At 36.6% G+C, this 144,179-nt stretch overlaps 2 protein-coding genes across 3 annotated transcripts; one reads left to right on the top strand and one right to left on the bottom strand.

Annotated features, from left to right (window-relative positions):
* Nucleotides 1–25,302: 25,302 nt before the first annotated feature.
* On the top strand, nt 25,303–73,499 carry sema3bl (sema domain, immunoglobulin domain (Ig), short basic domain, secreted, (semaphorin) 3bl). Of its 2 annotated transcripts, XM_051116707.1 has the most exons (16): nt 25,303–25,684; nt 40,940–41,097; nt 47,365–47,427; nt 50,636–50,755; nt 52,539–52,629; nt 53,375–53,491; nt 54,666–54,814; nt 55,738–55,852; nt 55,976–56,045; nt 61,785–62,161; nt 62,254–62,345; nt 62,683–62,724; nt 64,724–64,949; nt 65,486–65,619; nt 67,677–68,185; nt 68,300–73,499. In XM_051116707.1, the coding sequence occupies exons 1-15, from the start codon at nt 25,591–25,593 to the stop codon at nt 68,142–68,144; spliced, it is 2,316 nt and encodes a 771-aa protein (XP_050972664.1). In that variant the 5' UTR covers nt 25,303–25,590; the 3' UTR covers nt 68,145–68,185; nt 68,300–73,499. The 2 variants fall into 2 exon arrangements, with proteins under 2 accessions (XP_050972664.1, XP_050972662.1); XM_051116705.1 differs by having other exon boundaries at nt 25,304–25,684; nt 67,677–73,499.
* A 3,138-nt stretch (nt 73,500–76,637) lies between these two features.
* On the bottom strand, nt 76,638–116,719 carry sema3b (sema domain, immunoglobulin domain (Ig), short basic domain, secreted, (semaphorin) 3B). Its single transcript, XM_051116704.1, has 18 exons — nt 115,932–116,719; nt 92,725–93,014; nt 92,491–92,648; nt 90,894–90,956; nt 85,696–85,815; nt 85,493–85,586; nt 85,287–85,406; nt 84,725–84,867; nt 84,508–84,622; nt 84,313–84,382; nt 82,930–83,074; nt 82,350–82,569; nt 82,175–82,263; nt 81,943–81,984; nt 81,651–81,808; nt 81,406–81,461; nt 79,296–79,435; nt 76,638–79,107 (listed from the first exon to the last, which is right to left on the bottom strand). The coding sequence occupies exons 2-18, from the start codon at nt 92,840–92,842 to the stop codon at nt 78,622–78,624; spliced, it is 2,337 nt and encodes a 778-aa protein (XP_050972661.1). The 5' UTR covers nt 92,843–93,014; nt 115,932–116,719; the 3' UTR covers nt 76,638–78,621.
* Nucleotides 116,720–144,179: the final 27,460 nt, after the last annotated feature.

Here is a 144,179-nt window from a genome sequence, read left to right as displayed (position 1 = left end):
ATAATTTTGACCCATACGATGTATTGTTGGCTATTACTACAAATATACCTGTGCTACGACTGGTTTTGTGGTCCAGGGTCACATTTATATGACATATTTTGTTATATATGTCCATTGAAAATGTCAGATTTCTCTCTGGTAACATACGCAGGGACTTTCCCAGCCATTTAATCCGCTTAAATCCACCCCAGCTTTGTTTTCATCTGCTTTCTCTTTTAAGTACCATTTAAAATGAAATCAACAACCGATGTGTAGAACCAAGTCCTTGCCCCACGTTTTCCTTTTTTAAAAATCCGCTACACTTTGTTACATCACAGTGCAGTCACTACTTCTGTTTCATCTCGACTTTAATGTTAACATGCAACTGAGGACTGACACTGTAATAAACACATTTATTTTTGATTGCTTTTTTTATTCATGATTATACTAATGTGCTTTAACACTAATGTCAGTTAAAATGCTTTTCAAAAGAGATGAAAGAGAAAAAATCATTAAAACCTTGTGTACTGGTACATTATGATGACTAAATGTCCCCACAAGTACAGTAATACCAGTAAATTTTGACCTTCTGGAGACATTTTTTGGTCCACATGAGGAAACAAGTTTGTAAATCATACAGAATAAAGTGTTTTGAAAATCTAAAATAGCGGAAAGTTTTGTGTGAGGGAAAGGGGATAGAAAATACAGTTTGTTTAGTGGAAAAACCATTACGCCTATGGAGAGTCCTTGCAAAACATGGAAACTTGATGTGTGTGTGTGTGAGAAAGAGAGAGAGAGAGATGAAGTGTTAAAGGGTTACGGTATGATGAAATGCTCCCTAATGTGTTTATATGAAACATTTTTCAGGTTGGTTTTAGTCGAGTGAGTGATGTGTGTGAACGAGATTGGAGACAGGATGGCTGTGGAATGTGCTGCACTGTCATTGCAGGTGCCTCTCCCAGAATGCACTTCAGTTCTTTGTGTGATGTCACGATAACATCAGTCCTCTTGTCACGATGACAATGGCTGTGCTGTTGACCCCACCCCCCCAGACCCCAATAATTATCCCGGGCTAGATTGTGATTGGAGGGGTCAGACTAATGGGGCACCCCATGTAAGGAAACCACAGAGATAAACTCATGCCAGACTGAATTACAACACTTGCGTATACACACTCACTCTATAATTCACAGTTCGGCCTCAGCAAGGCTCCAGTGCCGTCACACAGGACGAGCAATAATTACATGGAAATGAAACCTTTCATTTAACAATGTCATCTGTCCCTTTGCCCTCTTCCGCTCTCTCTTTCATTCTCTTTGTTTCCACATCATCAAGACGAATTGAGCTGAAATGCAATTCTTTCAAGTGCATGTGCCTACCATGTGTTCATGTCCCAGTGTGAGTGTGTGTGTGACTGATTGACTGTGGTGAAAGCGAGCTGCCAAGCCAAACCAAATCGACATAAATCTACACTTAACCACAAAGGCTCCAGCGATTACACAAAAGCTCTGTTTCAAAACCTAGTGTTCTGCCTCACGGCCTACTACTCTGTTGCCTTCTAAGGCAACATCTTAACCTTCATGAAACCTCTTAAATGACTTGAATGATTAAAACACTCTTCAGTTTGCAATTGAGTTTAGTCTGCTTTCAATTTTGAGTACCATCTTAAAACAAATCAACATCTGATGTGTAGAACCATGTCCTAGTCCTACTTTTTTTTTCGATAATCTTTTACACTTTGTTACATCACAGTGCAGAAGAAAAGATCTGTCACTACTTCTTTCACTGCAACTTTAGCAAAAGTTAACAAGACTGGCAAATAAGCACAGAAATATGTAGCACACACAAATAGTGGTACAATTTTTAATTATACTATTTTTTTTTAGTGAATGAATGCATATTTATTTACAGTTCAGCTCAAGTTTACATACACCTTGCAGAATCTGCAAAATGTTAATTACTTGACCAAAATAAGAGGGATCATACAAAATGCATGTTATTTTTTATTTAGTACTGACCTGAATAAGATATTTAACATGAAAGATATTTACATATAGTCCACAAGAGAAAATAATAGTTGAATTTATAAAAGATGACCACGTTTAATAGTTTACTTATGCTTGATTCTTAACCCTTTAACTGTCACCCCATTTTTGAAGATAGATGTGAAAGTGCACTATGCAAACTTAAATTGTTATAATTCATGAACGAGTACATTTTGTAATATGATTTTGAAGTCCCATTTCCATGGTGATGTAATGTCCGATTTTAAAATGGCTTTTACAAGATGAATTTTGAGGTTTTATGCTTTCAGTTGATGTATAATGTCTGATGATTTCTAAAACGTGATGGTGAAAAAGGCATCGAAAAAGCCTTTTTGTGACAAAGGTCAGAACTACTGGTATGATGCAGATTTTTGAGGCTCTTGTCATAAATTAATCTATTACTTTTTTCCTACAAAAAACCTTTCCAGCGATATGTAGTTTGTCATGATTAGATAAGCATTTATTTGTAATAGTGAAGTGAACAGTTAAAAGGTTAATACTGTGTTGTTACCTGAATGATCCACAGCAGTTTTTGTGATAGTTGTTCATGAGTCCCTTGATTTTTCAGCATTTTTGTGTATTTGATCCCTTTCCAGCAATGACTATGATTTTGAGATCCATCGTTTGACACTGAGGACAACTGAGGAACTCATATGCAACTATTACAGAAGGTTCAAACACTCACTGATGCTCCAGAAGGAAAAACAATGCATTAAGAGCCGGGGGTGAAAACTTTTGAACAAAATGAAGACATTTTTCTTGTTTTGCCTAAATATCATCTTTTTTAATTTAGTACTGCCCTTCAGAAGCTACAGAAGATGCTTACATGTTTTCCAGAAGACAAAATAACTTAAAAGACAAGACTAAAATATGTTCTAAAAAACTCTTTACTAACATGTGAGCTTTTGTGTATGCGGTTGCCAGATATCAAATCAGAGCTTCTCTGTTAAAAGGGTACATTTTCTGACCAGTGTTTAAATTTTTGCAATCTGGCAACCATGTGCACATGCTTGCTATTCAATAGTTAGACTCAAGAGACATTGTAACCCAGCTCGTGGGTTAGAACTGAAAATCAAAAATAAATTTCTCATAGATTTTAATTTTGAGCAAAAATATTTTATCAGTTTAAACATTATACAGCATAACTACACTAAAATGCTCAGACATTTAGTCCACTAAAACTTGAATAAACAAAAAGAGGACAAGGTCGACTAAATATGATAATAATTAAAAAAGTAACTTTGACACATGACAAAGACTAAGACTACATTAAAAATGGCTTTCAAAATTAACCACAAAAACACAGGGATGCATGAATACAGGGACACATGAATTTGGCTAAAACATGTCAGGAGTACGTCTAATTCCTTAAACTGCTGCTTCCATAGAAAGCCCACTAGGTTTTAAAATATAGCAAAAAAATGTGCTGAACGGTTGATGTGACTTTTTGAAGGGGCTTTGATTTCATGGGTATGAGTATGTGTTATTGCACCATAATTTGATATAGTGTTATGGAATGTGTTATGTGAAGTGTGCATGTGGGTGTTGGCAGACGTTTCACGCCGCAGAATTTTAAGGAAACAGTGAAATTACTTTCTTAGCACATTTTCTCTCTCTCAGTGTGCAATTATGCATGCATTATTTTATTATAATATAATGAAGGTCTTAAATTACCTATAATTACCAACTCTTATCCACCAAATACACTCTTGGGTGCAGTCTGGCTCTGATTCTGTCTGTGCTCTGTTAGATGGTCAGTGGTTTGATTGAGCTCTTTATGTCTTTGAGAACATGATAGTGCACTAGCTCTAAATAGAGCACATATACAGTATCCTTCTGCTGGCCTGGTATTTGTGAAATATAAAACAATAAGTTTCCTGTTTTCAAAAAACGGTTTCATATTTTGCTAAACGGATTTCTCTGTTTCTCTGAAACAATCATTTTCTGTATTCTTTAGTGATTTGTTTGCTCATATGAAAAATCACAAGAGAGAGAGAGAAAGGGGTTTTCAACTGGTTTTGCCATTATATGGAGTGATTTACATGATACTCCAAGGTGTTTCAAAATATAAAGTGCTATTTATGTACTATTATAGTTTTAGATTTCAAATGCTCTAATTTTTATATGTTTAGTTTTATTTTTATTTTGCTTAAATTGTAGTAATTTTGTTGAAATACTCATAATAATGTTAAATGGAAAGGAAAGTATGAAGGCAAAAGCTTCCTCCTTTTTTTCCCCACAGTGAATTTGAGTTTGCAAACTGGGCAGAAATGAACTATCAAGGGATGAAATTAAATACTCACGAGGGAGTGTAATGAATAAAGGAAGGTAATAAAGGAAGTTTTGGAGTGATAAAGCAAAGGTGCGGAGGGCAAACAGTGGGTGGTGCCAGTAGACACAAAAGCACCCTGCTTTGCCCCCCCTGCTCAGGCCCAGAGGGCAGCCCAGGGTCAGACTCTCTCCCTGGGGCATCTTCTACTCTAGCTCCAGGCTTCTGACAGGCCTGTGGGAGTTTTTGGAAGGTCCTGAGAGAGGCCAGACCCTTTACACCTCAGAGACCTCTATTCACCTGCTTTCTCTCGCTCTCCTCTCACCTCACTTCTAAACTCTCTATATACCTACATATTGAGCACAGTAATCACAGCTCTACGAGCCCAATGCGGTTGCCATGTTGTGACAACTAGAAAAAAAGAGAAAATATTTGAGGTTTTGTATGGGCCAAACATGTTTCATCTGTAAAAGTATGGTGTTTCGTATAAGTGACATCTGTTGGCTTGGATTTTGAGAAGTTTGAGTAAGCTTGTTGTTCACAGCACTGGAAGTGTTTATGTTGTTGATTTTTATATTTACCCTCCACAAACGTCTTACGTTATTGTCTGTCTATGTATATGTACGAGCACGTGGGCATGTGAGTGTATGGGCGAAGGATTTTGATTATAATCAGATATGTGTGAGTAAGGATCGGCGGATGGAAAAGCAATAGGACACATACAAAGAGGCTAAGGGTCTGGAATAGAGCATATGCTTTCTTCATCTTCAGGTGGAGAGGTTTGAGCAGACAGATTGTTGATGTTCAGAGTTATTCACAATTCTCATTGTGTGTGTTTGTTCCGGTCTGATGTGATCTGGCTGTGTTTGGACAAAGTTCTGTAGATGGAAGTTCTCACAGCGGCCAGAGTTGAAATCACAAGACACATGAGCTCTATAACCCAAACCACACTAATGATATACAATTAGCATATTTCTGTAGTTTAAACTGTTCAGATAGCCTATATCCCAGTACAATCTGCTCATCCATCAGTTCAACCATCCATCACAGCTAGATGAATAACATGCACATTGATTTTTTTTTGTTGTTGTTTTGATTCATTTAATTATGACTGTCTTACAGTTGTGGCATCACATTTTTGCCCCATACCTTCTGAAAAATGCTGGGTTAAAAACAACCCAGCGCTGGGTGAAATATAGACAAACCCAGCATTTGAGTTGTTTTGTTTAAAAGTTTAACCCAGCCTTCTTGGTAGTTTTATTTATCTCAACTATTGCTTACAAATTACTAAATTTCTTGCTTAAAATGAACCCAAAATAGGTTGTAAATTAACATAAATAATAAATGAATAAATACGTTTAAAAATGTGTATTAATAAATATTCACCTTTTGATTATTGCTGATGTCTCTAGTGTGTTTGATTTTTAATTTACAACCTATTTTGGGTTCATTTTAAGTCAGCTAGTAATTTTAGTAGTAATTTCTAAACAACAGTTGAGCTAAATAAAACTACCCAGAAGGTTTGGCTAAACATTTAACCCAACTGCTGGGTTAAAACAACCGAGTCGCTGTGTTTGTCCATATATAACCCAGCGCTGGGTTATTTTTAACCCACCATTTTGTAGAGCGTAACAAGTTTTGTAAGTGTATTTGTAAAGAAAATAGATAAATCAAGGTAGATTCCAAGGTTTTCCTGTAACTCAAACAGTACAAAAGTATGCAAAAAAGGTTCAAATGTTTTGTTTATTCAGAATAAATGTTGTGTAATCTAAAACTGTAATTACAATTCAACAATAGTGTTTCATAGAAATTTCATCATGTTCCTTAGAAGTGAAATAACCCAGAACTGGGATTTGTAATTCCAGCACTGGATTTAGTATGGAAAAAATTTCCACAGAAAAAAGATATGGACCAGAAAGGAAAATGTGCATGTTATTCAACCAGCCGTGAGATGAACTGTTCTTTCCTATCTTAAATAAAGCTGGGGAGCAGAGGTACGGGCCCAGGGTGAGATGAGATATTCCTCAAACACAAAAGAGACAGAATTATGAGGCTGTAAGATATTATGTGTTACAGTGCTTAAGTTTTTATGAACTGTGGGATTTCTGTGCAAGTGTGTGCAGCACACGCAGGAGTAAGAATGTGTGTTATACATTCTTTCAGATGTGATTGCTGAAGGGAGGATGAGTGAGGAAGGTTGTACGTGTGTGTGTGTGTGTGTGTGTGTGTGTAGAAGGGAGTGCTGAATGAGTAAGAGAGCTCGTTTGTCATCGAGATTTGTTTAATTACAGCCTGTCCTTCTCTCCCTCATCCCTCCATCCTTAGTAATCTTCTCCTCCTCCTTTTATCGTGTAAATCCCTCCCTCTGTGATGGAGGCTTCGTCTCTCCATCAAGGGAGAGCAACATTCGGTTGACTGACACACTGAGACCAGCAAGTAAGAGTCTGTGTATGTGTGAGATGTTTGAGCACATGCAGCGACTCGTGCAGGGGTTCGGTTAGGGAATTGTGCATATGTGAGTGTACATGCTTATTCGGAACTTGACCATTAACAAAAACAGAAACACAATCGCAAAGTACACACGCACATAGACCTTTTTTGTATCTTCCACGCCATCTCTTTCTCTCCTACTATGCGGTTGTGTAAACCCACACATCTGCCTGCCAAACTCCTCTGCAAAACTGTGCAAACATTGCACATGATGTTCATGATTACGATACAAACACAGTAACAGTACAAACACAGATTTAGATTTAGATGAATTTCTCTTTTTTGGTTTTTCAAATAAAATCTTAGGCAGCAAATAGGCATTTATGAATGATTTATGAAGGATCAGATGACATTTGAAGAATTAGTTCACTTCCAGAATAAAAATTTTCTTCAGCTGGAAAGGATTTTTCAAGGATTTTTCTCCATATAGTGGATTTCACTGGGAGCCAACGGGTTGAAGGTCCAAATTGCAGTTTTAGTGCAGCCTTAAAAGGCTCCCAGCTGAGGAACAAGGTTGGTCATTTACTTAAAAAACTAAAAGTTCATATACTTTTTAACCACAAATGCTCGTCTTGCTCGATTTCATACATTAAGTTGTCACGTGGAAAGGTTGGAAAGGTGCTGACCCAGTGTTTACAAAGCGGACGTGCAAAGAACGTCAAACTCCGTTTACAAAAAAAGGTAAAACAATGATGGTGAACAATTTTGAAGTTAGAGAAGAAAATCAGAGTTTTTCACCCTACCCTGCCTTTTTGAACTGGAGTACACAGACGAAGAACTAACCACACATGACCTTTCCAATGTTATAATGTAATACGTGAAGTCACGGACGCGTATGTCAGATCTAATGCAAAACAAGCATTTGTGGTTAAAAGTATATACATTTTTTTTTTAATGATAGATCGTTTCACTAGATAAGACTCTTATTCCTCGGCTGCATTAAAACTGCAATTTGAACCTTCAACCCGTTGAGTCCCATTGAAGTCCACTAAATGTGACGCTGGACCACAAAACCAGTCATAGGTAGCACAGGGATATTTAAGCAATAGCCAACAATACATTGTGCGGGTGAAAATGATCGATTTTTCTTTTGTGCCAACAATCATTAGGATTATAAGTGAAGATTCATGTTCCATGAAGAAGTTTTGTAAATTTGCTACTGTAAATATATCAAAACTTAATTTCTGATACATTGCTAAGAACTAAGTTTGGACAACTTTAAAGGCGATTTTCTCAATATTTTCAAATAGTTATATCTCAGACAAATATTGTCCTATTAACAAATTAACAAACCATACACCAATGGGAAGCTTATTTATTCAGCTGTCAGATCATGTATAAATCTCAATTTCGACAAATTTACCCTTATGACTGGTTTTGTGGTCCACATATGAAAAAAATCCTGAAATGTTTTCCTCAAAAACCTTAAAGGAGAAGTCCACTTCCAGAACAACAATTTACAAATAATTTACTCACCCTCCTGTCATCCAAGATGTTCATGTCTTTCTGTCTTCAGTCGTGAAGAAATTATGGTTTTTGAGGTAAGCATTTCAGGATTTTTCTCCATATAATGGACTTCATTGGTGCCCTGATTTTGAACTTTCAAAATGTAGTTTAAATGCAGCTTCAAAGGCTCTAAACAATCCCAGCCGAGGAAGAAGGGACTTATCTAGTGAAACGATCGGTCATTTTTTTTCGAAAAAAATTTTTTTTTATACTTTTTAAGCACAAAAGCTGGTGTAGCACAGGCTAGGGGATGCGCGTCCACGATGTTACGAATCATGTCTAAGTTCGTCGTCTATGTACTCAGGCTCAAAAAGGTAGAGTATGGCGAAAAACTCCAACTTTGTGCGGTGGATCTGGAAACACTGGATCTGTAGTTCCACGTGACCTTTTGACATGATTCAATAGTACGTAGTCGTGGACGCGCATCCCAGAACTAGTGCTACACAAGCTTTTGTGCTTAAAAAGTATACACATTTTTATTTTCCAAAGAAATGACACAACGTTTTGCTAAGTAAGACCCTTCTTCCTTGGTTGGGATTGTTTAGGACCCTTTGAAGCTGCATTTAAACTACATTTTGGAAGTTCAAAATCGGGGCACCAATGACGTCCAATATATGGAGAAAAATCCTGAAATACTTTCCTCAAAAACCATAATTTATTCATGACTGAGGACAGAAAGACATGAACATTTTGGATGACAAGGGGGTGAGTAAATTATTTGTAAATTGTTGTTCTGGAAGTGGACTTCTCCTTTCATTTCTTTTCAGCTGAACAAAGACATAAAAAACATAAAAAAAATCTTACCCACTCCAGACTTTTTAGTAAATCTGTGTGGAGATTATTTCTTTAATTTCAGTCAGGAGAAAAATCTTAAACCTGGTGAAACCTCACAAAAAATTCAGACAGGAACTGCAGTGAGTTCTGGGCCTCAGTCTCTAAGGGCTGAAGGGATGTCGAATCACAAAATCATGTGTGAGTTCCTGTGATTTGTGCTAGTTTGACTGAGGTAAACTCTCCAAAGGATCCACGTCTTTCACTCCTTACGGACCAGTCCTACTTCCCACTTTTTTCTTTTCTCTTTCTTCTCTCTCTGTCTGTCTTTTCAGGGTAGAGACTGAATTATTCTGGCCTGTAATAAAGAATCAGTGTCTGTGGGGTGAGACAAAGCAAGACAGCGTGAAGGACGCTGCAGGGTCCTGTGGGAAATTACAGTCAGTGTCTGTGTGTGATGTACTCATAAGAACCCAGACCATCTTGACTGGCAGTTCAATACTGTACTCATCTTTACTGTTGTGTGGATGCTGTGTTTTTGAGAGCTTTTGATCCTCAATCTCTTTCATTTATCCTATCTGTTTTCCTCTCTGAATCTGTGTCTCTGAGGTGGTCTGTATGTGTTGTTTATAATGTGAAACTTATTAAAATCTGGATCGTTTCATTTTGCTCTCTTGTTTTCTGTTTCTCTGCTTTCTGTCTGATGTCTCTATCAGTCACACCGCTAAGTGTGTGTGTGCGTTTACCAGCAGAGGTGTGGCCCTCTTCAGTTGAACAATACAAGTTTACGTGATCAGGAAATCTCAACTCTCCACCGACAACGGCAATTGACAATACAAGCTTGACCTTTGACTCTTGTACAGTCAGTGGGCTGAAAAAGGAAGGAAGTGATGTACTGCCCGGTTATTTGTGACCTGCATTTGTACTAAAGTATATTAATATGACATACTGTCACAATCATTTATTGTTATATACAAAAGTGTCATGACCGTTCAAACTGTGAATGTGAAGCAAGTGAATTTTGAAAGCAACCCTAAAAGAAAACACTGCCTTATTGTTGTAGGTCAAAAGTATCTAAAATATTTTGGAATAAGTCACTCATACATACAGTATTACATATAATATACATAATAACACATTTACAAATCATACTCTACCAGTAAAAAGTTTTTGGACAGTAAGATTTTCAATGTTTTTAAAGAAGTCTCTTCTGCTCACTAAACCTGCATTTATTTGATCCAAAGTAAAGCAAACACTGTAAAATTGTGAACTATTTTTATTATTTAATATAACTGTTTTCTATTTGAATATATTTTTAAATGTAATTTATTCCTGTGATCAAAGCTAAATTTTTAGCATCATTTTACTCCAGTCTTCAGTGTCACATGATCCTTCAGAAATCATACTAATATATTGTACAAGAAACTTTTTTTTAATTATTAGGGATGCTTTAAATTGATCAAAAGTGATAATAAAGACATTTATTTTTAGTGTTATAAAAACATTTCTATTTCAGATAAATGCTGTTCTTAACTTTCTGTTCATCAAAGAAACCTGAAAAATTGCTGTTTTCAAAATAATAATAATAAATGTTTTTTGAGCAGCAAATCAGAATATTATAATGATTTCTGAAGGATCATGTGACACTGAAGACTGGAGTAATGATGCTAAAAATTCAGCTTTGGAATCACAGGAATAAATTTCATTTTAAAATATATTCAGATAAACAGTTATTTTAAATGCTACAAATATTTCAAAATTGGACTGTACTTTAGATCAAACAAATGCAGACTTGGTGACAAGAAGAAACTTTGAATTAAAAAACATAGCTCAGTGACTATTAAGATTAGACTATTAAGACTATTAAGATTTTTTTTCCTTTGCAAAAATAAATAAATAAGTAAAACTACCACTAGATTAGCACTGTTTTAAAAGATTATTTATTTTATTTTTCTTATCTTGCAGTTTCTTATAGAGCAAAGGGAATTAAAAAAAATACAAGTGTGACTTTTTATTTCACAATTCAGACTTTTTTAATTGCAATTCCGATTTTATATCTCAAAATTGTCTTGCAATTCTGAGACAAAAATTCCAAATTAACAATTAAAAAAAAGTCAGAATTGTGAGTTACAAACTTTTTTTATTCCGATGTGGAAAGAAGCTTCCATCATTAATGCCACTCTTGGTTATAAAGTATGTGTGTTAACTATAGGTTTTATATCAGTGTGATTTATAAGGGATGTATGATTGTACCTAATAAAAAAACATCCCTCCATAAAGCATCTCGTTTCTTAATTGTTAGTGCTGATTGGTTGATGTTGCTGTTTTGGAATCTAGATTGACTTTAAAAGCAGAGGACAGAGTACCTCACCTTTCCTCTGTTCACTTACTCTCTCTCTTTCTCGATCACTCACTCATTCCGCTGTGGGAATGAGGCTGTTATCGTGGTGGTGATTTGTGCTGATTATGGATGTGGAAACAGCACGTTCAGTAGATTACCTCCCTTTGCAACAGCAGAAAATTAGTTCCAGAGCATCAGACATACCTGTGTATATGCTGTGAGGGTTTTTGAATGTTCCCACAGCATTTTTCCTAGATTACCTTGCTTTGTGGACTGAGGAACCACACACAAACAAACAGTCCCTAGAATGAGGGGGGTGATGGTTTGTCTCATCCATCATATACTAATTCAACCCTTACACATAAACACTTACATACTCACAACCTACACTGCCTTTTCTTCATGAATGTTTTTGTCTTCTTGTCCAGTAAAATTATCAAAAAATTTGTTAAAACAAAATCAAGAAGCAAAATTGTGTAATTAAAATTTCCTAATTTCCTAAATTACAATATACTCACCTCCATGTCATCCAACATGTTCATGTCTTTCTTTCTACAGTTGAAAATAAATTAAGGTTTTTGAGGAAAACATTCCAGGATTTTTCTCAATGTAGTGGACTTCAATGGGAGCCAACAAGTTGAAGGTCCAAACTGCAGTTTCAGTGCATCTGTCATTTTTTTTTAAATAAAAAAATTCTGTCTTTTTTAACCACAAATGCTCATCTTGCACTAGCTTGACTTACACAGTCACATTGGAAAGGCGGAAGTACCGACTCGGTGTTTACAAAGCGAATGTTCAAAGAAAGTCAAATGCCCTTTACTAGAAAAGGTAAAACAACGTCAGGCGATTTTTAAGTTGAAGGAGAAAATTAGATTTTTATTTATTTTTCTTAGTTTTTCGCCCTACCCTACCTTTTTGGACCAAAGTACACAGATGAAGAACTAACCGCACATGACTTTTTGGTTTGAAAGTATATTTTTTTATAATATATATATATATATATATTTTTTAGAAAATGACTGATCATTTAGTTAGACAAGAACCTCATTGCTCGGTTGGGATCGTGTAGAGCCCTTAAAGGTGCATTGAAACTGCAATTTTGACCGGCACACATTGAAGTCCACTATATGGATAAAAATCCTGGAATGTTTTCCTCAAAAACTATTTTTGACTGAAGAAAGAAAGACATGAACATCTAGGATGACATGGAGGTGAGTAAATTATGAGGAAATTGTAATTCAGGACTGAACTAATTCTGTAATTCAACATATACCATATTCTTATAAAACAACTCATACTATCTTCTGCGATTCCCTGTCTTTTTCTTGAATGAATGAATACAGAGACAAAAAGTAGACAAATGAAGACACCCACGAACAAACATTCCTGAAGAATTATATTATTTTCACAAAACTGAGAAGATTAATTAAGCGCGATAAGGTAAAATCCTCTTTGACAAAGCAAATCTTGTCAGTGGTAAATATCCTCAATAAATCAGACAGCCTAGGAAGGAAAACATACAGACTGTATAGATTATGATAGCAGCCTTCATAATCATATGGCTAAGGTGTTTCTGTAGAGTTTAACGTGACCTTATCTGCTAACTCTGCCATTAAATCAGGCTTTGCTTGGACTCTAGGGAAGTCTTGAAGCCACGGCTCAAGATGAACGATGTCCTAAAGTTTGTGGCTTTGCAGAGTTGACAGATAGATTTGTCTTTGCGAAGGAGTGAGCTGTTTAAATAGATGAAAGACAGAGGGCCGAGGCCTCATGTGCACTGACTAGAGTGCACATGACTGTGCGTGTGAACAATAAGGCTTTAATATCCACACAGCTGTACACATGAAGAATGAACTTCATGAGGAAAAGTAAAAGTACACAAACTTGAAGATTAATACAGTGTGTTAGATTAGTGTGTAAGATTAATATTGTATGTGTGTGAGTGTGTCAGTCTGTCTGTCTCCTTCACTCAGTATGAGTCTGGGAATTGGTGCATGAGGAAAAATATCTGTAATGTGAAAGTTTAAAGGTCACTGGCTGCCAGGTGAACGCCAGTGATGCTGTGCCAACCTCCTGATGATAACTGGTCGGCTGCCAGAGGAATGTTGCTGGGTCATCGTCACATAGCGTTTGTGATTGCTGGGCCATGGCCATGTAAAAGATTGTTTTGATCAATGGCTGCCGATGGAAATGCCAGATTTCGACTGGGTCCAGGCCAGAAGTGAAAGTGTGAGTGAATGTGGACAGGCCATATGTGTTGTACATAGCAGGATAAATTGCTTTTTGTTAAAATATACAGTGCAGCATATTGCTCGCAATGGTAAATTGTCAATCTTTTTTAGGTGCAATGGATTAATTTGTTCAGCCTTGGCGGCGGAGTGCAACGTCATGAGTTGTGCGTATGAAAAATGTACACACCATCTGCTTCAATATATCAAATTTTGATAGCACAGGTTTTGTCTTTCTCTCTTTCACATCCCTCTTTTTCACTCACGCTTTGTCCACAGGTAACACAATTCCCCTTGAGGAGGTTATGTGGTTTTAACCTTTGACCCCATGACCCTTGTTAGTGGGCGCTCTGTAAGTTGTGAAACGATTGGCTGTTTGTGGTTCTGTGGATTTCAGTGATGATTGTCGTTCAGCAACAGAACCAATCAGAGTGTTTTTAAAACGGCACAAGTGTGTGTTGAGTGTATATTTTGTGTATGTGTGGATTAGTGGTTTGGCTCTGGCTAATCTGCTCATCTCTCGGGAGTCTGGACTGTGTTGTGAGTGTGTGTATGTCTGTTTTTGCCTATTATGAGTGTGTGTGATTAATGTTGAGATTTGTATGTGGTCATATAGGTTTAGAAATGTTAAAACGGTTTAATAATATTTAATATCTTGCTGATTTTAAGAAGCATGTATTTTTTGGATAGCAGCCATAGGCTAATGCATGTGTAAATGCATCTAATAGATGCAGTGTGTGTTCATGCGTCTGACTATAAAGTCCCTGCTGTGGCTGGTTTGAGAGGGTAATTGGTGGTAATTGGTAGTAAATGTCCAGGAGGCACAAAGACCATTTCAACTCTGATCCATAAACAAAACTGCCAATACTTTAACTATGTGTGTCCAACTTATAAATTACCTCTTTGTGTTGGTGGACGACTGAGCGCGAGTGTGTATATGACATAGTTCTGTGTATATGTGTGTGTTTGCCTATGGGACCTATTGCCTTAAAGTCACACCGTAGGATTAGGACCAGGCGCCATATGGAAATGGGAAATTAGCCTGAGGCTGTGTGTGTGTGTCCAGAAGGCTTTGTAGAAAGCGCACTGGTATTTCCATTGAGACGTTAAGGCATAGCGCCCAGATTCTTGACAGGAAACAGACTTATAGTGGACCTGTGAGCATAGGTTAGGGAGTGATTGTGTATATTTATTGGGAAGAGAGAGGAATGGTGTCCTTATGTTATTTAAAACAAGCAATATATGTTCCGTTACAAAACCTAGTGAGCAGTTAATAGGGTTAGTTCACCCAAAAATAAGTATTCTGTCATCATTTACTCACCTTCATGTAGTTCCAAACATGTAAGACTTGCTTTCTTCTGAGGAACACACACACAAAAGAGTTTTTTAGAGGGATAGTTCAACCAAAAATTGAAAAATCTGTCATTAATTACTCATGTCGTTCCAAACCCGTAAGACCTTAGTTTTTTAAAGAAATCTGAGAGATTTCTGACCCTGCATAGACAACAATGCAACTGAAACGTTCAAGGCCCAGAAAGGTAGTAAGGACATTGTTAAAATATAGCTGCAAGGAGCGCTTTATAGCATTTAAGCACATTTGAAAAAAGACATTATTTAGCAAGCCTGTAACCACCTAAGTATTTTTGGCAAATCCAGGTAATTTACCATAGAATATTATGTTTTTTTAATGTGTATGACTGTTATAGCATGCTTGTTTAGAATCGCCAGTCACATGTGTTCAGCAGATTTCGTGAAGTTTTGAGCTTTTCTTTAGGCTTTATAGACCCCTTTTATAAACGACCCCATTATAGCTTCCCAAATGGAAAATTGTAACATTTTTTTGATAATTATTGATATAGAGAGTTTCGAGAATAGTACCGCAGTGTTTTTTTCCAGATTGAACGAAAAACCTAGGACTAGTTTGTAGGTTTTTTACATCTTCTCAATCATTTAACAGAATTTGATTGACAGCAGTGGTTCTAGAGGCAAAGTTGTCCGAAATGGGAAGGTCTATCATATGATATGAATATCGCGTGTGTGAACAACCGCACAAAGTACCATCATCTACACCCGTGATTCTCAACTCCAGTCCTTGGGGCCAACTGCTCTGCACATTTTGTATGTCTCCCTCATGTAACGCACCTGATTCAGATCATCAGCTCATTAGGAGAAAGATCCATGAACTGAACAGAGTGTGTCAGATGCAGAAACATACAAAATGTGCAGAGCAGTGGGTCCTGAGGACTGGTGTTGAGAAACACTGATTTACACCCTTGAAAAATGCGATATCAACCCCCCGCTCCCCCAGTGGTCGATTTCTTTTAAAATTCTCTCAGACCATTGGGGCCATGAATTGAACAGGCCCACAGAGTTTTGTTCTGATTGGCTTCCGTTAACCTTGTCTAATGTGGCACTTTGGACCACGACCATGCACAGTGATTTTCATGTTGATAGTATAAATGGTTGCACATAGTCATAGTCATTTTTATGGTTTTTCCCTCTTATAGTGGCCAAGCTCTGCAATTTTTTGTCTGTGACCTCAGATTGCGCTCTTACATATGTGTTCTGAGTTTGGCGAAGATATCTCATTCCGTCCAGGAGTTATAGGCATTTTACTTAAAGTGGCCCTGCCCCTTTCAAAAGTTTTGGCATCCCTTTGCAGCGGTGAGTCGAAAGTTCAGCTTTTTTTTTAATAATAATTGGTATTCCCTTTTCAGAGAATCTTTCTGTGCTGGTTTGGTGCCGATCTAGGACTAGTTCACAAAAGGAGGTTTTCCAAAATTTTGCCATGCTCATGATTGAATCTGAGACATGCATTTTGTCTGGTATTTGCCAAGGATTCCAATGACGTAAGACACTTGAACCTAGAACTGATGGTTTAAGAGTCATGAACAATTTCGTTCTTTTGTTCGCTATAGCACCCCCGTCAGGCCGATTGGGGCAAGCCTTGATGATGTTGTCAGTGTAGTAAGTACTATCATCCCTCCAAGTTTCAAGTCTCTAAGACTTATGGTTTGGTCTGCACAATTAGTTTTACGTGGAGATTGTTGATCCTTGGCCACTCTAACAATTACAATAGGATTTCTGCACTATGCGCTTGAACCCCTAAATACATCCAAAATGTTAAACAAAGCGAGACAAATGTTTCTTATGAGTAAACCTATGTTCAGTTTAAACAAAATAATTGATAAAACTATTTTACCCAATATTTTGTATTAGAGTATCACATTATGAGCTTTGCAGCATACTAATATCAAACTCTTACAAAGTGCTATAGAGTGCTGGAGTTTTTTTTTTTAACTTTACATGTCTTAAAAAGGCAATTGCTCGTTTAGTAGCTAAACGATTCTGCAGAGGTTGTCAAGGATATTAAACAAGGAAAACTCAAGAGGGAAAACTCATCTATTTAGTAGTCTGCTTCCACAGCCTCGTTGTGTTTATAATCGTGTTCTTGTAAACTATTCTAACTCAAACTTTCCAACTTGCAGATTTTCAATAAAGATTATTAGAGTTGTCATGAATTTAGTGATTGTGACATTTGTGTGACATTAGAATAGTTTGTTTATAGTCTAGCTTTTTACTTCTGTGATTACTTTTATTCTTTTTTTATAAGTTTTATTCTTTTGTGAAGATGATCACTTGACTTATTTTTCTGCAGACTGCAGTTATCAAAAAGTGAAAAATCCTTTTGGCTTTGTGATATATAAATAAATGGTTTGGCAGCTGGTACAGTAGGTGGGGCAGATCTAAAGTTTGGATCATTATCAAGGGTCTCATGGAGTTTTAGGGAGGTTTAGAGGTTCATTGGGGGCAAGTGGGCTCCTTTAGTGGAGGTTTGGGAGTCAAATACTTATCTAAAATAAATCTCAGTGTTTTAAATAGAGGGAGGGAGAGAGAAAGGTATTTGTATAAAATAAAAGCAGGATTAAAGTGAGGTCTGGTCTTCATTGGGTTCAGACAGAGTAACAGAGCCTTATAAAACCTTAGTGATTGTCAATAAGCTTTCTAACGCCCTCATTTCCTCACACATATATGGACACACACAATCTTCATGATCTCCACATGTTTATTCAGTGTGCTCAATTGAAAATACCATAGCCCAGCTTTGTTTAATTGCTGTGCTGTATACATCCGTACACTGAGGCATATATCACCAATTTATGTGGCATTCCCATGAACACACCCACAAACACACCCAAAAATCCTTTCATGGATATCCGCAATGGATTTAAGTAGTGTTATAAATCAGTGTGATTCATTTGTTATGTTGCTGAACTTTATGTGTGGTGGAATTAAGTTAGTAAATTAATTAGATACACCCTAAACACATATGAAATGCACATACTGACTTACCACACACACAGAGATCTTGTGTTTTTATCTAGCATGTTTTAATATTTTGCTTTGTCGAATTGTTAAAGGAGAAGTCCACTTCCAAAACAACAATTTACAAATAATTTACTCACCCCCTTGTCATCCAAGATGTTCATGGCTTTCTGTCTTCAGTCGTAAAAAAATTATGGTTTTTGAAGAAAAGCATTTCAGGATTTTTCTGCATATAATGGACTTCATTGTTCCCCGAATTTGAACTTCCAAAATGTAGTTTAAATGCAGCTTCAAAGGACTCTAAACGATCCCAGCCGAGGAAGAAGGGTCTTATCTAGTGAAACGATAGGTCATATTTTTCAAAAAATAAAAATTTGTATACTTTTTAAGCACAAAAGCTTGTGTAGCACAGGCTCTCGAATGCGCGTCCATGGGTCGTTCTTGAACGATTCCTTCATTTTGAACGAATCTTTAAAGTGACTTGTGAACAATGAGTCATCTTGGGGAGTGATTCGTTCAGTCACAGATGCGCAACATCCTATTATGTTCTGTACTGGCATTAGTTTACCTGTTTCGAGTCTTTGGGTTTTTCGAGTCGTTCGTTCATCTTATGGGGCTGTCACGTGATGCTGATTTTGCTAAAATTAACGGAATGACTTGAAAAAAGATTTGTTCATTTTGCTGAATGAGACTCGAATAGGGCTGTCAACGATTAATTGCGATTAATTGCATACAAAATAAAAGTTTGAGTTTGCCTAATATATGTGTGTGTACTGTGTATAATTATTATGTATATATAAATACAAACACATTCATGTATATATTTAAGAAATATTTACAAGCATATGTATTTATTATAATTTTTATATAATTTATGTTATATATAAATGAAATCATTTTGTATATTAATAACATATTTCTCATATATATACACATCAATTTGTGTGTATTTATATATACATAATAATTGCACACAGTACACACACATATATTAGGCAAACTTAAACTTTTATTTTGTATGCAATTAATCGCGATTAATCGTTGACAGCCCTAGACTCGAAGGTCCGAGTCGGTAAAATGATCCGAACTTCCTATCACTACTACGAATCACGTCTAAGTTCATCGCCTGTGTACTCTGGCTTAAAAAGGTAGAGTATAGCGAAAAACTCCATCTTATTTTCTCCTACAACTTCAGAATCGTCTCACACGTTGTACCTTTTTGTTTGTAAACAGCGTTTGACTTACTTGAACTTTCTTAGTCTTTGCGCATTCGCTTTGTAAACACTGGGTCTGTAGTTCCGCCTACATTCTGCATAACCTTTTGACGTGATTCAAGAGTACGTTGTGAATGCGCATCCCAGAACCTGTGCTACACAAGCTTTTGTGCTTAAAAAGTATACACAATTTTATTTTTCGAAAATTACCGATCGTTTCGCTAGATAAGACCCTTCTTCCTCGGCTGGGATTGTTTAGAGCCCTTTAAAGCTGCATTTGAACTACATTTTGGAAGTTCAAAATCGGGGGCACAATTGAAGTCCATTATATGAAGAAAAATCCTGAAATGCTTTCCTCAAAAATCATAATTTTTTTTACGACTGAAGACAGAAAGACATGAACATCTTGGATGACAAGGTGGTGAGTAAATTATTTGTAAATTATTGTTTTGGAAGTGGACTTCTCCTTTAAAGGGATATTCAACCCACAAAACTGTCTTCTTTAAAACACTAAACAATATATTTCGAAGAATAGTGTTGACCAAACGGTTTCGGTGACCATTGTTTTCCAATTTCTAAAAATATCTTCTTTTATTTTCCACAGAAGAAAAAACTCAAACTATAGGTTTGAGCCAATGATGACAATTTTCATTTTTTGGGTGAACTGTCCCATGCTATTTTGATCTGTTTGTTACACAGAGCTATCATATAACTTCAGAAGACTCTGAATATAGTGCATGACTGGTATGGACCGCTTTTATGGCACTTTTCTGTCCGTTTAGAAAACTTCAGTTCTCATTTATTGTAACTGCATATAACCAGTCTTCACATTTTCTTCTTTTGTATTCTGTGGATGAAAGTCATACGGTTTTAGAGGGTTGACATGAGGGAGCTATTCTATTGAACAGCTACTAAAACCTTTTCCACACAAACTTTAGCTGTGTTAACAGATATGACTGTGGAATTGCTGATGCTGATACAGACTCCAGAAGCCCCCAAAAGCCAAAACACGGCAACCAGATCAACCACAAAACAGCACTGAAATGAAGCCAGGGAAAGATGTGAGGAAATAGAGGGAGGAAGCAGGCTGGGGAGGAGGCAAAGCAAATCTTTTCATCCTTTCATTCACTAATTTCGGGTTAAACTGAGCAGCTGGTTCTGGATTCTGTTCTGTGCATGGTTATAGCAGAGGACAGGAATAAAAGAAAACAGAATGAAGGATAAAAGGAGGGAAAAAGTTCAAAGTGTCAGCTCTGGTTTAGATACATGAGCACACATACAGTGTGTACACTACCAGTCAAAAGTTTTTAAACAGTAATATTTTTCATGTTTTTTAAAGAAGACTCTTCTGCTCTGATCCAAAGTACAGCAAAAACATTTTGAAATACTTTTATTTTTATTTTTATTTTTTTTATTGTTATTTTTTAAAGAACCCTCTGTTTACCAAGGCTTAATTTATATATAATATAATATAATATAAACTGTGATGCATTTTGATCAATAGAAGTTTATGAGAACAATATTTATTTGAAGCAGAAAAAAGTATTGTAAAATAAGTATTTTACAATTTATGTGATTGAAAAACTGTTCGTTGTTCAGAGCTTTGAGTTTTTTTTTTTAATTTTCCTTTTTTGTTTTTTTTAGAGATTACTGAAGCTTAGGAAGAGGAGGGTGAGAGCCATTTTCTATTTCTGACATCTAGGAATCTAGATGTGAGAGACATCTTAGTGTTGAAGATAATCAGCATATTCACAAGTATTTTCAGCTGTGACTTGTGTGTGTGTGTGTGTGTGTGTCCATGCCCTACAGCCTAGCTGTTAGTGAGTAATTGGCCTGTTGAACCAATATAAACATGAATCTCTAATATTCAGCTGTTATCACATTAAAAACACATTTTAAAACCATGCATGGATTTACGGTTCAGCAGACTAAACACAAGGGGCATTGATGTGCACAAACTTAAATATTTATGCCAAACCATTTTTCTCAGAAAATTACATTCACACACCTGCAAACAGACTGCAGACTGACAGGCCACTCAAAACCACACAATTAACTCTAAACACATACATACACACAATGTTGTGACAGTTATGATTTATGAGCACTGGGGTTTTGAGGGTAAACAAATAAATGCAGTCAGAATGCGCAGGAGGTCAAAGGTCACGAGTCACGGTCAATGACAGTGTCACTATGATCGTCTGTGTCAGGGTCACAACCCTAACATGCTTGACCAATCGCTGCGAAGCATCACGCTCTCTCCAGACCGCAAACTGGGGCATGTTATCAGAACTTCATGAGTAATCGCATTTATACAAAAACCTTATCAGTGTTTCAGGTTATCAAATAACCTCCTCAAATTCAGAGAACTCAAATTGACCCATAACAAGCCTAAACCCAAAATACATTGCACATAGAGGCTTGAGCGTGAATGTATTCAGAAATTTAAGCCAGGATGCACAATTTAGTGTGACTGTACTGTAGTTTTGGGTTTGAATCTGTTCATTAATCTTCCTATTGGCCAGGGAAGGTTGAACTTGTGTAACTGGCATTACGCCATAAATACACACTATTCTGGAGACTTCCTCTGATAATCTATCGGTCATCAAATCCCACACTTAGAAACACATGCGCACAAAGCTCCTGAGATGTCCAGTCATTTCCTATAAATACATGCACCACTATTACAGTATCACTGTTTCTTTTAGCAGGCTGGCAGTGAATTGTTTGTGTATAAGTGTGTGTGCTTCCATGTTGTCGCAACTGTTATCAGCCTGAGAGAAATAGCTTGAAAAGAGGAAAGGGTGGGATGACAAGTACACTGGAGTATCCTCAAAAGGAAAATAAGACTAATGAGAAAAAGAGCAAAGGAAGAGAGGAGAATGAGTGTTGTGTCAGAGGTCACAGTACAATCAAGACTTGCTATAATTGACCTCTTTCCTCTTCATGGGGTCAAAGGTCAAGCCCAAGCAGGGATTTGTGGTTACCTCACATTTCATATGTCTAGCAGGTGGTTCACACACGCTCTTTGATAAAACAACTTGCCGTTTTTCAAGTATTTTCATTCTAGTTTCCTCTTTCTCCGCTTTGAAATCATCCAACTTTTAAGGGAATAGATCACCCCAAAATGAAAATTGCCTCATGATTTAGCCATCCTAGGTGTATATGACTTTCTTCTTTCAGATGAATACAATCTGAGTTAATTTAAAAAATATCCTGGCTCTTCCAAGCTTTATAATGGCAGTGAATGGCTGTTGAGATTTTGAAGCCCAAAAAAGTGCATCGATCCATCATAAAAAGTGCTCCACATGGCTCAGAGGGGTTAATAAAGGCCGTCTGAAGTGAACCGATATGTGTGTACGAGAGAGTGGCATTCCAGTAGGCGTAGACGTAGTGTAAAGTCTGGTGAGAATATGCTAGTCTTGTGCGAACCAAGTTTTGTTTACAGTTTTGTAGAGATTACGGTTTATGAAGTATTAAATATGAACAAATGCATCTTACACAAATGCATCGCTTCGATCAGAAGGCCTTTATTAACCCCCTGGAGCTGTGTGGAGTACTTTTTATGATGGATGGATGCACTTTATTGGACTTCAAAATCTCAGCACCCATTCGCTGCCATTATAAAGCTCAGAAGAGCCAGGACATTTGTTTTTATATAACTCTGATTGTATTTGTCTGAAAAAAAAAAAAAAAAGTAATTTTAATTTTTGGGTGAACTGTTCCTCTAAGTGCTTAACATTTTACATTGGGTTTGCATTAGTTTTAGTGATTTAAATGTTAAAATATTATGGTTTGTTCCGTTTAGCTTTATAATTCTCTATTAGATGTCAATTAAATAATAGCTTATGGAAGTAGGAATCTTGTGTATGTGAAGAAAGTCCAGACGATAAAGAAATTGCATGCATATACAATCATTATTGATGTACACTACATGCAAAAACATGAAAATGAGGCTGAGAAAGAAGTGGAAGAGCTCAACCTATAGAAACACACACACCTCATCTCAAATTTGTTCTTTCAGCCCACCAACATACTGACTGTCAGTCTAAATCATTGCCTGAATCCTTCTGTATATTTAGACGTGAACTGCTGTGTTTGGACATGGAATGACGGAGTACTCTTTGCAGACTTTAACTACAAAATGTCCTAGACAATAAACTAAAAGTCTGTTAAAACATATTCTAGTGCTCCAGACAGTTTGCACTTGGCAAACAGTCATACTACGTCTGAAATCTTTCCCTAAATAATACGCATTCTTTCTCTGTCTCCTTTTCCCTGGTCATTTCTAATCACCCGTTGCTATGACCGTAACAGCTTTGGAAGTGGTATGCTGACATCATGCACCAATGACGTCTGCTTTTTTGTCCGTTTGATTGTCCTGATCAAAAGATCCTGCAGCGTCTAAACGCTCCCAGAGTATCGGGACCTCCTTTGACCCCCCTGGCAGGAAAACGTGTTTTACAAAAGACACTTTTTGAAACCACCTCCCCAATGCAACCCTTGAGTTAATTAAAATCAGCAAGCCGCAACAATAGTGCCAAGTGGCAGATCAAGGGAGAGATGGAATGTGTCCTTAGGTTATATATTCTGGAGTCAAAATAATCAGAAGAGAGTCTTGCAAAACATTCAAGCACAAACATTTATAGGCAGACAGAGTGTGTACACAGACCAAAGATAAATGAATCTGTGGTCACTGCACGACAGTTGAAAGTTTTAATTGAAATAGTGAAAATGTCCAAGATGCTAGAAAAGCCAGCTTTGAAATATTTGTGATGCCACACTCGTCCTCAATGTAAATATATTGAAATAATATTTAAAGGTTTAGTTCAACTAAAAATGAAAAATCTGTCTCTTTTTTTGTCACCCTCATGTCGTTCCAAACCCATAAGACCTTTGTTCATCTTCGGAATTAGGATATTTTTGATGAAACTGAGAGCTTTCTGACCCTGCATAGACAACAATTACAACTGTAATGTTTTATGCCTAGGTATAGTAAGGACACTGATAAATTGTCCATGTGACATCAGTGGTTCAACGGACTCTCGTGAACGTGAGTCGAGTGACACAGAAGAGAAGACATTGTTAAATAAAGTCATTATTTTTGTTTTCCTAGCGCACAAAAAGTATTTTCATAGCTTCATTGCATTACAGTTTAACCACTAATGTCACATGGACTATTTTAACAATGTCCTTACTTCCTTTCTGGGCCATAAAACGTTTCAGTTGCTGTCTATGCAGGGTCAGAAAGCTCTCAGTTTCCTCAAAAAATATCTAAATTTGTGTTGTGAACACTCAGAAGAAAAGGTACAGTTCTGTCACTGGGGTGGTACCTTAAGGTACAAAAGTGAAACGGTACAAATATGTTCTTTTAAAGAACTAATATGTTCCTTTAAGGTACTAATATGTACAGTTTAGGGGTAGGCTTTTCACTTTTGTGCCTTAGTGCCCCAGCAACAGAACTGTACCTTTTTTTCTGACAGTGAAGATGAATGAAGGTCTTACAGGTTTGGAACAACATAATTTTCGTTTTGGGGGGAACCGTTTAATGTAATTTCTGTGTGGCACTGAATTTTACTTACTGGTTTATATAAGAATATGGTGATTAATGGTCATAATCCATCCAGACTTTCTTATACAAGCTGTTTAGTATGTATGTAGTATGATTTATGAATAGATATAAACTATTTCCAGTCTACATAATTCAGTCAGTGTTTTGTGTTCTTCCCAGTGGTATTCCTCTACAGATGTTATAATTTTGATTAACTTGTTTGGAAAACTGCCACTGAGAGTGTATGAATTATTATATCACTTTCAGGGTCAAGTTGTAAAAGATATTCCTGCCAGTATTTGTATAATCATTTGAGTTTTGTCTGAAAGCGCTCCTCTGTTGCTATGGTTTCCTCCTCAAGCGAACGCGACTACTGTTCGCGGGAATCCATTTGGCGCTTTAACTTTACTGAAACGTTGTTTGGAAGTTCTTTTGAAGTATACACTTTTATGTAAAAAATTCTAAGAACCAATACCTCGCATCCTTGAAACAACGAAAGAGCGCAATGAGAGGAACTGAACGAGAGTGACAGGCGAGTACCGGGGGGGGCCGTTTAGCTCTTGAGGGCTGAGAGGACGGGGAGGGTGTTCCTCAAGATTGAACGAACGGACTACAGGAGAGAGCGAGGGAGCGACAGAAAGAGAGAGAGAGACGTGCGCACTTGAGCTGGCGCTGTGTGGGAAAATAGCGCACAGGGGCACAGGCGAGAGACTCGAGCTTAACCTGAGATCCAGGGTCCAGCTGTGGATGTCCAACATCTTTTGCGCCTGGAGTTCGTTCAAACTTTTATACGGGGACATCAGGAGTACTGACAGAAGTATTTGTTCCCGTTAGTGTAAAGAAAGCGTCACTGAAAGTGGTCCATTCAACATGGAATTACCGGTTCTGGTTTTAGTGTTGGTGGTCCTGCCGTTCGGCACCAGCACTAAACTGAACGTGCCGCGCCTACGCCTGTCATACAAAGGTAAATTATTTGAATGAGTTTAACTTTTAATGATTTATTTTTTAAAATGGAACACAAAAGCCAAAGATCTAGGCTAATGAACAGTAAAACTGGTTAAGCTCTATCCTGCTACTGTGAGGGGAGAACACGGTCAGTGCATTAAGTAGCTAGATTAATGATTTATTTTCAGTTTAAGTGTTAAGGTTAATGTTGCATCCCTCAGTTCATCTTCTGTGTAAACTAGTCTACACAATTTACAGGTGCGTGTGGTGATAGAAGGCAATGGCACCTTTATTGGCAATCAAAAACAGAAAAATGTTCATTAGTCTACATACTGTATTCACATTTACAGATGCTGACAGGATTTAAATCCTGGGCAAATCGCATTTACAGAACAGACATACAGTATAGCCTAGGTAATATGTATAAATAGATATTTCAATTGCGCAGTGACATTGAATGACACTGTTTGTTAAATTATTTTTAGTCTTTTTCTTGTGTGTGTCAAATCGATCTTCTTCGTCATTATTATATGAAGTAGTCGAAAATACAGCTTATTCACTGTTCACTCTGGATAAGGCGGAGTTTTTTTTAACAGTGTATGAGTGCTACAGAATAATGTTTCTAGTAAACTGTTTCCTTTGTCGCTTTTTGCATTTGTATTGCTTTCCACACATCCTGCTTCGCACACTGAGTCTTTTTTTAAAGCTTTGCGCAAAGTCCCTCAGCGACCTTATCGGATTCAAATCTGAGCGCCCCGTTCAACACGATTACAGTGCCGTTTCCGTCTTTGCATGGCAAATGTTGTGGCTGGTCTTTTTTTAAACTGTGGGAAAAAGCTACGTCAGGACTCCGGGCTACTGTTCAGCTGTTATCCAAAAACTCCAGGATCCTCATGCCTCGAGCTCTTGCCTCTCCTGGCGCGCGCTCACCTCCCCGCGGTCAGACTCTTCCCGGTGCGCGAAGCAGTTAGCGCTTTTTTATCGCACTACGCCTCTTTATTATCGGATTTATAGAGTGCAAGGGGAATGTTGCAGTGGCCTGGGGGAGTTTGAGATGTTTTACCTGTTATTACACGGTGGTATTTTTCTATGATTAAAGAAATAACTTAAAAATGAATCATTAACTCAACCTCATGTCGTTCCATGACTTGACATGTTAAGCTGCGGTCTCATTTACAGTTCAGCTAATTTTTGTATGCGAGATGTAGTCATTTCTATAGCAATCCAATAGGGAATCTGTTTTCGAATTTGCCCGAGGGCGAAAAATTTCCCCCACACAGATTTTGGTCACGTGGATTCACTGCGATGACAGATGAACAGAAAGCTGCTTGGTTTGAAAGTGACTTCTGTGTTGCTGTGACTGTGCTTCATACAGCTGTACAATATTGACAATAGACAATTCACCTTTTTGGCTGCAAAATATTGGTGGTATTATAGAGTCTTTAGAATGACAGCTTCAGTGACCATTCAGTTCATTTTATAGAAAAAAAGGATCCAATGAAAGTGAATGTTGACTGAGGCTATTAGTCACTAAAATGGTTTAAGTTTTAATTCTTCATATTACATAAGGATATGAAAACCCATTTCCGCCCCTGAATAAAAAATGTAAAAAAGGTAATAGCGACTTTTTATCTCACAGTTGTGACTTTTTGGCAATTCTGACTTTTTCTTGGAATTGTGAGATATGAGCTTGCAATTGCGAGTTATAGAGTCAGAACTGCGTGTTTACATCTCGCAAGTTACTCTATAACTTGCAAGTGTGACTCTATACTGACCTCCTTTCATTTCCGAAATGAAGTCAGAAATAAGTGATATAATTAAAGTCTGAGTTATAAAGTCAGAATTATAAGATATTCTGACTTTTTTTGTCAAAATTGTTAGATAACTCAATTGTTATAAGGCAAATTTGGAGTGGGAAAAAGGTCTTAAAATTTCAAGTCTATCTTACAATTCTGACTCAACTCGCAATTGCATATTCTAAAGTCAGAATTGTGAGTTATAAACTCAAAATTCTGAAAAAGTCACAACAATTGTGAGATAAACTCGCAATTCTGAGTAAGAAGTCTGAATTGTGAGTTTATATCTCGCAATTCTGACATTGTTACTCAAAATTGCGAGCTTATATTGTGCAATTCTGAGAAAAAAGTCAGAATTGTAAAGGAATCACACAATTCTGACTTCTATTCTTAGACTTTCGAGTTTATCTCATGCAATTCTGACTATTTCTCACAATTGCAAGTTTATATCTCACAATTTGCAGTTGCAAGTATAAAGATTTGCAAGATAAAAAGTCGCAATTACTTTTTTTTTATTCAGTGGCGGAAACAGGCTTCTATATTAGGAAGGCTGCAACAGTGTTTTTGAATAAAGTTTTATTGGCTGCATAAATTAATTCAAATAAATATATGTTTTTGTTCAATAAGCCATGTAAAATTTAAACAGTGCTGTCTAAAACCTTTTGTGTGTGTGTGTGTACTTGTCCTTGCTACATTGTGGGGACCAAATGTCCCCACAAGGATAGTAAAACCTGAAATTTTTGACCGGCCAGCGGTCCCCACAATGTAAAAAAATTATTACACATAGTAAATGATGTTTATCTGAAAATGTAACAGCGCAAACATGTTTTCTGTAAGGGGTAGGTTTAGGGTTAGGGTTGGGTTAGGGGATAGACAATATCGTTTGGTCAGTATAAAAACTATAGAAGTCTATGGAAAGTCCCCGCAATTCACAAAAACAAACGTGTGTGTGTTCCATGGAAGAAAGAAAGTCACATGGGTTTGTAACAACATGAGGTTGAGCAAATGATAATTTAATTTTATGCTGGTCCCCATTGACTTCCATAGTATGGAAATAAAATATACTAAGGAAGTTCTGTCTAAGGAAGACAGAATTTTTTTATTCTTGGGTGAACTATCCCTTTAAGAGAAACTTTGCTTAACCCTAAATTACCTGCAGGGTACAAAGAACAAGGCTTAAGGTGGCGACAGGAATGTGAAGCAGTAGTTTGTATTAATTGTTTTATGAGTGCCTCCGATAAGCTCTTTTCATTAATGATTATAAGCTGAGCTATGAGTCGGGTGTCCAGTTTCCCTCCTTTGATTTGTGTGCGTGACTGGAGCGCATCTGTGCAGAGTTTAATGCGGTCAACTAATGCGCACCCAGTCCCAGCGTGGAGCTCTGATTGCATGTAATCGGCCTGTGTTCTTCTCTATGGACGCGCTATTAACCTTGATAATGATCGGCCTAGAGACCCGTCCTGTTGGAATACATATATTTAGATTTTCAAAACTGACGGGTCTCAAAACGCATGTTGGTCATTCTGCTTACTGAAAAGGCTAAAGCATACGCTCATCAAGCTGTCAGAGCTGTATGGATTGGTCTGGAGGGAGCATGTTATGTTTTGAATGGGAAATGAGGGACGGCCTGTGTATGCCAGCAGCTGGGCAGTAAGTGTGTGTGTGTGAATCTGTGGGGTCCTTTGGTGGGTCACTTCTGACCTCTGCTCTGTGAAATGTGTGTGCTGATTTAGAAGGAGACACATGGTTTTTCCTCCCTCATGCACTTTCACACCCACATGCATTCATATATACACACACTAGCACACTTTACTATTTTATGGTTGAACATACACAGAGACGCAGAGGTGGGCGGATCTCTGTTTGTTTTAGTTTACATGAATGAATTAATGAGTTTATTTTTGTAGCGTTGCCCAGATGTTTGTGCATGGTTTGTGAGGTCTGGGTAAAGAATCTGTCACTAAAAGAATGTTTGATGATTCTTGTGTTTCGTTCACATTCTCTCACTCCCTAAATATTCCCAGCTCCCTGGAACCGTTTGTTTGAGAGAGCAGGCCACAGAGTTTCATGTCCATAAGATGGATGTTGTGAAACTCTCCCATGAGATCACAGTTCTAGATTAGAAATTGCTCTAAATTTTAGGGGTGATGTTAGAAGTGGAACTGCCAGACTAGTCACTGAATTAGACATGCTCTCTCTTACCAAAATCCAGCCCTACAAGCCTACAGTTGTGCCATTGAGGATACTGTAATCAGAGACAGAGCAGCAGCATGTAGCTGCACCACAAACTAACAACTGCTTATAACAGCTGCTTATGAAGCTGAATATGGCATTTAGCTTGAATGATCCACTTCTCAGATGCTCTCTGCTTCCTGCATCCCATATATGGGCTGCTCTATGGATGTGCACAATCATGACTGGCAGACAGGGCTTCAAAGTATTTTGGTTGGCAAAACAAAGTATCTGTGTGACTTTTCCCCCTTCGATTACAGACATTTCAGGACCTAATTAAGTCAAATCTGTCCAAAAGGGGGTCAGTTCTCATTTTTCCTTAGTGTGAAAAACATTTTAAAAAAAATCTAAAGAATGTTTTTTCATTATTCTGTTCCTTTTGTGGATTAGAAAGATTCCATGGATGTTAAAGGATTAGTTCACTTCCGGAATATAAAAAATTCCTGATAATTTACTCACCCCCATGTCATCCAAGATGTTCATGTCTTTCTTTCTTCAGTCGAAAACATTTGAGGAAAACATTCCGGGATTTTTCGCCATATAACGGACTTCAATGGGGATCAGGGGGTTGAAGATCCAAATTGGAGTTTCAATGTAGCTTTAAAAGGCTCTACACGATCCCAGCTGAGCAATAAGAGTCTTGTCTAGCAAAATGATCTGTCATTTTTTTTTTCACTTTTTAACCACAAATGCTCATCTTGCACCAGCTCTGCGATGCGTGTCCGCAGCTTCACGCTAGAATCATGCTGGAAAGGTCACGCATGGTTTGTTTGTCTGTGTGTACTTCAGTTAAAAAAAAAAATTCTCCCCTAATTTCAAAATTGTCTGACATCGTTGTTTTAACTGGTGACCTTTCCAACGTGACTACATAACCCATGAAGTCGAGCTAGTGCAAAACAAGCATTTGTAGTTAAGAAGTGTATAAATGTTCATTTTTTAAGAAAATCGTTTCAATCGTTTCACTACACAAGACCATTATTCCTCGGTTGGGATCGTGTAGAGTCCTTCAAAGCTGCATTGAAACAATTTGGACCTTCAACCCGTTGATCCCCATTGAAGTCCACTCTAAGGAGAAAAATCCTGGAATGTTTTCCTCAAAAACCTTGATTTCTTTCAGACTAAATAAAGAAGGACATGAACATCTTGGATGACACTGGGGTGATTAAATTATTATGGAAGTGAATGAATCCTTTAAAGTTTCTTTATGTATCTATAGATCCTAATTATATGATACTTTTATGAGCATAATGAACATTTTTTGCCATTCCAGAAAAAAATTTCAAATTACTTTTAATCCATTTTCAAGGATAGGCATTTAAAGGTATGCAAATAAAGTTTTATGTAGTCTGCAGTGGTGCAGTCAGATCCTTCTGGGAAGTTTGTATTTATGAGTTGAAGTTGTATTTATAATGTCAGGTACATTCCAACCCCTTTAGGATAAGATTTGCCTTTTCTAAACAAACAAAATGCAGCAAGATTGTTTGCACACATACATACATCTGCAACGTGTGTTAAAGATCGCTTGATCTGGAAAGCATCTGCTGTGTACAAACATCAGACAGACGTCTGTAAAATGTCAGTTTTACATACATTCTAAATCATGAACAATAGATGTATATTTGACATCTGAAAAATACATCTTGCAGATGTAAATGCAGACGTCAAGTAGACGTCTCTGTGATGTACGTGTGCTATCAGGGATTCTATCATAATTGTACAATGCTGGCATGATTTGTAAATGCAACCTAGCTAGTTTTATTGTAAATGAAAAAAATCATATATTTTAACTCATTTACTGCATCCATCTTGTTTTCTGACACCCTTGGAAGTCAGGGCTTTAAAGAAGTTCCAGTTTCCCGCTCATAATTATGAACATTTGAGGCATTTATGTGCTTTAAACTCATAAATACAATCTTTCTGACAAAACTTGAACCGTACTCAAAAAATTGTTTGCAGTGAATGATATTAAAAAAAAATTACACTTACTAAAATTAAACTTTTAAAGTGCATGCAAATGTACTGCTAAACAGACTGTGTGCAGGTCCAAAGAGACTACGGAGAATATATGATGTGTGAATAAGAAATAAATAGGTGGGCAAAACTGAGACCTATTGAGGAAATGAATTTCAGGTTTAAAATTCAGCACAAACGTTCATACAGGTACAGTATACATACAAAAAGGAGGCAAGAATACTTTGTTTGTACAGTGCAAAATGGATGCAGGTGGAATTTTAATGAAAACACACATTCCCTCCATCCTTGCGGCGTCAGTCAAGAGTTTGCAGTGTAACGCGACAGAACAATGCAGCATTGTGGCGGTTTCCTCCTGCATTGAGGGGAGTTCGCAGCTTACCGCAATTAGGTCGCAAGCCCTGGACGTGATCAGACGCACTGATAACGACTGCAACAGCTGCTGGTCACTTAAACTATGATTTGATTTTTTAACCCCTGAGCTGATGACTGTCCTGGGAGCCGTCACACGAACACATGCGCACACTTAATTGCAGCTGTAATGGTCTCAAGCACACTGCACAAATACAGCTGCCCTCTATACACACACGCTAACATATGGAAACATGGCTGCTAAAAGGGATCAGGATAATAAAGGAGAAAAAAAAGAGGTGTCAGAGAAAGCAAAGAACGAGTGGAGGTAAATAAAAGGAGGAATTGTGTGGACAGAATGAATTTTACCCACAGTCATATAGATTATTGGTGTGAGAAAGAATCTTTCTTTCTTTCTTTCTTGCTAAATGTGTAAACGAGTCTGTGTGTATAGCCATAACAAGGTGTTTTGTCTAGCTGCTGGAGTCTTATTGTGTGCGTGTGTGTGCAGAGGGGAAAGCACTGACTCTCATGGCTGTTGTCCAGAGGGGTTTATCTAAACCCTCACGTTCTGATTCTTGCTTTGGGGAGAGAGGGGATCAGGAGAGGCCAGGGAGCAGGAGAAGACAGAGGGACTGAAAGAATGAGACTGACAATAGGAACGCTGAGAAAATAAGCTAGAAAAAGTGGGTTTGAGGGGGAGAGGGGCTTTTATGAGTTTACCAGTAAGAGCTGGTGTAGCTTTTCTTTCTGAAGCATCAGTAAGTGTTTGCCCTGAAGTAACATGAATGTGTGTGACAAATGAAGACAGACAGGCAGAGACAAAGCGAGAGAATTAGGGGAAACAGAGCTGATACTATGATACTATGAAGAATTACTTATATGAACATGTATATGCTACCAGTCAAATGCTTGGACCCTTGCACTCATTCTTTATTATTTATGACTGTTCTCCACATTTTAGAATAATAGTGAAGTCATCAAAACTTTTAAGTAACACAAATAAATGTTTGAGGATTAAGAAGGCCGATTACGTTTAAACAAAACTCAACATCCTTTGTCTAGGTTGCAGATCTGCACACTCCAACTTAATGAGGTGAATCTTGGGATGCTGTAAGAGATCTTTATTGCCTTTTTGTCCCTTTAAAACTCTTTGGCATAACTCCCCTTTTCTATTAAAAAAATATATATTAATTAGAAATGCATATATATTTTGTATACTTTTTTATATATATGTATATAGTGTACATTATTGTTTAGATGTTTGGGGTCAGTATATATATTTTAAAGAAAGTAGTGCTTTTATTCACCAATGCATTAAATTAACCAAAAGTGACAGTAAAGACACTTAAAATGTTACACAGTATTTCCATTTCAAATAAATGCTTTTTATTTATTTATTTATTTTTGAATGTTCTATTTTTCATGGGTGCTGATGTTTTTTGTTCATAATAAATCTTGGAAAAAAATAATCACAGTGGATAATAATTATGATTTTTATACATGATTATAAATGTTATAAATGTTAATGTTAAAAATCATAATTATTTTAATTTGTGTAACATAATATTTTATTTTCCAAGTATTTATAGACATAAACTTTTGATTGTGCATACTACCGTTCAATAGACTTTTTTTTTTTTTTTTTTTTTTTTTTTTTGCAATGACACATTAACTAGATTAAAAGTGCCCATAAAGAAATTTATAATGCTACAAAAAGGTTTCTGCTTCAAATAAATACTGTTCTTTTGAACTTTCTAATTATCAAAATCAATATTATGGTTTCAACAAAAATATCAAACAGCACAGCTTTTTTAAATATTAATAATAAGAAATGTTTTTTGAGGACCTAAAAGTTTACATAAAACCTTGCAGAATCTGCAAAATGTTAATTATTTTACTAAAATAAGAGGGATCGTACAAAAAGCATGTTATTTTTTATTTAGTACAGACATGAATATGTTATTTTAATTAAAAGATGTTAACATATAGTCCACAAGAGAAAATAATAGTTGAATTTATAAAATTTACATGAGCATGATTCTTAATACTGTGTTGTTACCTGAATGATCCACAGCTGTGTGTGGTATTTTTTTTGTGATAGTTGTTCATGAGTCCTTTGTTTGTCCTGAAACTCCTTGCTGTTCTTCAGAAAAATCCTTCAGGTCCCACAAATTTCTTTTTTTTGTGTGTGTGTGTGTATTTGAACCCTTTCCAGCAATGACTGTATGATTTTGAGATCCATCTTTTTACACTGAGGACAACTGAGTGACCCATATGCAACTATTACAGAAGGTTCAAACGCTCCAGAATGAAAAACAATGCATTTAATGCCGTGGGGTGAAAACTTTTGAACAGAATGAAGATGTGTACATTTTTCTTATTTTGCGTAAATCCTTTTTTTTTTTCATTTTGTACTGCCCTTCGGAAACTAAAGAAGATACTTACATGTTTCGCAGGATATAAAATAAGTTAAATTTACCCAATCTTCAAATTCAAAAAGTTTTCACCCCCCGGTTCTTAATGCATTTTGTTTCCTTCTGAAGCATCAGTGAGCGTTTGAACCTTCTGTAATAGTGACATATGAGTTCCTCAGTTGTCCTCAGTGTGAAAAGATGGATCTCAGAATCATACCGTCATTATTGAAAATACACAAATACACAAAAATGCTAAAAAACCAAAGAATTTGTGGGACCTGAAGGACTTTTCTGAAGAATGACAGGCAGTTTAACTGTTCAGGACAAACAAGGGACTCATGAACAACTATCACTAAATAAATAAACACAGCTGTGGAAAAAAAGTATTAAGAATATTAAGATATTTGAACGGAGTCATTTTTATAAATTCAACTATTATTTTGTCTTGTGGACTGAAGTGACACTAAAGACTGCCATCACAGGAATAAATTACATTACATTTTCATAATATTACCATTTTTATTGTATTTATGATTAAATAAATGTCACCTTGGTACGTATAAGAGATGCCTTTCAAAAATATTTAAAAAATTGTACCCCAAACTTTTGAGCAGTAGTTATTGTATATTGTAAAACCATGTGGTGAAAGTGTGTTTCGTGTACGTTAGTAAAAATGAATTTTGAATCAGTGAATTTTAGATGTCTTGGATTGTTTAAGTCTAAACCTGCTGTGAAATGTTGACGTAGTCTAATTAAATTTGTTATCTGAGAAGGGCAGTTTCTGGCAGTGCATTTTATGTGTGTGTGTGTGTGTGTGTGTGTGTGTGTGTGTGCACTTCTTAACATTGTGTATTCTCAGTGCCTGGGGAAGACACCATGAGATCTTCCTGTCGGTTCCCCTGCTGCTCGCCGCACCAACCAGTAATCAATTAGTTCCACCACATAACTGCTGACAGAATCAGCCTGAAGCCCTTAAAAGATCAACCTGATACTGATACACACACACACACAAACATATATACGCACATATGCATGATAAAGTACATTCAAGTAATATATTAATGTATCTGCCTACACCAGAGCGGAGAACATGATTAACTTCCTGTGTGGACATGTTTTCTCCTAGGGGTTATGTATTCATATATTACATATTCATACTTCCTTTCTCACTTTTTATCTTTTTATCTCTCTCTTAATCACATGCAGGCACACGACCCTTTAGAAAAAAAATGAGAATAAATGCAATCCTTAAGGCAAACAGCCCAGTCGGCTCTAACGCAAGACCTCTTCCTTCTTCCATTTACATTTACTTCATTACCAGTAAGCGAAAATCTAAAAGGTAGGCCAGATGCCAACAAGCATGTGTGTGTTATTAATGGTTGTTTAGAAAGTTGGTGGCTTGCCACTGTGCAGAAAGCCTACTGATGTAATAAAAAGAGTTTAGGAGAAAAAGTAGGGGTATAAATTTTCTATGCTGTATCTACAGCATAATGTCACTGCAATTCCAACACACCCTACAAACTCTGGTTTGCGTTTATTTAGCCTTTCTCATGTTTTCATCCTCCTCTTTTTCTTAGTGATCTCACACACAACAGATGTGATTATTCGCTGAATGATTTGAGGATAATAGGGTTTGTTGGATACGTCTATCTTCATCAGGTGTGTCTGTGAGTTGTATAACCAAGGAAGCCTATAATACCTGGAGAAAACGTTCATTAGCTTTCCCATTCATCTTACTAAACGATGATTTGTCAGCAGATGAAGTTACGACATCTTATAACTGGCCTGTGCTAACCAGGCAAACCCTGAGCACTTGTTTGTAACTGTGTCTACATTTTTAGCTCTTTTCCAAAGTGTTACACATCTACTGGCACACATACAGCCTCTTACTGGAGGATGACCGAAACTCTGCATGTGTGTGTGTGTCACAGAGGGAGTGTTTGCCAACTCAAACCTCTGTGTAGTCTCAAGTTGTCATTTTATCACAGTTAATGTTGTTAAATTGGTGATTGTGAACTGTTATTTTAAGAGAGCAGATTATTTACACAGCTATGGGAAAGAGCCCAGACTACCTGTGTAATTTACACCATACTCTGTAAGTGTGTTTACATGTTCACCTAGGAGCAGGTGGCATTTACAGCAAGTAAAATCTGGTCATGTTTCTTGCACGTCCTCTTCTGGTCATCTGTAGTGTGGTTAGAATACTGTACTAAAATACTCAGAAAGTTTCAAAGCGCTATTGTCAACCTGTGACTAAGCAAATCCCAAGTGAATGGTTTGATGAGTTGTTTCTTGTTAGTGAATCAAAAACATACGGTGTGAATTGTAACCGTTTATTTAATGAAAGGCTTTGTAAATGAAAACCATAAAGCGTAGTCCAATCGTGTCTTGAACATATGGCTCTTATGAGCTGACTTAGTAAACAGTGTTGGGAAATCTTTTTTTTTTTAAGAAATTAATACTATTATTTAGCAAGAATGTGTTAAATGGATAAAAAGTAATAGTAAAGATTGATGAATTTTGTTGAATGAATAAATGCTTCTTTTTAACCTTTTATTCATCAAAGAATCAAAGAAAAAAAAAGTATCACAGGTTCCAAAAAAAATATTAAGGAGCACAACGGTTTCAACACTAATAATAAATCAGCATATTAGAATGATTACTGAAGGATCAGGTGACACTGAAGACTGGAGTAATGGCTGATGAAAATTCAGCGCTGCGTCACAGAAATACATTATATTTGAAAGTATTTTAAAATAGGAAACCAATATTAGAAATTGCAATACTATTTTACAATATTTGTTTTTTTCTGTATTTCTGATCAAATAAATATAGCCTTCACTGTAAAAAACAAAAAAACACAATTTGTTGAGTCAACTTAATATAATTTGTTTTCCTGCTGCCTTTTTTAATTTTAAGTTCAGTCAACTCAAATAAGTTTAGTCAACTTGAAATGTTAAGTTGTACTAAGTGACTACTTAGATATTTGAGTTGACTTAACAAGAAATTTGGTTTGTTACTTAAAAGCTAGGTAAGTTACCCAGCTGCTTTAGTTGAATCAACTCAAATATCTATGTTGTCACTTAGTACAACTTAACATTTCAAGTCGACTAAACTTTATTGAGTTGACTAAACAGAGTCACCCGGGTAACAATTTTTTTTAAGTTGACTCAACAAATTGTTTTTTACAGCGTTGATGAGCATTTAAAAATGTAAATATATCAAATTTAACATTAAATATAAAATTTTTCCAAGTCGGTAATTGGAATTTTTATGCTGCCTCAAAAAAATAAAGAAATAAATAATACAATCTTTTGATGAAACCATGAAGGAACTAGAATGATTAGTGAGAATCTAAACTAAAATCATTCCTTATGGAGGAAGGAAGGAAAAAGAATGCAAAGTTGCAACGCTAAATATCTTCAGATGTATATGTTTCTGTTTTATTTACCAGTAATTGTCTTCATATGCGTTTGTTTATGGGGGACACTGGGTTGATTCATGACTTACTGAGATCATCTGCCACCATTGTGCTCTTGAGTAGAGCACTAAACCGCAGGTACCTCAGGGGTTGATTGCAATTACAGTTCCTATACGTATCCACTAGATAAAATGCATCCGTTAAATGACAAATAGCAGTGATCTGTGACTGTATATGTATGCTCCTTTGTATAAGAAAGAGAGTATCTGCATCAGTATTTCACTGTTTGGAGTCTGTTCTCTGGAAACCAAACCTTTAAAAGTTTTTATATCATTGTGAAACTTGCACGCAAGATCAGTCTAATAAAGAAAAGAACAAAACTCTTTCTCTTTTGTTCAGCTTGTGAGTTTATTTGAGGTTTATATCAAAAAACCTCACACCATGTCAAACCCCAGAATATATTTTGACCTCTTTGCCAATGATTGTTAAATGCAAAAGCATTTTGGTAAACTCCTTAAATGGCTGAGAAAGAGTTTTAATTGATGTATATAGAGGAATGGATTGTGAATGTTGTTGGTGCATGTGTGTGTGTTTTTATAAATGTGGTTTAACATTTGGCTTCGCTCTTTGGCTTCTGTTTGTGCTCTTTTCATCGGCACCCCATTAGCGGCTTTAGACGCGTGCCACCCTCTCAACGAGGCCTCATTCCTCCTTCAGCAGCTCTTTCTCCTCTTTTCTGTCCAACCGCACATTATATGAGGGAATGTGGAGGGAGTCTGGAGTTGTACTAGAGAAAGATAACAAGAGAATGTGTTTGTGGGTGTGGGTGTGTTGTGTGTTCAGTGCTTATCTATATAGTTTAAAATGGGCAAAATATGAGGAAAACTGAAGGAAAAATAAAGTTATATTCAATTCTAAAAGTTTGTTTTCAGGGTTTTGGCTTATCTGTAGTAATTATAATGAACTTTTTGAAAAACAATGGAAGTCTATAGTGTCTTCATTTAGATTTAGTTTATAGTTCTTTGATTTCTTTTTACACATTTGATTTGTACATACTTCTTAAACAAACACACATTGAAAATGATCTACTTTAATACACTACCTTGAGCTCACTTTAGTATGGAAAAGTAAGCTCAAGGTAGTGTATTACACACCTTGTTTCCACCACTAAATAAATACAATATACAATTTACAGAATTGCGAATTATGAAGACAGAATTGCAAAAATTGAACTGCGTTTGTATCTCGTAATTTTGATTGAGTTATAAAGTCCAGTTCTGAGTTAATAACTTAAAATTGTGTGTTCAAAAGTCAAAAAAGTTTGTTTCTCTCAACTGTGATTTTTTTTCCATGAATTATATTACAATTGTGAGTTTATATCACGCAATTCTGAGAAAAAAAGTCAAAATTGTAAGTTTATTTCTCACAATTCTGACTTTATAACTAATGTGATTTTATGTCACTCAATTGCAAGAATAAAAACTTACAATTATGAGTTATAAAGTCAGAATTGTGAGATATAAAGCAAAAGAATTGCAGGATATAAACTTTTTTAAAAGAATTTTTCTCAGCAAAGGAGCTTTTATTATGCCACCATCGACCACTTCCGCTTTTTCCGGTCATGTGCACATGAGGTATAGCAGCGCTGTTTTATCGTACTAGATACACTGGAGTGTGTTAAAAGTTGTTATAACGTTTCTCTGTGTTCGTCAGCTGTCTAATAAACCACATAACATATTAAAGTGTCTTTAGTGTTTCATGTTTTCTACAAAATAAAACCATAAATCGAGGGTGTATGACAGTCTGTTACACTACACTGTAAAAAAAAAAAAAAGTTGAGAAAACTTAAAAACTAAGGCAGCTTGATGCAGTAAGACTTTTGAGTTCTCTCAAAAATAGTTTTTTAGATTTTGTTAAAGATACTTTGTTTAGCCAACATAAATTTGTTTGTTCATGCAATGCCGATTGTCTTATTTTGCAAATAGAAAAGTTTTGTCACAGCAACTGAAACAACAATTACTGTCGTTGAGGTAATTTATTTCTGTATCATAAATTTATTTTTTAGATATCAATTTTTTGTTTGTTTACAAATGACAAACAATGAATTGTTATAGAAACCTTAATGGATGTAGACAACATTGTCTTTGTTTGTAAAACATCTTACAAGTCTAAGACATCCAGCAAACAGATATGAGTTGTTGAACATACTCTAGGCCTCAAAACTAGACACACAAACCTCAAGAACGGTTGCAATAAACAAATGTTAAAAAGATAAGCTCTTTACATGAAAGTGCAACAAATAATGAACAATTATGACAAAACAAAAAGTTTAAATTAAGTTAGCAAACAGCAAAACAGTTATCCTATAACAGTAACTGCGTAATTTATTCATGCTGCAAAGCATGCTGGGAACTCACAAAGCCTTAACATTTCAACAATATGAAATTCTTTATTCAGACAACTGTGTTTGACTATTTGGGACAACATTTGGGGCAACTTTGTTGGTCTGACAAGGATTTTTATGTTGTTTCAGGAAAAGATTGATTTTTTTGAGACTCAAAATATTTTGTAAACTGGAAAATATGCATTTGCATTCCTCACAGTGTAGTTAAATTCTTTACTTCTCTGGATTTAAACATTCTTGGAAACATTTGGTATACATTGGAGTTGTAAACAGGTTCAGCTAAAAGCAAAGTCTCTTTAATTGCCAAGTTTGGTTAAAATGCCTCTGTTGGAAAAAGAACTGATGTAAACTTGCAATCAGTAATATTTTGACTTGCAGCACTTAACAAATAGTCACGCCAATAAAGCGTAATTAAATATAATTGACAACAAGAGAAACAGATAAAGAGTGGTTTAGTTCTCGGAGAACTCAGTCACATTCCACAAACTCCAAGTGCTTCTCCTGCTGTTACGGATTTAAGACGAGTGTCCTCTTTCTGCACTTCATCACAGTTCTCTCCTCATAAAGTCAATCTGCTTTGACTAGTTGAGACAGATTTATTGTCATTTTTCAGTTGAAATGTGGTGTTTATTGTCGTGTCATTCCTAATTCATATCTCTTTCTCTCTCTCGCGCTCCCACAGATCTGTTGGCCACAAACCGTACCTCCATTTTTAATGGTTTCAATGGAGATCTCCACTTGTCGGCTGTGTTTTTGGATGAATATCACGACAGGCTTTTCCTGGGAGGGAAGGATATTCTCTACTCGCTGAGACTGGATCACACGCAGGATGCTAAAGAGGTAACACATGCCATCATTGCGATAAAGTTAAGATAATAAGCTGCCCATATAAAGTGTAAGAGCCCAGAAAAGTGCAAGTGATGATGTAGGTGAATGAGGGCCTGTTAGTGAGAGGTGTCATGTTATCCAGTCTGCCCTACTGGAGACTGTTATCTACAGACACAGATAAAATCAACAGACACTTACATGTGCTGAAACATTTTACACATGATTAGTAAAGGGCATGTAAAGGCTGGTTCACATATGATGCATTCTTGCGTTTAAAAAATGCATGAAGCTCAACAGAATGGAAAAAAGATGCATGTCTGGAGATAACATATGTAAAAGCTGAATTGTTTTAACTTGACAAGGTGTCAATCTAGTCAAAGACATCAATCTAGCAGTGGTTTACATTAATAATTTATGTTATTAATACTGAAAAATGACTATTTAAAGTCATTTTTATAATATTACAACTACTATAAAACCATCATTGTAAAAACATCTTTATACTAATCAAATATAAAGTATATATATATATATCGGGCTGAGCAATAAATCGATAACGAGAATTATCATGCTATATTTTCTCGATAAATGATAACAAGAGATTGATAAATGTTCGATATAATATTTATGTAGCTGACAAACAGGAGAAACACTGTGCGCAATGATACAGTCAGAAGGCTTTTTAATATACAAATCGCCATAATTTACCATACATTTACTGTGGTAACACTAACTGCACAGTAGTATTGTGTCAGAAATGTGGGTATATTTGTACCGAATTTGATTACATTATTAATGTAGACATATATGTATTTATAGAGGAGTAATGGAATATATTTACAGTATTTTTTGGTGATTAAATAGCGTTTATGCATTTATACTAAATGTATTTAGACTACTGTTTTTCATACAAATACCTAAGAACCATATTACATTTTTACCATGGTACTGAGGTGGTATATTTGTAGTTTTAACTGTTATTATCATGATCTACAGATGATGCTATGAAAAAGCAATGGTTAAAAAAAATAAAAATAAATAATCAAACATTGAGAATAATTAAATTTCACCATATAAAAATGAGGTTGCTACAGTTTTTACAGATTTTGCTAATGAACATAAATCTACATCTGTATCAAGCTACTGTCAAATATGCATTTCTAAGAGACAAAAAAAAGTATATTATTATTAATATTATCAGGTAACACAAACCTGTTTCTTGATTTGAAACAGTATTACTCATTAAAACATGCAAAATTAAGAAATAATTTTTTTTCAGTTAAGATATTTATTTTGTTAAGGAAAAATGACTGGAAAAGTTTTAAGAACTCAAAAAATATGAATTGTTTGTCATGCTCTGACCATAAAGAATATTTTAAAGCCACATTTAACCGTCTGGTTTTTGACAACTTTCACATTGTAGCAAAAACCAGCCTTTAGACTTGAAAGAAATAAAAAATGGACATTTATCATGATAATTATCTGTATCGACTGATATGAAAAAAATTATCGTGATAATTTTTTGGCCATATCGCCCAGCCCTAATATATCATATTATAAAAAGCTTATTAAAAACTCCAAGCTCACAGACAGCAGGCCAAACATGTTATTAAATTTACTTTCTCACTCAAAAATGATATCAAAATATAAACTTATAATTACATTTAATATTATAATCTTAATACATATTAAAACAGACTTTCTTTGTGCTTTTTTTTCAAACTCTTTTTTCATCCATTAAAATGTTTACTAAAAATCAAACAAACACATCTGTTCACAAACACGCACATTAAAGTCATATAAACTGACCACACTTCTGACAAAGACTTGTTTAGACCGCACTTAGACATATAAATGCATAAATGGCCTTGGTTGATTTTACAAGTTCAGTGTTTGCTGCCCTTTTTCGTGTTATTGTCACAGTTTTGTGGTGTAGTTTATAATGTCTAGTTGTGAGTTATGAGATAAGCCACAGTGTGTAAATAGGCTCTGAACTAAATGGACTGTAAAAGCAGAAGTGCTTTGGTGCTACTTGTCTCGAGGGTTTGGCAGTTGTTTCCCTGTACAATTAACTTTGTGTATGTGTGTGTGTCTGAGCTTAATTAAAGCCTCTGTTCATGTGTATATGTTATGACTCAAGTCAGTGGAGCCTTAATAAGCGTGGTTGTTTTCGTATGTTGTCTCCAAAGAACTTCTCATTGTGTGTGGCCTTGTTAAACGATATGAACAGGAAGAGGAAGTGCATTGCCATGGTGACAGACACATGGGAGTGGCTGCCACATCTGAGGTTATGACCCTTTGACCTTTGGCTCAAGGACAGACGTTTTCTGTCTTGTTTGACCCTTATGCATTCTGTAAAGCCACAGTATATGTTTTAACATATACTACCTTCTATACTGAGAACTTTCAAAACGTCTCACCTTTTTTTAGCCAGAAAACAAAATGAGGATGTTTGGATGTGTGAACTGACGTGTGCAAGACTGTTTTGCAGATGCTATCAGTAAAGCTTTCTAGCCGAAGGGAAGGGTGCCACAGAAATCAAGCAGTGATTCATGATGTTGTTCTTTAAGAGGAAAAATTACTCAGCCCTGATCAGACTTCCTTTTCCCTCTTGGGCATGTATTTACTGCAAATCTCCATCACCTGTTGCCTTCTTCTCAGCTGATCTCAGTTCAGTGTGAAGAATCATTCACTCATTCTCTTTAAGAGGACTATCAGGCCCAGGATCGACCGTGCAGTGTTTTTTCTTCATTGTTAATAAAGGCTGGTTAATCTTAAACATGGTGCATCCGGAGCAAATGAAAAAGCTGAATGAGTGAGACAGGACTCTTTTCTTCACGCCATGGATTTATAGTATAGTGTTTTATCATTAATAATGACCTTTTAGACTGTCACAATGCATTTTTTCATATTAGTCGATATCAAAGTAAGCGAATTTTAAAGTTTAAAGACATATTTTTGCTGAAAAGTGAACGTTGTAGACCTTTAATTGTGGTTTTAAACTTCTCATTATGGTCGGAACATGACAAACATTTCACGTTTTTGAATTCATTACACTTTTCCGGTTATTTTTGCTTAACCAAAAAATATCTTCATAGACAATTTAATTTCTGTATGTTCTAATGAGTAATATTCTTTCATATCAAACAGGTTTGTGTTGCCTGACTTTGATGATGCAAATCTTCAGCAGTTTGCAGTGCAGACTGCAGCATTAATAATATATTAGTATAAAAATTGTGACAACCTCATTTTTATATGGTGAAATTTAATTATTTTGACTGTTTGAGTTTTATTAAAATTAACCATTGGCCTTCCGTAGTACATTTAGATCATAATAAGCACAGTTAAAAGCTCAATACCATAGTAAATACGTAACTATATGGTTTGTAGGTCCACTTCCAGTCAAAAGACTACTGTTTTTTATGCACATACACTAACAGTCAAAAGTTTTTGAAGTGTAAGATTTTTAATGTTTTTTTTTTTTTTTAAGAAATCTCTTGTGCTCACCAAACCTGCATTTATTTGATCCAAAGTACAGCAAAACAGTAAAAATGTGTCACATGACCCTTCAGAAATCATTCTAATATTGCTTTTCAAGAAACATTTATTATTATTATTATTATTATTATTATCAATATTTAAAACAGTTGATTAATATTTTTAGGATTCTTTGATGAATAGAAATAAAAAGCTTTTTTTTTTTAATTAATACTTTTATTTAGCAAGGGTGCTTGCTTTAAATTCATCAGCAGAGATGACAAAGATATTTATAATGTTACAAAAGATTTCTATTTCAAATAAATCCTGTTCTTCTATACATAATACATGGCGCTTTAGAAACATTGCACTGTTTAATTGCGTGCACAGACACAGCAACATCAAAGATCCCTAAAAAAAATTATACTCAGCTGTCTTCAACATAATAATGCTAAATGTTTTTGAGCAGAAAAGCAGAATATTAGAATGATTTCTGAAGGATCATGTGACTGAAGTAATGATGCTAAAAAAATTCCTGAAATCACAGGAATAAATAACATAAAAATGGAAAATAGTTATTTTAAATAGTACAATTTTACTGTTTTTGCTGTACTTTCAATCAAATAAATGCAGGCTTTTAAAAAAAAAATAAAATTAAAAAAAACATTAAAAATCTTACTGTTCAAAAACTTTTGACTGGTAGTGTATGTGTATGAGAAACAGTAGTCTAAATACATTTTGTATAAATGCACAAACGCTATAGCTTAATCAAAAATACTGTAATTTTATTGAATTACTCTGTTAATACATTTAATACAGGACTACATTAAAAATATAATAAAATTCGATATGAATATCCCAAATTTGTGCCAATACAATACCATGGTGCAGTTAGTGTTACAACAGTAAATCCATGGCCAAAAGCCTTTTACTGTATTGTTGCACATAATGTTTCTCCTGTTTGTCAGCGCTGTTTCATCTGCCTTTAAACTAGTTTAAATCAATAAGTCATTTGTGTTCTTCATTAAATTCAAGTGCTTCACACCGGATCTCACAACGCTGTTTAGTGGCCGCATGATCGCGACTTATCAGCGAGTAAATGCATCTATTCTAGTAAGCTTGTGTCATTTGAACTTTGAGCCAAGCGGATAAATGGTCCATGTGGCATGGTGAATAGTGATAATGAATAGTGCTATTTCCCTCCGCTTTTGCTGCATAAACATATATCAAACATTTATCGAGCTCTTGTTATCGTTTTATTGAGAAAAATTATATGACAATAATTATTGTGCCCTACTTTCAGATTGATGCGACCCAATAACAGCCACATTTGGACTATTTTAGTCCAAGTGTCCTTAAGAATAAAGGTAATGACTAATTAAGGAAATAGGAAATGTTTTCATTCACAGGAAGGATGCTTGGTAACGTAGTTGATTACAGGTTCCTGATTTAGACAATGTCGAAATATGTAAGAGCTTGAAAGGATAAATAAAAACAAATGACTCACTAATGATTTAAGCATATGAAGGCTGGAACAGATGCAAACTAGCAACATTTTTTGAATAATATCTGACATTTTACAAGCAGTAGATTTCTAAATTAGTCAACAAGTCCGGGCATTATCTACATTTTACACATTTCGCTAAGACTTTTGTGAATTAACAGTGACTTAAACTGCATTTAAAGTGTACATCATTTCCCTGAGAATTGAACCCGTGACCTTGGCATTGCTTCAGTTATGAGCTACATGAACACTGTGTAACTTTACATTCATTTATTTGAATATATTTTTGTTGAAAACATAATCTTAATGTGTGGCTGATATGTCTAATCACACAAATTGATAATTATATTTGTGTTATATTCTGTTGGCTTTTGCTGAAGGGGACCATATAACTTTTTAAACATTAAGCTTGCATGTGTTTGCAGATCTGTATAAACAAGCCCAAAAGTCTCTGTGAGGTCTAAACGTGACTGTTCTGTGACACGTGAGAAATGAATGTGTCAGGATGTGCAATCACTGTATACATATTTGGATAGATGTGATTGTTTATTTCTCAATCGTTCATAATATCAGGATAGGTTTTGTGACTTTGACACTCTCGGAGTTATTGTTTTATAAATCTTTATTGTTGACATTCATGAGAAAAAAACTCCACAAAACATTTTTTGTCACACACCCACCCACAGTGTCACACACTCACTTTACCTCACATAATGGGCAGAGTCAATTTGTAACCTATTTGTAGCTTGATTTCCCTGAAGAGCATAAGCACTGGCACTGTGGTGCTTTAGAAACTTTGCAATGTTTAATTGCGTGCACAGACACAGTAAAATCAGCTCAACCAATGGGGTGAGGCTATCTGTTTTTCTGACCAGTGGCAGATGGGGTGCATTCAGGAAGCAGCCATTATTTTGAAATATCATTTGGTACCGCTTTATTGGCACATAAATGACTTTAAAAGTTGGCATGAAATGAAAATTGTAATAATCTTTTCTCCCCTATTGTGAGAATCCAAGTGATGAAATGGCTTCTCAAACAACAACAAAAATTGTAGGGCAGGACTTGATTTGTCCTTTGGGAAAGATTATTGCATTGGATCATGGTTGTTTGCTGTTCTTTGTCCATTTTAAGTCATGGTAACTGCACTTATTTTCAGATTTTGTTATGTTTGGATATTTGGCTGTTTAATTAGTCTTAACAAGTAAATGAGTCTGGGTGTGAATTGGACAGAGCTGTGTTTAGTGTGTGTTTATTTTACAAGATGATACATTTTATTTGCTTTTTCTCTTTATCTCCAGATCCATTGGCCTTCGTTGCCTGAGAACCGTGAGGACTGCATTCTCAAAGGGAAAGATCCAGAGGTGAGTGAAAAACTGGTTCTGAATTTACTAAAACATCAACAAATGTAAAGGTTGTGTCAGCGTGTCACAGTTTCCAAAATTCTTTTTTTTGGGGGGAAGCTGGCATACTTTAAATGTCAGGTTCTTTCATGATATCCCAAATCTAGCTGGTGACAGCAGAAATCATCAAATCAAGTTTGTTTTGGAATGTGTGTTTAGTATGATTACCTTATTTCATGTGGTTCAAACTGGAGTTCCAAATGAAAACATCTGTCCATCTTCAGCTATACTCAGTGTGTGCTGCAGTTGGTGTGATGACTGGAGAGAAGAAGCCAAACGCCCATAAATGAGATTTGATCCTCTCACTTATTGTTGTCCTGCTTCCAACCAAGTTTGTATGTGACTCATGAGTCTCTTAAACCTAATGACCGTAGAAAGCCGTCCCAATACATGGAACGCAGTTATTCTTCGATTTTTTTTTTTTTTAAATCCCCTTTGCGTTTTCTTTTAGATTTCTGTTTCTTGTTCTTTTTCTTGTTCGCCCTCTCCCTTTTTTATATTTAAATAAATATTTCCTGTTTTTTGTCCCTAATGGTGGAACGTCTTTCACACACACACACACTTGTACGGAGATACTCTCTGCATCTGTTAGTGTTTAGCATGTTTCGCTCATAAAGTGGAAATGTGAGGTGTCGCCATGGTTACACGCTCTGGTGACTGTCCCGGCAGTATTGTTTGATGTGACAGGTGAGTGCGATTTCACAGCGGTGTTTAATGACTCTGTTTGGTGTGTGAGTATGTGTTAGGGAATTGAACAGGATATTTGTTTTTCATTTAAACTTCAGCTAGTGAAACACCACACAGATATAAACTCAGACGAGTTTTATTAACTACATAAAACAGCTCACACAAAAAAGACTGGTGGCACTTTACATGGGGACATTTTAGGGTTACACTTTATTTTGATAGTTCACTTTAGACATTCGGCTAACTCTTAGTAACTTTGCAACTACATGTCAACTAACTCTTATTAGAGTATTAGTTAGGGTTAGTAGAATAAGTTGACATGTACTTGCAAAGTTACTTATAGTCACATAGGGATGTGCCCAAAAAGGCACTTTCTACGGAGCCACTAAGAGACATGCTTAGCCGTTTGCGGTAGCCTGTTACAGTACAGTACAGTACATGCAATTTCACTTACCACATAAACTCAATGGAGAGAGATAACTGATAGGATGATAGTGAATGATTGGAGATCCTGAGCACCACTGACAAACATCTAATCTTGTAAAATGTGTGGTAAGAACTGCTGCTCCGTATACACAGAGTACTGTTATCACAAATCTTGAAAGTGAAAGTAAAAAGCGAGCACGCATTCAAAAGCGATTTCAATGCTCTCGCATATTAATAGCAGCTACTTGATGCTCACAATTTATATACAGTATAATTACCCAATGATATAATTGCGAGAGAAATTATTTAAATATATTTTTCTCCCACCTCATATTTATTCCCTTTAGGGGTTCTGCAGTACACACTATTTCCTTTCCGAACACATGCACATCCCTATGAGGAACCATATAAAGTCTTAGCAGATATTACGCAGACAGCCTACTAATACTCTAATGACTAGCATCTGAGTAGTTACAGAGTTACTTATAGTTAGTAGAATGTCTAAAGTGGACTATCAAAATAAGTTTTATCCATTTTAGTTTATTTATGTATTTATTTTAGAATTAGAGGCACAAATCCATTTCTTGGGGACAACCATTTGATACTTCAGATTAACTACTATAAATAAAACCTAGCATGAAAATACAGTTTTAACCTTTTTTAACCTCAAAAGTGGTATTACATTATTAATAAATAAGAAAATTTAATTACTAACTCACTTTAATGACCAAAGCTATTAATTTATTTATTTTTCACAATTTATTTGAATATTAAATTAATTTATTTTAATGCATTTAATAGAATATTTATTAATAAAATAAAACTACAAAAATCAGGGTTTCATCACAAATGAGGTTTGTCCCAAATGTTACCGATACTGACTCTTCATCTCTGCAGTAGTGATGCCACCTGTATGTTTTATATGGAGACCAAGATGGCAGAAAGTGCATCCTGTTTGCTTTAATTATTTTACACAAGTGCAACGTTTCGTTGTTATTCTGAGTAAACTTAGAGCTTTACAGAAACGTACCAATAAACGTAGAATCTTTGCAGATTTGAAAGATGTATTACTTCTATCTGTATTACCAAAAATTACAGTATTTTAAGAGCAAGTGGTCGCACCGGCACATTGCAGTGAGCGCACTACTATTCAGCTTCCACGCACTGCACAGACACTTGACTAGCACACATTTTTCTAGGTTAACATTAGATTGATCTGCCATGTAAAGTTGCTACTACAAACATCTTTCAGATGAAAAGCCATATTTAAGGTCTGAATGATAGGTGAGCGTTTGGATGTCCTGTCCGATGTACCATTACCACATAGACCAGACTTTAATGATCTGTCCGTCACAGAGTGTGGAATATTTTTTTAGCGACTTACTTAATTTTGGTTGACCAAGACTCTTCTTGTCGACTAATGGTTAGTAGATTATTAGGGGGCAGCCCTAATGTTTATGGAAAGTGACTGATACATTGCTGCTTTGGATCTTTCTCCCTCTCTCAGTCCTGCTGGTTAACATCTGGTCGCAGTTTGAGCATCTGCTTGCATCTTTTATGACCCTTGACCTTTCGTTCATTTGTGCTCCACTGATTTTCAACCTACGCAGTCAATGAGGCTGCATACAGGTGGCCGTAGTTAGAGTGTGTACGTTGATAGTGCGTGTGTGTTTGTATGTGTGTGTGAGATGTCTTCCTCTTTCTGAACCCTTCAGTAATTGGACCATAAGAGCTTCTTTCACATGCTGAAAGCTTTGGTCTTTAGTGAGTTTTAAGTAGGGATCATTTTCTTGCTTTTTTCTCTGATCCATTAAAATGTTAATGATTCCTGTAACTCTCCATTCAAACACTCCAGGGACATATCGGTCACACTTACACATACCAAAACTCCTCATGATTATGAACTGCACTTGATGAGTTTAACTTGGTTGTCCAATGTAAACTACATGTGTTTGTATGTTTGTGTAAGTAATTGTGCTGTAATTATGAAGATTGTACCCTCATTTGCCATCCAACATTTTAATATGAACTCTTACTGTGTGTGTGTTTAATACAGACGGAGTGTGCGAACTTTGTTCGGTTGCTGCAACCATTTAACCGCACTCATCTACTGGCCTGTGGAACTGGAGCTTTCCAGCCTGTGTGTGTGTATGTGAACGTCGGACACCGCGGAGAGGTAACACACACACAAACACTCCCTCCCACTGCTTCACACCTAGTGTGTTTGTGTATGCACATCAGGAGGATCTAATTTACTTATGTATATCAGAGACCTAATTGTTTAAGGTCAGAGGTCACCCACCAACAAGCCAGCCAGTAACAGGTCAAGACAAGATCATAAGAGAAGATACAAATCAAAAACACACAGAGGCAGAGAATATAAAAAGAGAAATAATGTGTGTGTCTATTCTGGCACTGGAGAGCTGCTTTTTATTTCCTTTGAGGTGTTTTAACTGGTGTGTCACCACACTGGGCGCCAGAGATGTCTGACAAATAGACAATACGACATTGTGTAATCTGTCTTTGGCACCACCGGACACACCCATACAGTGCCTGTAAAAAAAAAAAAACTAGAAGTCGATAGCTACCAGCAACTGTTTAGTTGCAGTTCTTCAAAATATTTTCACTTATATTACATGGAAGAACAATTTTAATATCCCTTTAACTGTGTAATCGATTTTTTGTTTATCTGGCACAAAAAATATAAATTAGAGTGAATTCAATGCATTCATTAATGATAAATACAACCAGTAACACTAGTTAACTAAAGGAATTGGTGGATTATTTATTATAATTGGTTAAATGTAAACCAGAACAAATAATTTCACTAAAATGTTTTGACTTTCCCAATGCTGCATGCAGTATAACACAGAAAAAAGGGATTGTGTATGAGAGCACAGTCATTGCCTCAGCTCTTCTGGCTGTAAATCTAAGTGTATAATAGACCGTGACAAGAAAAACAATGATGTAGTGTTGTGTAATGCTACCCTGGTACTTGTTGGAAAAATCTGTTCATTACTTAAAGATCTGTGCTATTATGAACAGCTGAATTACACTGAAGTCATGCTACTGATAATTGTAGCAAGTAAAACTTAGTAGGGTTGCTAAATTTAGTTAATTAAACCCCAACCCAATTTCAGAGTTGGTCAGTTTGACAAACTACAATGAACAAATCAAATAAACTGGTAGAAACTACCAAATCCAAAGTCTGGGGTCAGTAAGCATTTAATAATTCAAATTGATCTGAATTGACAGCAAATACTTATTCTATTTATGAAATAATCTTAAAAAGGTATGGTGTCCACAAAAATATTATGCACAGCACAACTGTTTTCAACAATAATTATAAAAAAATTAGTTTCTTGAGCACTAAATCAGCAAATCAGAATGATTTCTGAAGGATCATGTGACTGAAGACTAATTTAATGCTAAAAATTCAGCTGTGCTATTGCAGAAATCAATTATAGTTTACATTATTGGACTAAAATCTGTAGTAATAATCCACAATATTACTGTTCTTACTGTCAAATACATGCAGCCTTAGTGAGCATCTTTCAAAAGCATCTTACAGACCACGAACTTCTGAACAATAGTGTATGTCAGACATGTTTGCATTTCACATTTTTGTATATAAAATACATTTTTATATTAATCTCTAAGATACTAATTCATTGTGACATTTTTTAAGCTATTAGTTTAGTTTAGAATCAGTTCTCATAAGGTGAGGAAAAGTCAGGAAGCATTAAACTGAACTACAATAATAAATATATTTTTGGAGATATTAAGTGGGCTTTGGGGTCTCTAATACCCCAAACTGAACATGATTAATAGTATAGTCTCAGTATTGTAAAAATAAATAATACATTTCTTCACAAGCAAGACAAATTCAAACATATGTGAGCTTAAGTTTATTGTTGAGTTGTGAAATTAATGTGGATTTTCTGACTTCTTGTTGGCAGCACGTGTTCAGTTTGGATCGTACCATGGTGCAGAATGGGAGGGGGAAATGTCCCCATGACCCCAAACTACCATTTGCAAGCACCTTCGCAGGTACATTTCTGTGTTAAGTTTCATGCCACTGCATGCTTGTGTTGTGCGCTTATGAGTATGTCAGAGCATGTTTGTGTGTGTGTGTATTTTGGCTCTTGTGTATGTTGGGTGGAGGTTTCTGCTTGTCAGTTGTCACTGAGATTATGAGCCGTTGTAAATTGACTGTTCTGATGGGGGAAATTTGAGGTGTTCTTCAGTCCAGGTTTAGTGTTGTGAAGATCTGTATGTGTGTGTTACAGTCTTCTGGGGCAATGTGTGTCTTTACAACACTACACAATCTTGGCTTTCCTCGTGTGACGTTATGCCAGATGCAGTACATTTTGGAACAGATTTTTAAGATTGCATGTTAGTGAACTTGGAGACACTTTCACACACTGACATACTGTACACATGAGTTTTGTCAGATAATTGATGGGCAACAGGGGCAGCATGTGCTCATGTAGATTTTAAAAGTTTTTTTTAAAGTATTATTAAAAACAGTAAAATGGTATGATCTCATTTAAGATGACGAGTGTGTGACTTTGAAAAGCTGTTGACTGTATATCAGGTCTCACCTGATTTATACATTAGGTGTGTGTGTGTGGATGTATGTGTGTGTGTTTTCAAGCTGATAACATGATTTAATGAAAAAATTTACAATGGGGCTTCTTGCAGAGTTTTTTTTTTTTTTTTTACTTTTCTAGTCTCGTGTAAGAGATTGAGTTCTCTGTGCTGACCTACAATACTCACTGTCTCTCTCTCTCAGGTGGAGAGCTATACACTGGTCTGACTGCAGATTTTTTGGGGAGAGACTCTGTGATTTTGAGAGGTTTAGGGACTCGCTCGCCCATGAGAACAGAGACGGATCAGAAAATCCTACACGGTACGAAATTACTTAATTTTGATATTAATAAACATTTTCAGTGTTATTTATTATGTGTTTTATAACATTTATGGTGGAAAGGATGGTGACATACATACATTATTTTTTATATATTAGAAAATTTGTAATGTTTTTTTTATTTATTTATTTAATATTCTGTTCACCAAACCTACATTTATTTCACCCAAAGCACAGCAAAAACAGTAAAACTAAAATTTTAAAATATTTTTGCTATTCAAAATAACTGTTTTCTATTTGAATATATTTGAATATGTAATTTATTCCTGACTTCAAAGCTGAATTTTTAGCATCATTACTCCAGTCACATGATCCTTCAGAAATCCTTATAATATTCTGATTTGCTGCTCAAAAACATTTATTATTATTGTTATTATTATTATGTTGAAAACAGCCGAGTAGAATTTTTTTTCAAGTTTCTTTGATGAATAGAAAGTTCAGAAGAACAGAATTTATCTGAAATAGAAATCTTTTGTAACGTTATAAATATCTTTATCATCACTTTTGATCAATTTAAAGCATCCTTGCTAAATAAAAGTATTATTTTCTATAATCCCCCCCAAAAAAAATAAATAAATAAATAAATAAAATACTGACTCCAAGCTTTTGAATATTACAGATAAATGCTGATCTTTGGATCTTTCTGTTCATCAAAGAATCCTGAAAAAATGTATTCAGCTGTATTCAATAATAATAATAATAGTAAACGTTTCTTGAACAGCAAATCAGCATATTACAATGATTTCTGAAGGATCATGTGACAATAAAGACTGAAGTAATGATGCTGAAAATTTAGCTTTGATCACAGGAATAAATTACATTATAAAATACATTAAATTAGAAAGCAGTTATTTTAAATAGTAAAAATATTTCACAATATTACTGCTTTTGCTGTATTTTGGTTCAAATAAATGCAGGCTTGGTGAGCAGAAGAGACTTCTTTAAAAACATTAAAAATCTTTTGACTGGTAGTGTATAAACACTAAAATAACACTGTTGGAAATGAGCATTCATAATTTGTGTAAAATTTGTTATAAATAATTTTTTTACACAATAAATGTTGCAATTGTTGAATTGATTTGCAGAGACTACATACTTTGAGCAATCAGATATGCATTACAATAGTGTTTCTATGTGTGTGTTTGTGCATGTGCAGAGCCCAGGTTTATTGCGGCCCACCGCATTCCTGACAGTGCAGACAAAGATGACGATAAAATTTATTTCTTCTTCACTGAAAGAGCAAAAGAGACCGCAGAGCGAGATGACGAAGGAGCCATACACACACGCATTGGACGTTTGTGTGCGGTGAGACAAACGGCAACAAACACCACATAGATACATCCAAGTAGGCCAGTATGCTGGAATGCTCCTGTCTTTTTTCAACCACATGTGCACAGCTGCTGGATGGTTTGGATGCCTCTGAATCACACACACACTCATCGCATACCTTAGTACCCATACACACACATACACACTAACACACAAGGCTCTGTAGAGTAAGGGGAGCTGCACAAACCTCCCTCTGTCATTCAGAGGTCAGTGTTCAAAGAGCCGGGGTCAATCGCACATTACTGTCATTTTGACTGCTATTCATTGTTCAACTTCAGCACGTTTCCAAATCACACACACGCACTCTTTTACACTGCGGAGAGGGTGATTATTTTCACATATACCGATTACACAGATTTAGGATCCTTTACGCCACCCAAGCGTTTTCGACATGGTAAACCCAGCTGCATTGCTTTTCGGGAAACCGTAACAGAATTTCCCTCAGGGTGCCATAATCTCCATAACTGCAGATATTTTGTGATATTGAACCATTCTTGTTCCCACGGGAACAGTTACAACTGAATGTTTATGTATAAACAGGGTTCAGATTACAGAGGTATGGGGTGTGACCCCCCTTAATTAAACCACTACAGCTGAAAAAGTCTGAAAAATGAGAGCTGTCCATAAACTCTGTTGCACTAGGGATTGTGGGAAATATTTGCTGAAAAGCATGTATGGATGTACTGTGGCACTAGTTTCAATGCACTGTGCTTTGGAATGCACTTGCATACTACTTAGGATGGATAGTATTCACACACTGAGATGCAAGGATAGTTTGTTTTACCCAGAGTTGATTGTGTGTGGTCTGGGAGTAAAAGATACTTAGATTTGATTTTTTGCTAATCTGTTGTCCATAAGTGAATCCAACGGCTCATGATTTATTGTTTATGTGGTTTCAGAATGATGTGGGTGGGCAGAGGGTTCTGGTAAATAAGTGGAGCACATTTATTAAAGCCCGACTGGTGTGTTCCGTTCCTGGACCTCACGGCATCCAAACACACTTTCACCAGCTGGGTGAGAAAATAAACACACACACATCCTCAGCTACTTTTTATATACAATATTATGTAAACTTGACATCGTTTCAAGCTTTTACGACCCTTGTGTGATCTTTGAATGTATGTGTTTGTCATACAGAGGGTGTGTTTCTGTTAAGGACCAAAGATGAAACCAATCCAGAGATCTACGCAATATTCAGCACCATCAGGTCTGTCTCAAATCCAGGCTAAAAGCACATCTGTTTATGTGTGCATTTCCTCCGTAAGGCACTGTGCTGTGCTTCCACTTGTATTGAGTGCACTATATTATTTCATTCAGTTTATGTCTTTGTATATACACTTGCTCTTTTGGTTTAATCATTTTTAGACTAAACTTTATTTTTTTCTCTGTTATGTATTTTATGCGTTTTTTTATTTTCTTGTTCATTTTTAATGTTCTTAATATTTTTGCATTTTAGAACTTTTGTATTTGTTTTGATTTACTCTTTTTTCTCTCCCTTAATTATACAATTGTATGTCAGTGTTTTAGTGCCATGTTAAAAAATAAAAAAAATCTAAAATTACGAGAATAAAGTCGAAATTACAAGAATAAAGACAAAATATTTTGAGAATAAAGTCAAAATAACAAAAAAATTTAAAATTGCAAGAATAAAGTTGAAATATTTAGAGAATAAAGTCGAAATTACGAGAATAAAGATGAAATATTTTGAGAATAAAGTAAAAATTACAAGAATAAAGTCAAAATATTTGAGAATAAAGTCGAAATATTTTACGAATAAAGTAGAAATATTTTAAGAATAAAGTTGAAATATTTTGAGAATAAAGTCGAAATTACGAGAATACAGACGAAATATTTTGAGAATGAAGTAAAAATTACGAGAATAAAGTCAAAATATTTGAGAATAAAGTCGAAATATTTTATGAATAAAGTAGAAATATTTTAAGAATAAAGTTGAAATATTTTGAGAAAAAAGTAGAAATATTTTGAGAATTAAGTTGAAATATTTTGAAAATCAGGTAAAAATTACAAAAAGAAAATCAAAAATTACAAGAATAAAGTCAAAATTTTTGAGAATAAAGTTGAAATATTTTAAGAATAAAGTCAAAATATCTTGAGAATAAATTCTAAATATTTTGAAAATAAAGTTGAAATATTTTGAGAATAAAGTTTAAATATTTGAGAATAAAGTAAAAATATTTTGAAAATAAAGTCAAAATATTTCAAGAATAAAGGTGAAATATTTCTAGAATAAAGTAGATGTAACGAAGACGCAGAGGTGGAATCCAAAAGCGGATGTTTATTAAAACAACAGCAAACATACACAATGAACCGTAATCCAAGCAGGCAGTGAGTAAAAGCAGGCAGTGGGTCAGATAACGAGAGAAACAGTCCAGTATAACAAACGTAACAATGGGGGTAATCCAGAGAGCGATGGTCAGAGGCAGAAATAGGTCAAACCTTGTAATCAGTCCACACAAGCAAACAATCCAAACAGGGGTGATCCGTAAACTCAGAAATCCATAAACAAAGCAAAACAGCAACAGGTAATCCAACAGAGTAAAGTTTACAACGCTCGGTAAGGCAGGTTTAACTGGCAATACTTCGCAACATGCAAGCACATGGTGAGTCCTTATATACTGCCAAACAGGAAGTGACAGTAGAAGCAGCAGAGGGAGCATGCAGGCAGTACTGGGGTGAGGGCTCCCTCTGCTGGCTTGGCGTTACAGAATCCCCCCCCCTAGGAGCGACTCCTGGCGCTCAAACAACAGTCCAGGTGGGTGGGGGAACAGAGGCAAAACAGGGGGTGGGACGGAGGGCCAGGTCCATGTAGAGCAGGTGGGTCTGGATCGTGGAGCAGGGACAGACAGTGAAGCACAGGAGGACCTGGACCATGGAGCAGTGGCAGACAGTGAAGCACTGGAGGACCTGGGCCGTGGGGCTGTGGCAGACAGTAGAACCCTGGAGGTCCTGGGCCGTGGTGCAGTGGCAGACAGTGAAGCACTGGAGGACCTGGGCCGTGGGGCTGTGGCAGACAGTAGAACCCTGGAGGTCCTGGGCCGTGGTGCTGTGGCAGACAGTGGAAACCTGGAGGACCTGGGCCGTGGAGCGACAGCAGACCGTGAAATACTGACGTGCCTGGGCCGCAGAGCAATGACAGACAGTGGAACACTGGAGGTCCTGGGCCGTGAAGCAGTAGCAGACCATGAAGTACTGGAAGGCCAGGGCCGTGGCACAATGGCAGAGTAGGGAACCATGGTGGGGCAGGCAGAGCAGGTAGGGCTGGGAGCCATGGCGACGCAGGCAGAGCAGACAGAACAGGGGGCCATAGCAAGGCAGGCAGAGCAGGCGTAACAGGGAGCCATTGCAGGGCAGGCAAAGCGGTGTGCACATGAATGATTTCTTTGGCCTTCTTGATAGCGACATGGCGGGCAGAGAGTTCATAATAGGCCTTTGTGACTGTGACATGGTGGGCAGAGAGTTCATGATAGGACGCCGCTCCCATAGGAGGATCTACAGCTAGCGCTGACACCTCTGGGGGCATGGGCGCAGATGCTTGGGCAGAAGAGGCCTCTGACGTAGACTCGTGGACAGACGAGGCAGTGAGTTCATTAATGGACGCCACCTCCTTAGGAGGTTCTACAGCGCATGCTGACACCTCAGGAGGTATTGGCGCAAACTCTTGGACAAGAGAGGCTTCTGGTATAGACTCGTGGATAGACGAGGCCTTGGGAGCAGACTCGTGGATAGACAAGGCTTCTTGAGCAGACTCGTGGACAGATGAAGCTTCGGGAGTAGACTCGTGGGCAGACGAAGCTTCTGGAGCAGACTCGTGGACAGACGAAGCTTCTGAAGCGGTCTCGTAGACAGACGAAGCTTCTGGAGCGGTTTCGTAGACAGGCGAGGCCTCCGGGGCAGACTCGTGGACCGGTGAGGCCTCGGGAGCAGACTTTTGGACAGAAGAGGCCTCTGGAGCACAGTATGCTGCCCACATACTGAGGATGGCTACGGCCATTACAGGCAGCACAGTAGCTAGTGGGGTGTCTGTTGACCTTGTGGGTGCTGATGTTATGGGCTTGTGGCTTGTGAATGTGGGCTCTGCGTGGCTTGGGAGCGTGGGCTCGTGGCTTGGGAGTGGCTTGGGAGCGTGGGCTCTGCGTGGCTTGGGAGCGTGGGCTCTGCGTGGCTTGGGAGCGTGGGCTCTGCGTGGCTTGGGAGCGTGGGCTCTGCGTGGCTTGGGAGCGTGGGCTCTGCGTGGCTTGGGAGCGTGGGCTCTGCGTGGCTTGGGAGCGTGGGCTCTGCGTGGCTTGGGAGCGTGGGCTCTGCGTGGCTTGGGAGCGTGGGCTCTGCGTGGCTTGGGAGCATGGGCTCTGCGTGGCTTGGGAGCGTGGGCTCTGCGTGGCTTGGAGACAGTGATTATCTTGTGGAGTGGCTCTGGGATGGCAGCCATCTTGTGAACTGGCTTGGGGAAGGCGGCCATCTTGTGGATTGGCTCTGGGAAGGCGGCCATCTTGTGGACTGGCTTGGAGATAGCAGCCATCTTGTGAGCTGGTTGTAGGAGGGTAGCCATGACAGGTGCAGACTCCGGACGGGCAGGAATGGCGTGAGCAGGCCCTGGAGCGGCAGGCATGGCGTGAGCAGGCCCTGGAGCGGCAGGCATGGCGTGAGCAGGCCCTGGAGCAGGAAACGTGACGTGAGCAGGCTTTGGCTTTGCAGGCATGACGTGAACAGGCTTTGGCTTGGTGGATGTGGCTTGAACAGGCTGTGGTGTGGTGGTTACTGCGGGATTGCGGGGTCCCTCGTCCGCAATCCCAACAGTGTATGATGATCCGCTTAGGAGTAGGGCATGATCAATATATTTCTCTAGTGACCAATGAATCTTTCCCCCAGGTAGCCATGAACGAATGGGATCGTTTAAACCCACCCGAAAAATGTCCTTCAGTGCCACGTCATTAAAATCAACAAGGTAACACAGTCCACAAAATTCCTCTACATACTCCTCTATAGCCTTGTCCCCTTGACGAAGGCAGAGGAGACGAGATACTGTTGGGTTCATGTTGGCTGAACGTTTCCGCTGGATTCTTGGTAGGCGAAGTATTCTGTAACGAAGACGCAGAGGTGGAATCCAAAAGCGGATGTTTATTAAAACTACAGCAAACATACACAATGAACCGTAATCCAAGCAGGCAGTGAGTAAAAGCAGGCAGTGGGTCAGATAACGAGAGAAACAGTCCAGTATAACAAACGTAACAATGGGGGTAATCCAGAGAGCGATGGTCAGAGGCAGAAATAGGTCAAACCTTGTAATCAGTCCACACAAGCAAACAATCCAAACAGGGGTGATCCGTAAACTCAGAAATCCATAAACAAAGCAAAACAGCAACAGGTAATCCAACAGAGTAAAGTTTACAACGCTCGGTAAGGCAGGTTTAACTGGCAATACTTCGCAACATGCAAGCACATGGTGAGTCCTTATATACTGCCAAACAGGAAGTGACAGTAGAAGCAGCAGAGGGAGCATGCAGGCAGTACTGGGGTGAGGGCTCCCTCTGCTGGCTTGGCGTTACAGTAGAAATAGTTTGGGAATAAAGTCAAAATATTTCGAGAATAAAGTCAAAATATTTTGAGAATAGTGTCAAAATATTTCAAGAGTAGAGTAAAAATATTTCGAGAATAAAGTCGGAATTATGAGAATAAAGTTGAAATATTTAGAGAATAAAGTTGAAATAGTTTGAGAAAAATGTCGAAATATTTCGAGAATAAAGTTGAAATATTTCGAGTATAAAGTAGACATAGTTTGAGAATAAAGTCGAAATATTTAGAGAATAAGGTTGAAATATTATGAGAATAAAGTTAAAATTTCTCGAGAATAATGTTGAAATATCTTGAGAATAAAGTAGAAATATTTTGAGAATAAAGTAGAAATTACAAGAATAAAGTCAAAATATTTTGATAAAAGTCAAAATTACTAAAAAATAAAAACATCTAAAATTACCAGAATAAAGTTAAAATATTTTGAGAATAAAATCAATATTACTAAAAAAAAAAAAAAAAATTACGAAAAAAGTCAAAACATTTAGAGAATAAAGTTGAAAATTACAAGAACAAAATTGAAATATTTCGAGAATAAAGTCAAAATTTCAAGAATTCATTTGTAGCATTTATAAGTGAGTAAAAAATATTGATTTCTCAATTTGAATCATTCTCATTTTTACGAAACGATATTGATTCTTAAATCCCAAGAATCGATTACTCTAGTCTGTTTTCAGCTAATGAACAAAACATTGTAGCACATCTTACATTCAATAAATCACGATAAGCTTTGTTCTTTGTTACTTTTGATATAAAACAAAGTCTCAGGCAATATCACGTAACGTCAAATTTACCTCAGAAAAAAATATTAAGTGACTTTTAATGGAAAAATGAACTCTAGAGAGGAGTATTTAGCTAAATATATGCACCATGTAACAAATTCATTATAATATTTACTGTTCTTCAATGTTTAATTTATGTTTGAATAAATTTGTCAAGTTTTTATGACAGCCACCATTTAAATGTTTATATTTCAAAAAATTTGCAGTAGAAATATAATTGTTATTCTCACTTTATTACTATAAAAACGTCATTGTGTGTAATTTAAGGGTTTGTATACAAATCAGTTTGTTTAACCTTCAATATTATGGAAATGTAGTACTGACTGTAGTACTGTATATTTTACACCATTAGTTGGGAGATATTTTTTCTTGAGAAAATTTGGCGTGTACTGTACCTGATATATAGCCAAAATAATCAATATTAAAATCAAATCGCTAGCTTGTCAATTAGAATCCAATCAAAATTAAATCAAAACCCAGCCCTAGTAAATTTTCAGCAAATTTACATTTTTGAGTGAACTGTTTCTAAACAGTTCAGGGGTATTTGAGTCTAACAGAACATTTTCTCTCTCTAGTAATGTGTTTCAGGGCTATGCAGTGTGTGTGTACAGTATGGCTGATATCCGTGAAGCATTCAATGGGCCATTTGCTCACAAAGAAGGACCGGATCATCAGTGGGGACCTTACGAAGGGCGCGTCCCTTACCCGCGACCAGGAGTGTGCCCCAGTAAGATCACGGCCCAGCCTGGTCGTGCCTTCCGTAGCACACTGGAGTTTCCAGACGCTGTTCTGCAATTTGCACGAACACACCCACTAATGTGGCGCCCCATTTACCCATCACAGCGACAACCGCTGCTGCTCCGCACCGGGGCCCCATACAAGCTCACACACATCACTGTAGACCGCACACAGGCCGAGGACGGATACTATGATGTCATGTTCATCGGCACTGGTAAGAAGGAGTTTCATCACTTTAGTTAACACTCAAGTGTGTTTATAACACTGGGGGAATGATTGAATAACTGTGACCTTTGACCTCTTCAGATATTGGGACTGTGCTAAAGGTTATCGTACTTGGAAATGGCAACTCTCTCGCCAACGAGGAAATCACCCTGGAGGAAATGCAGGTGTTCAAGGTCTGTGAGCTCAAAAATGTGTATAGTTGTAATGAGGTGTGAATGTTCAGCAGCCATCGAAGCCTTCATTGTCACTTGATCCTTAAGTCATTATTCAAATGTGCTAATTTGGTGTTCAAGAACCACTTCCTATTATTATTAATATTATGTTGAAAACAGGTGTGCTGGATTATTTTTTTCTGTATTGTTTGATTGCATTTGAAATGTAAAAAGAACATTTATTTCAGATAGCACTGTCACAATTTAATACATTCTTGCTGAATAAAACTTAATTTCTATCTTAAGTTACAAAACCCTGTATCTTAAGTTCTGTTTCTCATGACGTCTATCCCTGCAGGTACCCACTCCCATAACCTCCATGGACATATCTGTGAAAAGGGTAAGTTCATGCATCATGCACGCTCACTGTATTGTTCCAGAAAATTAATGTAAGTTTAGTAACATAAGCAGCACCATAAATTTATTTTCCACAAAATTCCCAAAGAGGCTTTTACTGTGTGTTGAGGAATGGGACTCCACTTTGTGTGTATATGCTTTTTGGCTCCAAAGCAATAAAACATTCATGCAAAACAACCAGTTGCTTTGTAATACATCATGAAGCAGGTGCTTTATATCCAAACCGACTGACAGTTCACTTATGTAATAGACAACCCTGGGACAACGACTCAGTTCACCCAAAAAGTAAAAATGGTCATCATTTACTTACTGTCAAATCATTCCAAACTGATGATGTTTTTGACTGGAATTCAAAAAAGGGATTTGCGCTTAAATGGAAAGTTCACCCAAAAATAAAAAATCTGTCATTAATTACTCACGCTCATGTCATTCCAAACCCACAAGATGTTGTTGATGAAATCTGAGAGCTTTCTGACCCTGCATAGACAGCAAAGCAACTGACACATTCAAGGGAAAAAGTATTCTTGTAGCTTCATAAAATTACGGTTGCACCACTCATACCACATGGACTATTTTAATGATGTCCTTACTACCTTTTTTGAGCCTTGAACGTATCAGTTGCATTGCTGTCTATGCAAGGTCAAAAAATCAGAATTCATCAAAAATACCTTAATTTGTGTTCCGAAGACCACAAAGGTCATTAATTAATGACAGAATTTTCATTTTTGGGTGAACTGTCCCTTTAAACATATTCAAACATTGTGTCTCAGTACTATTTGCACCAGGTTTGAGGACAAACGGTGTTGTTTGATTTTTTTTTTTTCCTTAATTTTTTATTAAATAATGACAAATTTTGGTCATATGGACCACTTTTATAGTGCTTTTTTTTTTTTTTTTTTTTTTTTTTTTTAAAGCTTTTTGGGAACTGAACAGCACCAGTCCTCATTCACTTTTATGTGAAAAAGAGCAGCCAGGACATTCTCCTAAATATCTCCTTTTGTGTTATACCAGTCAAAAGTTTTTGAATAGTAAGATTTTTAATGTTTTTTTTTTAAAAGTCTCTTCTGCTCACCAAGCCTGCATTTATTTGATCTAAAGTACAGCAAAACAGTACAATTTTTAAATATTTTTACTATTGAAAATAACTGTTTTCTATTTGAATACATTTCAAAATATAATTTATTGATGTGATTTCAGAGCTGAATTTTAGCATCATTACTCCAGTCACATGATCCTTCAGAAATCATTCTAATACTCAGATTTACAGCTCAAAAAAACATTTTTTTTTTGTTGAAAACAGTAGATTTCTTTGATGAATATAACGTTCAGAAGAACAGCGTTTATCTGAAATAGAAATCTTTTGTAACATTATAAATGTCTTTATCATCACTTTTGATCAATTTAATTTATGTTATAAAAAAAATAAACTGTTAAAAAAAATCTACTGACACCAAGCTTTTGGTGTAGCATATAATGTTACAATTTTTTTTTTATTTCAGATAAATACTGATCTTTGGTCTTTTTATTCACCAAAAAATCCTGAAAAAATATATCCAACTGTTTTAAATATTGATAATAATAATAATTTCAATTAATACATAATAACATATTAACAATAATTTCTTGAAAAAAAAATCAGCATATTAAAATGATTTCTGAAAGATCATGTGATACTGAAGACAGGAGTAATGATGCTGAAAATGTTGCTTTGATCACAGGAATAAATTACATTTTAAAATATATTCAAATAGAATAGAGTTATTTTAAATATTTTTGCTGTACTTTGGATCAAATAAATGCAGGCTTGGTGAGCAGAAGAAACTTCTTAAAAAAACAAAAACAAAAAAAACTTTTGACTGTATTTAGAATAATATGATGTGTGATTAAATAAGGACCGAATTTAGTTTTTTTTTTTTTTTGGTGAACTGTTCCTGCTCAAGGAAACTGTTGAAAAAATGTCATCAAAACTCTCTCTCTTCCAGCAAACTCTGTTCGTGGGTTCACAGACAGGTGTTGTCCAGGTGCCTCTACACCGATGCAGTATGTACGGCAAAGCTTGTGCCGAGTGCTGCCTGGCTCGAGATCCATACTGCGCCTGGGACGGACACACCTGCACACGCTACCTGCCAAACACAAAACGACGTTACCGTAGACAGGACATCAAACATGCAAACCCAGCACTGCAGTGCATGGACCAAAACCTCAGCGGTAAGAAAGAAGCCATGCCACGTGAATGTCAATACACCACTGGCCTCCTCTGAGAACTTCAATTGCAGTTACATGTCAAAGAGCTCAGTGATGTGAAAGTCCAAAAGAAGAGCAATTTCTTTAGAGACTTGAAGATAAATTGTTTAATCATGTGAGTTCAGTACACCTTTGAGCTTGTCTAATAGGAAGATTAATAGGGTTTGAAGGGCAATCTCACTCCACCGGGACAAACTCTCTATTCGGTGTGAAAGACAGGAACTGATAGAGTGAGGGGTGAACAGACAGATCACTCTCAGTCTCTCATCACACAGGAGAGAGAGAATGAGAGGAAAGAACAAAAGAGGTGTGAGTGAAGAGCGCTTGAGTGTTTGCATGCCAAAGGTGAGGATGTTGGTGATGAAAAGGGGTTATATATGTATGTGCATACTTACACAAACACACATGCAGTGGAAAATCCTGGACTGACCTTACACTGAACCGTGTAGTGTGACTGTTTTAAAGTGTCTGAGTTAACAGTTGTGTGTTTTTCTCTGTAGTGGAGGATCTGGATCTGACTGAAGAACGGGTCATTTACGGCACTGAGAACAATAGCACCTTCCTGGAGTGCATCCCTCGGTCGCCACAGGCCACTGTCACATGGCACATTCAGAGAGATGACTTCTTAGAAGAGGTAAGAGACATACAGTACATATGAATGTTGCTTCGTACTGTCTTTGAGAGGAACAGAAAGTATTCAGACACTTAAATGGAACATCAGATGCCCATTTTCCACAAGTTGGTACGATTCTTCAGGGTCTTTTTGAAATGGGTGAGACTTGTTGCAGACAATATATATTTCACATAAAAATAGTCCAAAAGAGAAAATAATAGCTGAATTTATATTTAATGGCCCTGTTCAAAAGTTTAAATACACTTAATTCTTAGTTGTGGATCATTCAGGTAACAACACAGTATTGTTGTTTTTTTTTTGTTTGTTTAGTGGTAGTTGTTAATGAATCCCTTGTTTGTCCTGAACAGTTAAACTGCCTGCTGTTCTTCAGAAAAATACTTTAGGCGCCACAAATCTTTGTTTTTTTCAACTGAGGGACTTGTATGCAATTTCAGAAGGAAACACGATGCATTGAGAGCTGGGGGGTGAAAACTTTTTTGATTTGAAGATCAGGGTAAATGTAACTTATTTTGCTTTCTGGGAAACATGTAAGTATCTTCTGTAGCTTCTGAAGTACAGTACTAAATGTGAAAAAAAAAAAAAAAATTATAAAATAAGAAAAATATAGGGTACGACAGGGCTAAAGGCGCCCCAGGGTAAAAGGCGCCTTTGATATTATTTTCCTCTAAACCACTAGATGGCAGAAAAAACTTTCCAAAAAAACACTTTTCAACATTGGTTGACGCGATCGCGGAGTCGCAAATTCAATTCTTCAATGTTTTTAAAAATGTTGTAGATTTAAGTATCAAATGAGAATCGCTAAAATCATTAAATATATCTTGAGACATATGTCTTCGTAATGATTTTCAATTTTGTTTAAGATACTTAAAACAGCAGTTTTTAAATAACAAAAAAATATGTAAAAGTATGGTATTTAGTGTAAAAAGCACCCCTGCTGTTGGGGCTAAAAGGCACAATATTAACATGATAATTAATAGAAGGCTGACTTTTCCATTTGCTGACATGACATTGTTAGATTCAGATGGTAAATATCATATATTATGTTGTGTGTCCATCTTAGAGATAATCACCATGTTTAGAATGAAACCATCATATTTAAAATGCTATTAATCATATCATATAATAAAATATAATTTGTTGTTACTACTGTAAATCTATATTAAATTATGGGATCTCCTTTGATGCTTTCAGAATCTTTACATTTTAAAATGATTTAGTTTCTGAATTTTAATATATATGTTTTATATTAACATATTTTAATGACAGTATATCTATTGATCAAAAAAATATTTTATTTAAAAAATAATGTTTTTTTTTAATGTTTTTTTTTTTTTTTTTTTTTTAATATAAAAGTATTTGTATCAATACGGTGTGCCCCCCTTGCCACCTTATACATTTATGAGATTTTTTAACAAAATAAACAACTTGTATGATTTATTTTTTTTACACAAAATATGTTGCTCCATAAATGTTAAATACAAACATATGTTTTTCTGCAATTATATTCTTCGGGCACAGTGAAAAGCACTTTTTTTTCTAAGGGGATGCCTTTAGACCCGTTGTACCATACACATCTTCATTTTGTTCAAAAGTTTTCACCCCCCGGCTCTTAATGCATTGTTTTCCTTCTGAAGCATCAGTGAGCATTTGAAACTTCTGTAATAGTTGTAATAGTTCAGTAAAATACACAAAAATGATGAAAAATCAAAGAATTTGTGGGACCTGAAGGACTTTGAAGAACAGCGGGCAGTTTAACTGTTCAGGACAAACAAGGGACTCATTAACAACTATAACTACAAAATATTAATAAATAACTAAAAATAAATAAAACACACGTGTAGATTATTCAGGTAACACACCGTATTAAGAATCAAGTGTATGTAAACTTTTGAACTGGGTAATTTTTTTTTTTAATTCAACTATTGTTTTCTTTTGTGGACTATATGTAAACGTCTTACGTCTTATGTATATCTTATTCAGGTCAGTACTAAATAAAAACATGCATTTTATATGATCCCTTTTAATTTTGGTAAAATAATTAAGATCTCTTTGTTTAGGTGGTACCAGATGAACGTATCATTAAGACAGATGACGGTTTGTTGTTCCGCCGTGTGCTCCGTCAGGACGAAGGCATCTACGTGTGTCGATCTCGGGAACACGCATTCACACAAACCCTCTCACGCTTCTGGCTGGACGTCTTACATGCCGAAACCCTTTTGGACCTCCTGTCACGTGACAGCAAATACAAAGTGTGGTCACCGTGCACCGGCAACACAGCCTCTACCAATCGCGGCCCAGCCAGGACGTGGTTCAAGGACGTTTTGCAGCTGATCGGTCCTTCAAACCTGCCGCAGGTGGAGCAGTACTGCGAACGCGTTTGGTGTAATGAGAAGCTGAGACGCAAACACAAAAGCATGATGGACAAATATCGGCAAGCGCAGGACTCAGCGCGGAGAGGACGTGTCCAAAAGAGCGTGGGGGAATCCCGAATCCGCTCTCCACGGGACCTCCATACGCAAGAGTAAAACACAGACCCACATGAAGCAAAATGGACTTCCAATGGAAAGTGGGTTGATTTTTAGATGCTCTCATACACACATAAACATACTTGTTTTTGTTTGTGGTGATGTATATTGTAGGTTTTGTGTCTAACAGTCTAAGTTCTCTCTGTGTTAATTAGGGCATTCTTGAGCGTCCTCTCCAAAAAGTTTCTGTGACCATGGCAGCCGGCCCTCATCACCTCACAGTAGACCGTGTCTAATGTTATATGTCTCACTTAAGAACTCAGCAGCTGCAAAACCTTTTTACTGGAACAAATGAGGGTAGACAGGATGAAACTCACAGACTGGAGCGCTGCCCCTGCTATAACAGGTGCCAAAAAACATACATTTATTTCAGATATGTCTGGCTGTGATACAACTGGGCATAATGCTCAGAGACTTTTCCTCAACTGAGAACTATGGCGGCATTCAACAAAACTCAGCTTGCCAGTACATCAAGCTGTAAAGAAATAAAAGTTTGGACTAATTAGACTGTTTTCTGGTAAATGAATCATAGCTTGACGACCGTTGAGATTTCAACAGAACTGACTTTGTTCTTCATCAGCTTGAAACACCACATCGCGATCGAGTTTTAGAACTTGGTTGGTTTTCATTTTTTGTGATGTAAAGTTTTGGTAACACTTTATAGTAAGGTCCAATTTGATAGTAAATGCATTAGCTAACATCAAACAATGAATTTGACAGCATTTATCAATTATTATTTTTTTAAAGAGGACCACAGGTCTTAAGACTTCTATAATTTTTTAGACTTAATATAACAAATGATGTCTCCTACTGAAATATGTAGTAGAAAACTGAAAGATTTACGTTATTTTAAAAAAATCCACATTTTATGCAGCACAACGCAGAATACATAACTTGTAAAATAAAATGCTGATTCGATGCCACATTGTGTGGCTTTTGGTTGTAATTCTCAGTTGAAGGTCAAGAGAAGTGATGTAAGTCTTCACTGCTTTCCTAGAGAGAAGAAGAGGAGAAAAGAATGGGAAGGTGCCTGTAGACGAAAAAAAAATTCCTGAAAAAAGGCCAGAACCTTTGTTCTCTCCACTTTAGCCCTGATGTCTTTGAGGCTTTTCCAAATCAGTTAAATAATTGCATTGGAAAATGATTCACTGTTTCGAAGTGCTCCAATCAGATCGCAAATCATTTTATTCAAATCGGGACTTCAAATTGTATATTACGAATCAGACTTTGGAGCGGGTTCACAAACTATTTGATTCAGATAAGAACTTTGATAGGAACTTAGGTTCACAAATCATTTTGTGAATTAAATGATTCATGATCCGTGTTTCGAGTCCTGATCTGGAAATGATGATTCATGAATCATTATTCAGATCAGGACTTCAGAGCACGGATCACGAATCATTTGATTTAGATTGGAACTCCAGAGCGGGACTTCAGAGCACAGATTGCAAATTATTTGATTTAGATATTCAGATCGGGACTTCGGAGCATGGATCACGAATCATTTGTTTTAAATATTCAGATCAGGACTTCGGAGCATGGGTCGTGATTCATTTCTATAGGATATTCAAATCGGGACTGATTTATGAATCATTATTCAGCTCGGGGACTTTGGAGCATGGATTGCAAATCATTTGATTTGGATCGGAACTACAGAGCGGATTCACAAATCTTTTGATTCATATCAGGATATGAATCGTGGAATGCAAATCATTGAATTTAGATATTCAGATCGGGACTTCGAAGTGTGGATGGCGATGGATCACGAATCATTTGATTTAGATCGGAACATCAGAGTGGATTTGTTAATCTCCTGATTCCGATCGAGACATCAGAGCGCGGATCTCCATCTTTTTTCAAATTTGAAAGATAAGTCATTGTTTGACAAGTGAGACCTTTGTTTGACGTCCTTGAAAATCAAAAAAAGTAGTATTTGAACAGTCCTTCATTCCCTGTGGAGAAAACGGATGGCACATCACCACCTATAAGCTGTTTCAGTAGCTGTGGTCTTATATTCTGAGTTGTGTTGTGGTAAAAATAGCAAAAGGTAGCGCCAGTAGCTCATGAGTGCAACCGTTTCATGTCATCTAAATAATGGCACCCCCCCAGTCCAAAATATGTATAAAACAATGTGTATTTTTTAAATAATGTAAATCTACTATGGGTTTTCTACTACTTATTTCAGAAGGAGACATCATTTAAGTTAGATTAAGCCATGCAGGTCTTAATACCTAGGGTTCAGTTTACTTATGAACATGAATTACCAATGAACAATAGTATATTTAGAAATGAACTAAAACTAGCGCTACATACCACACCACAGACTTGCACTTTCTTTTTTCACAGAAACGCAAATGGCACCATGAAAATTACCTCAGAGACTTTTAATATTAATATTACTGCGCTATAAGTGTGGCATACTTATCACTCACAAACTGAACCTTACTATAAAGTATTTCCAAGTCTAAATCATATAGCAAACTTTAACAGATGATGTTTTACTACTCATCCTAGCAAACGCTGTTCAGCAGCTGCAGTAGCCCTGCTATGAACATCTGTGTCCTTTCTCGCTGTTCACTTACTCAAGTTTACTTGTGTTCTTTGTACATCTAGACTAAAAACTCCTGCATCACTTGAACCATTTATTTATTTATAGTTAGAAAGGTCTGGAAAAAAATACTGCTTTCTCTGAAAACATTGCTGTACAAATCTTTTCCTGGAGAGAAACCGCTTGGCTGCAAACTTTCTCTGGTGTCTTTTCAGAACTTAAGGGGGAAAAATCATCAAACCGCTGGAGCAAATCAAGCAAAAGAAACAAACTCACGTATAATGCCCTGACAGGACTGACTGCATAGACTAGTTGCACTGAAACTGCTTTTTGTGAATGGGTACAGCAGCACTGCTCTGATTTGAATCGCATGTGTCATTAAAACAATAATCTGAAAGGAGTTCTGTACTTCCAGTAACATCAACAACACAATTTCTCTTTTTAAACTCTCTTTAAATCAGTTGATTTTAGCTCATTTTCTCTGTAGATAAAATACACACAGGACAAATGCAGTGTTTTAACTAGTGTGTCTGATATATTTATATGTTATTTAAAAGTGATTCTTGCATGCAGAAAACTCAGACCTGTGTTTGGTTCAGTGATACATAAATAAAAACATTTCACAGAGTGTTTTATGGGTTTGTGTTTCACATCAGGTCCGTGGAGAGCGATTAGGTCAGCTCCGAGCGACCCCCTCTTAGAGGGACCGAGGGGTTGGGTGTGACCGTTCAGCATTACAGATGTTCCTTTTATGTTCTCCAAAGTGTGCTGGTTTATCATGTTGAACTGAAACGGTCTTTTTCTCCTGAGATTGTCTTTGTCAGTGCTCAATTTATAAATGAGTCCATTTAAGTGAGGTCATACGTTAGTGTCATTAGTCAGTACGAGGCTCGACGTTAAGAACAAGCGCCTGTGCTGTGATATATATCGCTGCTGGAAAACAGACCACAGTAAAAGAGCTATAAAAATCAGTCAAGACATTCATAAACCAGACCCGGCCAGAACCGAAACACCAGCTAAATGAGGCCCAAATGTGCGTTTATATGTTATGTAGTTAGCAGGTGGATACGGTTGCATCATATAACTGTCAAATTGTGCCATGGTTTAGCTCTCAGTGTTAAAAAGCTAATTGCTATGTCAAACATTACTGTTTATATTGCTATTTGTTCTAGACCCCTGAAATGAAGTAGTAAACTTTGTCACATAACTCGTGTTACCGTTGGTGCAACAGACATGAATCAATCGGAACACATTAGCAACAGCCTAGGACTGTAATTTTCAACCAGGAGACTGGGGCCCACTAGGGGGCCTTAGCAAACTTCCAAGGAGGCTCAAGATGACTTAAAATGATTTAAAATAAGAACGAAAAGCAATAAAAGGAACCCAAACAACTAAAAATCACAATATGTGTGACCCTGGACCACAAAACAAGTTGTAAATAATGCAGGTATATTTGTAGCAATAGCCAACAATACATTATATGGGGTTGTATGGGACATGCAATTTTCTTACAGTTAGTCCACAAGTTCTGACGCGTATCTTTCTTATTGAACTCGTTTACTCACGACTCGGAAGTCCATGAATCCCTTTTGTTTCTTCGTTTATTTTCAACATCAAATGTTCAACACTTCTTACAGTCTTCCTGCATAAATCCACTAGGGTTACAACAACTTATTTGCTGTATCTTGACGAACTGTGATTTCAGTTATGACTGTTTTTGATTACGGTCAAAAGCTTGTGTTCTCCAAAACTTGCACATCTAAATAACTTCTCCCATGCGTCAATAATCATGCAACTACGCAATTACGGAATGACATCACTAGACGCGCAGAAAAAACTAATATGAACTGAAAAATATACAGCATAATACAACACAGATTATGATAATCATAAATGAAAGTTTAAATAATGAATTACGATATATGGCTCTTACAGGGTCAAAATGATCAATTTTTCTTTTATGCCAAAAATCATTAGGATATTAAGTAAAGCTCATGTTCCATGAAGATATTTAGTAAATTTCCTACTGTAAATATATCAAAACTTATTTTTTATTAGTAATATACATTGTGAAGAACTTAATTTGATTTGGACAACTTTAAAGGTGATTTTCTCAATATTTTGACTTTTTTTGCACCCTCGGATTTCAGATTTTCAACTAGTTGTATCTCGGCCACATATATCCTGCCCTAACAAACCACACATCAATGGAAAGCTTATTTATTCCGCTTTAAGATATACAATTTTGACTGGTTTTGTGGTCCAGGGTCACATTTTAAATTTACCTCAACTTTTATTTGTCCTTATGGAGAGAAAAAAAAAAAAAAAAAAAAAAACCCTGCATATATGAGGAAGCCTATTTTTTCTACTTATCCCAAGCTCTAAAATGATTATTGGCTGGACACTGTGATTAAATCTTATCTTCTATACTCATTATGAAACAAGACATATCAATTCATTGGTAAATGAGAGTGGGATATATTTAAAGGTATTTTAACTTCACTTTGGCTTCATTTTGAGTGGATCCGCTGGTGTTTGGCTGCATGGGAATCATTTCACTTTGGCAGTAGCATAAAGTGAAAACATAAATTTTATTTCCTTCATGTGTTTGAAACACAGCCAGTTTATTGTTACAATAACCTTTTAGGATTCTTTCAACTTTAGAAGGGAAGGGAGTCAAACAATTACCTCTTTATGTCTTTCTACAAAATACTTTAATAGCAATGTGGATGTAATAGGTCAGAAAGTGAATAAATGTCTGACAGGCATGCACATTGGAAAGACAGTAATAATTACATCCGTTGATATTGTATATTTATGCGTTGTTTCATTCTTTGCCAAAGTCTTGTGTTTTATTTGTCACCATGCGAAAGTGTAAAGTATGCTCATAGAGAAAATTCAGAGTTTTATTTAATACTGTGTTAGTCTGGGTCAAGCATCACAATTACTATTGTTCATATCTGGGGTTAGTTATTTGCTCAAAGCCATAAACCTAAATATTCATGCTAAGTTTTGGCACATCTTCTACTGTGCTACAGACAGGAATTATTTTACCCTAAATCGGCCAAACTAGCATATTTTGCATAGCAACAGACAAAAGGAGGAGTTGGAAAAACTTTTAAACTTCGGCTCTTTTTTCCAGTAAGCATCTAATAATCATAGAGGGCTGACTGCGACAGAAAAAAGCTAATTGCAAGATACAAACTCCAAATTGTGAGGTGAGAAAAGTCAGAATTCCAAATTTACATCTTATAACTTGGTCTTTTTTTTTTTTCTCGAAATTCCTTGCATCTTAGAATTCTGTTTATTTATTTATTTTTTTTGCTTCTGCCATGGCGTGGGGATATGTATTTGTGACTTTTTTTTCCTTGCAAGTAAATTTGCATCAATTTTTATACATTTTTGAAGAGTGATGCTTTGTAGTATTTATTGGAGAAATTTTGTAGAAATTTTGTTGGATTGTAGTTTCTATGTGGGGGATTACACTCTTTATATTTTACATTTTGGGGGGATTTTATTGTACATGCTATAATACTATAAAAGTTTGCTGCCAAGGGACAGCAGATGAAACTTCACTCTGTAGCTAATTCTGGGACAGTTTTTTGACGGTCTATTGTCCCTGTCAAATGATGAATTAAAGTGGAAAACAAATAAAAAATTCACATCACAAAATTCTGATTTTTTTAATCTCAAAATTGCAGGTTTATATCTCACAATTCTGAGTTTTCAACCTCCAATTTTCTCAGAATTACAAGGGGGAAAAAAGTTTTTAGTTGTGAGATATAAAAGTCACATTTACCTTTATTTTATTATCCCATGACAGAAACAAGCTTAAAGAATTAGTTCACTCCTGAATTAAAATTTCCTGATTATTTACTCCCCTCCATGGCATCCAAGATGTTCATGTCTTTCCTTCTTTAATCAAAAGAAATTAAGGTTTTTGACCAAAACATTCCAGGTTTTTCCTCCATAGAGTGGACCTCAATGGGAGCCAACGGGCTGAAGGCCCAAACTACAGTTTCAATGCAGCTTCAAAGGGCTCTACACGATCCCAGCTGACTGCTAAAATAAGACCCTTATTCCTCAGCTGGGATCATGTAAAGCCCTTTGAAGCTGCATTGAAACTGCAATTTGGACCTTCAACCCACTGATCCCCACTGAAGTCCACTATATGGAGAAAAATCCTGGAATGTTTTTCTCAAAAACCTAATTTCTTTTCAGCTGAAAAAGACAGACAAGAAAAACTTGGATGACATAGGGGTGAGTAAATTATCAGGAAATTAAAATTCCGGCTTGAACTGCGGTTTAGACTGCGGAAGTGTGCATAAGTACCTGCTGTAAACAGTGAAACAGCAGCTGCAGGAACTGTCATAACTGACACACACAAACGACCCACTTCCTGTTTAGAAACATGGACAAACACCAAGGTCAAACCAGACATACCTGGGCTTCCACGTCTGTATAGCACCGAGCAGCACATCTGTGCAAAAATAAACCTTCAGTCATTTACAGCACAACGCAGACTGCCAAAGTACGAATAGCGAGACCAGTTCACTCAATCACTATCAAAGGGCCTTCATTACACAGTTTAGTTCAGGTTTAAATCCACATACACGTTTTCTTTCTTTTTCCCACGGCCCTCGTAATAATACCCACAAATATAATATTTCCAAAGCCTAATTACCTCTTAATGAACTCATTTTCATTGTTCAAGGAGGTGTGTTTTTCTACGCCACTTGTACAAACTCATCTTTCCCACTCATCATGTATCGTCTCTTCCGACGTCATGGTTTGTTTTTTCAGCCTCCTCTCTAAACTCTCCCGCTCTGTCCGGTCTGAAAACAGAAAAGAATCGAATGTAAGTGCTAGAATCTGTAGGTTAGTCAGTGAGATGATCTGTTGACCCTTCTTTGTTAAGTCAACACCTCTAATGAGAGTCCGAGAGGTTAAGGAGGCTAATGAAGGGTTAATTAGCACTAATTGACATCATTAATCATTACACATGTCACAGAAAGAGACATTAGCAGGTTAACAGACAGAATGGAAAATGTGTAGCAAGTGGTCATGTTTTGTGTCATTTATGCAGATTCGTTAATAAAAAAAATACCTTTTTGTATTTTAGCAGTTTTAGGAATAATTGTTTCATAATTATTCAGTTGTTTACTTTTCTTTCTTTCTTTATTTTTTTAAATGCTACATTTTTTTAAATTCTTAAAAATCCTACTATCCTATGAAATAAAGCTCTAGAGTTGAAAGTGTGACAAATAGCATGAAACAGCATGCACAGCAGCGCACTCGAGTGGTGAAATTGCGCTACTGCATACAAAAAAATGTTTCAAAAATAAACTCAGGAGTTTTTCTTAAGTAACTGTATGTTTTATTGTGTTAATCATTTACAGTCTGATGCAACAATCCACAGAGAAAATACTCAGGGAATAATACAGTGTTCATGTCAACTTTGGCCTTCGACCTTTGACTTGTCCACAAAATGCAACTCACACTTTTCCCCAATGTACAGAAATCCTACTATTTAATGGCACGAACACACAGGGCCTCTCTCACAATGAGACACACACATACACCCGCTCTTTACATACACTCTCTCAAAAGCTGAGAAGCGTCACAAATAGAAAGAAAATCAGATGAGTTTGAAACGCTGTCTTTTAAATGACCCAAATTGTTACTTTGGAATTGAGTTAGGTTAGGTCTTTAAATATGTTTTCAAAAGAAGGGAAAGAATTTCAAAATATACACACAAGGATCTTCTCATATTCTCAAAATGGACATTACACATGTAGGTCAGTTTTGATCACAAACCACCACAACACATTAGCTTATCGAGCCATAAATATATGCTGAAAACACCAGATAATCTTGCAGGACAGTTTTAAAACATGGTCTTGTATAAAAAAAACGCTCATCAAGACGTTTTAAGTCATGCAAAAAAACAAAAAAAAAAAAAAAAAAAAAAAAAAAACATTAAGTACAACTTTTAGAAAACTGATATAAATACTACCACATGATAATCCACCGGTTCCGCTCAAAACACTCACATCCATTTAAAATGAATCGGATTTGATTATTTTACAATGCCACGTTTCTCTCATCCCCGACACAGCAGAAACCACGAATACCCACAGACACCAGAAGAGGGCGCTCAAGCTCTCTCCTCCGCCGCCAGCACTATCCATTTACCTTGCTAACCACCATATGTCCAAAATACTGTACAAACTTTCAGTTTCTTCTTTTTTGTGGTGGTGGATATCAAGTTACCACAGTTATTAAAGTAGCCTAACTACGGTATTTCTGTAGAACGCTGTGTTACTATGGTAACGTTTAATGTTTAGAATTTGTCTGACGCGCTTCTATTACCGCATTTCCAACGGAATAAAATAAAGACATTTGGCATCAAACGTTTGTAAACATGCATTTTACTGACAAATTCAACACTGCTATTTTTAAAAGACAGAAAGACTCAATGAAAAATAAATGGACCATTGACTATACTCTTTAGATGTGTAATATTAAAAATTAATCTGAATTGTCAGAGTGAGAGCTAAAGACATTTTTCTCTGGTACATTTTCTTGCTTCTTCTCTTCAGAGAAGGCTTTAGATCTGCGTTTTCTGATTTATCCCATTATGTACTTGCATACATATTGCATTAGCTGTGGTTTTACAGTATATGATGCTGTAAATGTGTACATTTTATGTAACGATATCTGGCTTCCGGTCTTATCAGTCCAGCAATTTTTTGCTGTACAAACAGCTCGTTTGCTGCTTGATATTTAAATGTATTGTGTGTCTTTATATATTATTTTAATGTATTATCTTAATTATGAACACACTGGTTTGTAGTGCAAAGGTTTTACCGTTTACTGCACGTTGTATTTCCCTATGGCGGCTACAGAACCGGAAGTCTTACCTCCGCGTTAAAGAATAACGTGAATATGGTATAAAAAACAGGTAAATCTTTCTTACACAGACACATAACTATACTGATATTCGGTTAGTTGTAAGTTTAGATCTAAAAGTGTCTAAAAAAGTTTCTTTGTATATTTCCTCACCTGGTCTCAGACCACACTACCCACAATGCCCCTGTACATTAATGCCTTGTCCATCTCAGTCTTAATCAGAACACCTGAAACATAACTTAGTAACTCAAAACAACTAGGCTTTACAGAACCGGCAGAAATGTAAAGCTCACTGACCTTACTCTTGCAAGGTTTATGAAAAAACATTTACTGAAACAGTAGCTACAACCTTACCAGGCCACAAATGTACAGTGTTTTTTCTCCTTTTTTGTTTTTTGAGTGCTTGAAATGTTGTTTTAAGTCCTCAAGCAGTGAAAGAAGAGTGATGTTCTTTTGGTGCTGGTGAGCCAAGGGTCTGAGGTCTCTGTTTCAGGGCCAAAGTGAGAGAGGAATCTAATCTACAGAACACATGTTGCACAAACACCCATATGAAAACATAGAAGATTATGCATGGATTTACTCGATGTGTGTCCACGAGAGCTTGTGTTATGCAGCGCATGCACATCGTTGTGTCTTCAGTTTCCAATCAAAGCTTTCCTGTTACAATTCAAAGGGATTTTTTTGGACTTTAGGACCTCTTGAGTTTGTGTTAGTATTTAGATGAACTGGATGGAGTGTGGGTTTCTGGATAACCATCAGGAGTAATAGATGCTGGCGGGAGCGGGATTGGGGTCGTGGGAGCACTAGATTGAGCCTTCAGGCTGGAGATGAGGGCAATAGAGTATATAGAGACTGATAACAAGCAGTGGAGTGTCATCACAGGGGTAATAAGAAGCAGAAACAGGCGATAAACAGTCACTGAATGAGATGCTGTGTGAGAATCTGTCCACCTCCAGTGGTTTTTGCTCTTTCTTTCTGTCTTTCAGTCTCTATATTTACACTCCGTCTCATCCCCTGCTACTCTCCTGCGCTCCGCGGTGCTCTCGGGGCGGGTCGTCCGTCATGCGTTCGGCGATTTCGCCCTTTCCTCACTTCCTTCAGGTGCTTCCACTTTTTAGAGTGCAGCGAGTCGTGAACCGGCGCCTCATTGGCTGGATCTGGGGAGCTCTTCCCTGTTAGGCTGTGTTTGCGTGACCAAACTTGCTCGCAGATCTGGTCGACTGTGTTTAAGTTTGGGTGATCCACCAACTGCATGAAGTCCCTGTACCATAGCTTTTGATTGGTGGGCTGCCCATGATTGGCGTGGGAGTGGGCGGGGCTGCGAGGGATAGGCGCTGAAGGGGCGGAGCCACCCGAAGGCAAAATCTCCAGCGTGATTGCGAGGAGGGTCTGGGTAAATCCGTGTTCCATCGCGTGACACTGATACACGCCGCCGTCTCTACGCACGGCTCGTCTTAGCAACAGGCCTCGCTCTGTCTGCAAAACACGATCATCTAGACGAACCTGCAAGTACAAACACACACACACACACATTAAATGCATCAAATATCTGTAATAACCGCACTGACAGGACAGAGAGAATGAAAGTCATTAATTTAAACAAAGACACACATTTATCATCTCTTATCAATGCTGTCTATATCCGTCTTTCTCATAATAACCCCACATATCTGCCCCAGCCTTCCTCTCACCTCCTCCCGTGGGTTTTCCGGGTGCTTCTGATAGGTCCATGTAATCTGGGCCTGTAGTGATTTCGGGATGCATTCCAGGAAGGAGCTACTTCCATCCACGGCGTACAGCCTTTTCTCCAGGACACGCTGCTTCTGATGGTCTGCAAAACATTGCAATGTGTAAGACATTTAGATTAGTCAATCGCATTAGACAATCTAGTTACTCTTATTAGATTGAATACTCAATTTTATAAACTGCATAGGTTCAGTAATGCTCCTGATATTATTCCTGATGGATTTTATCTCTGATACTCCTGAGCAGACTTGTGACTCACCAGTTAAACAATTAGTTCACTTCAGAATTGAAACTACCTGATATTTCCTTTACTCACCCCTAGGACTTAAATGGGGATCAAATTGTAAAAAGGTCCAAATTGTAGTTTCAATACTGCTTTATCTAGTGAAACAATTGGTCGTTTTCTTAAAAAAATAAAAAATGCATATACTTTTTAACCACAAATGCTCATTTTGCACTAGCTTGACTTCACCTATTACACAGTCACATTGAAAAGGTTACACGTGACGTAGGCGGAAGTACCAACCCAGTGTTTACAAAGCAAACGTGCAAAAAAAGTCAAACGCCCTTTACAGAAAAAGTTAAAACAATGATGCTGGACGATTTTAAAGTTGGAGAAAATGAGATGGAGTTTTTCACCCTAGCCAACCTTTTTAAACCGAAGTACACAGATGAAGAACTAACTAGGGATGCGCGATTTTTACCATTACTCGATATGCCAATATTTTTCAACTCATTTTGGCTGCTACCTATATATTTCCATTTGTATATTTCTCCTGTGTGGAAATTATAAGCAAATTATTTTTCATTTTGGTTAGTTTTTATTATTTGTTATATGTTACTTGTAATTAAATAAGCAACAATAAAGTTATTTTATAATGACACTACACTGAAGCTTTGAAAATAACTATAAAGAGACTAAATGTCAACACTGCATTTTTTCCCCCAGAAAAATGCAGTGGTAACTTTAACATTTTATTTTAATATTTAACATTTGTAGATGGTCTAAAGCAAAAGATTTGTAAAAATTCTGAAAATCTTTTATAGTTCATAATGTTTTTAAAAAGTAACATTACACATTAATGAATTAATCAGTATATATAAAATTATTTAATTTACAAGTGTCATGTTTGTGATTTTTTTAATTCATGTAAGCTATAGCTTCTGACCTTTAAATCAAAATATACTCATGATTTCATGACATCAACTACTGCTTTATTTAATCAGAAACACAGTCTAAATGTTGTTTTTGTATTTTACTTATTGGAAGTAGGCTAACAGCACCCCCTATGGAATTAAAACTCCTTACCAAACGTGCATTACAACCCGGGAGAGGCTGCCGCTGCTGCCACTGCACATGCTATTAGCTCACTGTTTACTCTATCACACACGTCATTCTGTATGTGCATTCTCAGATTAAATGCAGTGATCCAAAACATTGAATCTAATCATCATTCAGGCAAAACTTTGCTTCAAGTATGAGCCACAATGTTGACGTGATCTAATCACTAGCACACCCTGAGCACATGTGAGTTATTCCGCTTATTGGCAAGACATAATTTTTCATATCGGGCCGATGCTGATATTTACATTTAAAGCCATTATTGGTCCCATAATATTGTGCATCACTAGAACTAACAACATGTGACCTTTCCAACATGAGTCTGTGAAGTCGAGCTAGTGCAAGACAAGCATTTGTGGTTAAAAGGTATATTTTTTTTTTTTTTTTTTTTTTTAGAAAATGACCAATTGTTATTATTCCTTGGCTGGAATCATGTAGAGCCCTTTGAAGCTGCAGTGAAACTACACTTTGGACCTTTAAATTATTGATCCCCATTGAAGTCCACTATACGGAAAAAAATCCTGGAATGTCTTAATTTCTTTTTGACTGAAGAAAGAAAGACATGAACATCTTGATGACATGGGGGAGAGTAAATTTTCATTCAGGAGTAAACTGATCCTTTAAGAACCACTGCTTGAATTCACATTGTGACTGAATTGGGAAAACAGAGAAATGGCTCCTCCTAGAAGCTGACAGAGGTAGTGCAGTATTACCTCCTGAGCAGAGTGCATTAGGATCCCCATTCCTCACATCCTGGCGCCGGAACCTCCTGCACACATGAATACACATACACACAAACATTTTAAAAAAGCCTTAGCATAACATATTGCTCAGGCCTGACTGTGAAATGCAGTCAGTAGTCACAGACCAGTTGTAAAAATCAATTTAGCATTTTCTGTGTGGTCACAGAATGTGTATGAATAAAGCCATGCAATGGCAAGAATGACTGAAGCTGTACCGTTTTGTATTTGGCAGGTAGCGTGTGCAGGTGTGTCCGTCCCAGGCGCAGTACGGATCTCGAGCCAAGCAGCACTCGGCACAAGCTTTACCGTACATACTGCAGCGGTGAAGAGGCACCTGGACAACACCTGTGTCTGAGCCAACGTACAGCTGTTGCTGTAGAGAGAGAGGTAATAATCACATGATTTATTACCACACTGCTTTCATGTGTTTCTGTAATGCTGTTTAAAAATAGCAGGGTTTTTATATATATATATATATATTTTTTTTTTACAAAAACTCATTCTTACCCGTTTTGAGGAAATCTGCATACTGATAATAGATGAAGAATCCTGCAGCAAGGACACAAGATTTGGTTTTATCAATGTTTTACTATTTTCTATACTATGATTATGATTATGTAGAATGTAGCTACAGTAGCTGAATGTAGCTACAGACTACAGACACTAAACAGAGATTTAGCTCACATCTGATCACAGATTTGTCAAAGTAAACACACACACATGCACACACTCCTCTCACCTTAAAGACCTGAAGCTCCTCTAGCAGAAGCTCTGTGTTACTCCAGCTTCCTTTGGGCACAGAGATCACCTTCAGCACAGAGCCGACATCTGCAGAGAGACACAGAGAGGCTTTAATCAGAGCCACAGCCAGTAAAGAGAATTTAGGTTTTGCCAAGATTCAGTCAAAGATCTACCTGTGCCAATGAACATTACATCGTAGTGTCCATCAGCTGCATTGACGCGGTCTACAGTAATCTGAGTAAAAGTGTATGGTATTCCAGTACGCAGGAACAATGGCCGTCCTCCCAGTGGAGTGACTGGATTAAACATTAACGGATGGTGCCTTGCAAACTGGATTACGTTATCAGGGAAACCTTTAGTGGACTCAAAACTCCCAAACGTTTTACTGGGACACTGAGGAAGAGAGAAAGAGATATCTGTAGAATCCGGAAATACTATCCGTTCGCGTTATCAACAGTCTACACAGGTCAGCTAGTCCAAACCTATAAGAAGTTAATGACAAATCTACATATACTTTTACTTTTCTAACATTCACACAAACAAATTTATATTCCAACAAACCTGTTTTGAAATGGCATTGATGTTTCTATTTGTTTATACTACCATTCATGAAAAAATGTATCATGAATTCCACAAAAAAACATATTAAGCCGCACAACTTCTTTCAAAAACATAAAAAAAAAAAAAAAAAAAAAAAACCCCAAACTTTTGAACTATTGTTTGTGATGTGAGATATAAGGAAACTGTTCTTACCATGCCTGGCCGTGGGTACGGCACTTTACCCTGGAATGGAACCCATTGATAATTGGGTCCCTCTTTATGGGCAAAAGGTCCTAAAAATGCCCGGCGAATGTCATTCATGGTGTAGAGACACACCGCAGAACCTTGAAATACGCTACTGTAAGACACAAACACACACATGATACAGTAAAGTGTGATAAAATAGTCAGGTTCAGGTACTTTGGCCTACCTTTTCTTATTAAAATGTTTTAATTAAAATATTTTGAAATAGAGCGATGATGTACAGCAAATGTAAAATTTTCCTATAAAATCAATTATCTAAATCTTAAAGGCTCAGTTCACAGAATGAAAATTGTGTCATCATGCCATTTTTGTATGACTTACTTTCTTCTGTGGAACAAAAAAAGGAAATAAAATAAAATAAAATATAAAAAATATATATAAATGTAAAAAATAGAAAATAGATATAAAATAAAATAGAAAATACATAAAAAATAAAATAATAGAACATCACATCATAGAAAATAAATAAAACTAAATAACATAAAAATAATATAATGCTAAATAACATGAAAAAATAAATGGAAATAGAAAACAGAATCAAGAAATATATAAAATAGATATAAAATAAAATAAAATAGAAAATGAATAGAAAATAAAATAATATGAAATAATAGAAAATAAAATGATAGAAAATAAAATAAATATTTAAAAAATTAAATAATAGACAATAAAAGAAAATTAAATAAAATTAAATAATTAAATAATAGAAAATTAAATTACAGAAAATAAAATAATTGAAAATAAAACAACATATAACATAAAAATAAAATAATTAGAAAATAGAAAATAAAATAATTGAAAATAAAATAAAATTAAATTACAGAAAATAATATAATATAATATAATATAATATAATATAATATAATATAATATAATATAATATAATATAATATAATATAAAATACTAGAAAATAATAGAAAATAAAATAATAGAAAAATAAAGCAGTAGAAAATAAAATAAAATAAAATAATAGAAAATAATAGAAAATAATAAAATTAAAAAATTAAATAAAATGAAACAACAGAAAATAAATGTAAATAAAATAAATAATAGAAAATAAAATTAAATAATAGAAAATAATAGAAAATTAGATAAAATAAATTAACAGAAAACAAAATAAAACAAAATAATTAAAAACTAAAAATAACAGAAAATAACTAAAATAACAGAACAAAAAATAAAACAAGAAAAAAAGAAAAGAAAATAATAAATAAGACAAAAAACATTTTTCCAAACAGGTTTGGAATGGCATGAAGATTAGTAAACAATTACAGAATTTATCTTTTGGGGTGAGCTAAGCCTTTAATCCACACCCTTTGATGAACTCTGACCTTGAGGTGGTAAAGACGGTGTAGATCAGCGGGTTCTTTCGGTCACGGGTCTGCAGCAGGAACACATCCCCTAAAGGTCCGGACAAAGGTCAGACAGCAATGAAATGCAATTGTCGGTTATAACAACATAAATTAAACCTAGTGTCTGTTCATGTGTGTGTGTGTGAGACAGAGAGAGAGAGAGAGAGTTCTTACTAAGTTCATCAAAATGTGTTTCAGTGCCATCGTTGCCTGGTACAGAGCACACAAGACGAGCCTTTAGAAATGTTGTCCACTTATTTACTAGACTGCGCTGTCCTCCCATATCATTCTGTAACCAAATAAAAAACACATTAATTTAAAATCAAAATGATAAACTGCAACCAATTGCCATTAGGCTTATATAAAACTGCTGATAAGTCCTGCTCCTAACCCTGCACAGCTGACCAATCCGCGAATATGTAACCTTCCCAAATCCCTGAGCTTCCACAGCGGTTTCTCTGAAGAAGAAGAAGACTTTGTCATCATCAGGATTCTCACTCTCTGGAACACCAAATGCCGCTATAAACTTGGGCTCTGAAACACAGAATTATCATAGGGCTCATTGTCATTATACAAAAACAGAAGAACAAAAAAGCATCTAAACACATGGCTCAATGACAAATAAGTACGTGCCAGATAAAGAAAAGGAAAAAGAAAACTTTTAAAAAACATCTAATTTAAAATGCAAGTGGGATATGCTTATCCTTTCTATGATATAATTTCCTTTTTTTCTGCATGTTGGTTAAACCACATGATGTTAATTTGGCTTCAAAATATTGCAACAAAACTGATTTTAAAAGAAATAATAATAGAAGACAAGATTTTCTTTTCAGGAATTACATTCTTTTACTGAGGCTTTTTTTCCCCTTTGTCATGACATTAAGACAGTTGCATCACCCAAATTGTTGGACTTCATGCAAATTTTGTGTTAAGATACTCATACACATACGCACCATTGAGCCAGCGAGAATCGTGCTGTTCTGTTCGTATGGAGGGCCTTTGTCCCATGCTGCGAAAGATTGTAAAGTCCCGTCCCATCAAATCAGTGGCCACACCTGCATAAAGCTCATCACCTATATGATGATGTAAAAATGGTTACTGTTTAGACATGATGTAACAGCATCTAAATGGAAGAAGAAGCTGAACAGTGGCAACTCACCAATTAGAACAGATGCTGATGTGTGGCGTGGGTCATATGGACTCTTTCCTTTTCCGTCTTCTACCACAGAGGGGTCGATTCTAAACACATGATCCTAATAGAGACAAGGAAAATTAAGCAGTGCATTTGGCCAACTGAAAGTCAGACTGAGGCCGTATATCGCACGAACTCATTCACATGCATCCAAATGCATACACACTTACCTCTATCTTCTGTCCCACCTCCACATAAGCACAGGTGGGGTGGAAAGCCCCCGTCCCACAGGCGTAAAGGTGAGTCCGATTAAAGTGGTGTAGCACCTTCACATAGTTTACGCAGTCCGTCTGCAACACAAACACATGCACAAATCAATTTTATGAAGGACATATTTTACATACTTTCACCAGTTCATCTGTCAGGCAGGGAGACTGTCAACATCTGGATTGACTATCAATAGCTTAGAGCCAAAGGCAGACACGAAAACATATGCATATATTTTCAGCTTGTCTCTTAAGGGACCTCATATGGGGCAGATCAGAAATGAAACGTCATTTTGTTACGTATCCTTGACGACAGTCAGATATGAGCGCTGACCTTTCCCTGCTCGCTGTGATCCCGGAAACCTCTGTAATCTCTTCACACATAAAACAAAGACACGTTGACTGTTCAACTAGCACACATGGACACATACAGTCTCTGTTTCTGTTTTCCTTTGTGAATGTGCTTGCTGGAGCATGCCACATTTCCCAGAGTGCCTGGAATCACTACGACAACATGAGGGAGCGGGAGCATCCGGATTTCTGGGTAGAGGGAGAGGATGCAGGGATGAAACACAGACAGCGAAAAAGAGGAATGTGGAGGAGATTAGAAGGGACGACATGAGAAGTAAAGACATGAGACATGAAAAGATGAGATGAGACAAAAGTAAGGTTGGAGGATATAACTAGAGAAGAGAAGATTTGAGATGAAATGAGATGAGAAGAGACTAGACGAGAGGACTACAGAAAAGACAAGAGAAAACAAGACTAAAAGGCAAAAGATGAGACCAGAGAAGACTTAAGTCAAGAAGAGACAACCAGAGACAAGATGAACAAAGACAACAAGAGACTAAACAAGGTGACTAGAGAAACAAGAAAAGTTGACCGAAGCAAGACAAGAAGAAGGAAAAGAAACGATTTGAGACAAGGAAAGACAGCAACAAAGAAGAGATTAGATGAGAGAATTAGTAAAGAGACAATAGAAGATGAAACAATAGGAGAAGGCTAAAGACAAAACCAATTAAAATAAGTCATGAAGACTCAAACCAGAGACAGGCTGACCAAAGACAACAAAAAAAGAGACTACACAAGATGACTAGAGAAGAGGACAAGACAAAACAAGAAGAGATGAGAAGACCAAAGTTGAGAAGACCAGAGGAGAAGACTCAAGACAAGAGATGAGAATAGTCAACCAGATTCAATATAAGAGAAGACAGGAGACGTGAAGACATAATATGGGACATGATGAGACAAAGGTGAAGTGGAAGGATATTTGAGATTTGAGACGAAATGAGACAGCAAGAGACAATCAGAGGTAACCAGAAACAGCAAGAGAAGAAACTAGACAAAAAGACTAGAGATGAACAAGATTAAACAAGACTAAAAGGCCAAAGATGTGACCAGAGAAGACTTAAGACAAGTAGAGACAATCAGAGACAACAAGAAAAGTGACTAAACGAGGTGACTAGAGAAACAAGAAAAGAAAACCAAAGCAAGACAAGAAGAAGAGAGGAGAAGAAACGCTTTGTGACTAGAAGAGAAAAGATGACCAGAGAAGATTTAAGACAAAATAAGACAAGTAAAGACAGCAACAAAGAAGAGATTAGACCAGAGAACTAGTGAAGAGACAAGACAAGATGAAACAATAAGAAAAGGCTAAAGACAAAACCATGGAAGATAAGTCATGAAAACTCAAACAAGAGAAAGAATGATCAAAGACAATAAGAAAAAGACTCAACGAGATGACTAAGGGATGAGAAGAGAATAGATGAGAAGACCTAAGCTGAGAAGACTAGAGAAGACGACTCAGGACTAGGGCTGCAACGATTAATCGAACGATGTCGTGAGGCGCGTTTAGTCAATGAAGCCGGTACTTTGATTAGTAGTAAAGCTCCATCACGTGCGTTCAGCTGGAGCGGCAAGTAATACACAGAGCCGTAAAGCACTGACAAGCTACGCCAAATCGCGCGCTTTTGGCGTAGCTTGTCAGTGCTTTACGGCTCTGTGTATTACTTGCTCTGTGTACTGAACGCACGTGATGGAGCTTTACTACTAATCAAAGTACCGGCTTCATTGACTAAACGCGCCTCACGACATCGTTCGATTAATCGTTGCAGCCCTACTCAGGACAAGAGATGAGAAAAGACAACAAAAAGTCAACCAGATGCAATAAGAGAAGAGATGAGAAGGGATGACACAAGATAAGATGAGACGAGACAAGAAGGTTATGCATTCAATGGTCAACCAGATTTGAGAAGAGACGAGATGAGACAAGATGAGACAATAATGGTCAAACAGATTCAAGAAAAAAAGATACAAGACGAGATGAGACAACAATGATCAACCAGATGCAAGAAGAGAAGGGAAGAGAAGACAAGATGAGATGAGACGAGACGGAACAACAATGGTGAACAAGATTCAAAAAGAGAAGACACAAGATGAGACAAGACGAAATGAGACAACAATGGTCTACTAGATTCAAGAAGAGAAGAGAAAGGAATAGAAGAACACGATGAGACAAGACGAGATGAGATGAGATGAGATGACAATGGTCAACCAGATTTAAAGAGAAGAGGCAAAATGAGGCAAGACAAGACATGACAACAATGGTCAACCAGATTCGAGAAGAGACAAGACGAGACTAGATGAGATGAGACAACAATGGTCGAGAAGAGAAGAGAAGAGACAAGAAGAGAAGAGAAGAGAAGAGGGTCTCCTCTCAGGGTCTCTTCAGTTTCAGTAGCAGATGTTCCTGCTGTTTGGACTCTAATTATGCCTCACTCCATCTTCTCTTTCCAACTAACAGTGGGCCTTCAGCAGCAGAATGAACCCTGAACTGAACATCTGTGCTCACACACACACACACACACAACTTCAAATATTAGGCATTTTTCCTTTAGGTTCAATAAGACAGTAATGTCCCATGTCCCATGAAGGACTTTCCCAAAGCAAATCAATTAAAAAATAATTTGATTAGATCTTCACTCAATGTATCTGTAATAAGACCAAACACTATAGACAGAAATGTAACTACTCTGTAACAAACGTAACTGTTTGTTCATCATCGTTATGCATTCATGGATTTTAGAATGTGGCCAAAACAAGGTATCTTAGTAGGCAGCATAATCAGGCTAGATAAAAAGGTGTGTGTGTGTTTTGTGTAACTTCTCCACTACCTTTACAGAAAGATATGATTGACGTGTGCCCTCCTGCCATGTTTAAACCCTGCACACAAACTCACACAGACACGCACTTACACACACATACAGGGCTTGTGGAGAACAAAGGCCTCTCTTTGAGCTTAACGCACCCTGTGAAGTGTGTGTGAGTGTGTGTGTGTTGTACGGTGGGGGTGGCGGAATAGAATCATCGAAGACCAATTAAGTTGCTGACAAACTGTGTTTATACAGGAAGGGGTCTCTCCCTTTCTCTCTACATCTCGTACACACACACACTAGGGCTTCTGTTTCGAGAGCTTTACAGCCCTCAATAAGGGAAGGACGTGTTAGGGGTGTGTGTGAGCGTGTGTGTGTGTGTGTGCTGATGGGTTCTTTGAAGTGAGCCCACGAGACAAAGAAAAAAGAAAGAAAGACTGAAAGGGAAAGAAAGAGACAGAGCACACAACAAAAGAAAAAGAGCTTTAAAATGAACAATGTCTCTCTGGAGGAATAAGCCGTATGTGTGTGTGAATTTCCTGCTGAGACGCGTGTGGTGAACTTTCAACTTTGACCTTTTATTAGCCTGATCATTGGATCCCTGTGTGATTGTCCACATGTAGTCAGAGAACATCTAGTATCAGATTTATAAACACAGCTCGTTATTTTGTTTGTGAGCTCAATAGATGTGGCCAGTATAAGCAATTGTATGACAGAGACTGAAAGACAGGGAGTGAGAAAGAAGCAGGACATAAAGACACAGATAGACAGAGACCGAGATGCAGAGAAGTGAGTAAATTGAAAGCAATACTGAATGGGAAATCAGGAGATCAGACTGAGAGATTGAACAAAAGAGAGATAGCTTGAGAAAGTGAAAGGTCAGGGGAGAGTCCCAGGGAAAATCTTAAGACTTTATTCATGGAGGTCTGGTTCTGTCCCCACCGTCCTGTACACACCTTCATGTAATGAGGGTCAACTCACAGGTCAGCGCACTGAACAAAGTCTGTGTGTGTGTTAGTTCTCATTGTCAGCTGACCTCAGTTACCCACCACAGAATGAACCCTAACACACACATTTTTTGAAGTTTCACAATCTTACACACCCTTTACAATATAGAGAACATTCAGACAGTGTCCAAAAACATCCCACACATATCCGCTTAACTCATACACACCAAAATATGAACTATGACCTTTTCACAAACATGTTCAACATGTTACAACACACAGTATTAAAAACACACTATAAAACGATACACTCCAATTCCAAAGAATCATGGTGTTATCATATCAATATTACCATGATAATACTGTGTTGTTTTTTAAAGAAGTTTCTTATGCTCACCAAGGCTGCATTCATTTAATCAAAAAATACAGTAAAAACAGCATATACTGTGAAACATTATTACAGCTTAAAATAACTGTTTTCTGTTTTAATACATTTTAAAATGTACTTCATTCCTATGATGACAAAGCTGAATATTTACTAGTCATTACTTCAGTCTTCGCTTTCATGTGCGACCATGAACCACAAAACCAGTCGTAAGTAGCACGGGTATATTTGTATTAATCGCCAACAATACATTGTATGGGTCAAATTTATTGATTTTTCTTTTATGCCAAAAATCATTAGGATATTACGAAAAGATCACGTTTCATGAAGATATTTTGTACATTTTCTGCTGTAAATATATCAAAACCTAATTTTTTATTAGTGATATGCATTGCTAAGAACTTCATGTGGATAACTTTAAAGGCAATTTTCTCAGTATTTAGATATTTTTTTGCACCCTTGGATTCCAGATTTTCAAATAGTTGTAACTCTGTCAAATATTGTCCTATCCTACCAAACCATGCTAATGTTGAAGTCGTTTGGAAGAGATGTTTGTGATAGCAGTGCAAATTGCCTGAGTGCGTGTGTTTGTGTGTAAACAGCTAATAGGAGAGATGCTACTGATAAGTGTGTAAATTGGGTGTGTGACCACAAGATCTGATTATTGCAGATACTTACATTGATGTCTTTCCCGGCCCAGTTGCACTCTTCTCTCCAGTCAACAGGCGCTGGCCAGTAGATCTAAAAGACAGAGAGAGAGTTCAGAGGTGAGGAAGAGTTAGGGACCTTTGCAGGGTTAGACACGTTCAGTAGCTTGAGGGACATTCTCGCTGAACCCCATCAGAGACACAGTTAAAACATGTCCAGGGGTGATCCACAGATGTATACACATCCGGACATATCCTCCCTTAAGCACACCTGTGTATGCTTGCGTGAGTCTAGAGCCAGTACACGGTGACCGACAACTCTCACTCATCATTCTTTCTTTTTCCTTCCTGAAGAAATAAAAATCCATCATTCTGTCATCGGCATGTCGACCTGGACTACCATAAATCACCTGAAACGGCTTTAAAGGCTGATTAATTTTACACAAAATAAATGCTAAAGCGTCCTCACGGGATCTGCAGCACAGATGCACACACAATCTAATCAAGTGTGGATGGCACAAAATATAAGTGTAAATGGGCTATAAAAAATCCAATCATGAAATCACTTCATTTGTTAATACCAGGTATAAACACAGGACTACCTCATTAAAGTAAACGTATGAGAGGAGTAACAGGAGTAAAATAAGCAAACATTTTTAAAGGGATAGTTCACCTAAAAATGAAAATTCTGTTCACTCACTCTGAAACGCATGTGTTGTGGTACTCTCGTGAACACTTGTTGACACGAAAGAGAAGAAATTGTTAAATAAAGTTGTTATTTTTGTTTTCTTTGCACATAAAAAGTATTCTCGTAGCTTCATAAAATTAGGGTTGAACCACTGATGTCACATGGACCATTTTAATGATGTCCTTACTACCTTTCTGGGCCTTGAACGTGTCTGTTGTGTTGCTGTCTATGCAGAGTCAAAAAGCTCTTGAAATTAAATTAAAGATATCTTAATTTGTGTTCTAAAGATGAACAAAGGTCTGACGGGTTTGGAACAACATAAGGGTGAGTAATTAATGACAGAATGTTCATTTTTAGTTGAACTATCCCTTTAAGAATATAATGACCTCTATTTTCTTTTTATTCCATATTAAGAAAATTTCATGTTCCAGAAAAGCCAAAGAAAAAGTTATGTTTTTAATAAATTTCTGTTTTGTTCTAAATATTAAGCATTACAAGAACAGATATTTCCACAATCTTTTAGTTTGGTATCTAAAATATATAATTGAAATATAATTATATATGACGATGATGATGATGATGATAATGATGATGATTATTACTTTACAATTATATGATATTATGTACATAATTATATTGCAGGGTGTTTGTAATGAGTAGTACCTAGTATAGAATCAGTAGTTTTATTCTTAAAATATCTGTGAAGAACTTTTTAAGAACTGTATTTAAGAAAATCCTTACAAAATTATGTTGTCGTCAAGATTTTTGTGAATCTGCCCCCAGGTGCTTATGTTGTATATCAGCGAGTCATGATTGACAAGGTTACACCTTTGTTTAAAATTTTATTATCTGCTGATGAGAGACATACAGTACAGAAGGGAAGATGTTTCCTTTCACACTTACATTATGGATGAAGTAAGGAGTAAGGAGTGTGCTGTACCTTCTGTTCCTGTTTGCTGATGTTGTCGAGACTGAGAGATAACAGAAAGTTGCGAGCTCCAACAAACAGCCGCCCCCTCTCTTCATCCAACAGGAGAGCTCCAAAACAACACGAACGCTCCAAGTCAAACCGCTTAACGCCGTTAAACTGCTGAAGATCTGGAAAAAACAAAGCACAAAGAGTTAAAAACAAAAAAATGAAGTACGTACATGAGATACAAGCCAGCTTCATCACCTTTATAAGACAGCTTCATCCTGGGTGAGGACGTTGAGCTTCCGCTGGATGTAACACTGATGCCAATCAGCCCAAGAAGGACCAGCGAGCTACACATCATCATCATCACAGTCATCATCTTCTGTGTAGGACCAGAACTTCTTATCAGTTATAAACCGCAGACAGCTGCCACACAGATGGTTGAATGGGATGCTGGTTGTCGTGGCAGCTGTTGCTGTGACGCCTCTCAGTCGTCCTGCTTGATGTTATAGTGATGCTGTGTATGTGGATTTTCCTCTGTACACTGAAAGCTGGACACCAGAACAACAAAATAAAGTGTTAGACTTTTCATCTCCTTTTCATAGCCACTATTCACTCCTTCCTGACCCCTTTGCTCACTCACTCCTACAACACACCAGTCCGATAATAGCCATGATATTTCAGATATGTCGCGCACACACTCACATGCTTTATTTCAGTAGCAGATGGTCTAAAGCTACTGTCCTGTCTAAGATGAGAAGGGAGAAATCTGATCTCATATTACACACACACATACATATATATACGCTCACTCAAACAGAACTGGATGCCAAAGCATTCGCTCTTGTTGAGCCTTTCATTTGGTCTTTTTTTATGGTTCTGGTCCAGGTTCATTGTATGCCCAAAGTGGAAGCCAAGATCCACTCGGTCAGAACACCGTCCAGCTCTCATTACAGACCAACATCATCTAATTGCTGCCGTGTGTATGCGTGTGTGCGTGCTTGCGTACTGCACTAGGTCCTATTCAGCATTTGGAGGGTAAAGAAATGAGAGGAGAGAAATTAGAAGAAAGAACAGGAGAGCAGTTGTCTGACTATAGTGTATCATTTTAAAACATATCATTCAGACTTCAGAGATAAACTGCCGATATCCTCAAACTAAAACAGGAACCTCTTAGTCAAAACAGTCAGATAACTGAACACACTATGACGTATTTACACACTTCTTGGTTTTAATATTCTCACTCTATCTCATATTTTGGGTATAAGATTGTATATGTGTGTGCGCATGAGTTGTCAGACACTTTAAGAGGAATTTGTAGTCATTTTATACTGTTATTTTTCTATTCAGCCCTCCAATCTCTCCTTCTGCCAAAATGAAACGGAGCATCTTTCAGTTTTTTCCCCATGTCTTTCTGATGTTAAGTTGCTAGTAAAAGACAGATGTTGCTATATTTATGTACATACTGTTATGATCATAACGTTACAACTCTGCAAAATGTTTAAAAAGAAGAGAGATCATAAAAAGTGCATTTAGTTTTAGATTAGTACTACCCTGAATAAGCTATTTCACAACGCACATGGTTAAGAATTAACATCTGAATGCATTTAAACTTGAATAGTTTAATTTGTTTAAATTTAAAATGATTTTGTTTTGTGGGTTATGTAAACGGATTATGTGAAATATTTAGGGAAGTACTAAAAATATTTAGAAACTTAGTTACAGGGTTGCCAGGTTTCCACAAAAAAATCTGCCAATAGCTACTCAAAAAAGCTTAAATGCGTTCCGAGGGGTAAAATACAAATTTTTGGTGAGGTTCCCCTGGTAAAATGCACATTCCATGGGCTAAGTATCACGTTATTGGGGTCACTTCAGCCCACAGACATGAAAAACAACCCGTGGCAACAGTGTTAAAGTAGCCCAACTCCGCTGGAAAACCGTGGACCTGGCAACACTGGTGTCGTGGTGCCATCTAAAATGTCCCCAGAACCCCAGAAAAAAATCTGACAAAACATTGGTTATTTTAAAACATTAAAAATCTATTAGATATTTAAGTAAATGTCATTTTTCCCCAGCATTGTGGGGACAAGCTAACATCCTCACAATGAAAAAGCCTGAAAACATCCTAAAGAACGTGTCAATGAAAATAGAAGCATGCAGAAAGGTTTGAGCTAAGCTTAAGTAGTTTAGGCTATGTCCACACTGTCAGTTTTTGGGATTGACAACTGCATATACTTACAGGTGTGAGTCTCAAAATGAAAATATCATTAGCTTGGTGTAAAAACAAAAGAAGTTAAAGAAAAGTTCTGTTATGACAAAACAATGTGTGTGTTGGAAATAAGGAGTAAGGGAATGATAAGTGTTACAGGAGAAAGATAAAACAAAGAGGGATAAATTTCAATTCTAGTAACATGTGTTACATCTCCAAAAGCCCTTTAGCAATACACACACCAATACTTTATATACCCCTTTGCTGCAGTGTTGAATTTTAATAAGTGTTAGTGAGCATCACCAGTAAGATGAGAGGAGACCTACTGACTCCACTGAATATAGATTTTACCCACACATACACACTTACACAGTTTTACTGCACTGCTAAATGTACAGAATCCTGAATAACTAGACTATCCTCCAGTGTGTTGATATTTATATTTATTTTAAACAGAGTAATAAATATAGCAGCATCCTAAACCAAATATAAAAGTGCTTTGTTCTTTCTTCCTCTTTCTGTTTCTATTGCTGTGAATAATGGAACTATTCACACTGGCAGACAGCAGAAGTCTCGTAATAAAACACACCACACACACACACAGTCCCTCTGTCTGTAGCGCTGTCACACTGATTAGCTGTGCTAATTTACTATAAACACAGTTAATATGAGCTACTGCAGGACCGTGTGTGTGAGAGAGAGACACACACATGCATTCAAGTACATCCAGCAAGGTTCGCACCCCCCATCCTGGGAGATTTATACAAGAGTAGAGTAGAAAAGTGCATCCCAGCGCCCTTCACATCTCTTTAAGCAAAGAGGCTGTGCCAACGCAGCAAATCGTACATCATCATTACAGCCAAGGCTGGAGCAGGACACGTTCGCACACACGCATACGCACAGAGGAAGAATCTTCCACAGGAATCAGGCCTTAAAACCAGACTAAATGCTGCTGAGTCCAAAATAAACAAACAATAATTAACCTTAAGACCTCAATGCCACAATGACAACACCAGACAAAACAAGCCAAACGAGAGGGAGAGAAGGAGGTAACTGTGTCATAAGCCTCTCGGTTCTTGACGCTCGGTGCGAGCGAGATCCTGAGGAGAGAGAATGAGTGAGAGAGAGTGAAAGAGAAGAGGAGAAAGGAGTCGATTGTTCTGCTGAGCGGCTCCTCTGGACTGAGACCAACTGTCAGAACCTCCAGTAAGGGAGCGAAAGAGAAAAGAAAGACTGAAACGCGTGAGGAAAGGCCTCTGCTCACATGCAGGGGGAAATAAAGGGGCAGTTCACACAAAAAATAAATTCTGCCGTCAATATTTCACCCTCGTGCTGTTCAAAACCTGTACGACCTCATGAGGGTTCATGAGAAAAGTTGAGATCTTAAATTCATTTACTGTTATTCAGAATCAGATCTTTTCACTGAATCAGTTGATTCTGTCTACAATACCAGTCTAAATGGCTAATTTGTTCAGATTACCAGTGAATTCTAGTCTGTTGAATTATTGTATGGCCCCAGGTGACTATAATATAGTGCACAAGTTATATGAATTGCCAAGTTCTGTCATGAAACTCTAGATGTCCCAGGCTGATGGGTTGTCAATGCAAACTGATGATATTCACAGCGTTAAAATCTATCTGTATCTCATGATGAAAGTACCTGTGGGAACTTTTTCGCAAGACTCAAAATACATACCAAGAAGTACATATCACTGCAGTTTCTAACAGAAACACTGGAGGCAGTAAAACGGTGAGCATTTTTAATTGTTTTCGTACACAGTTATGATAACAGCTCCATATACGTTTTGCTTTCTGGATGTAACAGATTTGCTCGGTAGCTCGGCCAGCACAGATTTGGATTTAGGATGCGGAATCCTTGGGTACGAATCCTGTGAAAAACATGACTCACAATGAAAGAACTGAACACCCTTGTAATTTGCTTCAAACTTTTCAAACTTTATGAATGATTATTTGTGACCCTGGACCACAATACCAGTCATAAGGGTAGGTTTTCTGAAATTGAGATTTATACATCATCTGAAAGCTGAATAAATAAGCTTGCCATTGATGTATGGTCTATTAGATAAGGACAATATTTAGTCAAAATACAACTATTTGAAAATCTGGAATCTGGAAAAAAAAAAAAAAAAAAAAAAAATATATATATATATATATATATATATATATATATATATTGAGAAAATCGCATTTCTTAGAAAAGCATATTACTAATCAAATGGAACATGATCTTTACTTAATATCCTAATGGTTTTTGACATAAAAGAAAAATCGATAATTTTGACCGATACAATGTATTTTGGGCTATTGCAACAAATAAACCTGTGCTACTTACGACTGGTTTTGTGGTCCAGAGTCACATTTTAGCTTCAAGTGTGTGTAAGAAACAGGAAGCAAGCAGAGTACAGCTGTTTATAAAGCATGCAGTGCCATCTGCTGTTAAAAAACTAAGCTCAGAATCGAATCAAGAGAGAATCGCGATGCATTCAGAAAATCTCAGAATCGATGCAGAAAAGTTTCTTGATTCATGATGCATCGATTTATTTCCCCAGCCCTATTGAATATTTCACAGAACGTACATGGTGGAACGTATTTCGTGTCTTGCGAGAAAGTTCCCACAGGTATGTTTTCGTTACGAGATCAGGTTGGTTAAACGACTTGGCACAAACTGATTGGTCCATGTTGCACACGCAGCCAATAAGCTCGCTGCTTTACATTTAAATGGCTGGTTAGCATTTACTAGAGCATTTCACAGCATGCTTTCAGAATTCCTCTGAAACTCTCCACCTCCCCAGCTCCACCTGTATAGATCTGCTATGGGTAGTTTTACACTACATGTGCAGCAATTCAACAGCTTAGGAAAACTATTCTGTCAAGACCAAATACATTACTACTGTCATATCCATTACCATGCTAAAATCTTCAGAAAGTTGTCATGTGTCCAGCACATTACTGAAAATGCCAGCTTTTGGGTTTTGAGAAAGAAAGACAGAAAGAAAGAAAACCATGCAGTTTCTAATGCAGTTTGTAATGACAATGTGAGTAGACAATGACAGACTTTTTGTTTTCAGGTGAACTATCCCTTTAAGAAACTGCAGGTAACCAAAAGTTCTTTAAGTGACACAAAAAAGAAATGTCCTTCTTTGCACAGAAAAGAAACAACCCACCTTGCTGACTTTTCTTCTGTGTTTCAGGCTTTGTAGGTCCAACAAGGGCATGCTGGCACACTAATATGAGTTCCTCTCCCCTCTGTGGTCTCTCACTGCGACTCTCTCTCTCTCTCAGGCACATAGATGTGAACATCAACTGCTCCAAGCTCTCTTACTTTAGATCAACTACTACACTCTCTGAGATAAAACTTTGTATACACATAACAAAGACAGACACAAATCCCTTCAAACAGAGTCCAGAGAATGAATTTGCCAGCTCTTAGTTCTGTCAGAAGTGAAACGGCAAGTTTCAGCATGTGTGTATATGTGTGTGTGTGTGTGTGTGAGACTGCAGTGATCTCCTAGGTCAGCCACAAGCCCTCAGTCCATTTAGAATAATACACACAAGTACAAAGCTCTCTCACACAAGGCACTCTGTCAGAATGATAGATAGAATGAACTTTAGATGAAAAAGAGGAAAGTGAAATACAGAAAGAGAGTTTAGGGGGAAAAAGTGGTTCAGATGCTAGAATGTATTGCACCAGCGTCTATGTGTAAGACTAGCATCACTATTAGTATTGGTCACACTTTGGATTAGTTAGATTAGTAGATTAGTAACTTTGCCTTAGAAACAACCTAGAAAAGAAAACACTTTAGTAACTGCATAGCAACACCCTGGCAGCCTCCCAGAACACTCAAGAAACTATCTAAAAGGAACTTTCTTGCAATTGTATAAAACCACCCACAACACTCTAGCAACCACCTAGAAATGCCCTTGCATCTACATAGCATGCAACACACTACAAACCCACTCAGAACAATTTAGTAACTACACAGCAACACCCTGGCAACCATCCACCTATTTTTAGAGACTAAAATGTAAAAGAATTTAGGATTGCTATTATAAACATCATATAGAGATTCTCTCTTTAAAGGATGATTGTAATGTTTTGTGTAATACCATAATACCAATGCTAAACACACACACACATTTTGGCAAGGATCCATGGTTGCGGGGCTCTGTGCAAACACTTCTGAAGGGTTGAGGACTTAAAGGACAAAAAAGAGGTATTCTCTCTTTTTCTCTCTCTGTCTCTCTGTGTGTCCCAGATAATGGTGCTCCTTAACCCCAGTCTGGTTTTCTGATTACCATGGTAACGCTGGGTATTTGATGTGTGTGTTGCTGTATAATCTTTAAAGTCTATTAAACACTTTAAGCCCCTCGAGTTCAAGAGGTACTCTGATACCGTACTCGAAGACTACAGATGTGTGTGTTAGAATAGGTGTGTTTGGATAGACAATGTACTGTTAATGTGTTGTTTTTGGTGTAGGATTAGCAGTGTAAAAGAGTGGTGAGCTTATACTGTGGTTTAATCAGAAAGTACTCTGTAAAACAACAGAAGATGTCATTTCAATACGTTTGGCATTAAACGAAGGGAGTTTCTCTAATAAATGTTGAATAGAGATACACACGCACACACAATGGAGTTCAGAAAGTTGTAAACTCTTGTCCCTCACCGCAACATCCCACGTCTTTAACAAATAAGTTTTACGTCAACATGACCCACTGACGTCAGTAATAGCCGATTCATCTCACTCTAACTTCACATTAGAGATTCACTGCTTGTTAAGGGACTGGTTTATTCTGTAAGCACTTTTCTCTTATGTAATGCAGAAAGTGATGTAATTTCAGCTTCAGTGTACTACTGGAACTTTTGCCCCTGTGGACTATAATGAAATCTCATAAAACACACTTTTCACATTTTCACTAGATTTAATTTATCACTGGAAAACTTTTTTCTGAAAATGCCCATCGGTGTCATTTCAATCACATCTTAATGCGTTGCGTTAATCATGTTTTGTGATGCAAATGACGATTATAAGATTTTTATAATATATTTTATATTATTTTGGAAACTACACTCCAAATAATTGGTTTATAAGTGATATTTACTTTGATTTTTCTTTAATTTTGTCATGTAGCATGTCTTCATATCTCAAGCAAAGACTGTCTCCCTGGCAAAAATAGCACACTAACTTTACAATACAATACAATACAATACAATACAATACAATACAATACAATACAATACAATAAAATAAAATAAAATAAAATAAAATAAAATAAAATAAAATAAAATAAAATAAAATAAAATAAAATAAAATAAAATAAAATAAAATAAAATAAAATACTGGGACAAAAATTTTGGTATGGTTGAAATGACATTAAGAAAAAAAGAATATAAATAAAAAAATATAAATGTAGCATATTTTTACTGTTTTGTCTTAAGAAGTTTTAAAGTTTGGCTCCTGGGCACAGTCACAAATTTTACACATACATTAAATGTAAAATATTGCAAATATAAATGATGTTAAACGGCTAGGTTAATATAATTTTCTTATAACAACAAAAAAAAGTTATGTAAAAAAAAATACATAAAAAACAAATAAAAAATAAATAAATAAATAAATAATAATAATAATAACTTCACAAAAAATTGTTAATAATAAAATAAAATAAAATAAAATAAAATAAAATACTGGGACAAAAATGTTGGTATGGTTGAAATGACACCTGAAAAAAAAAGTTTTTTTTTTTTTTTAAGAAAAAAAAGAGAATATAAATAATTTTCACAATAAATAATAATAAATATAGCAAATTTTTACTGTTTGTTGAGATTTTCATATATACATATACATATATATATATATATATATATATATATATATATATATATATAATATTATATATATATATATAATATTTTATATTATTTTGGAAATTACACAAAATATTTGGTTTACAAGTGATATTTACTGTAATTTTTCTTTATTTTCTTCATGTTACACGTCTTCATATTTTAAGCTAAAACTGTCTCCTTGGCAAAAATAGCACACTAACTTTACAAAAAATAATATAAATAAATAAATAAATAACTAAATTAAATTAAATACTGGGACAGAAATGTTGGTATGGTTGAAATGACATCTGAGAAAAGCTTTTTTTAATATTCTTTTTTGAAAAAAAAAAAGTATATAAATCATTTTCACAATAAACAATAATAATTCATTTAAAAATAGTGCATTTTTTACTGTTTGTTGAGATTTCTTTTAAGGTTTTAAAAAGTTTTAAAGTTTGACTCATGGGCAAGGTCACAAAATTCACACAAAACACATTCAAAATATAGCAAATATATAACAAAAATAAAATAGTTAAAACCTGTAAAAATAAATCAATATATAAATAAATAAATAACCCCTGGGACAAGAAAGTGCCCAAATTAACTGTGTATTCAGAATGATAGCTGTCCTATCTGTGGACAGTACACGTGTAAGGTGGGGATGGCACTGCGTATGTGTGTTGAGATGGACTGACGTCCCTGTGCAAGTGTTGGATTCTGGGTCAGTGTTCCTTGAGTTGTAAGACCCGTAGCTAATCACCATGACCGTGGTTGACACAGCAACATGACATAAAACAAATTCCAGAACTAAGAGGGTGATTATCACCACGGCGACATTGCAGTGTCACCTACTCGGCTCCGACCATAATACTCAAATCTGATTGGCCAGTAGCCGTGAACCACTGCAACTGGCTTAAAGTTTTGGGACTGAGGACGTCATAACTCACCCAGCTGACAGTTAAATGTGCTAATTTAGGGAAAAGGCACACCAGCATTCAGAAGGTGGAAATTACACACTCCTGAACACAGCCCTGGTTTAAGAGTTTTGTTTCTCATGGTTCTGTTTTCTTCACACACTTTCCTCTGACATTCACAAAACTTCCCCTCTGAACCTGTGATTAGGGTCTGCACACATTCCACATGCTTCTCAAACTGAATATTATCCATAGTCTCTCTTTTTCACTCTCTTGCGTGTTCTCTTCTGCTTTATCTCTCCCTTAGGGTCAAACCATCATGAAGTTAAATCCTTTCACCCATAATCCTCTGTGTCTTTGAAGTGGGCAACAAGGTAACACAATTCACACACACACACACACACACACACACACACACACACACACACAACCAGTCAAAAGTTTTTGAACAGTAAGATTTTTACAGACATCTTTTCTGCTCACCAAGCCTGTATTTATTTGATCCAAAATACAGAAAAAACTGTAAAAATCTGAAATATTTTTACTATTTAAGATAACTGTTTTCTATTTGAATATATTTTAAAATGTAATTTATTCTGGTGATTTCAAAACTAAATTTTAGCATCATTACTCCAGTCACATGATCCTTCAGAAATCATTCTAATATTCTGAAACATTTATTATTTTTAATTTCTTTTATTCAGGTTTCTTTGATGAATAGAAAGTTCAGAAGAACATTTATCTGAAATAAAAATGTTTTGTAACACTATAAAATCATCACTTTTGATCAATTTAAAGCATCCTTGCTAAATAAAAGTATACATTTTTATAATTTCCAAGCATTTGAATGGTATAGTGTTCTTTTTTATTCAGATAAATGTTGATTTTTGTATCCTTCCATTCATCAAAAAATCTTGAAATGTAAACTGTTTTAAATAATGATAATCATGATAAAAAAAATATTTCTTGAACAGCAAATCAGCATATTAGAATGATTTCTGAAGGATCATGTGACACTGAAGACTGGAGTAATGATGCTGAAAATTTAGATTAGATTACAGGAATAAATTACATTTTTAAGTATACTTAAATAGAAAACAGCTATTTTATATAGTAAAAATATTTACAAATTTTACAATTTTTGCTGTACTTTGGATCAAATAAATGCAGGCTTGGTGAGCAGAAAAGACTTCTTTAAAAAATATTAAAAATCTTACTGTTCAAAAACTTTTGACTGGTAGTGTATTTAACCATTTTTCAAAAAAAAAAAAAAAAAAAAAAAAAATATATATATATATATATATATATATATTTTTTTTTTTTTTTAAGGGACAGATCACCCAAAAATGAAAATCCTGTCAGTAATTACTAACCCTCATGTTGTTCCAAACCTGTAAGACCTTTGTTCATCTTCAGAACAAAATTGAAGATATTTTCAATGAAATCTGAGAGCTTTCTGACCTTGTATAGACAGCAATACAACTGACATGTTCAAGGGCCAGAAATGTTGTAAGGACACTACCTTTCATCAAAAATATCTTAATTTGTGTTCCGAAGATGAATGAAGGTCTTACAGGTTGGGAACAGTGAGTAATTAACAACAGAACTTTAATTTTTGGGTGTACAATCACTTTAAAGCATGTTTTGATAGTACCAAGGCAATAGTTTTTTAACAGTTTTATGCTAAAATCCTGCTCTGTTTTGCCATCCACTAAGGGGTCCTGGCCTTAAAAAGATTCAAGGACCCCTGAACAAAGTAGCTAAGTACATACATGCACTAGAAAAGAGACCATCTAAAAACTATCTGTCATCATAGGTTTCACACATATCTGTTCCAGCTCTTCTGCACCACACACAGAGCGTTTTCTCATGAGACAGATTTAGCGCTAGTCCCAGGCCACCTCCGTCAGGATATTTTCCGTGACCTAAAACAGCAATAGACTGGAACCTGTGGGAAATCTAACATAACCCCACACACACATACAACGATGGGGGTCAATCCGTGGCCCCACCCCCAGGTAGGATTATAGATGACTGACAGGTGCTTTATAACTAAAATGACACTGATTTATATGACTTCAACCTTTTCTTGTTCCCTGTTCTTCTTTTTTCCTGTCTCTGTGTTTTGTCTAGGAGAAGTGGAGGTCACACTTATTTGGATGGAAGTGGAAGTGGATTTAGAAAACACGCTCCTCTCCCTGCCTTCACACACAGCGCCTGATTCCCTGCAGCGGCTCAAGATCTGTTCCCAGTAAGAGCTGTCACAAGAGATTCTGGAGACTGGATGAAGAGACGGTGTGTGTGAGTGTGTCGCAGCATACCGTCAGGAAGCTGTCAAGGCCTCTGGTATGACACTAATGATCATACACACACACACACACACACACACACACAGACAGCGGTAACATTATTCATGGGATGGTGAGAGATTATCAGCAGCTTGACTGGATCTGCTGGGAATGTGATGGGATGAGAGTGGCGGATCACTGCTGGAGTTTTGAGCCTTCGACCTACCAGTCTATGGGTGTCAGTTCTAGACTAACCCAATGGGACCATCAGAGCACACACACACCGTTGCTTTCTGCACTGTATAATACCTTTATCACTTTACATTTAATCCCTTGTCAGTTTTACTGCAGTTTTGCTAATTTTTAAAGTTTGACTTTCACTCTGTGTCCTCCTTTCTGTCACACACAAACACATACACACACACTTCCTCTGGATGAGCTGTCTCAAAAGAGGCAGAAATCCCCTCTATTAGAGTATAATTGAAAGGCAGGGGCTGCACTAAAGAATGATAGATGGGTTTTACACACACACCTTGTTTCTCAGGTGTCAGTTAAAACTGTGATTGGACCATGCAGGTGGGCCATTTATGGTTTCCAAAGAACCACCCATCTGGGAAATCACCCTTAGAAAAAAACAGAGCAAGATGTACTTAACAGGTCAAGGGAAAAATCTCACACACAGCATTAAAAAGCATCTACTCCTCTGCTATTCATTTTCGATCAAACAGAAAGACATTTTTCTCCTCATCTAAAGCCAAAAAAAGCCTAAACCCATCTATTATAACACAGACAGACAGACTGAGAGAGCTCGAACTTCTAAATGAAGCCTAAGGAACTTGAATTGTAGTGGAACAAATTATTTAATGGCCTGCAAACAATAAAAACGCTCTGTAAAGAAGCTCTTTATTAGATTTACAGATGCAACATCCACAGAGTAACTTCATAAAGAACCCTCTATCACAAACCAGAGGGAATATGCATTCATATACTCCATCTTTACGTTGCACACCCACACACAACTGAATAACGCGCCAGCAAAGAAGCTCATATGGAAGCATAAACACTAAGGAAGCCTGAACAGCAGGCTTTAAAGACATATGGCAAGACAAATGTCAAGTAACTAGTGTAAACGTGGATAAGTAGATCTACACAGGGAGTAGACAGCACAGACTTAAGCCTCATGCACACTCAAGTCTTTGTGTTTAGTTTGGTGAATGTTTAATTTAATTCAGTAATGAGCGCAGCTGGAGGGGAACTGAACAAATGCGATTTCACATAGAACAAACAGCCTTTAAAGAAAGAAAGAAATGGCTTTAGTGAGTAAATAAAGTGTTATTCTGTACTGTTATGTACATAAACTAATATGTTACTGAAATGGAATTTTAAGCGATTGTGTGATCACTGATGTCTCTTTTTTAAATACACTCCACTGCGTGCTCTTTTTCAGATATGCCTCCATCTAATCAACAAATCAATGGAAAAAATTCAAGTCCCCACCCTACATTTTTTTCCATTTCTGATAATCACATGGATGTACATCAGCATATGGAAGAAAAGAGACTTCAAATGTTCACCCCAGTGGAACATTTTTTTCTTTTAGAATTCCAGGTGGTGAAACATGTGAAATATTCCAGATGTAAAACCACTAAAATTAAAAACAGAATCACGTTTTTGTAACAGGTGCAGTTTCACCAAGACTGGCTCATCTTATATGATGCTGCAAAATATAGTTTAATACAATTTACAAGCAAAAAACAGCTAAGTAGAATCATTTTCCACTGTCATAAATACAAAATATGTTTTAGTTCAAGTAATACATCACTCAGTACAAAGGCAGGCAAGAAATATTTATGGACCATGACTGTACAGTTCGGCCAAAAAAAGAAAATTCTGTCACCAATTACTCAGCCTCACGTTGCTCCAAATGTGTATAAATTTCTTTTTTTTGCATAGAATTCAGATGGAGTTACCTAGGTCGCTTTTCCATAGAATGCAAGTGAATGGTAACTATGACTGGTCCCGATTTTTATAGCTTTACATAATATACAGTTGAAGTCAAAAGTTTACATACACCTTGCATAATGTGAATTATTTTACCAAAATAAGAGGGATCATACAAAATGCATGTTATTTTTTATGTAATACTGTCCTGAATACGATATTTCACATAAAAGACATTTACATGTAGCTCACAAGAGAAAGTTTTTAAAATTTATAAAAATGACCCCGTTCAAAAATGTACATACCTTTGATTCTTAATACTGTGTTGTAACCTGACTTATCTACACCTTTAGTGATAGTTGTTCATGAGTCCCTTGTTTGTCCTGAACAGTTAAACTGCCTGCTGTTCTTCAGAAAAATCCTTTAGGTCCCACAAATTCTTTGTTTTTTCAGCATTTTTGTTTATTTGAACCCTTTCCAATAATGACTGTATGATTTTGAGATCCATCTTTTCACACTGAGGAGAACTGAGGGACTCATATGCAATTATTACAGAAGGTTCGAATACTCACTGATGCTCCAGAAGGAAAAACGATGTATTAAGAGCTGGGGGGGTGAAAACTTTTTGAATTTGAAGATCTGGGTAAATGTAACTTATTTTGTCTTCTGGGAAACATGTAAGTATCTTCGGTAGCTTCTAAAAAGGCAGTACTAAATGAAAAAATATATATATTTAGGCAAAATAAGAAAAATGTACACATCCTCATACCATTCAAAAGTGTACACCCCTCGCTCTTAAAGTATATATTTTTTTTCTGGAGCATCAGTGAGCGTTTGAACCTTTTTGTCATAGTTGGACATGAGTACCTCAGCTGTTCTCAGTGTGAAAAGGTGGATCTCAAAATCATACAATCATCGTTGGAAACGGTTCAAATATACAAAAATGCTGAAAAACCAAAGAAACCAAAGAATAGCATGCATTTTGTATGATCCCTCTTATTTTGGTAAAATAATTCACATTTTGCAGATTCTGCAAGGTGTATGTAAAGTTTTGACTTCAATTGTATATATAAGCAGGCCAAAGCAAGTAATAAACTTTAGTTAAAAAAGAATGTATTTATTATACAATGTGATTAAAATGACAGAAAATCTTTCACACAATCTTTTCAGACAAATGCAATCAGAGCTATATTAAAACATGTCCTGGCTCTTCCAAGCTTTATAATGCCAGTGAATGGCTGTTGAGATTTTGAAGCCCAAAAAAGTGCATCCATCCATCATCAAAAAGTACTCCCTTATTAATCCCCGGTGCTGTTTGAAGTACTTTTTTATGATAGATGGATGCACTTTAGTGAACTTCTCAGAAAAATCTTAGCACCCATTCACTGCCATTATAAAGCTTTTTTTAATATAACTTCGATTGTATTTGTCTAAAAGAAGAAAGTTACATACATCTAGGATGGCTTGAGGGTGAGTAAATAATGGGGTAATTTTCATTGTTGGGTGAACTATCCCTAATAACAAAATGAAATAAGCTAAAACCAAGCATTTTTATGCTGTTCAAGCCTGAAGTACGGTGTGTGAGTGCAGCTCCAAAAGGAATGCAAGCAGGAATTCTCGTCATTGTCTCCACTGAGCTCTCGTCTCCCACACACACACACACAATTTGCTGTATGTTCAGGAAAGGTCAATACCAGCTGACATCCAGTCCAGAAGGTGTCTGTGTTAATGGAAACGTGTGGGAATTGCTAGTGCTAATCACTATTTGACTAATTAGAGAAACAATCTGACCGCTAACAAACCATACAGTAATAAGAAAACCAAAGAAATCCACATTTCTCATCTGCACACACATACACAGACAAAACTGCCCCACTATCTGCTCTGAGGTGCCCTAGGGCAAATAACCATCGAGGGTGTGTACAGCAGCCAGGTGTGTGCGTGTATGTGTGTGTGTGATTGACAGGTATTGATTTACTACGGCTGAGAGTGCTAGTGGGTAGAATCTCAAAGGGAATGGACCTTCAGCACTACACACACACACACACACACACACACACACACAGAGTCATTATATTTCACTTGATCAGTAGATTCTCCAATGGCGCTTCTGCAGTATGTAAATATGTCCACTGCAGATGAGTGCTGTTCCACTTATGAAATCAAATAAGTTTGCTAAGAGAGGATTATTTTCTGTCTTACACGCGCATACACTCAAGCAGGTAGCTTGTTAGGGGTTTGTGGGCATCAAATCCAAATCTGCAACCACCCCCATCTCTCCCCATCCTGGGACTCCATTTTTCAAACACACACAAACTGCTATCTGTGCACGTCCGATATCTTCTATCTTCTTTCATTATTTAAAAGCTGCTGCTGAACACACACTTTAGTCGACCACTACGGGGTAATGAGCTAGGATGCAACCTAACCACACACACACACAGACATGAGCAGCATACTACTGAGGGGGGATGTAGGGACACATTCTCCCCCCTTTTATGCACACATTTCTACACACACACACTCACTTCTGCTCTCTGATGAGCATTAGCTAATCCACACTGACGGGCCTGCTCCATTACCCATAATCCTTAATGCCTTTTTAATGTATCATTCTCTCTTTTTCTCTCTGACTGTAGCTCTCTCTCTTTCTATATATATAGTGGCATCTTTAGCCGACGGCTTGAACCTGTGTGTGTGTCCAGTCACACTCAGTCCGGTTCTATTAAAGGGGAAATCTATCAGTGTCACACAGTCATTCGCACCTTTTACAAGGGTGTCACGCTGTATTCCATCCCCTATTACAATCAGTTCCTAGAGCTCTAGTGAGGCTGAACGTGAATGATAAACAGTTTGTAAGTAAGTAGAGAAGGAGACGGAGGATGTTTCCCATTTAGTTTCAGTGCCTCTTAACAATTCCCATTCCATTATCAACTATTTGGATAACAGAAATGCAATTTTGTTACCATATGCTGGGATTTTTTAACACTAAATGAAACAGTCGTCACACATTTCATTCATTCTTATAAAATACCACTGACATAACTAATCTGATGAAACTACAACTTCCAGGTCATCATCATTTAACTCTTGCCTCTTTAATCATGCCTGCATGACAACAGACATACACACTCCCTGTTTTGAAAGCATGTGTTCAAGAGTGCCTCCCTCTTTTTAATCAAGCAGCAATGTTTTGTCATCTTTCAGACCCATATGAACACACACACACACTTGTGCGGGCACTGTCTAATGACATCATACCTCCATAGCCTTTACTTAAAAATAAACAGGGCTAAGGAAAAAATACTTTGCCAAAAACACATTCATCTGAGAGGGGTTTATCAAGCTCAGTGTGTTATCTATATAATCTATATAAATATATGTGTTTTTTTTCTTTAAATCCACTGATCAACAGGTCTGAATATGATAAGACTTGAAGTTTAGCAAATATCATCACCTCCATATAGAAACCATGAATGATTTATGAGAGATACACCACCATGCCAAAGTCTGAGATCAGTATTTATTTTATTTATTTTTTTTAAATGAAATTAATACTTTTATTCAGCAGTGACACACTAGACTGATCAAAAGTAAGGCTTTTATACAGTTTAGGTCATAAGTTTGCATACACCTTGCAGAATCTGCAAAATGTTAATTATTTTTCCAAAATAAGAGGGATTATACAAAATGCATGTTATTTTTCATTTAGTACTGACCTGAATAAGATATTTCACTTGAAAGATGTTTACATTTAGTCCACAAGAGAAAATAATAGTTGAATTTATAAAAAGGAGGACCTGTTTAAAAATGTACATACACTTGAAATGAACTTCTTAATACTGTGTTGTTACCTGAATGATCCACTGTTTTTTTTTTCTTTTTTTTTTTTAGTGACAGTTGTTTATGAGTCCCTTGTTTGTCCTGAACAGTTCAACTACCCACTGTTCTTCAGAAAAATCCTTCATGTCACATTGTGTATTTGAACCCTTTCCAACAATGACTGTATGATTTTGAGATCCATCTTTTAACACTGAGGACAACTGAGGGACTCATGTGCAACTATTGCATAAGGTTCAAACGCTCACTGATGCTCCAGAATGAAACACGATGCATTAAGAGCCGGGGTGAAAAAAATTTGAAGATTTTGAAACTTATTTTGTCTCCTGTGAAAAATGTAAGTATCTTCTGTAGCTTCTGAAGGGCAGTACTAAATGAAAAAATATAATATTTAGGCAAAATAAGAAAAATGTACACATCTTCATTCTGTTTAAAAGTTTACACCCCTGGCTCTTAATCCATCGTTTTTCCTTCTGGAGCATCAGTGAGTGTTTGAACCTTCTGTAATAGTTGCATATGAGTCCCTCAGTTGTCCTCAGTGTGAAAAGATCGATCTCAAAATCATACAGTCATTGCTGGAAAGGGTTCAAATACACAAAAATGCTGAAAAACCAAAGAATCTGTGGGACCTGAAGGATTTTTCTTGTTCAGGACAAACAAGGGACTCATGAACAACTATCACTAAACAAAAAAAAAAAAAAAGCACAGTTGTGGATCATTCAGGTAATAACACAGCATTAAGAATCAAGCGTATGTAAACTTTTGAACAGGGTCATTTTTATAAATTCAGCTATTATTTTCTCTTGTGGACTACATGTAAACGTGTTTTATGTAAAATATCTTAAATAACATCCATTTTGAATGACCCATCTTATTTTGGTAAAATACTTAACATTTTGCAGATTCTGCAAGGTGTATGTAAACTTTTGACTCCAACTGTATTGTTACACAAGTAATGCTGTTTTTTAAACTTTCTGTTCATCAAAGAATCCTAAATAAAATATATCATATTATCAACACAGATAACATTATAAAAAAAATAAAATGTTTCTTGAGTACCAAATCAGCATATTAGAATGATTTCTAAAGATCACAGCAATAAATTACATTTTAAAATTGTTAAAATAGAAAACAGCTATTATAATTTGCAATAATATTTCACAATGTTGCTATTTTTACTATATTTTTAATTAAATAAAAGCATCAAAAACATCTTCCTGAACCCCCATTTTTGAAAAGCAGTCTATAGTGAAACTGAGTATAGTGTGTGTGTATAGTGAAAGTGTAAGTATGTGAGAAGTGAAATGTGGCAACCGCAGTACAAAAGACCATCACAATGACCTTAATCAGCACATGCACACACACTTACGTCATAAAAACAACTTACACACCACTCACACCTATACAAGTGTGCAACGAACACACAAACATACACACAACATTTGCTACAGTATCATTACAAAAATCAACACCCCACCCCCCCAACACTGCACTCTAATCCTTCCTGATCTATCATTCTGTCCTTATCTGTTCATCTTCCCCTCTCCCTCCAGAGTATGTCATGCCTCCTTTGGTAAACTGACCTGTTCAACATTTTTGCACTTGTTGACTCAGTCCTGTTCTTCTCTCACCATATTCTCTAAAAACTCTCAGTGGACATTCTCAAAGTCACAGACACTCACCTCAATATTTCGATAATCAAAACAGGAAGCGATAACAAGTATTATAGATAGCTCAGTTATTGTCAAATTATTAACTTCTGCAGACTATATATCAAACCAGCTCTTTGTTCTTGCTCCAAGGCGACAATGAAAGATTAATTCAGACTTGAAAGACTGTACAAGTTTATAACACCGCTTGTTTGTTTAAAGTATCATTGAAATGGTGTTACATTACGTGTAAATGGCTACATTAAATTAATTAGATTAAATAATACACATTAAAAGTGCATGCAGTATTTTTCTCCTTTAAAAAGTATTTTTTTACACAAAGAAATTAATAGTATTTTTTTTAGGAGTAAAATCATGTACATCTAAAATCACTCCCGTCATATCAGTAGCCTAATAAAAGCTTTTTTTTATTGGGACGTATAACTATTAGGAGGAGGAGGACGAGGAGGATGTGACGTGTGGCCAAGTATGGTGACCCATACTCTGCATTTAACCCATCCAAGTGCACACACACACAGTAGTGAGTAGTGAACAAACACGTACACACACCATATTATTCAACTTTTGTATGATAAGCTATTAAGTGTTAATAAGTAATACACATTTTTTTAAAATAAAACACAAAAAAAACATTACAATAATAATTTTATTTTGGAAATCTACTGCTCACCAAGCCCAGGAGAAGACAAAAGTGACCATGTTTGATTTATATGTTTTGAACGTAGTTCTGGAGAGCTGCTGCAGTTATCTGCATGATGTTTCTAGCAAACGCAGAGGAGGGAGTTCACATAATCCCGCTCATCTCAGAAACATGAGGAGTTAAACTGCTCCTCTATCTCTCCGCTACACCATGTGCCACTTTACATGAGAGTTTTTATCGGTTTTGGGCCGCAAGACACAGTTGTTCATCCTTTCAATAGCATCCTTATATAGTCTCTGAACATGTGAGGTAGGATGTGAAGATCTAATCAACCTTCTCATCTTCATTTGGACTGAACATCTCAAAATGATATTTTATGAGTCACCGTCACACTGCTGTTCTAGAGAGGATGCTGCAGGCACAAACCCAGTTTCCTCAACCACAAAAAAAGACAAATATTCAATCGCAGAGTATTAAATGTCTTCATCTGCTCGTAACTTTCAGAATAGTGCAACAATGGAGAACAGATTATGTAACAACGGTATTTAAAGGAAGTTTTAAAATATTTTCTGTGGTTGCTTCATCGACAAGGAATATCCTGAAGTTTGACACTTAAAGGGATAGTTCAGCCAAAAATGAAAATTCTCTCATTATTTACTCACACTCATGTCATACCAAACCTGTAAAACCGCCATTCATCTTTCTGACCCTGAGAGCTTTCTGTACTCTAGTGAATGTGTCGAAGACTGACATTGAAGAGAAGAAATTATTGACTAAAGTTGTTATTTTTGTTTTCTATGCACACAAAAATGATTCTTGTAGCTTCATAACATTACGGTGGAACCACGGTGGAACTTACTGCAGTTGAGGTCAAAAGTTACAAAGTTTACAAAGCTTTACCAAAATAAGAAGGATCATACAAAATGCATGTTATTGTTTAGGTAGTACTGATCTGAATGAGATATTTCACATAAAAGATGCTTACATATAGTCCATGAGAGAAAATAATAGTTGAATTTATAAAAATGACCCTCTTCATAAGTTTACATCCCCTTGATTCTTAATACTGTGTTGTTACCTGAATGATCCACAGCTGTTTTTTTGTGTAGTGATAGTTGTTCATGAGCCTCTTGTTTGTCCTGAACAGTTAAACTGCCCGCTGTTCTTCAGAAAAATGCTTCAGGTCCCACAAATTCTTTGGTTTTTCAGCATTCTTGTGTATTGAACTCTTTCCAACAATCACTGTATGATTTTGAGATCCATCTTTTCACACTGAGGACAACTGAGAGAGCCATATGCAACTATTACAGAGGGTTCAAATGCTCAGCGATGCTCCAGAAGAAAAAAAAAAAAACACATGCATTAAGAGCTGGGGGTGAAAACTTTTGAACAGAATGGAGATGTGTACATTTTTTTTTTTATTTTGCCCAAATATCATATTTTTTCATTTAGTACTGCCCTTCAGAGGCTACAGAACGTAGTTACATGTTTCCCAGATGACAAAATAAGTTACATTTACCCTAATACTTAAATTTTCTGAAGAGGAACGAAGGTTTTATGCCTTTTGAATAACATGAGGGTGAGTAATTAATAACAGAATTTTCATTTTTGGGTGAACACTGTAAGTGATATTTTAGGGTTCCCACATTTTTTGACCAACAACTTTTCAGGCATGTGTGATTACATCAGAATTATTAAGATTTAGATCGATTCACTAATGAATCATTCAGTGAACTGATTCAACTAATTAACTGGAAAGAACTGACTCGAAATAATTTGCTTATGAATTGGACATCACTATGGCTTGTCATCAAGTTTAATTCTAAACAAAACCAAAATCTAGCTGATAAAATATTGTAAAGTTAAATATAAAACAGAGTCTTCCACTATTTTTATGATTTTATGAAATGACTTTTTCAGGCCTGGAGAACACAACTGTAAAATTCCTGATATGTTTTCCATGGCTTTCCTTTACTTGGGAACCCAGAAACATTCACAGTGATGTACAGAATGAATTCTTTGTTACAACTCAACCCTAAATGTGTCCAGGCCTACAGGTCCCACCACAGTTAAATAGTACTACACTCCACAAAACAATCAATAACCCCACCATAGAGACACCCACCCACACCCACTCACAATCTCCTATCAGAATAGAAACTCCAGCAGTGACAGGACATCTGACAACTGTGGTCTAATAGATGGATATAAAGGGCCCTGAAAGAGAGTGTGAGTTTGTGTGAGGGTGAAAGCACGAGTGTGTGTGTGCGTGCATGAGGAGGGGGAGCCAAATTAATCTGGGGTCTGATACCCCCCTATGGGAGCAGCTCAATTAACGATCCACACCGGCTGAGGCACCGGGCTAAAAGCCATCTCACTCTCAATCTCTCTTACTTACTCGCTCTCTGTCTCTCTACCCACCCCCTAATCCTGAGAGCAGGAATCAAGGAGCCAGAGAGAAATAAAGAAAGTCACTGGGAGATGCACATTAAAGGAAAGTCTGGGACCTTACAGTTGTACGTGCATGAGTCGTTGCGTGTAATTTCATCAAGCGCACACACACAATGCTCTCTCAGAGTCGCCACTAAAACAACACAACATTCTTCTCCTCACCAAAAACACAGCTGACCAAAAACACACAAAGTGTTTCTGTGTGAACACGCATGTGCGTGTGTTTAAGTGAGGGTTGGTATGTGAGTGTTTGCGAGTCTAATTACTATTTTGGGTAGTGAATGGTATAGATTATGTGTGTTTTTGTGTGTACACATACTTTGCTATAGTTTGGGGGCAAAAACTGACAAACCCACTCTTTTGGGACATCCAGGGTGTTCTCAGCTGAAAAACTCACTGATTGACAAATAATGAAGTTGCTGGAAAAAGAAAACTTGTATTCATTTATGGTTAATTTATAACCCTATTGGATTATAATAAGGGTCAATTTTTGGGAATTGAGATTTATACATCATCTGAAAAGCTGAATAAATACGTTTTTAATTCATTTATGGTTTGTTAGGATAGGACAATATTTGGCCAAGATAAACTATTTGAAAATCTGGAATCTGAGGGTGCAAAATATTGAGAAAATCACCTTTAAAGTTGTCCAAATGAAGATCTCATCAAAATTTAAGTTCTGATATATTTACGGTAGGAAATTAACAAAATATCTCAATGGAACATAATCTTTACTTAATATCCTAATGATTTCTGCCATAATACAATGTATTGTTGGCTATTGCTACATATATACCCGTGCTACTTCTGACTAGTTTTGTGGTCCAGGGTCACAAATATACAGAGAGATATTAATAAATATAGAACATATCATACATTTTCTACTAAGAAAGAACTAAATGTATGTGTTTGTGACTATACATTCTCATCTTGTCATCTTTTCATTAATCTGTGATGGATTTGGAGTTGAAAATCTAAAAATCATAAAATGTTGATGATGAAGTGATGATAACAGTCTTTTGCTCTTTGTGTGAACCAAAGAACATCATCCCATGAGCAACACAGGAACAGTCAGAGTTGCACCAAGGGTAAATATTTCAGCAGAAACACACTTACAGAATGAACACGTCTTTCCGTATCACTCTTCCATTCTTTATATCTGTCACTCTCTCCCTCCCTTATTCACAGACCATTTAATCTTTTAATATCATCCTATATTAAGAAAACAGTCCAGACAGGTCATTGCACACAGATACAGAGACAATCTAAACTAGTGTAACAACATAACAACCCATGGTTTATCTATATATTACACAAGATCTTAGAATAAACTATAGTATTCATACTTAGAAACACAATACCAGGCTGTTATTCATCCACAAACTGCACAATATGTTAAATACACACTTGCACAAAGAGGTCGGAACAGCTTGTCGCATTGGAGGGCTCCCTACGTAGTGTACACACACTCTCACTTTTACAACTATTTGTACTGCCTGTATTCAAAGTATTCAAGTAAGTATCAAAATATTTAAATCCTGGTTAATACAAATGAATCTGAGCTAATAACAAATTAAAAAGGGAGAACAATTCACACACACTCACACACTACAGTACATACAAAACCACAGCATTGCTATAAATTACTAGAAAAGGAACTAACTTACCTTTCACTCTTACAGCTGTTTTCTCTTTCTTTTTCTTCGCGAGTCCTTTAAGCCTCAAGTTCATCCGTTCCTGACAGGTGCCATGGTCCCGTAGACTCCAGAGGAACGACAGGCTCACACACACTATCCTCAGTCTCTCAGGAAGACACACACACACACACACACACACACGCTGTGAGGAGGAATGACAGATCACAGCAGCAGCAACAGTCCACGCATGGACATGTGTCTCCAATGTGAAGTCCAAGACTTCTTTTAAATTATGAGTCTGTCTTTTTTTTCCCCCAGCCTCTTCTTTCCTGGTCTGAAATGATTTTCCAGACTTCCCTCTCTCTTTTTCTCCTTTGTTTTATTTCTTAGCTCCCTAATTCCACTGTTTCCTTCTCTATCTACCTTCTTTTTTCTCTTGTCTCTCTCTCTTTCAGTCTTTCTCTGCTTTGGTTCTTGCGCTGACTGCTACCGCAGAGCTCTCCAGCTTTCCCTCTCTCTCTCTCCCTCTCTCTCTCTTTCTCTTTCCCCTCCCTCGGTCAGCCACTCCCTCCTGGATGGCAGGCTATTATGGGTGGAGACTGGTCAGAGGTAAAAGTCTCTCTCTCTCTCGTGAATGCTGCGATGTACACTATCAGATGAGTGTTTTGTTGTGTTGGAATGTTTTAATTAGTTCTGGATGAGTTGCTATGGACTCCGGTGCAACTTCAGCTCACCTTAGGAGCGTAATGAGGTAAATGATTACAGAGATAGTCCAATCCAAAAATGAACTCTCCCTTAGTCATTCCAAACCTATATGACTTTTGTTTTGACGGATATTCTAGTTATTCCAGTAGGAACTGACTAAAAAAAAATTATTAGAATTAGAATTAGAATTATTAAAATTATTTATCAGAGTTCATAAGAAATTAGCAGTGAATGAGTCAGATCTTTAATGATTCAGATTATCCAGTTCCCCAAACCAACCTAAAATGATTCGTCCACAAAAACGGACTGATGTTTCTCAAATTCAACGATCTGGTCACAGTGGTTAACAGCTCACTGGTGGGAAGAAGTCAGTGAATAAAAATTCAAATTGTGGTTTGCCAAAAAAAGCTACAGTAGTACTTCAGATGACGTGAAGTATATCATATGAATAACTTTTATGATGCTTTACTGCTTTAGCATCCTTTTTTGAAGCTTGAAAATCCATTTTCCATTCATTTTAACTGGAAGTCAATTTTTTCACAGTCTCTCCTTTTGTGCTACAGAAAAAGGCAGGGAAGTCTTTTTAGAACACATTAAGATGAGTGAATGATGACATAATTTTCTTTTTTTGGGTGATCCCTTTACCCCTATGTTTAAAACAGTGTATTCATGAAATTAATGTAACAGTCTAACAATCATTACAAGAACTCACTGTGAGCTACGCTACATGCTTTCGACTGAGTGGCGTCATTATGGCACCGATGAGACACTCTAGAGGGCAACAGTCAGCAAATATGATTTCATCAAGCTCTCAAATACATTTACATTTTACCTCAATCTTGTTGATTTTATTCTCTTTCACAAACACACACCGGACCATCTATTTATAGGTGTTTTGGTACCTGAGAACACATTGATCAGAGATACTGTAAGAAGTTTTACTGTGAGAGGAAGAGATAGAGAAAGTGAGATAGAAAGAGACAGAGCTGACCCATGTTATATGATACTTACCATAAGCTGTCATGGAGACCTGATGTCGTCAGCAGCATATAATATAAACCTTTGTTTTCCATTGGCTTCACACACACACACAGAAACAGACAATAACACACATGCACAGGTGTAAGAATGCTTTAAAATGTAACTGGATATCTTGAGCAAGAAAAGTAATGAATAAAGTAACAGAACTGATTAAACTCAAAGTGAGTATCCACTCACAACCTATTTAACTTCATATATTTCAGATTGAAATGGGAAATTCACTAAGACAAAAAAGGGCAGGCAGGACATTATTTTATCAGGACTGAATGCGAGTTTACTTAAACGATTTGGCCACTGTCTAACATTATACATTAGTCCATAAAGCCTAAGTGACATGAGCAAAAGGTAACAAAGGAATAAAAAAAACAAAGTCGTCTGAAAGTCATTTTTCAATATTTGGATGAAATATCACAAAGGCTGTTTTTTAGATTTGGAATAACATGCATTGTTGAATCATTTACAATAAGACCAGGAAAATAAATTAAGAAAGCGACTAGGGTCAGTTCTGATTTCATGAAGACTTTTCATGTAGAAATGGGGTGACCTTTATGGTTCCATGAAAAATCTTTAACATGCGAGGAATTTTTCCATTCTACAAAAGGTTCTTTACACCAAGAACAAAAGTTTTTTTTTTTTAAACTGTTGAAAGTTTCTTTGGGGAACCCAAAATAGCTCTTCTGTGGCATTACTAGTACTGGGCAGTTTAACCAAAAATCTGTATCAACGTTGTTTTTTGTTTTTTTTAGTATTCTGGCGGCAGTGTTGCCAAGTCTGCGGATTTCCTGCGGAACTGGGCTACTTTCACATTGTTGCCGTGGGTTGTTTTTCATGTCCGCAGGTTGAAGCAACCCCAATAATGTATTATTTAGCCCCTAGAATGCTAATTAAAAAAAAAAAAAAAGTGTATTTTACCCCCCAGTCAGGGGATCCCCTTCGAAACGCAATTGGGCTAGTTTTGAGTAGCATTTGGGTGGGTTTTGTTGTGAAAACCTGGCAACCCTGTCTGGCGGTTTGACAGTTTATCACAGTTTTTCCCTGACTGTGCTTTTATATTAATCAGAACGCATTAAAACCGTTGCAGAACCACTGCTTTTTAAACATGATCTAAACAAACATTTTGCAAAAATTGTAAATGTAAATTATTGTAGAATTTCAAAATTCAAAGCAAAAACAGAATGGTCTGACCATGAGGTTGCGTTAGACTTTGACGGACAGGGTCGTAAAAATTCCATCATAATCATAAGTGAGTATAAGGGTTTTTTATGCATCTTTGCAAATCGCCTTTCTTTATAATTTGCTAGTTAGCAAGTTTCGCGGTTAATTGCGGCTAAAGTAAACAGACCGGCTCGTCACCCCACAGAAGAGAGGGGCAGGGTGAGAAGAGCTCGTTAGCATTTAAAGGAACGTGCAACAGAACGGCTCGCTCTGAACAGGGATGATTTTGATAAGGTAAAAAGGGTGTTTTTTTACACTCGCACTGAAAAATTAACCAAAGTATATTATAGACTTCTCATTAAGAGCCTCAAGAATCATATCAGCTTGTGGAAAATGGGCATCCCATGACCCCTTTAAAAGAAAATACCATCTAAACTTTTTTGAAAACAGTCAGTTTCTCCTCAGAGACACATTCATATAAAACCTCCATCCACAGTTCAGTATTTAGAATTTTTTTCTATATTTTGTGCATCGTGAACAGTGAGCTTCATCTGCCTGCTACAGTATTTTCTCTTATTTTTGTCCGTCTTCAGCATCTCTGGCTTCTGTTAACAGCTATTTATGGTTGGTTTATATGCCCAGATAAAGAACTGACTGTGTTATTAATAGCTCTAAAAGTTTTCCAAAACATTAGTCAGAAGTGTATGCAGTTAACAGGGATCTCCTCTCAATTAACGACGCTGTGTACAACGCTTATGCTGGTTTTTAAAAAATTCATTCCGTTTACGTAATTCAAACTGGTTTACCCTTTAAACCGGTAAATCACCTAGCACAAGGCATAACTTCAGAAAAACCCACTTTGAGTGTAAATGAAAACAAGCACATACTGTACACACATTTTCACCTGCTACTAACCCACTTTTCTGTTTCTTTTCCTCTTAGCTGTAGGATGATGGAGAACACATACATATACACAGACACGGTCCCTCCAGGCTACATTGATATGTGTGTGTGCGCGTAGGCCTGAATGGTCCAGGTGGAGAAACAAATCAAGAAATGGGACTGGTGCTGTGAGAGCCATAAAAGCTAGGACCACCCTAAATGAACTAAACACACACCAAATTACACAAACACAAAATAATGTGTGTTCGTTTAACCTGGCTCATATGCGAGAGACACAACCTTGCATTAAATTCCCAAGTCTAGATTGCTTCCTTTTATCTTACAGAAGGTCTACAATAAGGACAGGTTCCTGTAATTACGCAAGTATTCCTGTACAACCATGAGTTAAGAGGCTCGCTCAAGGGCACTGCGGTGACAGAACATGATGGGCATCTTGGTAACCGTTCATTTCATGGCTTGCCCCAAATGGAAATTAAACCTGTGACCTCTGTTACCACATCAGCGCTGTTACTCCACACAGCCATTACTCCTCATCTTCATCTAACCTCAAAGACAGTATAAAGAGGAGACGTTCTGCTGGTAGAAAAATGAATGTGAGGAATTGTAATGCTGAACATGTCAGCTAAAGTAATGTATAACAGTCCCATCTTTTACTTAAGAGTTCAATTCAATTCAAATTTATTTGTATAGCGCCTTTCACGATACATAGTGAATTGTCTTCTAAGAGGCATTGCTTTTTATTACCTATTCTTGGGTCCCACTTTATATTGGGTGGCCTTAGTCCACCCAAAAATGAAAATTCTGTCAATAATTACCCATCCTAATGGTGTTCCAAAGCTTTGTTCATCTTCGGAACACAAATTAAGATATTTTTGATGAAATCCGAGAGCTTTCTGATGTGAATGCGCATTGAAGACTAGGGCTGGGAATCAATTCCAAAAAGAATCAATTCCTCGATTCCAAGGCATTCGAGAATTCCATCAAGGGGAATCGACTCCTCATTCAGAGCTGTTTTCAGTTTAAAAAAAGCTTATGGGTGCCTCTCAAATGGAAGTCTACATCACACGAAGGCTGCATATCTCAGCTGCTACATCATTAAACGTAGCTGAACATTAAAGCATGAAAATAAACTAAATGAAAAGTTGGTACTGAGCTTGTCTGAGTTGAAGGATGCAGCCTTCCATTTAAGCGGAGCCATTTATTCGCTTCTTGCACGAAAAGGCTCTTTTGGATAGATCATTTTAATGAACCAATTCAAAAACTGATTCAGAGAATATTTTACGTTGGAATGGGCTTATTTTGTCCACAATTTTGAGCGCTGCACAGCAGAATAGATCTTATTTACATCTTAAATAAAATGGTATTTTTTTTAACCTTTCTATCAGCCAAAGATAATTATGAAAGAAAACGCACAGAGCACGAATCATTGACTGAGAGCGCATCTGACTGACGGATAAACCACAAGCTCTTATTTCAGTGTTGTTGTTAATGTTTTGTTTATTTCATTTCTGTGTACAGTTTGTTAATTTTGTGCAGAGCATACATTTAAAGTAAACATCATGCAGCTTGACAGAACTGTGCACATTTAGACACTTCATGTCTTGTTCTATTCATGCAATAAACGCATTTCCACTGCTGAGCTGTGGGCAACGACTAATTTCATGCACAATGCAGACAAAATTACAATTTAAACTCAATCATAGCTACAGAAATGCATCATATTTTTTTACAAATAAATCTTAATATTATGAGAAGGATGCTTTCTATGACCTTTATATCCTGCAGTCATAGCAAAATTAGGTTCCTCCAATCTAAAAAACAAAAACAAAAACAAAAAAAAAAAAACTCAGAAAACAACAGTGAGGAATCGATTATTTGAGTCAAATCCCATCAATTCCAGAACCCGGGAATCGCAATTGGTTTCAAAAAACAATTTCAAAAATTTCGGAATCGAATAGCCCTATCGAAGACTGTCACGTAAGACATTAAATTATTGAATGAAGTCATTCTTTGTTTTCTTTGTGCAACGAAAACTATTCTCATAGCTTCATAAAATTATGGTTGAACCACTGATGTCACATGGACTATTTTGTCAATGTTCTTGGTACCTTTCTGAACCTTAAACTATAGACAGCTCTCAGATTTCATCAAAAATATCTTAATTTGTGTTCTGAAGATGAAGGTCTTACAGGTTTGGAACGACATAAGGGCGAGTAATTAATGACAGAATTGTAATTTTTGGGTGAACTATTCCTTTAACTACTATGTACTTGTATATCTAAATTAATCATTTGACACAATGCACTTATTGTGTACATATACATATAACATATTTTAAAAACAGCTGCATATAATTACATCTGTAATTAATTTCTGTAATTACATTTATGATTACACTGTTGATCAATCCCTTACGCCTTAACCCACCCTTAAACCAACCTATAACACCAAACCCATTCCTAACCATACCCGTATCCCACCTCAATAGCAGCAATATGAACGCAATAAGTACATTGTACTTACTTTTTGATGCAAGTACATAATTGTTAATATAAAGTCGGAGCCAAAATGTACCAAATATTTACTTAAATTAACTTTTTTTTTTTTCAAAATGCAGTATGGTTAAAATATGGCTATCAACAAGAAAATTCAGTTAGCTAAAATGTATGAGACTGAAACAAATTTACTGATAATAAATAAATTATAAATATATAACCCTGGTCATTGTGTATTTAAAACACATTCGGTTTTATTAGTATTATAAATGTTACCTACTTCATTTCAGTATGACTGACAAATATGCTTTACATTACATTCATTAGTTTATGTTAAAACTGTGGTTGTAATAATCCAAATGGGTGGATATTTTATATGAAATTTAATTACTTTTTAAATGACTTGTGAGTACATTTTTCTACATAGTAGAGTTTATAGCTGGACCAGCCAGAAATAACTTGCTTCAAAGGGACTTTATTTGCCCCATTCACTGTCATTTAAGGCAACATAAAAGCAAGAATTATTGTTCAATTTTAATGAATAAATAATACCAATTTTAATTGAACATTTCAATTACATTACACAATACATCTACAGTATGCAGTACACACAATTCTGTAACCACATGTAATGATAATCCTAAAGCATAATGTTATGGCTTTATGTGTGTGCAACTGATTTAATTTAATTAAACTCTGTCTTAAATTCATAAATAATAAATATGGCAGTAAAACTTAATTAAATCAAGGACATCGTTCTCACAAGCATTGTAATTTGTGGCTTCTTGTGACAATTCATTATGGTTTCCACAACAATCTGCATTACGGGAATAAATAGTTTATGAAATCCATTTAATCATTTCATAAACATTTGGAAGTGTTGGAAAAACTGTTCAGTCTCATGTGAAGGCTTTTCCACTCAGATGTTTGTGAACTACAATGCGAAAAGGGTAGGGTACATTTTGCTAGCTTATAATGGATTGACTCCATCTCAAAGTCTGCCCTTTATGTCACTAAGCTCTTATACAACAGAAGTTTACATAGTCTTACTACTGTAATTTATTCACTTGTGAATGTTATTTGAAGAAAAACTGATGCGGAAAAATGCCATCCTCTAATACAAATCACACTAAGATCACACAGTACATTCAATGGCATCATAAATCACTTCAAGACTCTAATTATTAAGTATTAAAGAGCTTTTATAGTTGTAATAGCTTTTACTGTTGCAACTAAATCACAAGAACAGGCCAACTACTCCCTTCACTCATGCACTTGTATGATTTAAAGCGTAACCAACTCAGCTGTAGCTGATATAGGAACAGGGAGCCACAGAATAGCCCACCAGAGATGTAGTATATTTGTAATTTCTGCAGATCCCTTGATGATTATGATCATTAATGATACTTAATACCCCGTTCACCGGTCAGAGAGCTGAATCAAATCAAAATGTTCCCTACTTGATCCCTCTGTCTCTCTCTGTTATTCGCTTCAGCCAGCATTCCTGATGGACTGACTGGAATTCAGGCATTCCGGCCAAAGTCTTCGGCACGCACAAAGCGCAGTGGAATTCTGATGTTGTTTCAAAATGCGGAGCTGAGCCCCCTCTCACTTCAGATAGCGAATACATTATTATATTGTGTGCATATTGCTTTACTGCTGACTGTCTGGTCAGTATTGTTCCCACCGGATGACCTTTGACATGTGGCTCCGCCTGTTTTGACCCTACAGTCCCAGCCAGGGCACAGTCTGAGTGTGTGTTGAAGCGGGGCAAGAATTTGACTGCTTACCTGCCAACAAAGTACAACAACGGGATGGTTTATGGCGCATTAGCAAGTTGATGAATGTGTTCACACACACATACACACACACGCACACGACTCAAGGTCTTTGCAAGCATTGTGGCACATTTGCTATCAGCGTGGCCGAGTCCTTGAAAACCGTTTATCAATCACTACTGGCTCAGTTAGGGCGAGAGACAGAGAGAAAGAAGACTGTGATGAAAGAAAAGAGGAAGGGATCAGAATGTAAAAAAAAACAGTAGAAGAGGGACACTGTGGTTTCTGGCAAAAGCAGGTTCCGCTGTAGCATGCTTGAGTGTGTGCGTGTGTTTTGGATACACTGTATCTATGCGCGTGTGTATGCATCACTCAGCTTTAGCCTATAAGTCTGTTGTTATTTATCATGCCGTGAGGTCAGGCCTTTAAGTCACCATCCATAACCACTGCCACCACAACAAATAGCTTGAAAGAACGAAAGAATTAGACTCTGAAAACATGTGTTAGCTATTAAAATGCGATGTTTAAAAAAAAAATACAGCAGTCAGGTACACTAACATTCAAAAGTTTTTTTGTGTTGTTTTGAAAGAAATCACTGTTATTCAGCAAGGTTCCACTAAACTGATCAAAAGTGACAGTAAAGACATTTATAATGTTCCAAGATTTCTATTTCAAATAACGGCCGCTCCTTGGAACTTTACATTCATCAAAGAATCTTGAAAAACGTATCATGCTTTCCACAAAAATATCAAGTAGCAAAAGTGTTTTCAACAGTTATAATTAATGAGGAACTTTACTTGAACCTCAGAACAGCATGTTAGAATGATTTCTGAAGGACCATGTGACACTGAAGACTGGAGTATATAATAAATGTTATTAATGAAAGGAAATGTTAAATATAATTCAAAACAGTTATTTTAAATTATAATAATATTTCACAATATTACTGTATTTACTGCATTTGTAAGCTTAACAGTATACTTCTTTCAAAACATTAACAACAACAACAACAACAAAACATTTCACAGACCCCTTTTGGTAGTGTATTGCAAAACAAACAAAAAGATACAGCAAAAACTGAAATATTTTTACTATTTAAAATAGCAGTTTTCTATCTGAATATATTTTAAAATATATTTTTTGTGATCAAAGCTAAATTTTCAGCATCATTACTCCTAAACTGATCAAAAGTGATGATTTTATAGTGTTACAAAAGATTTCTATTTCAGATAAATGCTGTTCTTCTGAACTTTCTATTCAAAGAAATATGAAAAAAATAAAAATAAAAATACTCAGCTGTTTTCATCATAATCCTAATGAAAAATGTTTTTTGAGCAGCAAATTCTAATATTAGAATGATTTCTGAAGGATCATGTGACTGGAGTAATGATGCTAAAAATTCAACTTTGAAATCACAAGAATAAATTACCTTTTAAAATATATTCAATTAGAAAACAGTTATTTTAAATAGTAAAAATATTTCAACATTTTACTGTTTTTACTGTACTTTGAATCAAATAAATGCAGGCTTGGTGAGCAGAAGAGACTTCTTTAAAAAACATTCAAAACATTACTGTTCAAAAACTTTTGATTTTGGTACTGTAGAAATAGATTTTAAACAAAACAAAAATTACTTTGTCACATGAGCTTTCATTATTTCTTTGATTTTAAGTGAAAAGTCCTAAAATGTTACAATTTTGAGTTTGATTGACAGGCAGTCTGACCAATTATAACGCTGATTTAAAAGTTGACTTGAATTTGAGAAATGGTGTGCTGACATCTTTTTGCAGTTAAAACAAGATAACTTCTGATGTTTATTCATGCTTATTTTGTGCTATAACTAACTAAAAGCACAAAACGGTATTTACTGTTTGAATTTCTTACAAAAACTAAATAAATAAAAAATTAGAAAACTAAAACTTTAATACGAAAAGCAACCTGCTCTGTCTTGTCTGTCGGTGCATTGTCAGTTTTCTCTTTGCTCCGCAATGTATTTTTCACTGCGTGAAAACGATGTATGGCGTGAAAGCGACATGGCCTGTTAGACGTAGCAATAGTAACTAAGCAGGGCGAGTCTTTACGAAAGCTCAATTGTGCCATTTGCACAAAACCGTGAAAACAAAAACATTTACTGCATAAAAACTAGTTGAGTGTTTTAGTTAATAAATGTGAAGAGGCAATTATAATACATTTAATCAAATGGAGTCACATTACTCAGTTCCAAGTTCGCAAATTTATGTGTTTTCACTAGGTCTGAAGCCCATTTCTTAATTTACCAACCACATTAACACTACCCAGTGGTTTATGCCCTTAATTGTCTGCTTTAAGCCACAGACCTATTTCCTGTTACAGATGTGTGCCGGTCGTGAGGAACTATATAAACACACAAAATGCTAGCAAAAAGGTCATGAAAAGAAAGTAGTGAGATGTGAAATGTGGAATAAGAACAGAGAGGATAGTTCAGTAAGAGTGAAATGGAAAAAAAAATCAATTTCAGGAAATAGTCATATTCATGCAACATAATTGTACAGATGTCTGCCTGTGATTTTTACTCATACTTTATGACAGTTACAAAGACACACACACTTTTTCTGTTTTACATAAGTTCGCCCAAAGATCGGGACTTCCCTTTGCTTTTCAGACACTGTAATTGAGAGACTTTAAAGCATTGGGCTTTTCCCTGACAGACTCACACTGACTCACACACACACATGCTTGAGCCACGTGTGAGGGCCTAGGTAATTGAAGCTAAACGCTGTTAGCGCATTTAATGATTATCAAGGTAAACCCATCAGCACATACCCATGATACTCACTGAATCGGGATGTGTACATTTAAAATACTAAATCAGTAAGTGTATATTTTGCTCAACTTAATAAATCAGTAAAGTGCACATTCAACATACATAGTGATGTTCTAAGTTTACAAAAGAATATATGTATTGTTAACACACGCGATTCATTTTTTACCAGTTTAACTGCGTTTTAAATGCAGGGGCGGGGCTAGGGTTGTCCACCCCACTCACAACTGCTGCTTCAGTCTCTTTTTTTTCTTGACAAGAAATGCGTTCATGTCAAGATGTTCATGTCTTCAGTCGTAAAGAAATTGTTTTTTGAGGAAAACTTTTCAGAAATTTCTCTCCATATAGTGGACTTCTATGGTGCCCACGAGTTTGAACTTCCAAAATTCAGTTTCAATGCAGCTTCAAAGGTCTCTAAATGATTTTTGACCTTCTTTGCACGTTTGCTTTGTAAACACTGGGTCCGGACTTTTTTCAGCGATGTAGACGATTTTGAAGTTGGAGGAGAAAATGAGATAGGAGTAACTATATTGAACCAGAATGCAGAGAGTACACGCACAGCTAAGATGAGCATTTGAGGTTAAAAGGTAGTAGTAAAAAGTAGTTCAAACTTTTACTTGCCTGGTCAAAATTTTCACTGGCCCTGCCAAAAAAAAAAAAAAAAAAAAAAAAAAAAACAATAGTTGCTGTTATCATTGTTTTGACCAATGTTATCTTTTATTTTAATAAATAAGCTTATATATCTAAATTTTACATACCAATTAAATTGTACAATTCTCGATTCCAATTTCGATATCACAGCAAGACCTACTAGCCTAACAAATGTAAAGTTCAAACATTATTTATTTGTTCAAAAATTATTTTATTCTTATTATTTTATTACAAATGAAACGATGCTTAGGGATAAACAGCAGACAGACTGAATGAACGCATATTCAGTCTCTGCCAACAGGTGGCGCTTATGGAATAATGATACAGCGTTTCCGTGGCTACCACTGTAAACAAAGTAGCGCCGTGATTATGAACGCAACTTTTAATGCATTATACAGAGGCAAATTAAAAGAAAACGCTAGTAAAACTTTTTAAAACAGTCCGTTCCTCTCAGAGATACATTCATATAAACCCCGTTTCAATATTTAGGATATTATTTCTAATATTTCGTGCATTGTTTTCCTTTTTGCGTTCATCTTCAGCATCTCTGGGCTCTGTTAACGGATGTTTAAAAAAGTTCGTAATATTTCCACACAAAAATATTGAATGTACTTTGTGTGCAAGCCCGGAACAGAGATCGGCTGAAACACGTCCGGTTGATCAGTGCATCTGTACTCCACTGTATAAATTAAAAGGGGTCATCGGATGCCCATTTTCCACAAGTTGATATGATTCTTTAGGGTCTTAATGAAAAGTCTATAATATACTTTGGTTAAAAATTCTCAATTGTTGTGTAAAACAACACCCTTTTTACCTTGTCAAAATCAGCTCAGCAAAAATCATCTCATTCTGGTCAAAGCTGCTTTAAATGCAAATGAGCTCTGCTCGCCCCGCCCCTCTCTTCTCTCTGTGGAGTGACGAGCCTGTTTACGTTAGCTGCATTTAGCCGCTAAACTTGCTAGCTAGCACATTATTAGGAAAGGCGATCGCAAAGATTCATAAAAAAAACCCCTTATACTCCTGCTGTAAGTGAAGCTGGATCATGATTGATTAGTGCGAACATAGACGGATGTATGTAGATCGGGAGGCGCATTCCCTTCACAAACAAACGTAATCTACTGCATCTTCAGCAGCTCAGATGTCAGGAGTAAATGATGACCACTACATTCATTATTACATCCAGCAACACAACACCTCAATCGCTCAATTCTTGTCTAACTTACATCCCTGCTCCGGCATCAAAACATGGAGGTCGGACTGTTACAACTGATCTGAGGTAAGACGCTCATGTCAATCAACTATCGTGGGAGCGGCCTCTGTGGGTGTGACGCTACAACAACAGGCATCTGAGAATGGCTCAATTTGAAAAAGGGGATATTATTTTTACAGATTAATTAAAAACCACTGCATGGATTTTTATCATTATAGGGTAGATGTGTACATTAGTGCACTCTCAGGGCTGGGTTGTGGCAGGAAGGGCATCCGGCGTAAAACGTGCCTAATTGGCTGTGTGGATCACTCCGCTGATAAAGGGAGCAAGCCGAAGGAGAGAGAAGAGGGTAGATGTGTACATACACTGCCAACACACATTAATGTTCAAACAACATGTAAAAGTGAACTTCCATCCAAAGACCCCTTTAAATACAGATTAATCATTGTTAAAGCTACAAAGTGACTTGTCAAGATGGATATTTTGACATGCTTTTGTAGGCTATCTGTCCGTCAGAGATGCGTCTCTCTGTGATCGCTTGAAATTTCAAATGAACAAGACCTAAAAAACACGAGCAAATGATAAACTTTTGTGACGAGGCAGCAGTGGCCCGATCGGGCCAATGACAGATTTGTCAACTGTCCTGAGCGTCTCTCACGCTGGCCCCGGGCCATCGGGCACTCCTTATTGTCGAGCCCTGATGTTGTTAACATCAAAGGTCAAATACATCTGTCATTTAGTACAAACAAGTCAATGATATGCCATGATATTTTTGAAACAATTAAAAAAAAAAGAAGTAAATATGACCCAGACTACACCAAATATTGTTTTATTTGCAATTATGATGAATACACTTGCTGACTACAATTTGTTGGCTGCTGAGAGCATGAAGACATTGAAATTTAAGAGACAAACCAAACACTACAACTATAAAGAGCAAATTTCACATCTGCAGCTGTTTACACGTTTACAAAGTTGTCTATTTATTGCATTTGAGGTTAAAAAGCATATGAATTTGTTTTGTTGTTGTTTTTTTTTTAAGAAAATGATTGTTTCACTAGGTAAGACCCTTATTACTCAGCTGGGATCGTTTAGAGCCCTTTGAAGCTGCATTTAAACTACATTTTGGAAGTTTAAACTCGCAGGCACCAAGAAACGTTTTCCTCAAAAAACGATTTCTTTACAACTGAAGGAAAAAAAAACATGAATATCTTGGATGACAACGAGGAAAGTATATTATCTGTAAACTTTTGTTCTGGATGTGAACTATTCCTTTAAATATTAGGGGTAAAAGAACAATTTCGTAGAGACATCAGTAATAACGATATCAGTGATACTCAAATTCAGTAATAAAAAAAAATTAACAAATATTAAAAATATGCTGCTTTTATGTTGTTTCTACATTAATTTCAAGATTAAATGTGAAATGATTGCAATATAAAAGCATATTTAAAAACTGTAATGTTAGGTGGGATTAATCGTGATTAATCACGATTAATTTCAGAAAAATGTGCAATTAATTATTCTTTTTTTATTGACTGACAGCACTAGTAAATATAAACACAAATTTGTTTAGAATCAGAGCAAGACGAGTCACCAATATTTTTGGTCATTTTTCCAAAAGAAAAATTGTTCAAATTGAGTGTTCAAAATGTTTAAGAGCTGAAGACATGAATAAGACAGGGGGAAAAAAAGGAAAAAAGGATGAATTCAGTTTATTAGAGGACTGGTGGAGGAATGGAAATCCGAGTATGATATTTCACTGACATAACTGTATTTGTGTGTGACTAGCACTGTCTGACCTTTTACATCACTGTGACATCATTATACATATTGTCATCTAATGAATTGCTAATTGTTCTCTGCACATACATCTGTATTAGATCAGTTACAATAATGAAATGAACAAACCGTTCATTCAAAGCTCTGAAAAGAATTGCACACAATCAGCCCAATCTGTTCTCAATCTGTTTTTTCTTCCTTTCATCCCGCCATCTGCAAATTTACCCTTTCTGGTTTTTATAGCTCAGAGTGCCTTCTTTTTTCTGAACTCTTGCCATATCTACTAAACCAGTGGGTAACCTAGTAACCTAGTGGGTAAATAATAAAATGCAAATAATAAAATGTTGGTGCACAGGATTTTTGAGGCCATTACCGTTCTACAGTATTTTAATACTAAGATGGGCCTATAGCATTACTTATTGCATTATTTATTTTTAAAGTGACCATTTTTAAGGTAATGCTGCATCAAAATGGTAAACCAAATGGTAAAACTTCAGACAAGCTACATTTTGTGAAACACTGTTCACCGCTAGATGTATATATCAGATAAAAAGTTATTTTGGTGCAAATACATCTGTCATTTAGTACAAACAAGCCAATGATATGCCATGATATTTTTTGAAACAATGAAAAAAAAAAAAAGAAGTAAATATAACCCAGACTACACCAAACATTGCTTCATTTGCAATTATGATGAATACACTTACTGGCCACAATTTGTTGGCTGCTGAGAGCATGAAACCATCGAAATTCAAGAGACAAACCAAATACTCCAACTATAAAGACAGCAAATTTCACATCTGCAGCTGTTTACATGTTTACAAAGTTGTCTATTTATTGCTGGGCCTACGCAGGATCACCACTTGATGTCCAATGCAAAATGTGGGTTTTACAGGCAAAATCACTGTTCAAAACCAGAGTTTAACAATTATGTGGTTGGTTTGGTGAACAGTGTTCAAAAACGGCCAAATCCTTGTTTTGGTAAAGCCTTTAAAATGAAGCAGAAATGAAGTGACCGAGAGAAGAAACTTCTCTTTCATCATTCATCTCATTTTTCATCCGCTCTGAAACAACTCTCTCTCACTTTTGTTTGATCTGTTCCCAACCCCTTTGATGTGCCGTGCCATATCATTTATAAAAATGAAGTGTAAGCACATGATTATTCTTGAAGACACACACACACATAGACACGTTCATATTAGCTATCAAAAGATGCCCATTAGACAGATGCCAGCTGCTTTTCGGTGTAGTCCTGCATTCACACACACACACACACACACACACACACATAAGATGGAAGGTAAGTCATTTAAAGTTTTTCTCTCTTTCACCTACCTCTTTTACCGATACAAAGTCTGTTGAACAGTGAAAAACATTTCTTTTCCAAATTGTTTGCCCACTGACACCAAATTCACTTCATTCCCTCATTCTTTCTTTCTTTCTTTCTTTCTTTCTTTCTTTCTTTCTTTCTTTCTTTCTTTCTTTCTTTCTTTCTTTCTTTCTTTCTTTCTTTCTTTCCTCTTGTTCATTGTTAAAACAGATGTTTGTCTGGCTCTTCCATTAGTAAGAGCTGCTGTGTGTATGTGAATGAGGAAACTAAAATGACTGAGCATTTAATATTGAACATGTGGGACAACAATGAATTCTGGCCAATGAAATGAATGCTTCCATAGAATCAAGCTGCAGGTGATTGTAAATTGATTATTAACAGGTCTGTTTAATTAGGTATAAGACCTGTTCAGTCAGGGTTTTTCTATGGAAGCCCGTTTCCGCCACTGAATAAAAAAATAAAAGAAAATTGTGACTTTTTATCTCACAAATCTGACTTTTTTTTCTCAGAATTTCATGATACAAACTCGCAATTCTAACTTTTTCTCAAGAGTTGTGAGATATAAACTTGCAATTGTGACTTATAAAGTCCAGTTTTTAGGGGGAAAAAAGACTGATGTGTTCTTAGAGCCGCGAGTTTGTATCTCACAATTCTGACATAGATTCCAATTGCATGTTATAAAATGAGAACGAAAGTCACAATTGCGAGATATAAACTTACAATTCTGACTTTATAACTTGCAATTTCCAGTTTATATCATGCAATTCTGACTTAATTTCTTAGAATTGCGAGTTTATATCTCACAATTCTGAGAAAAAAATTTAGAATTATGAGATTAAATCATGCAATTCAGAGAAAAAATTTACAATTGCGATATATAAACTTTAAATTCTGAGGAAAAAAAAAGTCACACTTGCAAGATATAAACTTTAAATTCTGAGAAAAAGGTCAAAATTCTGTCTTTATAACTCGCAATTTCCAGTTTTTCACGCAATTCTGAGAAAAATGTCAGAATCATGTTTTTATATTGCAATTCTGACTTTATAACTTGTAATTGCGAGTTTATATTATGCAGTTCTGACTTCATTTCTTAAAATTGTGAGTTTATATCACAATTCTGAAAAAACAGGTAGAATTACGAGTTCGAATCATGCAATTCTGAGAAAAGTCACAATTGCGAGATACAAACTTTCAAGAGCTGCTGTATGTGTGTGAATGAGGAAACTAAAATGACTGAGCATTTAATTTTGAACATGTGGGACAGCAATGAATTCTGGATAATGGAATAAATGCTTCCATAGAATCAAGCTGAAGGTAATAGCAAGTTTATTATTAACAGGTCTATGTAATTAGGTACAACATCTTTTCGATCACAGGTTTTTTATGGAAGCCCGTTTCTGCCGCTGAATAAAAAATTAAAGGTAATTGCAACTCTTTATCTCACAAATCTGACTTTTCTTTCTCAGAATTTCATGATACAAACTTGCAATTCTAACTTTTTCTCAAGAGTTGTGAGATATAAACTCGCAATTGTGAGTTATAAAGTCCAGTTTTTAGGGGGGAAAAAGACTGATGTGTTCTTAGAGCCGCGAGTTTGTATCTCACAATTCTGACTTAGATCACAATTGCATGTTATAAAATGAGAACAAAAGTCACAGTTGCAATTCTGTTACAATTCTGACTTTATAACTCGCAATTTCCAGTTTATATCATGCAATTCTGAGAAAAGTCAGAATTGTGAGATATAAACTTTTAAGAGCTGCTGTGTGCATGTGTGTGTGTGAATGAGGAAACTAAAATGACTGAGCATTTAGTATTGAACATGTGGGACAGCAATGAATTCTGGATAATGTAATAAACGCTTCCATAGAATCAAGCTGCAGGTGATTGTAAGTTTATTATTAACAGGTCTATGTAATTAGGTACAAGATCTGTTCGATCACAGGTTTTCTATGGAAGCCCGTTTCCGCCGCTGAATAAAAAATAAAAAGGTAAATGCGACTTTTTATCTCACAAATCGGACTTTTTTTTCCCTCGGAATTTCATGATACAAACTCACAATTCTAACTTTTTCTCAAGAGGTGTGAGATATAAACTCGCAATTGTGAGTTATGAAGTCCAGTTTTTAGGGGGGAAAAAGACTGATGTGTTCTTAGAGCTGCGAGTTTGTATCTCACAATTCTGACTTAGATCACAATTGCATGTTATAAAATGAGAACAAAAGTCACAATTGCAATTCTGTTACAATTCTGACTTTGTAACTCGCAATTTCCAGTTTATATCATGCAATTCTGGCTTAATTTCTTAGAACTGCGAGTTTATATCTCACAATTCTGAGAAAAAAATTTAGAATTACGAGATTAAATCATGCAATTCTGAGAAAAAAAGTTACAATTGTGAGAAAAAAATCATAATTACAAGTTTTAATCATGCAATTCAGAGAAAAAAATTTCAATTGCGATATATAAACTTTAAATTCTGAGGAAAAAAAAATGTCACACTTGCAAGATATAAACTTTAAATTCTGAGAAAAAGGTCAAAATTCTGTCTTCATAACTCGCAGTTTCCAGTTTTTCACGCAATTATGAAAAAAAAGTCAAAGTCAGAATCAAGTTTTTATATTGCAATTCTGACCTTATAACTCACAACTGCGAGTTTATATCATGCAATTCTGACTTCATTTCTTAGAATTGCAAGTTTCTATCTCGCAATTCTAAGAAAAAAAAAGTTTGAATCATGCAATTCTGAGAAAAGTCACAATTGTGAGAAAAAATTCAGAATTACGAGTTTGAATCACGCAATTCTGAGAAAGAAAAAGTCAACTGTAAGAAAAAAGTGTCACAATTGCGAGTTTTTATTGTGACTTTTTTTTGTCAGAATTTCAAGTTTATATCTTGTAATTCTGAGGAAAAAAAATCAGAATAACGAGTTTGAATCACGCAATTCTGAGGAAGAAAAGAATTGTGAGTTGTTATTGTGACTTTTGTCAGAATTGTGAGTTTGTATCACACATTTTTAAGAAAAAAAGTTTAAATTCTAAAAAAAAGGTCAAAATTCTGTCTTTATAACTCACAATTTCCAGTTTTTCACGCAATTCTAAGAAAAAAGTCAGAATTGCAAAAAAAAAAAAAATATATTAGATATATATATGTATGTATATATATATACACACACACACACTACATGGTACTAAACACATTATTATAGAATATTTAACAGGGCACCAAGGCCCCAAAAAGTAGACTTTAAAATTTAAAAAAAAAAAAAAAAAAAAAAAAAAAAAAAAAAAATTTAGAGGGGATAAAATGCCAAATAAAAGTACACAGTGGAAAGAAAAAACTGTTTTGATACGAGAGCAACATTGATTGTCTATTTATTTGTATAAGCTTTTTTTTTTTATAAAATATTAGTATTTAATACAATTTTATATTACACAATTTAAGACGATTTTATCATTTGCTAAACAAGTAAATGAACATTTATTTATCTGCATTTACAACATGTAGTTCATTCTGTAAATACATATTTTAGAAGGTATGTGATTTATATTGTATGATTACAAAGTTACACGCACTCAAGTTCATATTTTAGTAAAAGTTTAAGCAACTACACATTGCAGAATTCAGGACACATCAGCATCAGGCATCATCAGGATATTAAATTTCCGTGAATGCCATGTGGCTAAAGAACTGGTAAGGCCTCAAGGAACTGCTCATACACACACACACACACACACGCACACGCTCTGCCAAATATCTGCAGTGTGCTTGTGTATGCATGACAATGTTATTTTGTGGTTTGAACTTGAAGAGAATGGCACAGAGCTCTTGAAGGGTTTCTTGGCCTCTATTTTTTAACCACCCTTTCTCGGTCCCTCAAAAACTGCTCATTTCAGAGGATCAGGGAATGGAACAACACTTACACACTGACACACATTTTCTGTGGCAACCAGCGGTGGTTACAGCTAATGAGGTGTGCAAGGACCAAGTGGCCACACAGACGAAAACAAAGAGCTCCATCTGAACTGTCCTTGGCCACACACGCTCATGTTGTGTCTCTAAGAGTTAACACAAAGGGACAGACTGAGTCACTGGAGAGAAAAGAGCCACTGAAAGAAAAGGAGAAGAAGAAAAGAAGTGTTGAGAGACTCTGGGGGAGTTCACAATGATGGATTGTCCATTTAACCTGCCTTTGAACTGCATGACTCTGAATCAGATTCATTTGATTCACAATTAACTCCACACAGTCTTGATTCACAACAAAGCTTGAATCGCTTGATTGAACGGCATGGTGAAAGGATGTCATACTGAGGACATTTAAATAGAATTTTACCATAAATATAATAATATAAAATAAAACACATAAGACTGTATATTTATTACATATGTTAAACTCACAGTAAATGTGTATTATATTACATTTTACACAACAGTTCTTTCTAGTCCTCAAATCTAATTGGCTGAGAGGAGTGTAATATTCTAGTGTTATCGTAACTTCATCCATTTCACCATTTGTATCACTCCACTTTCAGTATATCTCATAGTGAATGTCGTGTCAGACGTCCAAATCTACTATAGTTTTATAAATAATACTGTTTTTGTGTCACAGAATGTAGTTTTAGGAGTTTTTTGGGCAAGAAAATGTGGTATGTAAGCAGTGTTGGGGGTAATGCATTACACTGCAGAAAATAAAAAACACAATTTGTTTAGTCTGCTTAAAATAATTTGTTACCCTGCTGCCTTAAAATTTTAAGTTCAGTCAACTAAAATAAGTTTATTCAACTTGAAATGTGAAGTTGTACTAAGTAACAACTTAGATATTTGTGTTTGCTAAACTTAACAGATGGGCAAGTAACCCAGCTAAAATTTCAAGTGTATTCAACTCAAATATCTAAATTGTCACTTAGTGTAATTTAACATTTCAAGTTGAATAAAGTTTTTTTGAGTCGACTGAATTTAAAATTTTAAGGCAGCCAGATTACAAATTATTTTAAGTTGACTCAACAAATAGTTTTTTACAGTGAACAAGTAACGCGTTACGTAATCAGATTACTTTTTTCAAGTAACTATTAAAGTAATGCATTACTTTTTAACTTACAAGAAAATATCAATAATTACAAGAGTTACTTTTTTCCATTTATTAACTGACAAGTCTCCTGTCCCCATGTTGAAAGAAATTGGAAATGCAGAGGTGTTGTGTGCGTTGTGTAAACATGACGTTGCTGTAGTTCTAAACTAAATGTGAACATGCATTAATTCTTCTTACTCAGAAAAAAAAAAAACAGATTCAGTACTCATCAAAATAATTAAAACAGTGAAATGCAAACTCAGAATATGATGCAAACCTGCAACATTAGGTTAAATAACACTGATTTCCTTGTATTTAATGCCATTTTATTAACCAATGTCTTTGCTACGGACCTTTGATGATCCAGTTCAACCATACTAAAAAACAAAAATGACTTTAAATAAACTAAAATTTGTGTTTTATAGCTTTTTATTACTGAAGAGTTTCGAATCTTCTTCTTCTGCATTCTATTGTATAGACGTGAATTTATTTTTCCTTTAGCCTGAGGCTTATTCATTTCACTTTTGGTGTGAAAGCCAGGGCTTTTACATTTACTAAAAATATAACTATTTATATTAAAATAAAACAAGCAAGCCCTGCCCAGATTTAAAAAGTAACGCAAATGTAACTCAAAAGTAACGTAACACATTACTTTCCATATAAAGTAACTAAGTAATGTAATTAGTTACTTTTTTAGGGAGTAACACAATATTGTAATGCATTACTTTTACTTTTAAGTAACTTTCGTAAAGATAATGTCTATTTGAAAATTTGCTTCAATGTCTTTGGAGATGTGACCTCCAGGGCTTCAGTGGACGCTCAGAACTTTATATGCAGTTCTATAGATGACAAAAGAAAAAAGAGACTCTTTCAGTTTTATGCTAGTCATTTAAACATTAACATAAAATCAAGACCTGTTATTGAATTAACATTGTTACTGGTCCTGTCAACCAATCAGATTTCAGGGTCAGGTTTACAGATGTAAGTTGGGCGTCAACAAGTTACTTTCCTCTGATTTACGAAGCAGTTTATGGTTAACCCTTGGGGTACCCTGTAAATACAAATATGAACATGAATATGAAAGTCTTTTAGTCATATGGTATAATTCACAAGCATAGCAGTATTAGCATCTGATACCATCAGTGCATCAGAGGCCATGTTCACAGGCCATGATTTTTTTTTTCCCCCAGTTTCACCCTCTGTTGCTAGTGCTTGCTGTTGTCTAACATTACCTGGCTGAGCGGTGAACCACAGAGAACACACAATATGCCAAATTAGTAGAGAGACACACCACACACACTCAGGCATACCCAGATCTCACCGCCACAACACACCTGTCAGCAACATTGAGAAAGACTGAGAAAAAGAGATGGAAAATATCCTTCATGCTACACGACCCTGAACCGAGTCAACGGCCCATTCTAAATCACTGAGAGTGTACATTGTGGGTGTATTTTGGTGTATGTGGAAGCAAGAGTATTTGTGCAGGTATGTGCTTAACCCTGTGTGTTACTCAACAGGGAAGGAGGAAATTAAAATGTGGTTTGTGATTAATTGTTAGTTCATAGCATGTAACACGACCACAGAGCACAGTGGGCATGAGATTGGTTGAAGGTAACTTGGCAGATGTCCCTAAGAAGGAGGGAGAATGTAATAAGGAATATGAAATGGTGAGGATTACTGAAAAGATTAATGTTTAGAAAAATAAGGTGTACATAATAAAATGAAGGCAAGTAGAACTGCATGATACAAATTCACAATTCTGGCTTTACTACTCCGAGTTTATATCTTACAATTCTGAGAAGAAAGTCAGAATTCTGAGTTTGCATCACGCAATTCTGAAAGCATCAGTGTTTTTTCTTCAAAATTGGACTTTATAACTCGCAATCTCAAAAAAAGGCAGAAATGCGAGATGTAAAGTCAGAATTGTGAGTTCATATCTTGCAATTCTTACCTTATAACTTGCAATTGTGAGTTTATATCTCACAATTGTGAGAAAAAAGTCACAATAAAAACTCACAATTCTGACTTTTTCTCAGAATTGAGATTTGAGAATTGAGAGTTCTGACAAAAAAAGTCGCAATTGTGAGAAAAAAATTCAGAATCAATATCTAAATATCTAAGTAACAACTTAGATATTTGTGTTTGCTAAACTTAACAGATGGGCAAGTAACCCAGCTAAAATTTCAAGTGTATTCAACTCAAATATCTAAATTGTCACTTAGTGTAATTTAACATTTCAAGTTGAATAAAGTTTTTTTGAGTCGACTGAATTTAAAATTTTAAGGCAGCCAGATTACAAATTATTTTAAGTTGACTCAACAAATAGTTTTTTACAGTGAACAAGTAACGCGTTACGTAATCAGATTACTTTTTTCAAGTAACTATTAAAGTAATGCATTACTTTTTAACTTACAAGAAAATATCAATAATTACAAGAGTTACTTTTTTCCATTTATTAACTGACAAGTCTCCTGTCCCCATGTTGAAAGAAATTGGAAATGCAGAGGTGTTGTGTGCGTTGTGTAAACATGACGTTGCTGTAGTTCTAAACTAAATGTGAACATGCATTAATTCTTCTTACTCAGAAAAAAAAAAAACAGATTCAGTACTCATCAAAATAATTAAAACAGTGAAATGCAAACTCAGAATATGATGCAAACCTGCAACATTAGGTTAAATAACACTGATTTCCTTGTATTTAATGCCATTTTATTAACCAATGTCTTTGCTACGGACCTTTGATGATCCAGTTCAACCATACTAAAAAACAAAAATGACTTTAAATAAACTAAAATTTGTGTTTTATAGCTTTTTATTACTGAAGAGTTTCGAATCTTCTTCTTCTGCATTCTATTGTATAGACGTGAATTTATTTTTCCTTTAGCCTGAGGCTTATTCATTTCACTTTTGGTGTGAAAGCCAGGGCTTTTACATTTACTAAAAATATAACTATTTATATTAAAATAAAACAAGCAAGCCCTGCCCAGATTTAAAAAGTAACGCAAATGTAACTCAAAAGTAACGTAACACATTACTTTCCATATAAAGTAACTAAGTAATGTAATTAGTTACTTTTTTAGGGAGTAACACAATATTGTAATGCATTACTTTTACTTTTAAGTAACTTTCGTAAAGATAATGTCTATTTGAAAATTTGCTTCAATGTCTTTGGAGATGTGACCTCCAGGGCTTCAGTGGACGCTCAGAACTTTATATGCAGTTCTATAGATGACAAAAGAAAAAAGAGACTCTTTCAGTTTTATGCTAGTCATTTAAACATTAACATAAAATCAAGACCTGTTATTGAATTAACATTGTTACTGGTCCTGTCAACCAATCAGATTTCAGGGTCAGGTTTACAGATGTAAGTTGGGCGTCAACAAGTTACTTTCCTCTGATTTACGAAGCAGTTTATGGTTAACCCTTGGGGTACCCTGTAAATACAAATATGAACATGAATATGAAAGTCTTTTAGTCATATGGTATAATTCACAAGCATAGCAGTATTAGCATCTGATACCATCAGTGCATCAGAGGCCATGTTCACAGGCCATGATTTTTTTTCCCCCAGTTTCACCCTCTGTTGCTAGTGCTTGCTGTTGTCTAACATTACCTGGCTGAGCGGTGAACCACAGAGAACACACAATATGCCAAATTAGTAGAGAGACACACCACACACACTCAGGCATACCCAGATCTCACCGCCACAACACACCTGTCAGCAACATTGAGAAAGACTGAGAAAAAGAGATGGAAAATATCCTTCATGCTACACGACCCTGAACCGAGTCAACGGCCCATTCTAAATCACTGAGAGTGTACATTGTGGGTGTATTTTGGTGTATGTGGAAGCAAGAGTATTTGTGCAGGTATGTGCTTAACCCTGTGTGTTACTCAACAGGGAAGGAGGAAATTAAAATGTGGTTTGTGATTAATTGTTAGTTCATAGCATGTAACACGACCACAGAGCACAGTGAAAAAAGTCACAATAAAAACTCACAATTCTGACTTTTTCTCAGAATTGAGATTTGAGAATTGAGAGTTCTGACAAAAAAAGTCGCAATTGTGAGAAAAAAATTCAGAATCACGAGTTTGTATCACGCAATTGAGAAAAAAAAGTCACAATTGCGAGAAAAAAAATATTTTTTATTGTGACTTTTTTTGTCAGAACTGCAAGTTTATATCTGTCACGAGCGCGGTCTCTGTGGCTCCCCCTGTCCCGCACCAGCGGGAACCTTCACCGGAGTTTTAACTCCATTACCCATAATCCCGTGCCTGGGGCTCGCCACTTCCGGTTCCGGGTCTCTCAGTTCACTTCCCTTCCGGCGGCCATTTTAGCGTGCCGCGCCGGCACGTCCGTTGCGAAGTTTTGTTCGGTTATGCCTGCAATCCTGAGCGTTTTCTTATCGGACTGCCTTTCTGTTATCGACTGGACTGTTAACGTTGTGTGTGAACCTCTGCTGCCTGCCTTTTGTCGACCCTCGCTATTCCCCCGGATTATTGTGTTTGCTCGCTGCCGGCCCCGACCTCTTGCACGGACTTTGACTACCCCTCTGCTCTTGCCTTCACCACAACTGTCTGCCGTTGATAATTTACGCCTGTTTACTCTGCTGGATTTAATAAAACTGTTGCAAATGGATCCAACGTCTCCCGATTCATCCGTAACCGCGTCACAGAAAACTTCGCCACCTACGGATCCAGCGACAGTTTCACGGATCGCGTCGGAAATGTCAGCTCAAGCTACGATGCTGACCCAGCACCAGCAACAACTGGATCGTTTGTCTGCCTTGACCGAACAGCTGGTTCAGGCTATCCAGGGCATGCGGGTTGCTGCCCCATCCGTCGCATCTCCTCCACCTGCTCAACTCCCAGCAGCCCAGCCCGTCACCGCCAGCCCCCGACTCGCCTTCCCGGAGAAATTTGATGGCACGGCTGCTAAATGTAAGGGTTTTCTACTTCAATGCACCCTGTTTGTCAACCAGCAGCCGAACCTGTACGCCACGGACGAGAGCAAGATTGCGTTTGTGTGTTCTCTCCTCACCGGCAAGGCGTTGGAGTGGGCGACCGCGGTCTGGGACCTGGGTCAATCCACCTACCCCACTTTCGCCACTTTTCTCCAGAGTTTTAAGGAGGTGTTTCAGCCAAGTCCAGAGAGCAGCGAGGCTGGAGAGCAGATCGTCACACTGCGGCAGGGCCGCCGCACCGCCGCTGACTACGCTCTGGACTTCCGTACACTGGCGGCCCAAAGTGGATGGAACGATGGTCCCCTCAAGCTCCATTACCGCAGGGGACTAAATTCGGATCTACAGGTGGAGCTGGCCTGCCGGGACGAAGGCCTAACCCTCAATCAGTACATTGATCTGTCCATTCGGATCGACAACGTGATGCGCTCACGCAAACCCAGCCGGCTCTTCACCGCCCCGTTTCAGACTCAGCCTTCAACCGCATCCAACCCCGAACCCATGCAGCTGGGGACCACCAAGCTCACCGTCGAGGAGAGGGAGCGGCGGATTCGTAACAATCTCTGCTTATACTGCGGACAAGCGGGACACATTCGGGCCTCCTGTCCTACCCGACCTCCACGACCTCCCACCTCGGTGAGTGAGAACAGACCTTGTTTGAATCGTTGTGAGATTCCTGTTTTACTCATTTCTGACGGCAGATCTATCAAGACTACCGCTCTAATTGACTCTGGTGCTGCCGGCAACTTCATTGATAAGGATTTTGTGAGATCTAACCAACTGCCCACTCTCTCATGTGTTTCTCCTGTGTCAGTGGCCGCCCTCGACGGGAGACCACTAGGATCCGGCCGCATCGATCACACAACTCACGATCTCACCCTCCGCCTTGAACCCGACCATCAAGAGACCATCCGGTTCTTCATCATCTCCTCACCACAGTCACCAATCATCCTGGGCTTCCCATGGCTGAACCGTCACGAACCAACCATCTCCTGGGCTGGAGGTATTATCACTCACTGGTCACCCCACTGCCAGCAGAACTGCACTCCTCCAGCTCCTAAGGCACCGCCCTGTGCTGACACGCCTCTTCACAACAGCACCATACCCATGGAGTACCATGACCTGCTCGAGGCCTTCAGTACGGTCAGGGCCTCGGAGTTACCTCCCCACAGACCAGGAGACTGCGCCATCGAACTCGTACCAGGGGCCGTACCTCCACGTGGCCGCGTCTTCCCACTCTCTCAACCAGAGTCTGCGGCTATGGAGAAATACATCAAGGAGGAGCTCGCTAAGGGGTTCATCCAGCCCTCCACCTCACCCGCTTCTGCAGGATTCTTCTTCGTCAAGAAGAAAGATGGAGGTCTACGACCCTGCATAGACTATCGTGCACTCAATGAAGTAACCATCAAGTACCGGTACCCTCTCCCGCTCGTTCCTCCGGCCCTGGAACAGTTACGTTCGGCCAGGTTTTACACCAAACTGGACCTCCGCTCAGCCTACAACCTAATACGTATACGTGAGGGGGACGAGTGGAAGACAGCTTTCTCAACCACATCTGGACACTATGAGTACCGGGTTATGCCCTTCGGCCTGGCCAACAGTCCGTCCTATTTCCAGGCGTTTGTTAACGATGTTTTCCGGGACATGCTGGACCGTTGGGTTATCGTCTACATCGACGATATCCTCATCTTCTCAAGCTCCTACTCCGAACACGTCCAACACGTCAGGGCAGTCCTCCAGCGTCTCATCCAGCACAAATTGTTCGCCAAGGAGGAGAAGTGCCAGTTCCATCAAGAAAGCATTGCCTTCCTGGGTTATGTCATCAGCCCCGAGGGCGTCGCCATGGACGATGCTAAGGTGAGGGCGGTGCGTGACTGGCCCCGTCCCAAGACCCTCAAAGAACTCCAGCGGTTCTTGGGGTTTTCCAACTTCTACCGCCGATTTATCCGCAGTTTCAGCACGGTAGCCGCTCCACTCACGTCCATGGTTAAGAGGGGCGACACTCGCCTCACCTGGTCACCCGACGCCATCCACGCCTACCACGAGCTCCGTCGCCGCTTTACTACAGCCCCGGTGTTACGGCACCCTGACCCACAACTACCCTTCCTCGTGGAGGTCGACGCCTCCAGCACCGGAGTAGGCGCCGTCCTATCTCAACGTCAGGGTCAGCCACCCAAGACTTTCCCGTGCGCTTTCTTCTCCCATAAGCTCAGTCCGGCCGAGAGGAATTATGACGTGGGCAATCGAGAGCTGCTCGCCATCAAGCTCGCCCTGGAAGAATGGCGGCACTGGTTAGAAGGAGCACGGCATCCTTTCATCATCTTAACCGACCACAAGAATCTGGAGTATCTTCGTACTGCCAAGGTCCTCAATCACCGACAGGCCAGATGGGCGCTC

Source organism: Labeo rohita, chromosome 8 (assembly GCF_022985175.1).
Source record: "Labeo rohita strain BAU-BD-2019 chromosome 8, IGBB_LRoh.1.0, whole genome shotgun sequence".
Taxonomy (NCBI): domain Eukaryota; kingdom Metazoa; phylum Chordata; class Actinopteri; order Cypriniformes; family Cyprinidae; genus Labeo; species Labeo rohita.
Note: the sequence above shows the minus strand (reverse complement) of the source record. Positions and strands in the feature narration are given on the sequence as shown.

What these genes read in the sequence shown, in the direction of transcription:
- sema3bl (XM_051116707.1), top strand. Translation starts at nt 25,591, where the DNA reads ATGGAATTACCGGTTCTGGTTTTAGTGTTGGTGGTCCTGCCGTTCGGC. An exon ending in TCAAAGGGAAAGATCCAGAG is followed by an intron (nt 47,428 to 50,635) that starts GTGAGTGAAAAA and finishes TGTTTAATACAG; the next exon opens with ACGGAGTGTGCGAACTTTGT. An exon ending in AACACACTTTCACCAGCTGG is followed by an intron (nt 55,853 to 55,975) that starts GTGAGAAAATAA and finishes TTTGTCATACAG; the next exon opens with AGGGTGTGTTTCTGTTAAGG.
- sema3b (XM_051116704.1), bottom strand. Translation starts at nt 92,842, where the DNA reads ATGATGACTGTGATGATGATGATGTGTAGCTCGCTGGTCCTTCTTGGG. An exon ending in ATCAGCATCTGTTCTAATTG is followed by an intron (nt 85,407 to 85,492) that starts GTGAGTTGCCAC and finishes ATCATCATATAG; the next exon opens with GTGATGAGCTTTATGCAGGT. An exon ending in CGGAAAACCCACGGGAGGAG is followed by an intron (nt 79,108 to 79,295) that starts GTGAGAGGAAGG and finishes TTGTACTTGCAG; the next exon opens with GTTCGTCTAGATGATCGTGT.